Source organism: Lynx rufus, unplaced genomic scaffold (assembly GCF_022079265.1).
Source record: "Lynx rufus isolate CCGP_SWC_20201006 ecotype Redwood Valley unplaced genomic scaffold, mLynRuf1.p SCAF_7, whole genome shotgun sequence".
NCBI classification, from domain to species: Eukaryota; Metazoa; Chordata; class Mammalia; order Carnivora; family Felidae; genus Lynx; species Lynx rufus.
In genome coordinates, this window is record NW_025814889.1 from 69,650,271 (window position 1) to 69,769,144 (window position 118,874).

The 118,874-nt window shown below is 37.0% G+C and overlaps 1 protein-coding gene across 4 annotated transcripts; it reads right to left on the reverse strand.

Annotated features, from left to right (window-relative positions):
- Positions 1 to 8,995: 8,995 nt before the first annotated feature.
- Positions 8,996 to 84,917, reverse strand: YAF2 (YY1 associated factor 2). 4 transcript variants are annotated; one of them, XR_006959709.1, is made up of 6 exons: positions 84,727 to 84,917; positions 84,166 to 84,291; positions 82,175 to 82,552; positions 60,664 to 60,735; positions 60,471 to 60,570; positions 54,827 to 55,376 (listed from the first exon to the last, which is right to left on the reverse strand). XR_006959709.1 is itself a non-coding variant. In XM_047065076.1 (5 exons), exons 1-5 carry the CDS (start codon positions 84,750 to 84,752, stop codon positions 9,687 to 9,689), a joined length of 615 nt encoding a protein of 204 aa, XP_046921032.1. In that variant the 5' UTR covers positions 84,753 to 84,904; the 3' UTR covers positions 8,996 to 9,686. The 4 variants fall into 4 exon arrangements, 2 of the variants coding, with proteins under 2 accessions (XP_046921032.1, XP_046921033.1); XM_047065076.1 differs by lacking the exons at positions 54,827 to 55,376; positions 60,471 to 60,570; positions 82,175 to 82,552 and adding exons at positions 8,996 to 9,924; positions 10,767 to 10,919 and having other exon boundaries at positions 84,727 to 84,904; XM_047065077.1 differs by lacking the exons at positions 54,827 to 55,376; positions 60,471 to 60,570; positions 60,664 to 60,735; positions 82,175 to 82,552 and adding exons at positions 8,996 to 9,924; positions 10,767 to 10,919 and having other exon boundaries at positions 84,727 to 84,898.
- Between the last annotated feature and the right edge of the window lie 33,957 nt (positions 84,918 to 118,874).

The window sequence follows — 118,874 nt, forward strand, 5'->3', positions numbered from 1 at the left end:
CTTCATCTCTAAAATGGAGATCATATCCTCATGATAGGGTGGTGGCACAGATTAAACTGCTTAACGCACGAAAAACGCCTTGCACCTGGAAGGCATTTATTTGATTAAGCCATTTTTCAGTTCCATCTTCCTCAGCAGGGACTTCCCCAGCCTCTAAGTTTCTTTAATACTGTACGAGCCATTTTCATCCAGATATTTAATTACGTCGTAATGCTGTTGAGTGTGCATATCCTGCCTCCCAGTGAACTTGTTATGGGCATGTTCGGCTGAGGTGCTCTCTATTGCATCTTTTTTTCACCTTCTTTACAACTCATCATTTGCGTGTCCGTAGCAATTAATATTCTCCCTAAAGGGCTTTCTCTTTAGCTTTCCATTTCTTCTCCCTCTTCTTCAGCCATATAAACACTCCATTCATTTGTTGAACATTTATAAAGCATCACTATGTGCCAAGCGCTATGCCTTGGGGTATAAAGGTATAAAGACACCTAGCTGGGCATAGGGTGGGACAGTAAATAAGTTCGTAAGTAAGTGGGACTTAAGTGTCAATAAGGGACAATGAGTAAATATGTGGGACTTATAAATATGTGTACTACTAGAATACAGACATTAGAATATAAGCCTGTAAAGGTGTGGGCAAATACAGAAAGAAGCCATCAGTTCTACTGAGGGCATGCTCAAAAGACACTTCATAGTAAAAATGGACCCAGAGTCTTGGGTGGGGTATGGGAAGGAATTGCAGGCTGAGGTATCAATGAAACAGGTTCTTGTGTCTGGGAAGCTGAGAAGTTCGATACCACCAGCTAAGTGAATGCAAGGGAGGGTATGATGAGTGATAAGACTGTTGAAGGGGCCGGGTATTTGAGTGCCTTGTTTAGTATGCCAAGAAGTTTGAACTTAATCTAGCAGAGTGGGTGAACCACTGAAGGGTTTTTAAATTAGGAAGTAACATGATCACATTTGCCTTTTAGAGAGCAGGTTCTGGCCTCAGTGTGGAAGCTGGGACAGAAATTGAGATTGGAGCCAGAAAGCAGTGCCAAAAAGTGAGGGAAAGGAAGCTGGCTTTAAACACACACACACACACACACACACACACACACACACACACACTTACACACCTCGTGGAGAAAAATCATGCTGTTAAACTGTTCAAATTGCATTTGGAGCTTTGAAGAGTTTGGCCATGAGAATCAAAGTGGGGAAATGCTGTGTAATTTAACACTAGTTCTCCATTTGGAATCCCTACACAAAACACTGCTGGCTCTGTGACCATGGAAAGGCACTAAAGAAATTTAAGCCTCAGTTTCCTCTATAAAGATGAAATTTCTTGCCTTACCTGACAAAAAAATGAAAACTAGCATGCTATCAAGATGTGTAAGTAGAATTAAAACATACACTTATTCATTCAGTAAACATTTATTGAATATATTCTACATGCCAGACAAGGGGCTAAAATGTACTGCCCTCGAAGGGATGACAGGCAAGTAAAAATGATGACAATAATAAATTAATCCTTCTACTACACCTTACAATTCTTAGAGAAATAAAGATAAACTCAACAAAGTACAAAGATGGGTCGCAAAAGCATTTGTAAGAATGGAAAATAGATTTTGAGAGAGAAAACTAAAGGTTATATTACCAAGAAACTAGAGTAAGAGCTAGTACTCAAATAGATCAAGGATGTTTAAAGAGATGCCTACCACAATTGTTCTTTATTTCAACAAAGAAACTAAATGTAGTAAAAATAAAGAATAATTTAATAACCCACAGATTGTTAAAATACTGAAATGGCAATTTTCATTCTTCAACAATTTATGGGAAGAGCATATCTGGAAGAATAATCATCCGTTTACTTGACATCAGGGTTCTGGACCATATCACACCCCTTAGGTTCCTTTTAATTCTGTAACTAAAAAGGAAATTCTGTTGAAAAAATATATAAGGCATTCCAAAATTAGTAAATATTTTTGTATTACCCACAGTCTTAACTGGCTGTCTTGGAGTATAAGGAGCTGTGTGCATGCCCTTCTGATCATTTCCAGGATTCACACATTTTTGTATATATTTTTAAATGTCTGTTTATTTTTGAGAAAGAGAGACAGACAGAATGTAAGCAGGGGAGGGGCAGAGACAGAGAGGGAGACAAAGAATCTGAAGCAGGCTCCAGGCTCTGAGCTGTCAGCACAGATGCGGGGCTCAAACTCAACAAACCAAGAGATCATGACTTGAGCCAAAGGAAGGCAGACACTTAACCGACTGAGCCACCCAGGCACACCTGCATATTTTTATATTCTTAAATTAATTTTAAATATTGAAAATGACTTAAATATTTTTGAGGTCATAACAGTTACGTATTTCTTTCATTTACTGTATGTATGTACTCCCGAGTCTACTTTTTCATCTCTAGACCACACTCTTAATTCTCTAGTGAAAGGCTGACTATATACAAATTTTTAATCGATATTCATCTTCCCTTCATCCTGTCAAAAAGTTAATTTAGGTGGGCAAAAAGAAATTTAAAAGTAGCAATATTTGTTGTTTAAATTATGGAGATAGAGACCTCTTCAATGATCTAGAAAACTCTCAGATACAGGATAATACAAATTTCAAGAATTTTATATTCAAAAGATCAATCTTGATTATTCCTACAGCTCCTAGTATATTTTGAATATATAACTGATATTTAATGTTTTTATTTTTTTCATAAATATTCTCAAAGTCACTCTATAGCAAATGTAGGGTTCTGTTCAGCATTCCCGTCCCATTTCTGTCTACCTTTTAGTATTTTTTTTTTTAAATCATTTTCCTGGGGAAAAGGTAAACTCTATATCCTTTCAGAGTAAACTTCAAAAACTTTTCTATATAACTTTACTTTATAATGATCTATGCAAAATCTGATTTAATCCTTATAACACTTATATGAATTAGATGTTATTTTCTTTTAAGAAACAAGGAACCTGGGGGCGCCTGGGTGGCGCAGTCGGTTGAGCGTCCGACTTCAGCCAGGTCACGATCTCGCGGTCCATGAGTTCGAGCCCCGCGTCAGGCTCTGGGCTGATGGCTCGGAGCCTGGAGCCTGTTTCCGATTCTGTGTCTCCCTCTCTCTCTGCCCCTCCCTCGTTCATGCTCTGTCTCTCTCTGTCCCAAAAATAAATAAAAACGTTGAAAAAAAATTTAAAAAAAAAAAAAAAGAAAAAAAAAAGAAACAAGGAACCTGAAACTTAGAGAAGTTTGTTGACCCCATCACTAATAATGAAGATCCATAATTCAAATGGAAATCTTTAAGGATCCAACACACGTTTGTTTTTTCCATTATACCATGCTGTCTCACTATGAACAAATAAATGCTAATCTGAGTGATGCAAATTAGAAGTAAAAGGAAAAAGAAAAAAAATCCATGTTATATGAAAACCCCTTAGACTGGTCTTCATTGAGATTAAAACAAAATTTACAATCTGTGAAACTCAAGTCAGATTAGGTGCAGGGCACAAAGAATCAGAAACTCAGACTAAAAGTGAAAACTACTCTCTCTTCCGGTAGGCCCCTAGTGAAATCTCATTTTCCACAGTCCATTTCCTAGAAACCTTGCTGGACTGGAGGAAGAAGTTGGAAAACAGTACTGTCAGTTTGAACAGAAAGTATTTCAGTTTAGGTATCCATTCAGACCAGTAAATGTAAGGAAAAGGTAGAACTGAGTAGGATGCAAGTGTCAAGCATTTCTCTTCATTCTCAAAAAACTCATAGGCCACATGATTCAAAAACATGGCAGTGGAAGACCAATAAATGGGGACACCTTAGCTCCTATATGATCCCTGAATTGGCTGGCATTTCCATCCACAAGGAAGGGAGAGTATGGAGGGGCTAGAGTAGGGAGGGGAGTAAGGAATATCCTATGGACCATCCCTGTAATTCTCCCTCATTCAGTCTTCAGGAACCTTCCATTCCCATTAATACAATAGATTATAATCTACTACTTTTTAAAATGATATCAGCAAAATTAAAAGCTAGATTTGTAGGGAAATTTAGTCATGAGGAAAACTGGAATTAAAACACACATGCACAAGTTCACTGAGAAGCTGCCATCAATCAAGGTCATAATTACAACAATAGCAACATCTTTTTCCTGACCCAGGTCATCAAAAGTTGAAGGCTGAAAATAATTAAGAATTCTGATACATCACAATTCAGAAGTCCAGTGCTTAGTTGAAAAATAAAATCAGAATTCTTGTTACCCATATTCCTTTCTATAAAGTAATTGCATCACTAGACAGCCCTGTTATATTTGGTTTCTTTTTTACTTTTATGTATTCTTAATAAAGTAAAAAAAAAAAAAAAGATTCTTTTTTGCTCTAATTAAGTTAAACTGTCCCTTATTTATCTTATCCTGTACTGGAAACCTACGCTTTTTAATCTTTTACTAAAGAACTACCTCTTGGTCCTAAGGCAAGATCATTTTGTTCTTCTGAGAACTCAGCCTACTTTCCTTTTTTAAAATGCTTTCATTGCCATTTTGTCCTGTAGGAGTCTTCTCCCAAATTGGTTTTACACAGTATCCCAACTCTTCTCAATCTTGCTGACTCCAAAAGTAAACACAGTCTCATTTCATTGTTGCTATTATTATAAATTAAGAGAATAGGGAAAACAATATACATTAAAAAGTCTAAATTAGTAAATCTTGGAACTCACCTTAGTTTCTGAATTCTCTTGCTAAAAGAGTTATGGAAACATGAGGATGAGATGGTAGCTTTCACTCAAACTCCCTTCTTCCAGGTAGACCAGCAGATCTAAACCCAGATGTAAGCTCAAGACCTGCCACTCCTCAGGAATTCCAATCGCAGAAGCATCCATTTCACTGGGACCTCACCCCAAAAAGTTCTCATTGGGGCTTATCTTCACATATTGAAATGAAGCAATTCTTTAACTTTTAAAAAAAAGTATTACTGTTTAGCCTTATATACAGAAGAGATGTGAGGAACTTTATACAAACACAAGGAAAAACACTAAGGTCAGAATCTAGAAAATCTGGATCAAGAGTGACATGGCAGGCGATTAGTCCTACATTCAATTAAAAGTAAGCCTAATTTGAGATTTTTCTCAGAAATGGAAGGCAATCAATAAATTATCTGCATTATCCATAAGAAAAAGGCAAATTTCCTCACGTAAATTAAAGCTTTTCCCGAAATAGGTCCGAATAAAATTTTTCGTTCAGATTCTGGGTAATGTTTCCTCATCATCTTCACAAAAAGGAACAGCAGACCTCATTCAGCTGATTACTGATTTTTAAAAATGAGTATAGAAAAAAATGATAATCTTAACATGGTTTAAAGTCTTAAACTTTGAAAATCCAAGTTGGAGTAATGAAATGGGAGCTAGAAAACTACTATTGACACCCAACATTATCAGCTGCAACTGTCAAGAGGAGATCCAAACATCTTAGTGTGGAGTCGCAGTGGATACTTAGGCCAAACTGAGTTTCCAGGGAAAAAAAAAAACAACAAACAAAAACCAAAAAACTGGCAAGCACTCCCTCTGCTACTTCTGTATCTTACATATTTTTATTGTTGCAGTAATGGCTTTGTAATTACTTATTTACAGATCCTAAGATGTGAGCTCCACATCTGTGTCCTCTTCATAACCACCCCCTGGCCCAGTGCTGGGCACACAAAATATACCCTATAAATGTTCACTGAATACGGATATAAAGACAACCTAGATCAGGAAAATACTGAAAGTATTACAATAGTAAAATAGTTACTACACTCTACAACAACTAATGTGGAAGAAAAGAAAAAAAAAAAAATGAAAAATGATTCAGAACATGAAACATGTCCCAGAGCACTGAAACCTTTCAGAGCTCTGCTTGACTTTTCCATAAAAGTACCTGGTCTTTTAAGGGCATTTCATGCACTTCAGAACTGGCCCATTCCATAAAGACAGGAATATCTGCACTGGCTAAATATAAAGGCCACATTAAAAACCTTTAAATTATCTGGGCTAGTGGGAACGTACACTCAGGAAAGTAAAGTGTTCATATAATTCAAGGTAAAACTTCTCTATGACAGCTTCTTAAAATCAACTGGTTTTGAAGAAAATGGTTTTAAAGTTACTACACATATATTGCTACCCTAGTAAATATAGCTGAAACTTTACAGATTCATTATGAAGATCACAGCATGTTTTTTAAACGTTCTCAGAGACAGACATGCTACTATTTGTTCTGCCTTCCTAGAGATTCTTCTCTATGACCACCCAGATTGTATCCCAGCACCCCATGGCCTAATTCCTATTTTTGCTGTGTTTGTTTTTCTCCTACCCCTTCCCTCATTTTTTTCCCGTTCCTATCCTTCCTTGCCTTTGATATTGCTGAGGCGTATTTTCTATTACCCTCAATAGCCAGTGAGGGCATTCTTCTCCTTCTGCTTTCACAAAATGATCGGTCACATCCTGTATTTTGTAACCTTTAGTGTCTTTTGATTCTGCTCAGCTATTTTTGTCACTGATGACTTTTCTGCACTTCAATTTTTTCTACATTGTTCCAGACAACGGAAGGTGCCTGTGGTTGAAGGCAGGGGAGGGCAGTGCCAATAAGTCAAAGTATCATTTTATGTTTATCCTTTTCCTTATACATTCACTTTTCTGTTTTCAGTTAATTTTCAAAGTACAGTACAGATGTTCCTATCAATTGCCCAATTCCTGTATCAGGTCTTTAAAAGATTCCAGAAGAGGTAATTTGCAGACCAAGCAAAAAGGAAATTAAGTGCCTCAGTGGAAACGAAAACTTCTAGACCATTTAGCATCAATGCACAGAACATGCAGAAACTACATTTTTAGGCAAAAAGGATTTTTGCCTAAAAGAAAGATAATAAATATGCTATCAACTTAGACAAGCTGAAGTTCTCTTCCTTTTTAATGTTTTCACTTTGTCTACTATCACTATAATTTTAGGAAAGCATTTAACAAAAATAAAACCTTTAAGTCAACTATTTCTACTGTGTAATACAAAAGGTTTTAAGAATATGTATTTCTGGTATGCCTCAAATTATATCTTCACTCTTAATTATATCAAAATAAGGTAATAAGCTCTGAAAAACATTCAAATTCTTTTTGTATGGAATTTGGTTAAAAGAACCCACTGCTAAAACTACAGGGTAAACCAATGAAAGAGTTTAAAATGTACACTTAGCCCAGGCTCTGAATCTTTTTGCATATTTTAACATTAGGTATGTTTGTGGAATTTGGGTCTGTTTCCTGGTTTGGAAGTGTATTTGAGGTAGGGTGAAATTAAAGCAAGTGAAGATAACTGTGATTAATGAGAGGAAAACAAAATTTCAAACTATCCAACTCAGTTCATTTGTCCTAGCTCCAAGTGCATACCAACAGAAAGTTGGCTGATCTGGGATCAGAGCAAACATCTGATGTGGAAAATTCAGTGTAACCCACAGAACACAATCCTTTTGGTCACCCAAGAGGGTGTGCAAATAATTTTTGTTACAAAGAGTATTTTTGCATTTTCGTAATGGGATTTTACCTATAAAGATAGTAAAGGCTCATTTACTGAGCAGTGTGTGTCATGTAATTAATAAGAATTTTATATGGATTGATATTTAATCGTCACAACAACTTGATGAGTTAGAATTGATTACCATTATCCCTATTTAATAGATGGGAAGAGACCTTGAGTAATTTACTCAAGCTCACTTAGGCTCTATAACAGAGATTCAAAGCATCAGACACCAGTTAGCACTCTAAATTTCCATACTATATACTCCCCACTTATATAAAAAGATGCCTATACTCCATTCTGGTAAAATTCCATTTCTGTCAGATTTTTCTGTCTTACAGTCCATTTAAAATACATCCTCAAAGTTTTTGATCATCATAAGACCCAGTGCCTCCAGAGCATAGTTTTGATTCAAAAATTAGATTTTCCCTATTACAATTATTACTTGTAATTTTTACTGTGTCTAAAATGTGAAACATTTGAAACATGTTGAAAAACAGTAATATATGACAAAAAATTTTCATGTTTTAAAAGAACATAACCAGTTAGCTGGGGGTCCATTGAAAGTATCTTATAATAAAAACAAATTTTAATTTTTCATTTAACAACACTAAAGAATGAGGTATATAAATGTTTTAATCACAGACTTTTACTGTATGCAATTAACTGTACTTCACAACTAGCATCTTACAAAAAAGACAGTCCCATTGTGCCTGGAAAAAGTACTGCAATTAAACGGAAAATTACATTACCACAAGAAACCACCAAATACACAACTGTCAGGGTCTACAGGTTGTTTTTTTTGTTTGTTTGTTTTTTGTTTTTTTTTTCTGTTCTTCAAATGCAATCATAGTGTTTTTAAGTGGTATTTTGTATCCAGGTTATGTTTTTAAGTTAATTTATATTCCAGAAGTCTCCTAGAGGTGGATACATATTAAGCAAATGGCTAAAAGAAGCAGGAGACCCTATGAGAATTTAAGAAGTACTGTGTGGTTTCTAGGCTGGATTTTTAAATACAACATGAAACACATTATTTCTTGTAAACAAAAATGCAAAATCTGTAGTCATAAAAATATTTTATTGGTAATTTTACATAATAGTAAGTGGGGCTGTAAATATTTTTTAAATTTCAGGATATTGATAAATGCATAAACTGGCAGTTGTGTCTGAAAATAGGATACTGTGATTTTCATAAAAATCATTATATTTAATAAGAGGCCAATTAAACTGATTTAAGATTAGTTATTTCCCAGGTCTGTGCAACAGTTCCCATTTCTGTATTAATTAGATTCATACTTCTATGACCCTGCACAAGTTTGGGGCAAGACAACAGTGATAAAACTATTATTAAGTTAAAGCTTTTCCAAAATTGCAGCTTTTAAAATATGTCAGGTTTCTTTTCTGTTTTTGCCAAATGTTTATAATTATTTGAACTGTAATGTTTTATTCCATACAGAAAACATACCAGTGTTCAATGACAAGAGGACTAAACCTGAATTATAAAGCTAAATAATCAATGTTTTATTGTTTACTACTCTGCTAGTAAAACATTACAATAATGAATGTTTTAAAAGATAAACAAACAAAAACAAAGATAAAACCAGAAACATAATTCAGGAACAATAATTTAGTAAAATGTGTCAAAAACATTGGCAACGGTTCATACAAATTCTTTATTTAATAACAATTTTCCTATTTAACCACACCAAGTACCAGCAGGTGTATTTAAGAGGATAACCATTAAGAAAATCCTGTTGCAGCAATAGTTGATTAAGTTGATCTTTGACTTGTATACATATAACTATTTGTTTCACAATTCTCAAATAATACATATTTAGGCAGCTTGCACTATGTTATAAAAATTGAAATTCATACATGCCAATAGTAGAGAATTATGTGTTAGAATTCACTAAACTAAAAGTGAAAATAGACTTACCAATAACACTGCATAATGAATAATTCAACCACATTTTCATGGCACCTTTAACTGTGGAGACCAAAATGTTAAGTTTGGAAATTTTTGGTAGGCATAGATTGCAATAAATTCTAACAAATTTCTATCTTATGTAAAACGCAAATTATGGATTGTGCATGAATATGTTTGTCATGAAAATGTGGTACCTCTTGGCATAATCTGTGTATTTGCATGTTATGACAGAAGTGACTAAGAAACTGGAGAAAATAAACTTTAATGAGATTCTCCATTCAGTGATGAGGCTTCTCCTCTGGGTGAAGATGACCTGGACATTCCCCTCTCTGTGTTATCAGAGCTAGACCCACTCTGACTGTGTTGATCTGCAGAAGCAGCACTAGATGCAGGCGGTGACTTCGTTTTCTCCTTAAAGTCTGTAATAATGACTGTCAGATCTCCAACGGTAACTTCCAAATGCTGAGCACTACTCCGATCCACGTTTTTCAATCTTGGCCTAAACACAAAAAATGATTATATTTTAAACTAGCTTCTCTTTCTACCAACTTTCTGAACATATACTGAATAAATCAGGTAAAAATAACAAAATGAATGCATCTATATTTAAGGCTCTAGATTCATGTTTAACTAGCCAAAAAAAAGGTATAATTAAATGTTTTAAATCATTAACATTAATCAAACCAATCATTGATGAATCTTCTTCAACATGACAAACTGATACTCTGGAAGCAATGGTCTCTTAATTGTGCTTTTATAGCTTTATCATAATTTTGCAGATAGCTTATAAGTTTTACTAAAATAAATGTTTTAGGACAGTAATGACATAGTTGTATCACAGAGTAAGCTGATAACTATTAAGGCTCAGTTATATGTAAGGCTCTTATTCCACAGATGTGCACTGATAAGGCATCATGATTATCTATTCTGCCTGTACCCAAGAAGATTTTAACTGGTCAAAGCCCATGCAAGTATCTGTTCAGTATTGTGAATATCACTCCTGGCTTTATGACTAAAAAAGAAATAGCTCAAGCACAAATGTCTTTTAATCTAAAAAAGGAAGGAAGGAAGGGAGGGAGGGAGGGAGGGAGGAAGGAAGGAAGGAAGGAAGGGAAAAGGAAAGAGAAAGGAAACCTTACATTTAAGCTTATATTGGTGGCTTCTGTGTTTAATTTCTAATATACTTCTTAAACTCAGAAAAACACTTTCATGATATTTTATAACAAAGGAGATAAGATCTCTTCTACTCTGTATATGAATAGATTAATTTCAAAAGAGAATATTAAATTAATGGTTTGTTTTATTATTTCAAAAGTGCCATAAAACACTCTTCAAATTTACCTGGTTTTCTTATGACTGTTCTTTTTGCTAGTTGTTTCCTTTTCACTCTTTTCTTTTTCTACTTTATCTTTTTTCTCTTTCTTTGACTGTGTAGGGGGCACAAACTGCTGGGTAACCTGCTGTGCAACCAACTGGGAGACAGGTCGAGGTTTCCTGTGTGCATGTTAAAAAGAAAGTTTTTTTTATTATAACTTAAGAAAATACATTCTTTATGAGACTAGCTCTGATTATAAGAATACAGGTACACGACATTATTTTCAAGTACAAAAAATCCTTATATGTGAGATAATTTAATGTGCAATTTAACAGATTTTACACACATACACACACACAAACAAATTACTGTCTTTCCTATCCAACAAAAACAAAACTATAATAACAGTTAAAAGTTATAGCCCAAGATATATGGTCAAACCATGAGAAAATAACTGTTACATAAGTCAATGTGAAAATTATTTAAAAAAGTATATCAAACTGAATGCTCATAGGGAAGCACACATATAAATAAACATGAATTTCAAAAATTTAAACTTGAAAATTTATACTGAAATAACATTTAAATATATCCCTTCTCCTTCATAGAAGGAAATAGCTAACCTAACCATCTGTGACAATGGCTACTTGTTCTTTCCTCTAAAATCTTTCACTTAATTTAATAAGTATTTGAGTGTCAAATTTTCTCACTCTTTATTGCTAAAATCTTTAAGGTTCCTTTTATCTCTAGCCACAATCTCAGCGTGCTTTTTTGACCTTGGCAATCTGTCTAGTCCTTTGAGACTTGCCTATTCACTCATTTATTCACTTAAAAAACATTAATTGAGAAACTATTGCAAAAATTGCACCATGATATCTGAAATGTTGCTTCACTTCACGCTTTAGTGACAGTACTAACTGTCATTCTACTTGTCAAGGATCCCTCCAGCTTTATGGTAGAACTTGGGCAACTGTGGTCAAGATTCGAAGTAAACAATCTCTAAGTTCTTAAAATGAGAGACAGAAGACTGAGGAGGGGAGTGAAAATGGGAGGAGTGAAAAAGTGAGGGAAGGGAGAATAAGATAAACATAAATTTTAGCAGCTGGTCTACAAAACAATAGTAATTTTATTGCATGGAAAATCCTGAACCCATTTTGGTCAGTAGAGTTATTAAAGAATCTTTTGTTGTTGTTCCTCTAAAGCCATGACAAAATAGAAACCAATGAGAAAATACTGCACTATCTACAATTCAAAACTTTAAGGAGGAATCCTTTTAAGGAGTAAATAGGAAACACAGTATGTAAACAGGTATCAGTAGATGGATAATGAATTTTGTTCAGAGCCTACAGAGTCTGAAGTACAGAAAGCATATCCAGGAAAGATGTACAACACAATTTAAGAAGTAGGGTTGACACAGATATCAGGGTTAATTATGTAGATTAAGAGTTATACAAATGAAAGTGATATTGAAAGCATGGTGATTAATGGCTGAGCTTGTAAGGAAGTAAAATTTTTAAAAAGTGGATTAAAACAATGTTTTTTGGAGCACCTGGGTGGTTTAGCTGGTTAAGCTTGCAGCTCCAGTCATCTCTGCATCAGGCTCTGCACTGACAGCTTGGGGCCTGCTTGGGATTCTCTCTCCCTCTCTCTCTCTGCCTCTCTCCTGCGCATACACTCTCTCTCTCAAAATAAACATTTAAAAACACACACAATGGTTCTTAAATTTAAGGTACATTAGGATCACCAGGAAGGCCTGTTTATGGCTTGCTTGGCCCTACTCCCAGAGTTTCCAATTCAGTAGGCCTAATAATCTGCATTTCTAACTGGTTTCTGAGTTAGTTGATGCCTCTGATCTAGCCCAAAAAGAAGCTTGAAGAGCTGCAATATATTGTTACTAGTGCCGAATAAAGATTGAGATGGAGAGCAGGGAATGGCAAGGCAATGAAGAAAAAAAACAAGGCTAAACAGATAGGAAGGAATCCAATAGTAAAAAGCTAAGGAGTCTGACTTACCCTTAAAAGATGGGAGATCACTGAAGAAATTCAGAATTTAATTTTACAAAAATTACTGGCAGCAGTATAAAGGGGAAAGGTACCTCAGAGTGGCAGGGAAACTGTTAGGAAAGCTACTTTAATAGATTAGGCAAAAATAAAAAGGGCTCGAACTAAGGAAGAAGCAGAGGGGTTATTTAAGACAGGCTGAAGAAGTAGAATCAAAGACCTGGTAACTAATTATGTATACCTTTCTTAACCAACAAATATTCCTCTAGAAAAACACAGAAATCCTTGTCCTCATTCAGCCAATATTATGTGGGTGGAATCAAAAAATAAACAGTCTTAAACGTTCATTTAAATGCTATGGGAAAAAAATGAGGAACATAGAGATTATTGGAAGAGTTGCAGTTTTTTATTATGTTTCCTTTTCTAGCATGTAAATCTCCACAAGGAAAGGGATGATATCAGCTTTATGCACCACTGTATAACTTAGTACCTAGCACAGTTCTGAAAAAATACTAGATACTTAGTATTTGTTGTTGAATGATAAAATCAAGTTTAACAAGGAAGAAAGATGTTTTTTTGTTTTTTGGTTTTTGTTTTTTAAGAAAAGGAGTACTGTACAGGCACCTGGGTGGCTCATTCAGTTGAGCATCCGACTCTTGATTTTGGCTCAGGTCATGATTCCACGGTGGTGGGATCAAGCCCTGTACTGGGCTCCATGTGGAGCGTGGAGCGTGCTTGGGATTCATGGTCTCTCTCTCTTGCATACATACATATACTCTCAAATTAAAAAGAAAAAAGAGTACTGTCTCTAAGGTTACTCACTAGACAGGATCAACCACTCACTACACAGAGGTAAACAAGTAGTAAAGTAAGAGCAGGAAGAAATAATTTATCTTTTAATTATGTTGTAAAGTGGAAAAAGAAAAAAAAGCTGAGGGGTGCATGGGTGGCTCAGTGGGTTGGGCATCCGACTTCAGCTCAGGTCACAATCTCACTGTTCGTGGGTTTGAGCCCCAGGTCAGGCTCTGTGCTGACAGCTCAGAGCCTGGAGCCTGCTTCGGATTCTGTGTCTCCCCCTCTCTCTGCCCCTCCCCTGCTCATGCTCTGTCTCTCTCTGTCCCAAAAATAAATAAAACATTAAAAAAAAATTTTTTTAAGAAAAAAGCTCAAAGGTGTGGCAGGTTTGAGAAAATATTTGTTTAAACTAGTACCTAGTGAATAGTGAATCACCTAAAATTGAGTCATTCCAAGATATAAAATGCAATGGAGGTATAGTCATCATTTGGTCTCCCAAGGTAATATGGATCTCTGAATCTCTTCCTTCCGTAATAAATGAAGGTTTAGCAACTTCCTTCATTATATATTGTATATATATACATATATATTGTATATATACATTATATATTGTATATATATACATATATATACACACACACACATATATTATTACATGTATATAGTATATATTATTATATGGTATATATATTGTACGGTCACTCCCTCCATCCTAAAATTTAGTGCAAAATAAGTTAACAAAAATTTTAGTGATTAAATTGAACTAAAATAAAATTACAAACACTGAAATAAATTTACATGCTTTTTGAACCAGAGGAGAAATCCCAACATTTCTATCAATAAACTGATGTTAGTTATTGAGTAGTGGCCATTATTACTAACAAGATATATAAATTTTATTTATATTATCTTTATTTAGTACTGCCTATAAGTAAAATAGCATATTTTTCTAGGTTTTCCTGTATTCGTTAATGAGCGAACCCCAATGCTGTTTTCCCGTAAGATCTGAATATCTCAATCATGGATTCTCTGATCAAGATTTTCAGGAACATGATTCTTGTGCTGTGATTAAGTACAGAATATTTTTATGACATGATCAATCACTCCCTCAAACCTCCAGCATTTGTCTCCCAAGTGAGTATCCATCTACTATGTGACACTGTTCCTCAACATCTCACTCCCATTTTTTTTAAGTTTATTTATTTTCTGTGTGTGTGAGAGAGAGACAGCACATGCACCATTGGGGGAGGGACAGAGAGGGGGAGAGAGAGAGTATCCCAAGCAGGGTCTGGAGCTGTGCAGAGCCTCTTTCAGGGCTTGATCTTACAAACTGTGAGATCATGACCTGAGCCAAAATCAAGAGTCTGACGGTTAACCAACTGAGCCACCCAGGCGCCCCCTCCCTCCTGCTTTTATGTGAGAAAGGAACAATCCTAATTTCCCAACTCTGGTCTCTTGTAACTGTTGCCAAGTCTTTTTCATATTTAAGAAGTGTTATCTCTCCAGAATCTTTCTAGAATCATTTCCCTTTTTTATATGGCCCATCAATCTGAAAATATTAGAGCATGATTTGCTTCATAACCTCATGGTTGAGTTAATTTATAATTTATTTTTAAATGAGTTATGAATTTAAAATTCGTGTTATACTCTCAGTGTTAAGAACAAACTACTTAATAAATGCACACAGAAAGAACAATTAGTTAAACTGGTCAGGTGAGGGGCTGGACCGGAAAACAAGCTAGAAGACTACCACATCAAACTGGAAGTGAAGTAATAGTAGTAAGGGTCTATTCTGTGGATAGTTAGGAGAATGGCATCGAAGCAGTGAACCCGATGACATTTCATAAGGATAACCCAATCGGATGCATACCTGAGTAAGAGGGATAATGAACTCTCCCCCAAATGGGAATAAAACTGAAAGAAATGGGGGGAATTTCTAAGGGCGGTGCTGTGTACTGAATGTTCGTGTCCCTTGCAAAATTCATTTATTAAAATCCTACCTCTCCAAGGTGATAGTATTAGGTTGGGGGAGGGGGGGGTCTTTGAGAGGTGACTGGGTCATGTGGGTATAGCCCTCATGATTAGTGCTCTTATAAGAGACCCCAGAGAGATTCCTTGCCTCTTCTGCCATGTAAGAAAATGGTTGTCAATGAGGAAGTGGCTCCTTATCAGGCAGCTAATCTGCCAGGGCCATGATCCTAAATTTGCAGCCTCCAGAACTGTGAGAAATTAATGTTCGTTGCTCATAAGCCACCTCATTTATGGTATTTTGATACAGCAGCTCAAATGGGCTAAGACAGTTGCAGGAAAGCCAGGAACAGGTCTACTCTAAATAGGGGGTACTGACATGCTTGGTGTTAATTATGTTGGATTTATAGATTTAATAAAATATATGTTAGTGATGAATCATTGAATTCTACTCCTGAAACCAATATTGTATTCTATGTTAACTAACTAGAATTTAAATAAAAATTTATAAAAGATTTAATAAAATATAAGCAAGGCAGTCCTTTGGGCAAGTGTGAATGCAAGACTAGTGGTGTAATAAACCACCATGTAATCTCTGTAACTAATGTTGTTATTGATTTTGTTATCTTTCAATCACCAACAAATCTATAGTGGTTCCCTTTTCCCTTAAGAAAAATGTTATTTATTTCTGTTCTTGAGTAGTTATACCTGTTTCTCTCTCTTTTCATCTTAGACTTTCCTAAATGTGTAATGCTCCATTCCTTTATTCTTGTTTTAATGATGGCTGATTGTTACTTAAAGATTATGATTTACCTAAAACTCCATTGTTCTAGGGTTATTTGATCTGGTTCAACTTCGGGAGAAAAGCAGCACAAAATATAAATACGCAAGTATACATATAGGTTAATTACTGAAATGAAATTCTCTGCTGCTCCCTAGAGGCTGAATGTGCTTTAAAGATCTTTCACTGAAGGTAGGGGGAACACAGCTTACCTTTTCAACATATCATAAAGTTCACCCTCACCATGCCCTACTGAAAAGAAAGCCCTCATATCTCCAGGGATATTAAGAAAGCTGGGGGCCCACACCTGGGTGGCTGAGTTGGTTAAGCATCTGACTTCAGCTCAGGTCATGATCTCTCAGTTTATGAGTTCTAGGCTCATGTCAAGTTCTGTGCTGCCAGCTTGGAGCCTGGAGCCTGCTTTGGATTCTGTGTCTCCATCACTCTCTGCCCCTCCTCTGCTCTCTTTCTCTCCCTCAAAAATAAACATTAAAAAATTTTTCAATAAATAAGTAGGTTTAAACTATGATCCATTTTCTACTTAATGAGAAAAATCTAGAGGATACTAGGAAATTTTAGAGGTAGCAGATTGGTAACTCAGAAAATAAGGAGCAGGGTGACATTTTTTAGATATGCCTTTTTATATACAGGGATTTATCATTCATTCATGGTTTTGACAATACACCTATAATGCCAAAGATTCTGTAAAAAGGGGGACAAAGTCCTCGTTAGTAAATTACCATATCTCAACTGCATTCTATTGTCATCTTATTTACATAATGCCATGACTATGCTGTAACTTGTGAAATATGATATTCAAAAATTGGGGGATCTCCACATGTCTCTACGTATCCTTCATAAATAGCCCAAATACACTGTGTAATATTTTACAGGTATGTTGATTTCCTGTAACATAGAAAAAGGTGAAATTTCAACAACAATAATAATCTACCATGAGAATGAAGTGTTTTTCGGAGCTTCTTGATCTTCCATGTGTGTAGAAGACTGGTACCTGTTGCTTGGTATACGCCATTTCTAACTATGTGTCTGCTTTCTATCCCCACTACCCCATAACAAAAATTCTATGTGCTAAATACTTTAAGAAAAAAATGTTTCAAGTTTGATCAACCTCATCACAATTTACTTTGTCAAGTTGGACAAGCAAAACAAATTAAGACATAAAACATTTACTGGTTATTTTCTAAGAGAAGCAGCATAACTCATAGATCCAAAAGAAACAGTCTTCAGGACACTAAAATATATGATAAAGTGAAGCAATATAATCAATTTCAATGAGTAAAAACAGCTGAAACTTGTAAGTCTGTCAATACACTGCTAACAAAAACAAAAAAAACTAACCAAAGTAGATTTTATAAGCAGCTACCTTGTTTTGTTTAAAAAATGTATTGCACACTTACATGAGTCAGGTATAGGTAAGATGCTGGAGGTTCACAATGGGTAAGACAAACATAGTCTGTGCGCTCACAGAGTTTACTTAGCAGATCAGATAGAAACCATATAAAAAAGTAAACTAAAAAAAAAGGTAAGTTTTGTCAAAAGTACCAAGAAGAAAAAAAAGTGTTGTAATAGAGAAAACAGAAAGCGAATTTATTATAAACAGGGTGAAAAGAACTTTAGTTTATGTTTAAACTGTCAGTACACCGGGCCTTTTTTTTTTAATGTTCTTTTTTTAAGTTTTTATTTTATTTTTTGAGAGACAGAGAGAGAGGGATACGGAGGGAAGGAGGAGGGGCAGAGAGAAGGCAAGAGAGAGAATCCCAAGCAGTCTGCCCTGTCAGCGCAGAGCTCCATCTGGGGCTCGAACTCACAAACCATGAGGTCATGACCCCGACACTTAACCTACTAAGCCACCCAGGCATCCCTAGTTTTTTTAATGTTTATTTTTGAGAGAGAGAGAGAGAAAGAGAGAGAGAGAGAGAGCGCGCGCGAGTGGGGAAGGGGCAAAGAAAGAGGGAGACACAGAATCCGAAGCAGCTCCAGGCTGCTTTAGTGTCCTCTGAGCTGTCAGCAAAGTTCCCTACTCGAGGCTCAAACTCACCAATTGAGAGACCATGACCTGAACCCAAGTTGGACGCTTTAACCGACTGAGCTACCCAGGAGCCCCAACATGGGTCTTTTTAAAAAACATCCTTTAAGGGGCACCTTAAAGGTGATCGAGTGTCTGACTCTTGATTTTGGCTCAGGCCATGATCTTACAGTCCGTGAGATCGATTCCCGCACTTGGCTCTGGGCTGACAGTGTGGAGCCTGGCTAGGATTCTCTCTCCACTCCCTCCCTTTCTGCCTTGCTCCATTCGTGAGCACTTGCTCTGTCTCTCTCTCAAAATAAATAAATACAGTTAAAAAAATAAAAATAAAAAATACTTTAAGTCATTTCATGAATAATGTACAGAAGAAAAAGTAATAAAATTCAATGTTAAAAATTTTACTAAGACTTGAAAAACATACTAAACCCAAATTTCTATTCTGTAATAATGTGGTTTTAAAGGTATATAGACCTGAAATAGGTAAAGATTTATTTATTTATTTATTTATTTATTTATTTATTTTATTATTATTTTTTTATTTATTAAAGAAAAGCAGACTGCCATGTGCAGTGCCTCATTTGGATGTTTCTGGAGTTTTGGAAGCTTGACTACCCTACGTTCTCCTACAAATGGACCTTGAAAGCTTGTTTGGAGGTTCTAGCAGGGGAGTGCAGCTACTCGTATACCCTTGACCAAACGGTCCTCCTCTATCCGGAAGGTCGTCCTCTTCAAAGAAGCGTGCAGCTTCGGGAGGGACGCATATGGAGCGGTGAGGGAGGAAGGGGACACCCACCTAGCCAGCCAGATCAGCCAAATCAACCCTAGCGATCAATGGGGTGACAGATGTCACAGCCAGATCTCCCTTATATCCATAGATAAAGTTTTTTTTTAATTTGACTAACTCCTCATCAGCTACTAGGCCTGATCTTAGGACTATACTTACCTTGTAATACTGATTTCATGATTTCAAACACACCTCTACTAGATTTTGGCTTATCTTTGCTTCCACTTCTTGCACTGGCATTATCAGAACATTTTACTTTGAAAACCGTGATGGCTCGTAATTTTTTGGAGAGGACAACCATTTTCTTTGCTCCAAAATTATGGTTTCATTTTTAGACTAGGTATACGTGCCTATCCTTCAGAATCTACTTATGAATCATATCACGTAAATTTTGATGCCAAATATCAGAGAAGATGAAAGAATACAATCACATGTCTTTACAGCAAGACAAACGTTCTGTACTGTTTCTTGGGTTTGTGGAAAAATTCATCTAGTATATTATCATTTGAAGACTTATCAGAGAGCTCTAGCACCATGTAGCCTATAAAGAGTTAACAAGCACATAAGGATATAAATCACTCAGTGTGAACTCCCTGGATTTCTCAGATTTCTCCTGTAGTCTAGGGGAGCATTCTGCAGCCTGCTCAAAGACTCTTTCTCTCCCAGGCTTTCTGAAGTAGATCTTTTTTTTTTTTCTTTTTTTTTTTTTTAAATAAATCCGTTTTTGAGATTTTGTGATGGAGAATAAGAAGGAAATTAGAAAGACACTAATGAGAGAGGTTTTGTTTTGTTGGGTTGTGGGGGTTGAAGAGGTTTTGAGAACTGTAGGTTGGGAGCAAAACTATTATGTGAGGACAGAGGTGGAAGAGGGAAAACGATAACTAAAAAAATGTTGCTAGGGCTCTTTTCACAGTTTCAAGAAACACAAATAAAGGATTTGCTACTTTATTTTACAATTGTAAAAAAACAAACAAAAAAAAAGAAGGAGCTAATCTGCAAAATAATTAGCTTTAGTGGTTTTCCTTCCATGCATGGTCTATTTGTTGCACAGAACCCATTTATGTAACATGTTATTTTAGATTTTTTTAATGATAAAATATTTTTAAAAGAAATGTGCATCAAGTATTTGTGGAGCCCCTGCAGCACTTCTGCAGAATCCTGGTCTTCTACACTCCTCTGTAATGCTGTTGATCCTTCCATGGCTGTGTTCTATCTCCCCAGCAACTGGATTCTTATCCCTACATGAGAAGAGATCAGTAATCTCACTTATTTTTGTATCCCCAGCACTAGTACAGATCTTGTATCTCGATATTAATGATCATTAAAAATACCAGTTAAACATGATGCATAATAAATACAACTATTAAACAATTATATGGACACTGATTTGATGAGGTGCCAACTTTTGAGAATTCACTTTCTTGAAAAATTTGCTGTTGTCATCTTCTGAGCAATTTACTTCTTTTTCATGAAAATGGAATGAAGGGTTTAATGTACATGTCTGCTTTCTATAAAAATTTATTACTAAATCAAAAAATAAAAGTTCTTACTAAGTGGTTTTCTCCACCTTCAAAATATGAAATAATCTACTCTGCTAATACTAGCACTATTTGACTTACCAGCAAAATTCAAATATTACTGATAGTAATGATACTCAAATTCTTTGTTATTGTTTTTCCAGAAGAATCATTATGCTAACAAAATTTTACAAGGAATGTCAATATATTAAACTAAAACAAAAACAAAACCTAATTTCTATTTGAAATTGCTGTGGAGACTCCTGAACCCACATCTGCTCAGTGCTCATCCTCCAACCTCCCAGTTATCCCTGAAGTATGGCTGTGAGAAATACTAGTCAAAAACCACTGGTACAAGGTATTCACACTATACCACTTAAATTTACACCTCAGGTTCTACATACTCCTTCTTCTTGTCACTTGCCTCAGTGTGCTTACAAAATGCAAGGAACAATAGTCTTCATCATTTCAAGAATCTGAGTATTCTGAAGAGTTTTTACTTTAAGGTCTGTATTTAATTTTCAACATCAAACACTTGTGCAAAAACCCTGAACACATTTTTCCCTACTAAACTCCTGGGAAGTAGCAGCAGGGGAGACTTGATTCTTTGGCAGCTACTAAGAAGGTCTTGGTAAGGAGAGACAAAATAAATGACTACATCAGCTTTTAGAAAAACTAGGTTAGAGTGTTCAAGCAATTAAATCTGACAAACCCCTCAAATCAATAACCACCACCACAGTTCCCTTAATTTGAAAGACTAAAGACACTCTCTAGAGTTCAAACAGGTCCTCCTCACTTTTCCTTCTCCTCAGGCAAACAAATATCAAGTCTTTTCAATTTTTCTTTCACATTATTGGAATGGCTTCCCCTTACCATTCTCATGACTACCACTCTCACCCAACCCAACCGCAGCCTTCTATATTATCTACTTGATGGACTTTTGTCTTCTCCCCTCCAAGATTACTCTTCCTTACATTCATTTATTTAACAAATTTTTATTAAACTGTTCAAATCACTGTTCCGAGCACTGAATTTACTTTTACTGTGTGCCATGTTATCACGGGGTGACCTTGATTCTTATTTCAGAGAGAACAGAAGCTATTTGATGAAATCTCCACAATCTCCTATCTGTGCCCATATCCTCTAACTTCCCTATCCGTATTACCAATCACAGCCATGCCTCTATCCCTTATCCCTTCTCCAGGACTCCATTCCTGCTACTGACCTCCTTTCTTTCCTGCTTCAGTGATACTTCCTTCTGTAAATAGGTTATCCCTGTCAACATACAAACACAAAACAGTAGCTCTTACCTTAAAAAAAAGAAAGGAAAAACAACTCTTCCCCTAAGTCCACATACCTTTTTAGCTACTGCCCCATTTCTCTGTTCTCCTTTCTACTATAAGCATCAAATGGTTTGTCTATAGTCACTTTCAACACCTCTTTCCTCCATTCTCTGAACGTGCTCACCTCCATCAGGTTCTTGTCCCTACCATTTTACTAACACCATTACTTTCAAGATCACCAACAATCACTTTACCACATCCACTGGTCAACTGTAGTTCATTCCTTGCTCAGTCTTTTCAAAAGCTGCATTTGACTGAGTTTATCACTCCTTTATTTCGGGTAAAACTTTCTTCACAAGCCTCCAGAATGCCACACAATTTTTCTCCTGCATCACTGGCTACTCTTTCCCAGTCTCAATTATTGGTTCTTTTCCTTCTTTTACAATTTCTAAACTTTGGAGTGCATCAGGACTCAGTCTTCAGGTATCTCTTCTATCTACGTTAACCCTCAACGACAGTGCTACTCATGGTGTGGTCCACTAATCAAACCAAGGTATCAGCACTGAGGAGACTAGTACAGATGCAGATTTGCAGACCTTGCCCAAGAACTACAGATATTTTTTATGCACACAAAACTCAAGAAGTGCTATTCAGGGTGACCTCATTCAGTCCTTGCCTTAAATATCATCTGTACAATAGTTCTCAGCCCAGGCTCCACATTAGAATTAATTTACAATACTTTTTAAAAATAACTATGCCTGGCGGGGGGAGTTAAATATTGTTAAATTTTATAAGTAGAATAAGATTTGTAAAAATGAACAGATAACTTAAGAAAAAACTAATTTTTTTAACTGAAACTACTACATTGAACATTAATTTTAATAATCAAAGTAGTCCCTGAATAATCTTTTCTGGGCATAAGAGCTTTCCCCAAGGAGACACACACACACACACACACACACACACACACACACACACGTGCACACACACACAAAACCCCTCATGTTGAAACATGAAAAAATTGTGATCCATTCCACCCTAAGATATTTAACCAGAGAAGGAAATATATATCCATACAAAGACTTCTTTATGAATGTTCACAGCAGCTTTATTTGTAATGGCCAAAAACTGAAAACAAACCAAATGTCCACCAAGAGATGAATAAAGAAATTACGGTACATTCATATAATGAAATACTGCTCAACAACAGAAAGGAATGAACTGACACACTCAACAACACAGCTGAATATCAAAACAATTATGCTTAAAGAGGCCATAGAAGACTATATACACTGTTATGATTCCATCTATGAAATTCTAGAATATGCAAACTAATCTATAGAGAAAGCAAATCAATAGTTGCCTAGCAACTGAGGATGGGAAAGAGGTAGGCACAGGAGGGAAGAATTAAAAAGGGGTACAAAGAAATTTCTGGTGATGATGGATATGTTCACTATCTTAACTGTGGTGATGGTTTCACAAGTATATTCGTATGTCAAAACTTATCATATCGTACACTTTAATTGTGTGCAGTATACTGTATGTCAGTTATACCTCAATAAAAGCGGTTTTTAAAAATGTTTAACCTCACTGGTAATCAAATTAAAAAATGCCCCAATCCTGAGATAAATCAATGCATCCAAGGTTGAGAACTGATCTATACAACTCCAAAATTTGTATCACCAACCCCAATGTCTCCCCTAAACCCTAGACTTACATAACCAACTGCCTATTTAACATCTTCACTTCAATGTCTAGTAGCAACTCAAAATAACTTAGCTTATTCAAAACTACTTCTGATTCGTTCCTTCTTCCACTCTTCCAGTCTCTCACAGTCTTCCTATCTTGGTAAATAAACTCCATTTTTCCAGTTGCTCAGACCAAACACATGGTAGCAGTCTTCATTCTCCACTTTCTCTCACACTCACATCTAATTTACCAGCAAATGCTTTCCACTCTACCTTCAAAATAGATCGAGAATTGGATTTCTCACCAACCCCACTGATGCCACCCTTGTATTGCCACTTGCCCCTGATTCTTCAACTGCTTTGCTATAGACTATTCTCTCACAAAGCAGCCAGGTGATCATTCCAGATATAAATCAAATTATATCACTCCTCTGCTTAAAACCATTCATTGGGTTCCTCTTCCCCATCTAAACCCCTTCCCCCTTGTTACACTCTGGCAACCAGAGTGTATGGCAATTGAAAATAAAATCCAAAATTCTTGCTCTAGTCTGAAACCCTACATGATTCAGTCTCTCTCTCCACTTCATCTTCTTTAATCTCCCCTCCAGAAACCTCTATTCCTGTGTCTCAGTTGGTCTGGGGTGCCACAACAAATATTGTAGACCGTGAGGCTTAAACAACAGAAATTTATTTTCTCACAGTTCTGGAGGCTACAAAGTCCAAAATCAAGGTCCAGCAGGGTATGGCTTCTGGTGAGTGCTTTCCTTCTGGTTCGCAGAGAGCCTCTTTCTCACTGTATCCTCACATAGTAGAGAAAGACAGAGATCACCCTTTTCCTCTTCTTATTAAAAGCCACTAATTCTATCACACCTTTCACCAATCTTTATGACCTCATTTAACCTGATTTACCTCCTAAAAGCCCTATCTCCAAATATAGCATACTGGGGATTAAGACTTCAACATATAAATTTAGGGGGAGGGGACACAATTTAGTCCATAATATCCAACCTCAATGGCCTTCTACTCCTGCCTGAGGATTTCCCCTACTTATTATTCCCCTCTGCCTATTCACTCCCTCACTTCTTCCAGGTCTCTGCTCAAATGCCAGCTGTCAGTTAAGTCTTTCCTAACCTGAAATAAAATAACACTCTCCCCTCCAACTCTGCTCCCCACTCTGCCCATTACTCTGTCTCTCTCCGTATGCTTTCTTTACTTCAAAGCACTTGTTTCTACTTACCATGTTATATATTATTAGCTTATTGCCTGTCTTCCTCTACCAGAAAGGAATATAAGCTCGCTATCACCCCCATAATTATAAACGGGGACATTTTCCTGTTTCATCTGGTTCACTGCTGTTTGCCCTGTGCCTGCAGAATTGAAAGAAAGAAAGAAAGAAAGAAAGAAAGAAAGAAAGAAAGAAAGAAAGAAAGAGAAAGAAAGAAAGAAAGAGAAAGAAAGAAAGAAAGAAAGAAAGAAAGAAAGAAAGTAAGAAAGAAAGAAAGAAAGAATCCAATGTGTTTTTAATGGATAGGTGAATGTTAAATCCTCCTACTAAAAAATTTCCAGGGACCCTAAGTGATCCTAAGGCAGTTTTTACAAGCCTGGCTATACATTAGCATCACAAGGAGTCTAATAAAAATTACAATACTTGGGCCCCACCTAGACCAATGGAATTAACACCCTCAGGAGTTAAACCTGGTATTTTTCAAAGCTTCTGAGTTGCTCATACTGTCACTGGCCTACAGAATAAGATCAAAGTGCTGGCTGGCTACGTTGTCAGATCTCTCCAAATCAGACTCCAGGATTTGGATGTGTCCAGTAAAGCAAGTTACTACATTTCGAATTGTACTTTCCTAATGCATCTTGGATCCCATCTTTTCCAAATAACCTTAACTACTCTGGTCTATATATATATATGGTCTATGTATATATCTATATACAAATCTCTCCCCTCTCTGAAACCCGATAGCACATGTAGACTATGTCAGATTATCATATTAAATACACATATAACTATATAATGAAATATAATTTATTCCCATTTTTAAACCTCTTACATTTTTTTAGCCCCCACAAGTGCCATGGACATACTGAACAGATGCTGAATGAAGACAGTTTCTTCATAAAATTATCTCCTTTTCAATTTATATGAAACCAGAGAAAGGGTACATACTCAAACCCTCCTGTTAAGAACCACTTAGGGGCTCCTGGGTGGCTTGGTCGGTTAAGTGTCTGACTTCAGCTTAGATCATGACTTCACGGTTTCTAAGTCATGGCTTCATGACTTCTGTGCTTGACAGCTCAGAGCCTAGGGCTTGCTTTGGATTCTGTGTCTCCCTCTCTCTCTGTTCCTCCCCCGTTCATGGTCTGTCTCTTTCTCTCTCAAAAATGAATAAATGTTAAAAAAAAAAAAAAGAACCACTTAAATTACCAGTTATAAAATAAGTAAGTCACAGGGATGAAAAGCATAGCATAGGGAATATAGTCAATAATATCCTAATAACTACGTGACAGATGGTAACTACACTTAGGGTGGTTAGCATTTCCTAATGTACATAATTGCTGAATCACTATGTTGTAAACCTGACACTAATGTCAACTATTTATCAATTAAAAACAATTTTTTAAAACGATCAGCAGGGTTCTTAACCCTGACCACACATTGTAATCTCCTGATGAGCTCTTAAAGCAATATATCCCTGTTGGGGCCTGACTTTTAGGGGCTCTGATTTATTTCGCCTGGGTTAGAGCCCAGGTATCCTTTTTTGGCTCATTTTTCCAGTTTCCAAGGTGATGCCAACGTGTAGGAAAGGTTGAAAACCAATGACTAAAAAACATCAAATCTAGATGCTCTTCTTTTTCTAAATAAAGACACTGGCAATATTAAAAGATGTTATTTGATTTTAAAGTCTGTAGAAAACATCACTCATATTTTCCAAGCCTTTCTTTTATGATATGAACTTATATGTCCATATATGATATGATATGGATAGCACACTTATTGATCAAAATAGGTCTATTTTTAGCTAAAACAAATCTTACCTGGAAATTAATTTTCTTTTATTTATGGTTGACTTTCCATTCTTGCAACCTATATTTATGGAGGACTTATTGGTACAAGCTATTTTTCCTAAGTTTCTCTCTTTTCCTTCATTCATTTGCTCATTCATGAAAATGGCAGGCAATTATTGTGTCAGGCAGTCTTCTGAGTTGGTTCCCAATAAGCCCTACCTCCTGGTATTCATGCTCTTGTCTAATCCCCTCGCTGTCAGTAGGCTGGATCTAATAAAGCGCTTCTAACAAACAGAGATAGCAAAATTAATTGATGCTACTTCCAAAATCAGGTTACTAGAAGACTCTAGCTTCCATCTTGCTCACACTCTCCTGCCATGTTGTGGACTCTCTACAGAATGGCTCACATGACAAAGAACAGTGGAAGCCTCTGGTCAACAGAGGAACTGAGGCCTGCCAACAGGCTGGAAGTAATTCCTCCCCCAAGCATGCTTTGAGATGCCTGCAGCCTGTGAGAGACCCTGAATCAGAGGACCCACATGAGTTACACCCAGATTCCTGACTGGCAGAAACTGTGAGGTAATTAATACTTGTTGTTTTAAGCAGCTAAGTTTTGAGGGAATTTGTTATGTTCCAACAGATAACTAATATATGTATTGACACCTACTAACATTCCAAAAACAAGATGCCATATGTTACAGAAAATCTAGTGTCTATCCCGGAGGAAGGTTTCTTTGATACACCACTGAAATTTTACGTATTACAAAGAAGTTATGGTACTGACTTAGCTCACCACTGCCTTTAGTGTGGGACAAGCTGTCCCAGGCTTCAAGTTACTGAAGTAAATGCTTGATATGTCCTTCATTTAATGTCCTCATACAGCTGTTCTAGTTGGTATTTCTTTGCTCCTCTGTAGTGTTCACCTTTATTTTGTGCTGTCAGTTACTCCTGTTGCACAGTTTACTGTGTCTTGTCTCTCCTTATTCCTTTGCCCTACTGCCTTTCCTCTGCTTCTTGGTCCAGTGTGGGTTAAGACACTGATTTTCAGTCATCATCAGATGGTAGTATTGTTCCTTTCATTTTACCTCTCCTTTACTTTTACCACCCAGACCTGTTACTTCCTGTGTTCTTAGAACAGCTTAGCACAACATTCCCAAAGTATGGTCTGTGTACCACTAGTGGGCCCTATCAGTCAATCAAGTAAAATCACTCTGGTATAATCACAAATTTAAAAAGATCAATTATGATTTTTCACAGAAATTCTGTTATTTTGTAAAAATCCAAACTCATAAAAGTAGAGATGAAAATAATTCCAGAAATGCCAAAATTCAGAATAATGATGTAAAGTAAACACTGAGCAAGAGATTTCAACAGAACACAGAATGTCAATCAGAGTGATTAGGGCAGGTGAATCTGCAAGTGTTAATGTGTGCACTAGTACCTGGAAAATTAAAGTGTACTGATAAATATCTAAAAACTGGTTTTAATAAACCAGCATTCTTCTGCCTCTAGTGACAATATAATCCTTTGTCAAAAAGTGCCACGAAGTATCAAAGCTTTTGAATAATTTTCAGAATTATTGGCAAACCAAATAAGTTTTTACAAAACAAAAACAAAATACAGTCTTCAGTGTAAAACTGATTCATTCTGTCACTAAAAACAGAGAAGTCTAAAACCACAAAGGCATCATTCATAGTTGTACTTATAATAGCAAAAACATTATAAAGAGAAGCTTTAAAAAACACATTCACAAAGTTGATGACATGTTTGAAGAGAAAGCATAAGGCACAAAATCCTTTTAATAAATGGTAGAGCTGGGCAATGTATAGTATTAATAACGTATAATGTAGAAGAGTTAATACTATTACATGTTCACACTAGATTTTTTGCTTTACAGTTAGAACCACAAATATGAAAAAATATCACTCAGTTCTTGTTATATCACAGACAATTTGACAGAGAAGTGATCAATGACTGATTTATCACTGATACCCCAACCTACAGAAAAGGTACCGCCAGTAGAGTGAAACTATATTAAAAACTGTGAACTATGCACAAGGTGGGCTGGGATCAGTACTGACAGAATACCAGCTATTTGTGTAGGTATGCAGTTTTTATAAAAGAGGTTAGAATTACTTGCCTAATCCATATATTGCTTTAGACCTCAATGTATACAGCTAGCAATCAAAAATACACCTCCCAACTTTATTATCAGAATGGTCATAATATCTTTTCTACACAAAGAAAATACTGAATATATTTTCTACCTTAATATAAGCTGTTGCAGGAAAAAGTGTTTACATTTCTTCAAGACACTAATAACATCTGAAATGATCATTTCTGCGATTTCTAACACTTGCTCAAGTAGTATGCATATCTGAGCAGTATGTTTAGCATCTTGAATAGCATGAATATGTTGACTTAGGGTGCAATACAAAAAAAGTTAATTTTAGTTTAAGAAAAAGCCAGATAGCCAAGAGATTGACTTTCCCACTAAGATTAACCAGAAAACTAATTAATATTACATTTGTCACTGCCTCAATCTGAAATATTCAAACTCTCAACATTGTAGGGAGTCAACGTTCATGAAGAATCTGAGAGTAAAAGAAACGGCCTATAGAAATTATCTATAATTTAGGGTCATATTCAATCTAAATATCTAGAATTATCTGAATAAGCCATTACTTGTTACCATTTCAGCAAATTATAATTTTAAGTTAGCAGAACTTAAGGGCAGGAAAATAACCATAAAATTTGGACAACCTGATTTATAGTTCAAGTCCATGAGCTCTATAAAAACTTAGTAAACAATATCTTTCATAGATGTGACTTATAAATAACTATTTTTTAAAATACTACTTTTAATCACTTTATTTTTTTAATGTTTTACTCATTTGTTTTGAGACGGAGTGGCAAAGAGAGAGGGAGAAAGAGAGTCCCAAGCAGGCTCTGCACTGTCAGTGCAGAGCCCTACAGGGGCTCAGTCTCATGAACCCCAAGATCATGACCTGAGCCAAAATCAAAGGAAGGACCCTTAACCAACTGAGCCACCCAGCACACCTTATTTTTATGTCTTATTTTCAGAGACAGCAGGAGCAGGGGAGAGGGGCAAAGAAAGAGAGAGAGAGAGAGAGAGAGAGAGAGAGAGACAGACAGAGAATCTTAAGCAGGCTCCACCATGCTCAGCACAGAGTCTAACATGGGGCTCGAGGCCATGACCCTGGGATCATGACCCGAGCCGAAATCAAGAATCGGATGCTCAACCAGATGACACCCAGTACCCTTAAGTTTTTTTAATTTACATGAAGTTGTGGTATGCTTATATATCCTCTGTGTTCCAAGGATATTTTAAAATTGAGATTCAATGGCATAATGTTTAAGAGCCTGGTTCTGAAATAAGTCTGCCTGGAGTGCAATCCTGCTCTGATACTTAAAATCTCATTTGTCAGTGAGAAGCAATATTGTGAGGAGTGAAAGTTGTGAACATGAAAACATCTTAACACATTGTGTTATACATAATAAGCATTAAAGATTAATAATAAACTATTATTTATTTTTGAAGTTTTTCAGATAATATATGGAAAAGCTGAAAGCTACTAATTTGTGAAGATAACACTAAAATTTGATTTAGAAATGCATTCTTATAAGAGTTTGTCTCTGTCATTCTGTAATATCTATTTTTTTTAGCCTCATGGTTTTACATATAACTTTATCTTTTTTTTTATTTATTAGCATGTCTGAGAAACTTTCTAGAAGATGTTGATTTGTCAAGATTTTTGTAAAATCTCAAAATAATTTGCAAACTTGATTTTCATATACATTTATTATCAAGTATGAATGTGCCATCTTTAGTTTTAAGGCACAGTTTTCTAATGAATAGAAAATTCGTTACAAAAGAAATTGTTACAAAAAATTGTTACAAAAGAAATGAGAGTTATGAGTAAAGAGAATAACATTTATCTTTCTGTATACTTCCTTTAGAAATTCACAGGATTTTAATGTTAATTATCTCAGAACCCCACCCAATCACACATATAATAATGAAAGCATTGCAAATGCTGTTAATTAATAAGCACCCAAACCATTATGAATCAATTACTCCAGCACCAAGTTTGATACCCAGTGGGTGTTCAATAAACATTTGTTGAAATGAATTGACACAACAAACTTGAATTGAGCCTCCTGTGGTTGTTCATTTCTCTTCACAATCTGCATTTTATAAAGAAAGCAGCAAATTTACTAAGGGAAGTCAATGTCATTTAATTGACAGAGTCTAGCTTAGCCAGTCATGATTAAAGAGGATGGTATTTTCTTGTCTTATTGAAATTACACATAAACCCCTTACAAAGGGATTCTGATGTATGTAAAGTATTTCAGCTAGGATTCACCAAGTATTATGATAGTCCCATCCTTACTTTTGCTATTTTTTTCACAATTTTATTTTTTTAAATTGACACCCAAATTAGTCAGCATATAGTCCAACAATGATTGTAGGAGTAGATTCCTTAGTGCCCCTTACCCATTTAGCCCATCCCCCCCCAAACCCCCTCCAGTAACCCTCAGTTTGTTCTCTATATTTATGAGTCTCCTATGTTTTGTCCCCTTCCCTGTTTTTATATTACTTTTGTTTCCCTTCCCTTATGTTCATCTGTTTTGTCTCTTAAAGTCCTCATATGAGTGAAGTCATATGGTATTTTTCTCTAATTTCACTTAGCAAAATACCCTCCAGTTCCATCCATATAGTTGCAAATGGCAAGATTTCATTATTTTTGATTGCCAAGTAATACTCCATTGTGTGTGTATGTGTGTATATATACACATATACGCACGCCACATCTTTATCCATTCCTGTATCGATGGACATTTGGGCTCTTTCCATACTTTGGCTATTGTTGATAGTGCTGCTATAAACATGGGGGTGCATGTGTGCCTTTGAAACAGCACACCTATATCCCTTGGATAAATACCTAATAGCACAATTGCTGGGTCGTAGGATAATTCTATTTTTAGTTTTTTGAGGAGTCTCCATACTGTCTTCCAGAGTGGCTGCATCATACTGTTTTCCAGCTTGCATTCCCATGTAACATCTATTTTTTTAATGTTTATTTTTGAGAGAGAGAGAGAGAGAGCGAGCGACAAGAGTGTGAGTGGGGGGGGGGGAGGGGCAGAAAGAGAGGGAGACACAGAATCTGAAGCAGGCTCCAGGCTCTGAGCTGTCAGCAGCTGTCAGCTGTGTGATGCTGGGCTTGATCTCACAAACCACAAGATCATGACCTGGGCCAACGTCAGATGCTTAACCGACTGAGCCACCAAGGTGCCCCATATTGTCATTTTGAAATAAAATGGGACTCTGAAGTCCCAATTTGGAAAAAACTAAAAGCTACTTGGCTTATTTCACCTTTGTTTTGCTCAATTCTAGAGTAGAGATAGACAACTAGCACTAGCCTTGAAGATGGCCCTGATGAGCCTCGTTATCTCTTGGCATTCACCCCTTGTAGAGTCTCCTCCCACACTCAACAGTGCTGATGTGTGTATCCAGAAGAATACTGCAGAAATCACTAAGTGGGATTTTTGAGGGTAGGTCATAAAATTCACAGTGACTTCCATCTTGTTCACTCTTGGATCACTCAGTGTGGGAGAAGCCAACTGTTATGTCATCAGGACACTGAAGCAGGCCTACGGGGAAGTGCAAATAGCAAGGAACTAAGGCTTTCTGCCAACAACAGCCAGTGTGACTACGCCATCTTGGAAGCAGATGCTGCAGCTGAGTCAAGCCTTCAGATGCGGCAGCCTCATTTGACATCTTAATTGCAACCTCATGATAAATCCTGAGCCAGAACTATTAAGCTAAGCTGCTCCAAATTCTTGACTCACAGAAACTGTGAGCAAATCTTTTGGGATGGTTTGTTAAACAGAAATATATAATAAATCTGTTTGCCAAAAATCCATGTGAAAAGAGTGGTTTCTGGTATGGGAAGGAGGAGCACAGATGAGACAAAGAGGGAGCAGAATAGGAGTACAGGTAATTAAAAAGTGAATAGAATAGGGACACCTGGGTGGCTCTGTCAGTTAAGCCTCGAACTTCAGCTCAGGTCATGATCTTGCAGTTCTTGAGTTCAAGCTCTGCATCAGGTTCTTGTGCTGACAGCTCGGAGCCTGGACCTTGCTTCAGACTCTATGTCTTCTCTCTCTCTACCCCTGCCCTGCTTGTGCTCTGTCTCTCTCTCAAATAAACATTAAAAAGAAAAAAAAAAAGTAATATATCAATGCAAAGTGTTCAAAGTGTTTTTGGCTACCATTTCTAGGTTTCTTTTTGTTTTGTATTTTGAGAGAGTGAGACAGCAGGGGAGGTCAGAGAGAGGGAGAGACGAGAGAGAGAGAATCCCAAACAGGCTCTGCACTGTCAGCACAGAGCCTGACGTGGGGCTCAAACTCACGAACCATGAGATCATGACCTGAGCTGAAATCCAGAGTCAGCCGCTTAACCAACTGAGCCACCCAGGTGCCTCTATTTCTAGGTTTCTAAGATGATTTTAACTTTTTTTTAGTTTATTTATTTTGAGAGAGACAGAGAGCACAGCAGGGGAGAGGCAGAGAGGAGGAGAGACAGAATCCCAAGCAGGCTCCGCGATGTAAGCACAGAGCCTCATGCGGGCTTGAACTCACGAACCTTGAGATCATGACCTGAGCTGAGATCAAGAGTCAGACACTTAACTGACTGAGCCACCCAGGCACCCCAGTTTCTAAGATGATTTTAATTTTCTTCTTTGTCCTATCTCTATTTTCTACACCTTTAAAAAATGTTTTACTTTTTGAAATAAAAACAGAAACTTTCAAAGTGTTCATATGTATAATTTTATTATATAATACTTTACTTGAAAATAACTGAAGGTCAATTGTTAAGATCACTATTCACTTCAAAGCTTCACCTATATGCAAGATACTGTGCTAAATCCAAGAAGGGGCTAAAAAATGAAGACAATATGGTTCCTAACATCATGGAGCCTCTGTTTTAGTGGGAGAAACAGACGTGAGGGATCCAATAATGGCCTAGAACATAGTATACTCTCAGTAAATATTTGTTGAATAAATATGAAAGGTAGGACACACTAAAAGAGCACACCTACAACTGGGAGAGTCAGACTGGAAAAGAAAAATGTTAGAGAAGCCTTCCTGAAGAGCTTATACTTAAATTGCACATTAAGTTGCAGAATTTCAACACATGGGACTGAAAAGAAGGGCAATTAAGACAGAGGGAGCAAAGGGGCACCTGGATAGCTCAGTCAGTTGAGCATCTGACTTCAGCTGAGGTCACGATCTCACAATTCGTGGGTTCGAGCCCCACATCAGGTTCTGTGCTGACAGCTCAGAGCCTGTTTCAGAGTCTGTGTCTCCCTCCTTTTTCACCCCTCCCTTGCTCACACTCTGCCTGTCTCAAAAATAAAACACTAAAAAAAAATAAAAAAGAGGGAGCACTATGAGCAGCCACAATGTCAAGAGGATGCGTGGAATTTCCAGAGCATTTTCAGAAACCCATAATTAGTAAATAAGCTAGCATTGCTAGAATACGGATATTATAATAGGGAACAAAGCTGGAAAGGCAAGTTGGAACCAGGATATGGAAAGTTGTGACTTATATACTAAGTTGCCTGAAGTCTGGATTTCTTTTGAAGGAATAGGGAGCTATCACAAGTTCAATCCATAAGGTATTCTATTTTTGCATGTGTTTGAAATGTTATTTAATAAATAAAAAGTTTAAAAAACAGAATCCATTTTTGAATCCTCGCTGCTGATAATGAAAGGTGGTCAGACTTGAAATAAGGAAACCAATATGAAATTATTGCCATATTTGAGAGAGAGAGAGACGATAAGTGTCTAAAGTAGGGCTCTGGGGTTTAAACGGGCTATGTGAGAGAATGTGAAGAAAACCACTCAGGAGTCTAATTGGATCTGGGGCTCTTGAGACAGAGAGGAGGAGGCTTTGAGACATCAAGGTTTAAGGCTGGATGATTAGAGGCATGATGATGCCACAATAGCAGAAACATATTTAAAGTCTGCTATTTAGCCTTGTGTATGTATATATTTGCGTGTATATGTGCACATATGTACACAGATACATAAATACATATTATCTATAATCTGTTAAATGTTATACACATTATATATTATAAACATTATATATAATGTATTTGTAGCAGATATAAAGTCCTTAAAAATTTTACTTTCCTGGTTATGTTTCTCAGGCTACTATTAATATCAAATGGAATTTCATGAATATTAACTGAGCATATATGCTACAGATAGGGAAGATAAGCAAACCCACACTAAGTATCAGAGGAAAATTAACCTAGTATAAACACCTTTTGTCGATAATTCATATACAAATAATCAGTCCAAAACAAACAACAGGATCAATAATGAATATATAACAGTAGCACATTCTTTCAAAATAAAATTAGTTACATTTAACTTTGAAAGTGTTAGAACACAAATCTTGAGCAAAACTGCCTGTTTTAATTTACTTTTGTCATTCTCTTTAGATTTTTTCTACTTAAGATGCCTGTAATCACAAATTTCATTCTAATTTAAAAAAAAAATTTTTTTTTTTTTTTTGGAGAGTGAGAGAGCACACGTGAGCACAAGCAGGGGAGAGGCAGAGAGAAACGGAGACACAGAATCTGAAGCAGGCTCTAGGCTTTGAGCTGTGAGCACAGAGCCCAATGCAGGGCTCGAACTCACAAACCATGAGATCATGACCTGAGCTGAAGTCGGACACTTAACCGGCTGAGCCATCCATGTCCCCCTAAAAATGTCCTTTTAAAGATAGCTATTCTTATAGTTTGAAATATTTTTAAATTTAAACCTAATAACACCAACCACTGCTAGCCTACTTCTTTATGATCATATTATATATTATATTTTCTATGTATGTATATGTATATTACATATTACTATTACATTTTCACAATTAAGAGTCATAATCAACAAATGACTACCTTTTATCTGCTAGTAGATGATTTAATTCAGCCTGCGTTAAGTTCTCCAAAATTTGGATCGATGACTATTGAAATTTATGACATAATACCATATTTCTTAGAAAAACCACATTCTGAATAAACATTCATGTTTGCTAAGACAGACTTAGCTCTAATCAGTTAAATTATATCACAAACCAGTAAGTAAACAACTTGGTTTGTACACAAGTGAGCTGAATTACTTTAGAATTAATAGGTCATAATGACATATTCCAAAATAACTGAAAAGGGGAAGTTAAGGTTTAACAGGAAATATAAAGAAACATGCAACAAAAAGAGGCTCACCTAAAGAAGAGAGGAAAAAACTCCAGAAGAGATTTCTGCTTCTGAACAGAATGTCCTAATTTAGGAAGGACAAATATCGTCTATTCTCATTATATCTCAGCCAAACACAAGTGAACTCCCAGCTTCTCTTAGGGAATGAGGATAGGGGGTTGGGCAAAGTAGGTGAAGGGGAGTGGGAGATACAGGTTTCCAGTAACGGAGTGAGTAAATCACAGGGATAGAAGGTACAGCATAGGGAATACAGCCTTGTATGGTGACAGAACGGTAGCTATATTTGTGGTGAGCACAGCATAAATACAGACTTGTGGATAGCATAAACATAGACTTGTGGAAGCACTATGATGTATACCTGAAACTAATGTAACACTTTGTGTTAACCAATAAAATGAAAAAAAGAACAGAAGTGTATTAGGCTCCCCAAAGGGGGTAAATAAAAAGAAACTTGACAAGACTACCTTTTTAATCTCATATAAAATATGTGCTAAATGGAAGCTATGTGCAGAAATTTTTGTTTGACAGGTCACAAATATAATTTACTAAAAAAACAGTGCTACTGAGTTAATACAGACCAACAATGACCACAAATTAGCACAGTTCTTTGAATAACTTGAAATTCCTAAAAAAAGGATTTTCTTAACATAGAATTTACTAAATTATCAGAGTTATCAAATATATTTAGCAATTCACTGGTATGTAATTCAATGCAAATGAAAAGATACCACCACTTTAATATTCAAAGTTATATGCAGTCAAACGGAAAATATAAGACCTGTGCATTTTATTGTATGTCGATTATACTTTATTAAAAAATGAAATGTAGCAAGATCTTAGTTATGAGTAACTGAGAATGAAGGGCTTATATAAAATTTATATTCCAGCTGACTAAAGCATACATTTAAAAATTCCAAATGTTTAAATTCTGTTCCTATAATTTGTTACATGCTTCACTGTCTTAGTAAATAGTATAATGTATAAAAGCTATGAAAGGTGTCTTACGTGTGCCAAAGATTAATCTAAGCTCTACATCCACTATTTCATTACAAATTCCTTTTCACATGATGAGGAAACTAAAGCTCAAAATGCTCAAGAAACCTGCCATGATCATATTCCAAGTCACATTCAACCCTCGTCTGCCTGATTCTAAAGTCCATACTTTATTTTTTTTTCTCAGCCTTATTAAGATGCATTTGACAAACAAAAATTGTATACAGTTAAAGTGTACAACGTTGTTTTGATACATGAGTATACTGTAAAATGGCTACCATACCCAAGCTAATTAACATATCCATCAGCTTTTTTTGTTGTGGTGGTGAGACCACTGAAGATTTATTCTTTTAGCAGATTTTAAGTATACAATACAATATTGTTAACTATAATCACCATGTTGCACATTAGATTCTCTAGAACTTACTCATCCTGCATAACAAACTCTGTACCTTTTGACCAACATTTCCCAGTTTCTCCCACTCCTCAGGAGCCACCACTCTGTTCTGCTTCTTTTGAGCTTTTTTTTTTTTATGTTTATTTATATTTGAGAGAGCCAGAGAAAGAGCATGAGTGGAGGAACGGTAGAGAAAGGCAGACACAGAATCCTAAACAGGCTCCAGGCTCTGAGCTGTCAGCACAGAACCTGACGGGGCTCGAACTAACTAGCCGTGAGGTCATGACCTGAGCTGAAGTCAGATGCTTAAGTGACTGAGCCACCCAGGCACTCTGAGTTCATCTTTTTTAGATTCCACACGTACATGAGATTATGCAGTATTTGTCTTTTTACAGCCATGCTTTCTACATGTCACAATGCTGTGCAGTTGTGATAAATCATGAGCCACCATTCAGAACTTCATACAACATGTCTCACCAACGGGGGGCCATTAAGATGTTTTGGCCATCTCCTCTTACATGAAAGGGCAGTTCCGGGATGCTGTGCCATTCTAACTGGTAATTCTTTTGTCTTCTATCTTGTTATCAGTTACCACTGCTTGGTATATCTGCTTTTGGCAACCTTAAATGATCACATTCACAACTCCCAATCCCAAGCTGCTTCTAATTTAATATCTACCACAACCAAAGAAGAATCAAAAGTTGCCAAGAAGATCCTCTCAAATTTGTGGTCATGTTTTATTTTATTTTACTTTATTTTTTTAACGTTTATTTTTGAGAGAGAGAGAGAGAGAGAGCGAGCGAGCAAGCAGGGAAGGGGCAAAGAGAGAGGGAGACACAGAATCCAAAGCAGGGTCCAGGCTCTGAGCTGTCAGCACAGAGCACGATGCAGGCTCGAACTCATGAACCATGAGATCATGATCTGAGCCAAAGTCCTGAGCCAACGTCGGATGTGTAACTGACTGAGCCACCCAGGCGCCCCAGTGGTTGTATTTTATAAAATAATTGTTTTATATCACTGTAAAGGACAACATAGAAAACTGCATAAAACAGAATAAAGTTGTAATTTTTATTTATCTTTTTTTTTTTTAAGTTTATTTATTCTGAGAGAGAGAAAGTGCACATGAGCAAGTGGGGAAGGGGCAGAGACAGAGAGAGAGAGAGAATCCCAAACAGGTTCCATGCTCAGCAAAGGGCCTGACATGGGGCTCGATCCCACAACTGGGAGATCACAACCTGAGCCAAAACCAAAGGTCAGACACTCAACCAACTCAACCACCCAGGCACCCTGAGGTTTTTGTTTTGAGGTTTGAGAAGGTTTTGTGATTTGGTTTCTGGGTCCTGCTTTTGTTATTAACTTACAATTTCATTGTAGAGTATGTGGTTGATAATGTTTCTACTTTTTTTTTTTCCAGTTTTCTTTCTAGTACTTATTTTTTTAAATAAATTAAAAAATTTTTTTTCAATGTTTATTTTTGAGAGAAAAAGAGAGACAGAGCATGAGCAGGGGAGGGGCAGAGAGAGAGGCACAGAATCCAAAGCACTCTGAGCTGTCAGCACAGAGCCCAACGCAGGGCTCAAACTCATGAGCTGTGAGATCATGACCTGACCCAAAGTCAGATGCATAACCGAGTGCCCCAGGCACCCCTCTAGTACTTATTTTTTTAAATGTTCCATGGGAGGGGGGCGCCTGGGTGGCGCAGTCGGTTAAGCCTCCGACTTCAGCCAGGTCACGATCTCGCGGTCTGTGAGTTCGAGCCCCGCATCGGGCTCTGGGCTGATGGCTCAGAGCCTGGAGCCTGCTTCCGATTCTGTGTCTCCCTCTCTCTCTGCGCCTCCCCCATTCATGCTCTGTCTCTCTCTGTCCCAAAAATAAATAAACGTTGAAAAAAAAAAAATTTAAAAAAAAAAAAAATGTTCCATGGGAAATTGAAACGGTGCTTTTTCTTTTTACAATAAGAGTATATTATTTCAGATTTATTGATTATATGATTCATATTGTCTACTTATTTATCTCTGATATGACAAGGACTAAAAGACATTAAAAAAATTTTTTTAATGCTTTATTTATTTTTGAGACAGAGAGAGACAGAACATAAGCAGGGGAGGGGCAGAGAGAGAGGGAGACACGGAATCCGAAGCAGGCTACAGGCTCCAGGCTCTGAGCTGTCAGCACAGAGCCCAACGCAGGACTCAAACTCACAAACCGCGAAATCATGACCTAAGCAGAAGTCAGATGCTTATCCGACTGAGCCACCCAGGCGCCCCTAAAACACATTTTAAAGTCTCCCATTACTGCTGTATTTCTCTCCCTCCTTGGATTTAATTTTCACTTTGCATATTCCAATGCTTCATTTTTAAAAAATAAAGATTTGTAGCTGTCTTTATATTAGTAACTATATCTTTGACTATTACAAAGTGCTTCTCTTTCTCACCTGGTGTTTACTACTTTTAATTAGCTTTGTCTAGCAATACCATCCACTGATTAATTTGTTTATATTTGCCTCATATCTTGTTTTCACGATATCCATTTGCTCCCAACCTTCTTAGTAATTTTGTTCCAGATGTGTTTCTAATAATATTCATTGTATAGTTGAGTTTTGTATTCTACCTAATCTGAGTCTTGCTTAATAACTGAGCTTATGTTGTGGGCATTTATTGCTTTAATAAGCACATGTGGTCTTCTTTTTGTTTTCTGGGGTTTTTTTCTTTCCATGTTTATTTTTTTGTTTTCCATTTTTTGTTATACAGTTATTTCACACATTAAACTAATGTTTATCGAGCACCTACTAGGCACCAAGCGCCATGCTTGGTGTTATGGCAAACAAAAAAGTGTAATGGCAAACAAAAAAGTTAGCTACATATACAATTACAAACTGTGGTTTTGTTCTTGCCTGTCCCACTTGAACACCATGAGCAACTGCAACAGGAGTGAGGGTAGGTAAGGCCTTCAAAGATGACTGCTCACACGATCCAACATGCTCTTATTTAAATAATGCAAAGGAGTCGCCCCAGTAAAAGACTGGGAGAAAGACGGTACGTGGTAGAAAGTAAACACTGAGTGTACAAAGGCAGCAAAGAACTTGTTGCCTTATAAAAACTGAAAGTTTGTAACACTGGGAAAATACTGAAGAACTGCCTGAGATCAAGAGGTAGGCAGGCTGACGCAGTTTATAAATAGGCCAAGTTAAAGAATCTGAATTTTATTCTACATTCAATAGGTATCTTGAAATACGTTTAAGGAGAGAAGTGATTTCCATCATATTTCCATTTTAAAACTAGAGAATGATGGGGCGCCTGGGTGGCCCAGTGGGTTGAGCGTCCGACTTCGGGTCAGGTCATAGTCTTGCAGTTCTCGAGGTTGAGCCCCACACTGGACTCTGCTGACAGCTCAAAGCCTGGAGCCTGCTTCGGATTCTGCTCCTTCCTCTCCCTCTGTCCCTGCCCTGCTTGTGCTCTCTTTTTCTCTCAAAAATAAATAAACATTAAAAAAAAATTTTAAACTGTAGAGAATGAACTAAAGCATAATATATTTGGAATTAGAGAGATGGAGTGGTACACTATTAGAGTGGTCCAGACAAGTGATGATGGTGGCTTGGAGTAGTTGGCAAATGGTGGAGATAAATAGAAGTAATGACACCCAGAAATTTTAATCAAGGTAGTACTATCACTCTTTCTCTTCTCCTTTCCCCCAACTTTGGAGTTTTACAGTCTACTTTTAGTTCTATTCAACATTACTTTCACATATAGTATAATTTGGTTGTTTTCATAATAAAGACATCCCTGTTCAGTAATTATTTATTAAATATATATTGCCACCAGGCAACATTCTAGACATGAGACTACAGCAAAGAAGAAAATTCTTATCCTCACAAAGCTTACAAGTTGTGGAAAAAAAAAATAAAACTAAGCCTTCCTTATGTATATGATTGTGTCCTACCATTATATTCAAAATCAGTAATGTTAAAACATTTTTTTGGTGTAATTCATTCATTCACTCAACATTTACGAAATACCATCTATATACCAGGTCCTATTCTACAGGTATACAGAAATACCCCTCATGGAGCATACCTACATTCTAGTAAAGGCAGACAAACATATACATTTTATTTATATACATGTGTGTGTATATACATATACATATACACATACGTGCATATATACACACACATATTACATTATTGTATTACAAATATTATTAGGTAGTAGCAGAAGAAAACTTAAGCAGGGTATAGAAGAAGAGAGCTACACAGCAGTGCTATTTTTCTACAGGGAAAATCAGAAAAGCACCTCTAGTAAGGTTATACTTAAGCAGAGTCCTGAACGAAATGAAGGAGTAAACCATGGAGATACCCAGATGTGAAAAATTCCAGCAAAGACAAGACCAATTTGCAAAGGCCCTGTGGTAGAAGGCTGGCAGGTTCGAAGAACATGAAGGTGACCAAAATGTCTCAATTGCAATGAGCGAGAGAGGAAATGATAAAATAGGTATGAAGAGGTCCCAAGGACCAGGTCATGCAAGGCCTTCCTTTCATACAATGAAAAGAACTTGGAATATTATTCCAAGTAGAATGGGAAACTAAGTAGAATGCAAAGGTTCTGAAAAAGAGAATAATATGATCTGACTAAAATAAAAATTGCCTGGTTGCCCTTCGAATAGTCAAATTCCAGAACACTGTCAACACCAAATCCTGGAGAGGAGGTGGAGCAACAGGAAGTCTCCCTCACTACTGGTGGGAATGTGCAAAGGAACAGCAACTCTGGAAGACAGTTTGGCAGTTTCTTACAAAACTAAACATACTTAACCATATAATCCAGCAATTATTCTCGTTGGTATTTACCCAAAGGAGCTGAAAACTTATGTCCACATAAAAACATGTACGTGGATGTTTATAGCAGGTTTATCCATAATTGTCAAAACTTGGAAGCAACCAAGATGGTTTTTTTCAATTTTTTTTAATGTTTGTTTATTTTTGAGACAGAGAGAGACAGAGCATGAAGAACAGGGGAAGGTCAGAGAGACAGAGAGACACAGAATCCGAAGCAGGCTCCAGGCTCTGACCTGGTAGCACAGAGCCTGACGCGGGGCTCGAACTCACAGACCGTGAGATCATGACCTGAGCCGAAGTCAGACGCTCAACTGACTGAGCCACCGAGGCGCCCCCCAAGGTGGTTTTTAAAAGGTGAATGGATACATAAAATGTTGAACATCCAGACAACACAAGATTACTCAGTCTAAAAAGAAATGGGCTATCAAGCCATCAAAAGACATGGATAAACCTTAAATGGATATTACTAAGTGAAAGAAGCCAATCTGAAAAGGTTACATACTGTATCATTCCAACTATATGACATTCTAGAAAAGACAAAAGTATAGACAGTAAAAAGATCAGTGGCTGCCAAGGGCTGGGGGGAGGGAGAGATGAAAAAGCAGAGCATCAAAGATGTTTAGGACAGCGAAATTACTCTATACGACACTATAATGGTGGATACACATCATTACCTATTTATCTGAACTCACAGAATGCACAACACCAAGAATGAACCCGAATATAAACAAAGGACTTTGGGGGATAATGAGGTATCAACAGAGGTTTATCAGTTGTAACATATATACCACTCTAGTAAGGATGATGATAATGGGGGGGGTGCACTGTGCCAAGTGTGGGGGGCAAGAGATGTATGCAAAATCTCTGCACCTTCTGCTCAATTTAACTGTGAATTTAAAACTGCTCTTAAAAAGTGACTATAAATAGTATGAATGACATATCCCTTTGGAAAACTGCCTAGGGGAGATTTTAAAGTAATGTTCCTCTTATGAGTTCTTAAGCCATCACATTTAGAATTTGTGGTCCACAAGACAAAGCTTTGAGACAAGAAAATCCATAATTAAATTTTGGCTCTACTACTGAATAGCATCTGTTTTCATGTAAGTCATTTAACCTGTCTGGACTCTACTTTCTTGGTAAAATAATTACAATGATAATAGTCATTCTACAAAGGGGTTTGTGAGGTTCAAATTTAAATTGCTTTGGAAACTTAAAACAAACAAAAACTACCTGGCTGCTATTTAGAGAACAGATGGTAGGAGAGCAGACTGTACTCACAGAAACCAATTAGGAATTTACTGTGATAGGCAAGCAGGAGACAGTGGTGGCCTGTAACAGGATGGCAACAGTAGAGGGTGAAAGAGGTGGAATTCTAAATATATTTTTGGAGGTACAGCATATAGGATTTATAAATGAATAGGAGGATGTAGAGGGTAAGAGAGAGAGTGAGGAGAGAACGTGTGTGTGTCATCAAGAGAGGGGGAATCTGGGGAGAGAACTGTAAGTTCAATTTTGCACATATTAAGTTTGAAATTCCTAGAAGACAAAATGAAGTTATCTAAATAATTGCCTAATAATTATCATGTAAAGAAATGTTATGTTCATGCCCAACTTATTGAAAACACTCACTGTTTTGCAGTCAGACCTTAAACATGCATATGGGGAATATCAATACCTTCCAAACTCCAACATTAGTTAAGATATTACACCAACAGGTGTTTACATCAAGACAAACATGGTTTCAACCCCTAGTTTACAGTTTAGTGCAAGAAACAGAAAGATAACCAAGCACTTAAAATATATGCATTGTTAGTATGGGAAAAGTCCAAAACATAAGAAATTTAGGTAGAGACAAAAACTTCTGGCTAGATGTCAGAGCTCTCAGTAAATAAGGGAGAATATTCAGGAAAGCAATACAGGCTTGACTCATAAATTAATATAATCACTAGATAAATTATTTTAACTAGTTATTTATATGCACAACTTACTAGCAAGTAACACTTTAAGAATGGTATTATACATTAAATATAACTTCGATATAAAGTAATACATATGAAACCACGTTGCCCTAAAATGAGAGGTTTCTAAAAAGTGTTACCAGGGGGCACCTGGGTGGCTCAACTGGTTACGCATCTGATTCTTGGTTTCAGCTCAGGTCAGGGTATCATGGTTCATGAGTTCAAGTCTCACATCAGGCTCCGCGCTGACAGTGGAGCCTGCTTGGGATTCTGTCTCTCCCTGTCTCTCTCTGTCCCTCCCCCACTCACTCTCTCTCTCTCAAAATAAATAAATAAACTTAAAAAAAATAAAATCAAAAGTAAAAAGTTTTACCAGAACCTAAAGAAGTAAAAAGTAAGCAGATACTGAAATTCGACCAAAAAAAAAAAAAAATCTCTCAGGAGAGTCCACCCAAGTTGAAACTGGTGGATGAACAGAATTGAAAGAGTAAAAAGAATATTCTGTACCACAGAAATCACATAAGCAAAGACTCAGAATTAGTAATTATTAAAAGAGGGGCACCTGAGTGGCTCAGTCAGCTAAGTGTCTGACTTTGGCTTAGGTCATGATCTCATGAACTCATGATCTCATGAGTTTGAGCTCCACATTGGGCTCTGAACTGATAGTGTGGAACCTGCCTGGGATTCTCTCTCTCCCTCTCTATGCCCCTCCCCCGCTCGTGTTCACTCGCGCACTCTCAAAAAAAATACACTAAAAAAAAAACTATGTCTGTAAAAAAAAAAATTATTAAAAGAACTTAGAGAAAGGGGTGCCTGGGTGGCTCTGTCGGCTGAACGTTGGACTTTGGCTCAGGTCATAATCTTGTGAGTTTGGCCCTGTTTTGGGCTCTCTGCTGCTGTCAGCACAGAGCCTGCTTCAGATCTAAGCAGTCACTCTCTGCTTCTCCCCTGCTCGCACTCTCTCTCAAAAACAAACGTTAAAAAAAATTTTTAAAGAACTTAGAAAAAGAAGTCATCCATTCAAGAAATATTTACTACACACCTATTTTTTGACAGGCCCTAGGAATCAAAGGTGAAGAAGACACCCTCTTAAAAAGTCTATAGAAGGTTTGGAAAGCAGACTACCAAAAGCAGTTGCAAGTGCTAAGACTAGGTTAAATTCAGGCAGTTACAGAAATACACAGGACGATTACCTAGGCAGAGCCTATGGGAACAGGGAAGGCTTTCTGAAGGATGTGACATCTAAACTAAGACATGAAATTAACAGGAATTAACCAAACAAGGGGTGAGAGGTGAGAAGCAGTGGGGACAGAAAATGAGAGGAAAATCAAAACAGCATCCAGAGATTAGAGCGTGTGCAAAGACCAGAAACAACAGAGCACAACACTGGTAGGGGTGGTGGTGGATAAGACTGGGGTGTAACATTACTGGAGTGAATGAATGGCAAGAGCTAAGGCTGAAGAAATAAACATGAACCAAGCCATGAAATGATTTGTAAGCCATGTTAATAAGTACAGACTTTACCTAAGGATGTCTTCTTGGCTGTACTAAAAGGTTCATATCATAGAAAAGAATAAAGTTTAGAGTAGTGAGATACCAGACTATCTAGAAGAGTGGTTGCAAGTTCAATTATCTAGAGACTGGATAGTTAATAAAAATGAGTACGGAGGACCTGTTATAACAAAATCCCAGGAGACAACAGGGAGTGGTGAGAACTGTAAGAGCCAAAGTGCCCTCTACATGGGTCGACCTGTGGCAATGAACAATGTGGCTCACAGTTGATAGATCTTCTAATTTGAAAAAAAAAAAAAAAAAAAAAAAAAAGCTTAAATTTAAAATTTCAAGTAAAATCTTCTGAACGATTAATGGCAATTCCATTTCTTTTATATATATATATATATATATATATATATATATATATATATGAAATTTATTGACAAATTGGTTTCCATACAACACCCAGTGCTCATCCCAAAAGGTGCCCTCCTCAATACCCATCACCCACCCTCCCCTCCCTCCCACCTCCCCATCAACCCTCAGTTTGTTCTCAGTTTTTAACAGTCTCTTATGCTTTAGCTCTCTCCCACTCTAACCTCTTTTTTTTTTTTCCTTCCCCTCCCCCATGGGTTCCTGTTAAGTTTCTCAGGATCCACATAAGAGTGAAACCATATGGTATCTGTCTTTCTCTGTATGGCTTATTTCACTTAGCATTACACTCTCCAGTTCCATCCACGTTGCTACAAAAGGCCATATTTCATTTTTTCTCATTGCCACGTAGTATTCCATTGTGTATATATACCACAATTTCTTTATCCATTCATCAGTTGATGGACATTTAGGCTCTTTCCATAATTTGGCTATTGTTGAGAGTGCTGCTATGAACATTGGGGTACAAGTGCCCCTATGCATCAGTACTCCTGTATCCCTTGGATAAATTCCTAGCAGTGCTATTGCTGGGTCATAGGGTAGGTCTATTTTTAATTTTCTGAGGAACCTCCACACTGCTTTCCAGAGCAGCTGCACCAATTTGCATTCCCACCAACAGTGCAAGAGGGTTCCCGTTTCTCCACATCCTCTCCAGCATCTATAGTCTCCTGATTTGTTCATTTTGGCCACTCTGACTGGCGTGAGGTGATACCTGAGTGTGGTTTTGATTTGTATTTCCCTGATAAGGAGCGACGCTGAACATCTTTTCATGTGCCTGTTGGCCATCTGGATGTCTTCTTTAGAGAAGTGTCTATTCATGTTTTCTGCCCATTTCTTCACTGGGTTATTTGTTTTTCGGGTGTGGAGTTTGGTGAGCTCTTTATAGATTTTAGATACTAGCCCTTTGTCCGATATGTCATTTGCAAATATCTTTTCCCATTCCGTTGGTTGCCTTTTAGTTTCGTTGGTTGTTTCCTTTGCTGTGCAGAAGCTTTTTATCTTCATAAGGTCCCAGTAATTCACTTTTGCTTTTAATTCCCTTGCCTTTGGGGATGTGTCGAGTAAGAGATTGCTACGGCTGAGGTCAGAGAGGTCTTTTCCTGCTTTCTCCTCTAAGGTTTTGATGGTTTCCTGTCTCACATTTAGGTCCTTTATCCATTTTGAGTTTATTTTTGTAAATGGTGTGAGAAAGTGGTCTAGTTTTAACCTTCTGCATGTTGCTGTCCAGTTCTCCCAGCACCATTTGTTAAAGAGGCTGTCTTTTTTCCATTGGATGTTCTTTCCTGCTTTGTCAAAGAGGAGTTGGCCATACGTTTGTGGGTCTAGTTCTGGGGTTTCTATTCTATTCCATTGATCTATGTGTCTGTTTTTGTGCCAATACCATGCTGTCTTGATGATGACAGCTTTGTAGTAGAGGCTAAAGTCTGGGATTGTGATGCCTCCTGCTTTGGTCTTCTTCTTCAAAATTCCTTTGGCTATTCGGGGCCTTTTGTGGTTCCATATGAATTTTAGGATTGCTTGTTCTAGTTTCGAGAAGAATGCTGGTGCAATTTTGATTGGGATTGCATTGAATGTGTAGATAGCTTTGGGTAGTATTGACATTTTGACAATATTTATTTTTCCAATCCATGAGCAGGGAATGTCTTTCCATTTCTTTAAATCTTCTTCAATTACCTTCATAAGCTTTCTATAGTTTTCAGCATACAGATCCTTTACATCTTTGGTTAGATTTATTCCTAGGTATTTTATGCTTCTTGGGGCAATTCCATTTCTTTGAAACATGCTACAGACTAACACTGAAGGGACCAAACAAAACAAGTCAAACTGGTACCACTAGTCATCAGTTTCCAGTCTCTACTGCAGAACCTCAAAAACTACTAAGCTGAGGTCTCTGACTGGACCTGAAGGCAGCAGTAAGCTCCTGGATATTTAAAGAGGAATAACAAGGGGTGCCTGAGTGGCTCAGTAGGTTGAGCGTCCAACTTCAGCTCAGGTCATGATCTCATAGTTCATGGGTTCGAGCCCCTTATCAGGCTCTGTGCTGACAGCTCAGAGCCTGGAGCCTGCTTCAGATTCTGTCTCCCCTCTCTCTCTCTGCCCCTCCCCTGCTTGCTCGCTATCACTCTCTCTCTCCCTCAAAAATAAACATTAAAAAAATAAATAAAAATTTTTAAAAAATACATAAAGAGGAATGACAAGTAACCACTGCTTGAAAAGGCACAGTGTCTGTTGGTCACTGTGGAGAAAGTACCTGGCACTTTGCTGGTCTCAGTAAATACTTAAAGATGAAGTTAAACATTTTTGAACATCAGTGTCATGGCAGTAAACAGAACTATCTAATCATAGGAAGGAAAATAAAAGAAAAAACGAATCCAGTGTTCCTTGGCTCTAACCTTAAAACACTCTTGTACCAGTGTTTAGTTTCGTTCACAGTCATCTGCTACCACATGCTGCCTAGTGTTCATTGGCTATAACTGCCTCTAACTCAGAAATCTGGCCAAACACCAGTGACCACAATAAGCAACTATCGACTCCCACCTGGGTAAAGGCAATGAACTTAAACAGGATGAATGGTCACAGTGTATGTGAGAATGAGAATATTCTCTGCTTCACTTAAACACCCTACCAGGCCCTCCAATGCTAATTCCACGCCCTATCCTAAGGCTGTCGACTGGTGCTAAAACTACTACCTAAACAAATGCTGTGTTCAATGTGCTGGGCAATGCCTACTAACAACAATGTGTATGCCTAGATAGTAGAGCTGAGAAGAAAACAGAATGGGATTGAGATTCTGCTAGAAGGGAGATGAAATAACAAAGAGGTAGGCTAAGAAAGACTGGAAATTCAAAACAGGTATGAAAGTTAAATAATTAAGACAAGAAAACAGGTAGCCCAGGAAACCCCTGAATCTGAGCACTTTTACAAAAAAATATGTATTAGAGACAGAGAGAGAGAGAGAGAGAGAGAGAGACAGGGCGGGTGCACGAGGCACACGAACAAAGTGGGGGAAAGGGCAGAGAAAGGGAGAGGATCCCAAGTAGGCTCCACACTATCAGCACACAGACCAACATGGGGCTCGATCTCATGAACCATTAGATCATGACCTAAGCCTAGATCAGGAGTCAGATGCTTAAAAAGATGAACCACCCAGACACCCTGAGCATTTATATATTCAGAGTTCAAATAATCTCATTACAAGAGCAAAGTCTAGCAGTGTTTAAAATAAAATGTAGAAGATTCTTCTGCTGGTATTGGGACACAGAGATAACCAGTATTAAAGGTTATAAATTTATTTACTCAGAATAATCTTCATAAATGTCCCTCATCTAGGAAAGGTGAAACCAACAGGATATGAAGTCAGGATGTTAAGTTTTATGTGTTGTACCTTAGATATGGCTTTATTTTGCAATATGTTCATTCTCAAATAGTATCCACTGGGGAAAAGTAGAGAAAAATTGATGGATTTGGAAATCTTTAAGCAAATAGGCATCTTAGAGAATGGACACCCAATCCCCATAAAGTAAGATGTGAGACTTCCCCATATAAAAAAGTCATCATGTAAGAAATCCTTCTGGCTCAGAGGAATGACTTTAAACCAGAAAGGAGAGGTCTGTTACCCTAATGGGGTAGGAGAGATGACAATGACAATAATGTATAATCCTATCTACAGCAGCCCATGCAGAAGGTCTAAGTCTGATATTCCAATAAAAAGCAGGAACCAATATTCTGATGAAATGTTTACAGGAAGGAAACTTTACACTTTATATAAAGAAATTAAGTAGACCCAGGTATCACAGAACAGTACAGAACTACAGAAATTGTCAAATGTAGGAATGGATAGTAGGATTTCAGGTTACCAATGATCAACAGTAAAGCTGAACACCCACAAACAGGTGAAGTAATAAAAGAAGAAAAGAAACTTAAAGCATCTTTAATGAAAAGTAACAGAAGGAGAATTATATAAAACCAAATGTTTTTTCAGATGCTCTAAGTCTGTGCTATATAATATAGAAGCCACATGTGAGTACTATGCACTTGTTAAAATTGCACTGGGGGGCACCTGGGTGGCTCAGCCAGTTGAGCATCAGACTTTGGCTCAGGTCATGATCTTGCGGTTCGTGAGTTCGAGCCCCACATCAGGCTCTGTGCTGACAGCTCAGAGCCTGGAGCCTGCTTCAGATTGTATGTCTCCCTCTCTCTCTTTGTCCCTCCCCCCACTCACATTCTATGTCTCTCTCCTTCAAAAATAAATAAACGTTAAAAAAAAATTGCACTGGTCCAAATCGCGATGTGGTATGAAAATAAAATATAAACCACAGTTCAAAGACTCCTATGAAAAAATTGTAGAATATCTCAATAATAATTTGAAAGGGTAATTTTTAGATGTGTTAGGTTAAATAAGATACAGCATTAAAAGTAATTTCACCTGTTACACTTTTTCAGTTTAGCCATGAGAGATTTTTATTACATATATGGCTCCCTTTTGTGGCTTGCATTATATTTCTATCGGAAAGTGCTATTAAAATTTAGTCATGCTTAATGTGAAGCCTTAAGTTAATGTAACTTTAAACATTTTCACTGAACTTAATATTGTTTGTTCCTCTAGTATTAAATTCCTCTTGGGTACATTCTAAATAAGATGATTTTAACATAAAGAACAATGACAGCTTACCAGACTGTCCAGAAAAGAGACTGAATCAAATTTCTGGGCAGAGGCTTGAGCCAGCAGGATTGTTCCACCAAATGGTAACCAGGCTCTTCACGTTATCTCTGGCAAGAGGGTTAAATAGAAAGAAAGCAGCCCTATGTACACATAGAACAAGATTTGACCAATAGTTTAACTAACTCCATCCACCACAACATGCTTTGTTTTAGGAATATTCTCAATTACAATCCAAGTGTTAAATTTACAAAGTAAAATAAACACTTTTCATTATGATTTATTCAAATTTACCCATTCTCAGCAATTTTTAAGATATTCACCTTTGCGGGGCACCTGGGTGGCTCATTTGGTTAAGCATCTGACTACTGGTTTCACCTTCTGTGATGATCTCATGGTTTTAGGAGTTCGAGCCCCACGTCAGGCTCTGCACTGACAGCGTGGAGCCTGCTTGGGATCCTCTCTTTCTCTCCCTTTCTCTCTCCCCCTCCCCTGCTCTCTCTCTCAAAATAAATAAATAAACTTAAGAAAAAAAAGATATTCACATTCGCCCTTTTGGAAAAGATTCTCACCTAACACAGATTCTAATTTGCTATCAAGGAAAATACACCTCTCTCACTAGGGTGAAAGCAAATAACAGTAACTATTTTTTATGAGATACTATGACAGACTTTAGAAGACACTGGGATTCTCATACTATAAACACTAATACCATTTCACAGTCCATGGTCCATCTAGAAATTTGAAGACAATATGGTTTTAGGAAATTAAGAATTTCATAAATAAGAACATAAACACTTGTACAAGACAGCACTGACTCAAAGAGAATACAGAAAAACAATTGTACTATCCCAGTATTAGAAGACTACTAGTTTTAAAAAAATGTACTGGACTCCGCACAATGAAAATAAAATTGGGGGTGCCTGGGTGGCTCAGTTAGTTAAAGTCAGAGTCTTGGGGTACCTGGATGGCTCAGTCGATTAAGCAACTTACTTTGGCTCAGGTCACAATCTCGCGGTCCATGGGTTTGAGCCCCACGTCTGAACTGTGCTGACAGCTCAGAGCCTGGAGCCTGCTTCAGATTCTGCCTCCCTCTCTTTCTCTGCCCCTTCCCTGCTCACACTCTCTGTGTCTCTCAAAAATAAGCAAACATTTTTAAAAAGTGGGGGGAAAAAAAAAGGGAGTCCAGCTCTTGATTTTGGCTCAGGTCATGATCTCACGGTTCATGAGATGGAGTCCTGGGTCAGTCTCTGCACTGGCAGCGTGGAGCCTGCTTAGGATTCTCTCCCACTCTCTGCCCTTCCCTTGCTCTTACATGCTCATGGGTGCTCTCTCTCTCAAAATAAACTTTAAAAAAAAAAGACTTAAAGTTATTAGAAATGAAAAGAAAATTGGATTTTAGAGATCCAAAATTTCCTACAAATTAAAATATTTCTCAAGTCAAAGTTCTTTAGCACAAAACAATTTAAGGCTTCATACAGTGTTCTTAGTCAAACTACCATAGACTTCTGGTAACCAACTGCAGAAACAGAACCAATGGAAGACATCCAGATGGCTAAGGAGAAATTTGGGTTCAGGTGCTAGTTAATTTGAGAGTGAAATATACCAGTTATTCACCAGTTAAGCACCCAGATTATCCTAAATTCATGAACAAGCTACGATCTCTGACCATTAGAGTTTACTCTCCGGAGTTTTGTAAAAGAACAGGGAATAGGATCACCACTGACATTTCACTGCCTGTTTCCCATGCCCCAAATCAGAATGTTTCCCCTTTCTCCTATTTGTATTTAGAGGGAAGGTGGGAATAGGGAAAACAAAAAGAAAACAGATCTGTACGTAACACAGTAAATTATAATTATTTATCTCTTTCCCTGTAAAACTTTAATTTCCTTAAAGAGAGAAGATGAAACCTATTCACCACCTCCCTATTGTTGGGACCTAACCCAGTGTCCGGCACTCATCTGCTATCTCAGAACTAAACTAAATCACAGTCCTTGTGCTAGGGCCACTGCTTTCTTTTTCTACTACAAACCAATATCAAGAATAAATGCAGATTAAAACAATTAGGTCAATCCTTCCAGTTTTTACTTTTGTAAAAATATACATACATTAAATCTTGGTGTTTAAAAGCTATAAATATACATATTCTTTAAGGAAAAACATGTAGTTCCATACAGCTTCCTTTTACCACTATCACTAAGATCTTCCTCTCCTACCAACCCTATCCAGAAGTGACTACCATCATGAATTTGATGTAAATGAGATCACACTGTACACAACGTTCTGCTTTGACCTCACATTACATTTCTGAGGTCTCCTTATTTAACTATATCAGAAGGCAGCATGGCATAGTGGACTATGGAGCCAGTCAAGTGAGATTCAAATCCTAGCTTTCAATCACAGCTCTGCTATTTACCACCTTTGAAAGTGGTAAGTTATTTACTTCTCTATGCTTCAGTATTCCCATATGTAAAATGGATATACTGATTGTACCAATTTCTGAGTTCTTATGAGGACTAAAATAATTCATGTTTATACATGCTTAAAAGAATTCCTGGGCATAGACAGTGTAACTTTTTTTCTTGAAATATAAAAAAGTCACGAATGATGATAATCTAAGCAGATTTGGTAATTCTCTATTAATATAACTATTTTATTTCTTATTTATCCATGCCTCCTATAGACAGACATTTAGATTTTTTTCCAAATGAACATCCCTGTAGAAATCTCCCTGGGCAAATGTGCCACTTTCTCTAAACTAATAATATCTTGAATACCTTCTGGATACGAGGATATGCACATTTTCAACTGTGTAACACTTACCCGATCCTGAGCTAATGGGTGAAAATTGATGGCTCATAAGTTTTTAATTTCATTTCACTGCAAATGAGACTAAGCATCTTTCCAGTTCATTAGCCATTCCAATTTCCTTTCCTCTGTTGTGAATTGCCTTAATATCCATTGTTCACTTTATTTGCATTTGTATCATCTGTCCTATTATTTTCATCTTCATATATTCTGGGCACAAATCCACTGAATATTGTACACATTGCACCTAACTCCCAGTCATGCCACTTATATATGAGTTAATTTGTGATGTATTTTATTAAACCTAAGGTTTTCTTTCTGAGGTAGTTGGATCCTTTATCTCTGATGTCTTTATCTTCAAAGGTTCATTCTTTTCTTGACTTGTTAAAGCCTCACACATCGTAAAGACACATATTCTTTTTATTTTTTTGATAGAGAGAGAGAAAGAAAGAGAGAGAGAGAGGGAGGGAGAGAGAGAAAGGGAGGGAGAGAGAGAGAGGGAGGGAGAGAGGGAGAGGGAGAGAGGGAGAGAGAGAGAGAGAGGGAGAGGGAGGGAGAGAGAGAGAGAGAGAGGGAGAGAGGGAAAGAGGGAGAGGGAGGGAGGGAGGGAGGGAGGGAGAGAGAGAGAGAGAGAGAGAGAATATGCACACAAGTATGGAAGGGGGAGAGAGAGGGAAAGAATTCCAAGCAGGCTCCATGCTCCATGCGGGGCCCAATGTGGGACTTGATCTCATGACCATGAGATCATGACCCAAGCCAAAATCAAGGGTCAGACACTTAACCACCTGAGCCCTGAGGCGCCCTGTAAAGACCTACATTCTTCTGTATTTTCTTCCTTATTAAACAGTTGTTCGTTCTTAGTGTAAAGTTGAAACAGAACTGTTTTCTGCATATGGTTTGAAGTAGAGACCTGTCTTCCCTCCCATATGGAAAACCAATTAAAGAGTTCACTCTGTTTCCCTGATAGAAAATGCCATCTCTAGCACTTACCAACTTTTCAAATATGTTATGAATCGATTTCTGAACTCTATTCTATTAATCTGCCTTTTCCTGTATTAAGACTATACTACTGTAACATTTTTTTTAACATTTTATTTATTTTTGCAAGACAGAGACAAAGCATGAGCAGGGGAGGGGCAGAGAGAGGGAGACACAGAATCCAAGGCAGGCTCCAGGCTCTGAACTATCAGCACAGAGCCGGACACGGGGCTCAAACTCTTCGAACCGTGAGATCATGACCTGAGCTGAAGTCAGATGCTTAACTGACTGAGCTGCCCAGGCGCCCCAAGACTATACTACTTTAAATATCATAAATTTATATTTTACTTTTTTGAGGTATAATTTACATAAAGTATACAGTTTGATTTTTTAAGTATTATACACCCTCAATGTGACCCAACCCAGATCAAAATATTAACATTTCTCATGCTCTAGAATGCTCCCTCCCAATCAGTACCATATTTCCAAGAAAATCACTATGCTGATCTCTATCACCATAGATTAGTTATGCTTTTTTTGTAATTAAGTAGGCTCCACGCCCAATGTGGAGCCTGAACGCACAAGATCAAGAGCTGCATGCTACACCACTGACTGAGCCGGCCATGCACCCTTCCTTCTACTTGTTTTTGAACTTCCTGTGAATGAAATCATACAATACGTAATATTTTCTCATTTCTTTTGCTCAACGTTAAGCATGGGAGATTCATCCCATGTTGTGTGTAGCAATTTATTGTCATTGCCATCCATTCTAAACACTGCCAAGTTTAAAATCAGTCTTGCTATCCAATGGCGCAATCCCCTCCTCATTGTTCTTTTTCTTCTTTCGGACCTGTCTTGGTTATTCTTGTGGCTTTACTTTTGTATATGAAGATCATTTTCTACAAAAAAAAAAAAAAAATCCTATTGGGATTTTTGTCTGAAACTATACACAATCAATCACAGAGGAGTAACTTTTTTAGTAATATACTTCCCATATAGTATATCCTGCCTTTTACTCATGTCTAATTTTATGTCCTTAAATAAACTTTGGGCACTTTACAGAATTGGCTGTAAAGGAGAAAGTTTTTATTATATAACTGGCTAGTGCCAATTTGAATGTTGATTTTATATCCAGTAAAATTAAATTCTATTAATAGTGTTAGCTTCGGGGGCTCCTGGATGGCTCAGTTGGCTGAGCAATCCAACTCTTGATTTCAGCTCAGGTCATGCTTCCCAAGGTTGTGGGATCCAGCCCCACATCAGGCTCTGTGCTGAACATGAAGCCTGCTTAACATTCTCTTAAGATTCTCTCCCTCTGCCCCTCTCCCTTGCTTGCATGCTTTCTCTCTAAAATTTTAAAAATAGTGTTGATTTTTAAAAAATGTTCTAAGGATATGTTCATCTCATTTTTCCTTTTTCAATTTTTTGGATTTCTTTCTCTTTTTTCTTATTAGTAAAGACATATTTGCTTATTCTTGACTTTAATGGGAATGTTGCTGCTTGAAAGAAAGTTTGAAAGACAGTCTTTACTGAAAGAAAAAGTTCACTTGTCATGGTGTGAGGGGTTTTTAAAAAAACATTAATGAGTGTTGACTTTTATCATAAACTTTTACTACATCTTTCAAGACGGTTCCCCTAAATCTTCTAAGTTACACTGATATAATTTTCAAATAAAGAATTACCCCTACCATATCCTAATTAAAATTTTTATTTATCTATTCATAAGGTTGCTACTATTTGGGCCATTTTGCATAAAAATAGAATTATCTGTTCCCCAAAGTATACGTGAAATATGATTATAAATATCACAATTAAAACTATTTCTCTGATACGCCTTCCCACCAATGAGAATGGCTAGAACAAAAAAGACAGATAATGAAAGTGTTGGCGGTGAAGGTATGGAAAAATTGGAACCCTCATTCGCTGCTGGTGGGAAAGTAAAATGGCACAGCCACTTTGGGGAAACAGTCTGGCAGTTCTTCAAAAGGTGAAACATAGTTATCATATAATCTAGCAATTCTGCTCCTAGGTACATAATCCAAGAGAAATGAAAATGTATGTCCACACAAAAATTTGTACACAAATGTTGACAGCAGGGCTTTCATAATAGCCAAAAAATGCAAACCAGTCCAAATATCTATCACCTGATTAAAGGATAACCAAAATGTGGTATATCCATACAATGAGATATTATTTGGCTATAAAAAGAATAAAGTGCACTGATACATGCTACAACATAGTTGGACCTTAAAAATATTATGCTAAGCAAAAGAACTGAATCACAAATGGCCACACACATATTGAATGATTTCATTTATGCGAAATGTCAGAGTAGGCAAATTTATAGAAGGAGAGTAAATCAGTGGTTGCACAAGGATGGAGGGTTTGGGGAAAACTGGGAATGACTGCTAATAGGTACAGTTCTTTTTGGGGTGATGAAAATATTTTAAAACATTGTGTTAATGTCTACAGAACACTAAAAATGCTAAAAACAACTGAATTACACGTTTAAAATGGATAAGTGACAGAATTTGTGGATTATAGCTCAATAAATTTGCTATTTTTAAAAACCTATTCCTCTCAGGGAAATTTACTGCAACTTTAATTTCTTTAATGATTTTCTTTACAAGTTTGGAATGATTTTTTTTCCTGGAAAATAATCAATTTCACCTGGTTTTTAAAAGTTTATATACATACATATACATACACATACATATATATATATAAGTGATGTCTTGTGATTCCAAAATTATAATTGCACTTGTCATTACATCTCATTTTATTTTTTTTATATCTCATTTTAAATTTTATTTCCATCATGGTTTTTGATGAGTACATCCAGAACTTAATCAACTAAAAAGAACCAGTGTTGATTTGAGTAAACATTGCTCTCATTTTTATTGTTGATTATCTTCTATTTCACCAAATTCTACTTGTGTTTTTATTTCCTTCCCTCCTTCTTTCTTAGCTTTTGTTTTTTGTTTTTTTTAGTTTTTGAGTTGAGTATCTGGCTCATTTATTTTCTTTCAACCTGATACATGCATTGAAAGTTACAAATTTACTCCTGAGGACCACTTGTCTTGTATCCTTCAAGTTCTGATACAATGCTTTTGTCACAATTCAGCTTTAATTATTTGACAGTTTAATTTTTTTTTTAAATTCTTGAAAATGCTTGGTCATTTTTTCTTCAATACCGCTTCTTCCTTTATTCCCTGTATCTTCCATTCCAAAACTCCAATCAGATCTATACTAGAGCTTTTCAATCCACCTCTACAGTGGCTTAGCTTTTCTTTCATATTTTTCATCTTTTTATTTTCCTGGTTGGTGTCCTGGAAGATTTATCAGTTTTAGCCTGAAATTAATAACTTCTGTCTTCAGCTGAGTCTAATCATTTTTTTTGCCCATTTATTGAGTTATTTTTATAACTAGCTATATTTTTTTATTTCAATTAGTTACTCCATATATCTCAACATATTTATTGCTTCTTGACTGTTCTTCTTATTCAAATATAATGCAATATGCTCTGAATGAGAAAAGGGGATATATTTTAAGCTAATACACTTTTATGTGAAATGTTCTTTGAATGTTATCCACTACAAAACTCTTCTTTAAAGAAAAAAAAAATCCACTTCTTAAAAGTTCTCTTGACTGCTATTCTACCAAATGTACCCCACTGTGCCTACCTGTATCAAGGCATGGAAAAAACAAGCTCTATTATTCCCATTTTAGAATGAGAGAAATTGAAGCACAATATGGTTCTTTTTAAAATACTTTCTCAACTTTTTTTTTGAAAAATATCAAAACCACAAAAAAAGTTGAAAAGTACAATGTCCTGCATACCTTTCACCTAGATTCAAAATTGTTAACATATGCCACATTTGCTTTATTTCTCCTTTTCTCCCTCTCTACATACAAATATACCACACATTTTTTTCTGAATCCATTTGTGAACCCATCGCAATATTTCACTTCAAAATTTTTCAGCATGTTATCTCTAAAGAATAAAGAACAAGGATAGTCTTAATATCCCATACTACTATCATACCAAAGAAATGATTAAAATTGAATAGCTTCTTACATGGATGTGCAGAAGCAAATTCAAAACAAGCATTTAAGTCATCTCACTAAATGTTCTTTATCTTGTTTTGTCTAAATGGAGCAGAACTGGTTCTCTGGTGAGATTCACACTCAATCTGTCATTTCCTTCCTTCAGTAACCCTGAATTAAATTTCATTTACTGCTTCTTCAGATAGGTATTCTTAAATCCAAGCATTTCTGAAAATCAAGCAATAATCTTCAAAGTTATTCAAACCTCAAAAATCAAGTACACTGAATTTCCGGTTTGTTTACTAACAGTAAATGAGTCTTAAATTGAGACAAACTAGTTAACTCTCTTAAAACTATACACTATTTTAATGTCCCACAGAAGTTTATAGTGTGCTAAACAATCATAATTTCACTCTTCCAGTTTTAAAAGGAAAAAAACTGTTTTTCTTAAGAACTTACAAACAGGACTGATAAGCCAAATGAACCTGCTCTACAAATAAGAAAACTAATGAATATATTCATGAACAACTCATTTTCTTCTATCAACTACATGAAAAACTAGTTTTTTAATGGGTACAACTTAAACTCAATCTCTGACGTTAGGAACTAAATAAGACTAAAAACAATAAAATCCTATCCTTGTTTTCAATGACCATACAAATCAGCTTAAGTGTTTCACGCTGGAAGGAACAGCAATACAACCTAAAGCTAATAATGTTTAAAGGTGAAACTGTCATACAGATGAAAATTATATCCATAATCACAGAAATGTTTAAGATAAAAAGATGTTTAGGATCAATCTACAATCAAATAATAGTTAACAGGAGTGTTTACTATGTGCTGCTAGGCACTAAGTATATCCCACGATTCAATTAATTCAATCCTCATAGCAATCTCATTTCTCCACTGAGGAAACATAGGTCACAGAGAGATGCTAGCACAAAAGGAATTATGTAAGGGATAGGACTTGACTTCAACCTTAGAGTACAGAAAAGTAGAATGAGGTCATTTCAAAAAATTGGAAAAGCACAAGCCCTAAAACATAAATATAACAAGTATCCAAGTAAGACCAAAAGAAAAGTTTCAAAGTGGAGAAATTAAGGCTGGATAAATAGGATGGGATCATAAGAGGTCTTACATACCTAGCAAATGGATGAAAATTTTATAAAACAGCTTGAATAGAGCACCACTACAGGCTCTTTATGTGTTAAAAGTGCCCTTTTAAAAAAGACAACCTGGTACAATACAGAATGAGAGAAATGAGAAGCAAGGTATTCTGTCCAATTCTAACATTTACATGCCAGTGCAATAAATTGTCTGATACCTATGGAACCTGAGAGTCCACAGTGAACCAACTGGGCCACCCATCACATCAATAAGGCCATCTATTATGAACAAGGAAGTAGTAAACAGAGCTGAACACACCCTGAATTATTTTCCAAATATACCTACAGTGAAGTTAAAAGGTACACTGAAAGCTATGTCAGTAAGAAATGCTACATAATTAACATAAAATTACTTTTGCTGCTCAGTACTATGCCAAAAGAATTTGGCCAAATTTGGCATAAGCATAACTTTTACAGTATAAGTATTTACTTCATATAAATGCAACATCACAAATAAAGGAATTTATAAAATAATTCAACACACAGCTTCCTTAAATTGCTTTAGAAGTATTACACTATTTACCAAAAGATAACAGACACATAATTTTTATAAAAAAACAACTATTATGTAAATGATACTCTTTAAATTTAACGTCACACTTATTCATACACCCATCAAGAACTAGGTATTTATCACTCATATAATAAATTCCACAAATCTACATCAAATTTACAAAAAGAAGCTATCTCAAACAACTTTCCTCTTGGTAATTAAATTCCTTCTAAAGAGAAGAAATGTGAGAAAAAAAATCTCAAATTTGCAAAAACTAGATTACTCACCAGTAACTTGAGTTATCCTATTGGGTCTTTTCCCTCACAGATCCACCTCTCTTGCCCTTCTGTCCAGCATGAGAATCTTCCTGATGGGCATCCACTGGAACTGAGGGGGCATGCAGTACAGACGTATATGTAAGAAAGCTGGGGGGAGGGGATTTGGGAGATGCTAGAGACATGCTTCAGTGCACTTGCTTACCTTCCTGAAATTGGAAATTTCAACGGTTCCTTGGTCCTCGAGGCATTCACAATAACTTCAAAGAATGTGGATCTGTGGAGATTACCCAATAGGAGAACTCCAGTTACTGGTAAGTGATCCAGCTTTTTCTTCTCTATCAGAATAAGAAGATTAATTTTATTTGAGATTATTAATACCCATAGAACTATAGGGGAAAGGAGTGTAAATTTACCAGGTAACTGTATATGAATGCACCAAAATAAACACAGAAACAAAATGCATTCCTGGCATTATCAGAAAGAGAAAGAAAAGAAAATACGATTTGAATGGTTTCATTTTTAAATTCCCATTATAATGGCAGCTATATCTTAATATACAAAAATATCAGCTATCAGACTATTCCATTTCACTGAAACAACACCATCACTCTTTAATATTAGTAAAAGTATAATTAGTTGATCAAAATCTGCCATTTCTTAACTAGTCATTGTCATTAGCCTTCACCAAATTTTGGTGTAGCAGCCACAGTGAACTACAATCTGTAAGACTTCAGATAAAAAGCATCAATAAAATTCCCTTTTCTCACTAAGTCTTTAAAATAGCCACTTACCACCAATAAGAAACCAGCCACACACACATATAGAAGTATGCCAGACCACTGATAAGAATGCTGATTTTCATTTAAATATGTGCACAAAGTAGAAATCATAGTTTTAACTGTTATACTTTTAAAATAATTGTCTAAAAATGGTCCTGTCATTAAAAACAAAAACCAACAAAAAACTGACTTCTAAAAAAAGGTCTTCTCAACAGAACTTTATTTTGAAGTTCACATGAAAATATTCTATTACCTTTAATTCAATACGTATTAATCAGGTAAACACTAGTTTCTGTTGAAGATAGAGATATATTTTAGTAATACTCCTCCCTCTTACCATTATGCTGCTAAATAATCGTCTTCTGCCCTCAAGAAACAAAGTTTTTATGTTTCTTAATTCTATAGAAACAAAGATAATGTATAGTTTTTCTCTGTTTTAAAAGTGAATAGGATTAAGAGGCGCCTGGGTGGCTCAGTGGTTAAGCATCCAACTCTTGATTTCGGCTCAGGTCATGATCTCATGGTCGTGAGATGGAGCCCCATATCAGGCTCTGCGCTGGGCATGGAGCCTGCTTGGGATTCTCTATCCCCCTCTCCCTTTGCCCGCCCCCCCCATAACAAAATAAAATAAAAATATTTTAAAAATAAAATAGGATAAAATGGTGTATAAACTCATCATTCAACAAAAATAAGTTGAACACGTAATTCTGATGAAAATCTTACATCTCACTCTTGTTATGATGGAATGTTTGCATTTGGTATAAGTCAACAGCACACGTCAAGATTTTTGCTAGATTGTTACTTAATTTGAAGACATAAATTGTCTTGTATATAAATTATATACTTTTTAAAATAAATCTGAGTTTTAAAAAATAGTTTAATGCATTTGTTTTTAAATGACCCATTCATACGAACAGGGCACTACACAGACCTCCATTTCTAACTGTAATACAGAGATGAATACCAAAAGGGTCCTCTACTTAAGTTTTCCAGATTCCTAGTTAACTTCTAGTACCTGAAGAGTACCTGGCATAAAGGTCCTATATGTTTGGATTAATAAAGTAGATACAGGTGCAATAATCCAAATATTTCAAACTTTTGGCATCATCTAGGATAAAAAGTATCACTAAGAACTAAATAATAATTCCCAGTTTTTATTTATAACAAATTTAGACTCATGAATTTAAAATAGAACCAACTGCATTTTTAAACTAATTTAAGAGAATTAGAATATCTTGAAAATATTTTAAAGTAACCAAAAGGGTCACTTAGAGACCAGCACTGAAAGCTATTTGTTGTTATCATGCCATTACCTCAACTAAGACAGATTTTATCAGAATAGCTTAGAAAAGTACTTCCAGAAATTAGGATGCTCTATTCAAAACTATCTTGTGTAAGCCCTAATAATTACAACACTCATTCACAAAAAGGTACTCCTTAGTAATTAAGAATCAAGTATTTCAGTAATGAAAAATCTATTCCATAAAATCAATCTAAACTTGTGAAAAAACTGCTTAGAAAAAAATATGGTAGCTAACTTTCAGTTCCACTACTACCCCCTGATTCGGACATTATATTTTAGCTAGAAGCAATTTAAATTACAACTGGTTTTGATGATTCCATGTACCTTATTTTCTAATTTTCAATTAAGATTTAAAATTCTTATGGAAATTATTATGGTTGTGGGAAGTTATTTACCATAAATCCTGGACTTGGAATCCTATAACAGCATAATGAAATTTAACATTATACACATATTCATGCATATTTAAGTGACACTACTGATGTTTCATATGTAAACAAACATTGGGGCATATGTGTTTGTATTTGAAGTTAGTCAAGTTAGTTAACATATAGTGTCCTTTCCCTCATTTAATCCACCATTTCCCACTATCCACAGAGAAACAAAAACAATACTATTTTCTCATTAATACAATTAATTTAAAATCAAAATGGCAAGAACTCTAGTCATCTGCAAAATAAGGATAACAACAAAACCTAGTTCACAGGGCAGTATTGGGAATTAAGTTAATGTAAATAAAGCATTTAGACCCAATGCCCAGAATCTAACTCTATACATCAAACTGTTGACATAATCATCCAGAAATGGTTTTCAAGTGATTTTATACACCTTTAGAGGGATATAGTCTACATAAGAAAACTACATAAAAGAACTACATAAATAAATTCTAAACTTAGAGATTTGTTTATAATAATTTCAGTACTATTATTTTGAAACTATATATATTTTTTAATGTTTATTTTTGAGAGACAGAGAATGAGAGAGAGAAAGAGAAGAAGCCACAGAATCCGAAGCAGGCTCCAGGCTCTGAGCTATCAGTAGAGAGCCCAACGCGGGGCTCAAACTCACAAACCATGAGATCATGATCTGAGCCAAAGCTGGACACTTAACTGACTGAGCCACGCAGGCGCCCCTGAACTAGATTGTTTATACTGCAAGATAAAGAAAATAAGTAATTTATGTTACTGATTAGGAATCACCAATTACAACATAAAAGCCGTAAGAACATGTTAATATCAAAACTCAATTCCAAATCCCACTATACACTTGCGATTTTTTAAAAATGTATATAATTTGGAAATAGTTAATAAAACATTCCAGGCAGCAATTAGTAAATAAATCACTATCACTATCAGATTAACTTAAAAACTATATCTGCTAATACTATAAAACCAGGCTTTACATTAGATTTACTTTAGTAAAGGAAGTTCCTCAACTTTACAAGTTGCCAGAAACATTTACACAAATTGTTTTCCATGTCCCAATACCTGATTTTTATAAGCTAGAATTTTACAACTGTTGACAAATTCTAAAACGAAAACATGAGAAAAACAGCATATATTCATGTTATTGACTGACATTTGATGGTGAAAATACTAATATTCAAATTGTTTGGAAGCTAAAGGAGAAGGATGGTAGCAGGTAAGATCTATCTCCCTAGAACCCCTGCTTTGGACAAAATAATTTCTCATTTATTTATCTTATATTTTGAATTTCCCCCCTATCTTTTCCTTCCAAGAAAGAATTCTGCAACAACAACAAAAAGTTTAAACTTTAAAGGATAGCGTGGTGGGTAACCTCTAAGACTGCCCACAATGATCCAACCAACCTCCTGGTATGCAAGCCCTTCTGTAATCTCCTCCCCCAGAATATAGGCTGGATTTAGTGACTGATTTCTCAGGAAGAGAATGTGGCAGAAGTAATGGGATATCACTCCCAATATTAGGTTATAAAAAGACTGGCTTCTTTTGGGGGCTCTCTCTGATACCTTGTTTTGGAGTAAACAAGGTGCCATATTGTGAGCAGCCCCATGGAGGGGCCCATGTGGCCAAGAAACTGATGTCTGGCCAACAGCCAGAGTCCTGAGGCCTGTCGACAGCCATGTGAGTACTTGGTAGCAGGTATTCTAAGGCCTGCTTACAACCACATGAGTGAACCTGAAAATGGATCCTCCCTCATTTGAGCCTGAGACCCTGAGCAGCCCGAATCACCTGATAAGCTGCTTCTAAATTCTTGACTCAGAAAGGAGGATAAGGTAATAAATGTTTATTATTTTCAGACAGTAAATTTTGAGGTAATTTGTTATACAAAATTACAATTTGTCTAAGTGCGCAGCAGCCCTGAAACTGGTTGCTATGTCTGCAAGCCTTTTTTTTTTTAACTGAATGATGTTAAGAACTAATTAATTTAGATATAAAGAAGTCTACGTTACCACAACCCCCAGAATAAAATATTACTCTACTGGCTGTCAAATAGCATCCCTCACTTCCTACCACCTCTTCTACTATGCTAAATATTAACCAATTGCCCAGCGACATAATGCTGTGTACTTTTTCTTTCACAACATTTTATATCTATTCATTCTTCCTAAGAATACCTTAATCATATTAATTAATCTTCAACAATATTGTGATCTTCCTAATTTAACAGATACCCCAGGTCCCTTAATTATGCACCACATTTTATAAACCATGTCTTAAAATGGGATACTTCCATAGACAGTCAGTATCATCTACTCTTTATAGCTTCTAGTACAAGGAAACATTTTCCTGATCCTAGTCCAAAACGTCAGGTGCATTATATGTAATCCTTTATTCACCAACTATAGTTAGTATCCAAGTTAACATACAAAAATAACAGCTAATGGTACTCTCAATGCTAACAATTATGCCAGCATGAAAATGAAGTCTAACTTTTACTGTAATTATGTCCTTTTTCTCAACTTTTGTATTAAAATTAACCTGACCAGACTCTAAGCCCTGCATTAGTTTCCAAATCAATTCTTAATAACCATCTCTAAAATGTGTAAGTGCATATTTTCTGTATAATCTGATTTTATAAAACAATGGCAAATTTTTCTAACAAATTCCAATATAGTCTGAAGTTAACACTGACAGTTTTCAAACTACTGCCTATATTCTAAATAATAACTTTGTTATTCAGCAGTCATAAAACCTGAATCATGAATCACATCAAATCCAATTTACTCCACAGATGACTATTACTTTATGAACCAGTTTTATGAAAAGTGCTGTGATTTGCCTGGTTGAATGATCAATAAAGATTGCTATGATTCACTCCTTCTAAAAACAGAACATAAAGGATTATTCAAACCATACATGCTCCCCCACAATTATACTATTACATTTACTTACCACTTAAAAAAAATTCTTGATACCAAGGTGGACCCAATTTTTTATATTAATTCTACTAACTGTTATAGCTACAATCAGGAGCTACCTGTAAAAGCACAGGCTTAATGATAGATTTTACTGGATAATTAGAGCATTCTTGAGAAAGTTAGTTACTAACATAATTTTACTCATCTCCTGAGCTACAAATATTAACTTCCTTTATTTAACCTGTAGGTACAATTTAGAACTACTGTAACTACCATGAAAAGCTTAGTACAAGCACTTTGCAGGATTATCTTGTTATAACCTAAAAAATAAATTTTAACAGTCATTAAAATAAACATTACACAGAATGCAAGAGAAAATTAAGATTCTATCTGAAGAACGACCATTTGACATGGCTCACTACATCCCCTCGTTTTGAAAACAATCTCTTCCCAGTTTCTGTAACATTATATTCTGCCAGTTTCTTACTGCCTATTTCTCTTTCTCCTCCATTTCTTCATCTTGGTGGACACAAAAAGGTCGTAACGTTTCTCAAGTTTCTGTCCTGGGTTCTCTTTTCTCATGCTATGCAGTCTATTCACTCCCTGATCTGTCTTACCTACTTCCATAACTTCAACTCAATCATGTATGCTTGATGACTATCAAGTATATATTCATAGCCCTGTCCTCCTTTGTAAGCTCACGCCCCACATATCCAACTGCCTCACAGATCTCCCCTCTCAGATTTCCCTCAGATACCTGAAATTCAACAAATCTAAAAGTGAACTACTACCTTTCCCCAAAACTGTCCCTCTTCCTGTTCCCTTTGTCAGTGTAAAGCACATTTACCCAGCTGCTTACCTGAGCCAGAATCCTGGGATTCATCCTTGATTCTTCCCTCTCTATAACCCAACTTCCTATCTCCCATAACCACCTCCGGCCATCCATCAAGTCCTATCAATTTGCTCCTAAATGTATCTAGAATCCATTCATTTCTGTCTCCCACTGATATTATCCTTGTTCTGGCCACTACTGTATCTTGCCTAGACCTATTGTAATGGCTTCCACTAAATGGTTTCCCTGCCTCTAGTTCAGATTTAACAAACAAGCATGACATTATGACAAAATAAAATGCTATTAGTTGTGGTTTAAAGTCTACATTATACTGATGGCAAAAGAAAACATTTTTAAACTGCTGAAAAAGCTGCACATGAAGGTAACTTTGGTTAAACGGGCATAATTAAACATAATACATCCAACTCACAGACTGATAAAATGAAGTATTATATAAACATTGCTTAAAAAACAAGAAATGGAAAACAGCTTAAAGCGGCAATCAGATACATGATAAAGAGTCTTTGCAGTTAAGCATTACCAATATCTATGCAAGACACAGTGACAGGCACTGGGAATTTTTATTACTATTTATAATTATCATCATAATTAATTAACTAAGAACTATGCTAAGTTCCTTACATCATTTATCACATTGAATCATCACCATAAAGCTGTATGGTTATATGGCTGTAAATGGCAAGGTGGGGATTTAAGCTGAAATAGGATTCCAGGACAAATGGTAAGGCGATTACAGTGATTTCTCCTAAGAAGGAGAAAGAAACCGAAACAAAATGATTTCAATACACTATGTAATTACAACCACCAGATTTTTGGATAGAATGCTTCAAGAATAATTCAAAGGACATTCATTCTGGCCTAGAGATAAAGATATATGCTTCTTGAGAGATGATGCTTGAGCAATCATAAAGACCAAAAAAGAAAATTTTGGAGGATGGAACAGTATGAGGCAGAAAAAACAACATAATATACAAGATGACAGAGTGGCCTAAAAAAGATCATGACCATGCTTTCTGACAATCCAACCCTGGAAACAGACTTACTTTTTAACTATGGCAAACAGTAAAAAATGTTTTTAACTGTTCAACTCTTAAGTCTATAAATACTGCTTACCACTATTACACTACCAAAGTGCTTTTTAGAAGTTAAAACTTTCACTGGTAATCCCCAAATGTTTATGTGACAAGTCACATCTGGTTACTAGGGGACACACCCCACCCCCAACAGCAGCAAGGAGGGGAAGAGAGGAAAGAGAAGAGGGAGGGAGGGGGAAAGGGCGGGTACATGAAATTGTAAAATTATCCCTGAAAAAATCTGTGGAAATGTTATCCTTTAATAGAAGACCCTTATTCTTATGTTCTGGTTTTGTCAGCTACCACATTTGAACCCACATGCTTGACGACAGGGACTGTTACACCCCTAACGGATATCAAGTATTATATCACCACTCATGTATTTGATGGTTTTAGCTAACATTTTCTGAGGACTTACTATATGCCAGGTACTGTCAAGTATTTTGCAAGACTTATCTCATTTAATCCTCACAACAACTCTGTGAGGTAGGTGTTATTATCAAGTCCATTTTATAAATGTAAAAACTGAGACTCAAAAGTTTATTAACTTTCACAAGGTCACACAGCTAGTAAGTGGTGAGATCAATATTTAAGCCGAAACAATCAAGCTCCAGAGTCCAAACCCTTCATCACTATACGACAGGGAACTACTGTAGGGGACTATGAAATACTGGAAAAAAAAAAAAAAAAAAAATTTTTTTTTTTCTTTCCATTATACTGAATACACCTAAAAATTTAAAACAAACATGTAGGAGCGCCTGGGCAGCTCAGTCACTTAAGCATCCAACTCTAGATTCGGCTCAGGTCATGATCTCACCATCGTTGTGGGATGGAGCTCCACATTGGACTCTGTGCTACAGCATGGAGCGTGCCTGGGATTCTCCGTCTCTCTCTCCATCCCTCCCACATGCGTACACGCTCTTTCTCAAAATAAGTATTTTTTAGAATAATAAAATAAAATAACATGTAGGCAAAAAAATAAAACTAGATAAATTTTCCTGCACCAAAAATATGTATAATGAAGTCCTACACAAGTGGAAGATGGAAAGATCACAATTAAACTGTCAATTACCAAGGAATATTACAGGAAAATGCCATGTGATCAGAGGCATTAAGTTTATGGAAAATTGGCGAGGGAATACTACCCAAATGTGATAACCACATTCATATAGATAATGGAATAGCCTTATCCATGTCACCAAAAAGTATAATTTGATGACATAATGAATTTAATATATTTCTTGTTATAAATTATACTGGTCATCACTCAACTAATTAATGATTATATAGCTCTAGGTTTTACCAGCCTTGGTCTTTGAAAACAGAGGAAAGGGGGCACCTGGGTGGCTCAGTCAGTTAAACGTCCGACTTTGGCTCAGGTCATGATCTCATGGTTCATGGGTTCGAGCCCCACATTGAGCCCCATGTCAGGCTCTGCACTCACAGTGCAGAGCCTACTTAGGATTCCCTCTCTTCATCTCTCTCTGCCTCTCTCTCTCTTTCAAAAATAAATGGATAAACATAAAAACACTTTTTTAAAAATCTTAAAATTTTTTAAAAAGAGCAAAGTGTCTAACAAGATGGGTGAGAAGAAAGGAAAGATAAAGGGAAGGAGGGAGGAAGAAAAGGCTTTTCAAGGGACAAACTTTTTAATCTACGCATCACTACACAAAATTCATTATTAGCTCTTGCTTTTGAAACGTGTGGCTAAGAAGTCCAGTCACAATTAACCCAGCCTATGCTGAACAGACAAATTTAAGTGGTGGAAAGCTAAATGGAAGGAACAGGGCAGTGGTTTCAAAAAAAACTGTTCCAATAGCAAAGCACCTTTAGGAAATAAAAGAAAACCTAGTGAATAAAGTATATAAGAGCATAGATGTCGTAGCTGAAGTGGAGTGTGGGAGCATGGAGCCCCACTTGGTTGTTCCTGCTGGCAGTCACTGAGATAATTTCATGAGATTTCAGGGCTCCAACCAACACAATTCAAAACCCCTGTGTTCTTCTGAGGGAAGGCTAGCTCATTTCTACCCCAAGAAACCTGTTACTTGATTCTAACCAGCAAAAACATTTTCTTACTCCCTTATTCCCTGCAACTTGCTCTCTCACAGGTTTCCCAAAGCCAGCTCTGAGTGAGCTGTACGGGTGAAGGAATGTATGGCTGTGTATGGATATCAGAAACAGGAATAAGAGGGAGGATGTGTTAACAGAGGCGGCATTTTTTGACATAAGAATTCATGAGGGAAGTGTTGGCCAGAGGGGGCACCATTAACAGAGACATACCCACGCTCACATGTTGTACACAAATACATGCTCATATACACACTCGTACATGCAATGCTGCCTCACACACACGTGCACCCCCAAAAGAAAGGGGAAAGCCCTTTGGAATAAGCAGTTCAAGTAGAATGAATACCTCAGAGCTTTGCCCACCTCACTGTCTTATCTTGAAAAAAACCAGAGCAGTGCTTCTTGAATTTTAATGTGCATATGAATAATCTATAAAATGCAGATTCTGACTCAGTAAATCCTTGGTGGGACTAGAGATTCTACATTTTTTTTTTAAGTTTTATTGATTAAGTCATCCCTACACCCAGCATGGGGCTTGACCTCACAAGCGAGATCAAGAGTCCCATGTTCCTCCAACTGAGCCAGCCAGAAGCCTAGAGATTCTGCATTTCTAACAAGTTCCCAGGAGGTGTCTCTGCCACTGGTCTTTGGAGCACATTTCAATAGCAAGGGCCTACAGAACAGAATGTCCCAATGAGTTCTGTATTATAATAGAGAAAAAATAAAACAAAATCCACTCAGGTAAAACTGAGAACTGCACAACTATATAAGCTAAAACAAATTCTTTTGGAGGATTCTCAGGACTTTCAATTTATTAAACTCTAAGAAGATAATGATACACAGTATTTTACCAACTTTCTTGGCTTGTTTTCAAAAGCATTCCCTACCACCAGTGTTTGTGAGGCCTACTGGAGTACAGAGAGAAGGCAAGATGAGAGCTGTCTTGGGAAGTCAGAGAAACACTCCTGATTTAGAAGTCTCCTCCTTTCTCCCATTCTTCCAGAGAGAGACACCTCAACTTCCCCTTTTTAATGCTAATATCCACTTGTAAAAAACAGAAAGGAAACACACGTTAGAAACAGCAATCTCTGGCTGGAGAGATGTTGTGATGAGCATTCCTATTTTCCTCTTTTTATTTCTTCAGTATCTTCCATGAACATGTAATATTTTTATCACCAATTACTTCCTTAAGAAAAAACTAACTCTACCCACCCACCCCCGCCCCCACCATGCTCAGGATATTTATTAACACTTGAAACAATTACTTTATTTAGATTTACAGAACAGAGAAAACAATAAAGATTTTCTAGTAAAGGAAGAACTGCTGGTGGAGTGAAGAAAATAAAGGATGAGAAAGAAGGCAAGCTAGGGGAAAAGGAAAAAAGGCAAGCTAGAAATGAGTATTAGACTTTGGGCCCTGGGGAGATCAAAGATAAACAGCAAAAAAGGATGGAAAAAGATCAAAGAAGACCAAAACAAAACAATTTTGCCTTCTCTGTCAATATACCTAGAGCTCTACTTCTTTTTTTTTTTTAAAGTATATTTATCTATCTTGAGAAAGAGCGAGAAGGAGAGGGAGAGGGAGAGGGAGAGGGAGAGGGAGAGGGAGAGGGAGAGGGAGAGGGAGAGAGGGAGGGAGGAAGAGAGAGAGAGAGAGAGAGAGAGAGAGAGACAGCATGAGCAGGAGAGGAGCAGAGAGCAAATCCCAAGTAGGCTCTGCCTTGACAGTGCTGAGTCCCACTTGGGGCTAGATCTCACAAACTGAGATCATGACCTGAGCTGAAATCAAGAGTCGACCACTTACCTAACTGAGCCACCCAGGCATCCCCTTAGAGTTCTACTTCTTAAACAAATACTTCTTTGGCATCTAATATTACCTACCTGCTGCTTTTGTTAAGTTGATCGTCCCAGATCATCCTATAAAGTATGATAGCGTGCAAACGAACCCTGACTGGACCACAAAACATGTAAAAATGAAGTGGTTTAACTCATGTCTAAAAATTACCAGTGAGCTGCATAAACTTTTTATCATACACATATAGTAATATACACACATACAAATTGGTTATTAATTATACTATTAATGATTCTTAATATTTGTGTCCCCCCCAAAAAGGGAAATAATATTTACTGGGATTTTTCCTCTAAGAAATATTGTGATATCAAAGTCAGAATATAAAGCACAAAAAAATGTTACTATAAGAGATATCAAGGGGCAGCTAGGTGGCTCAGTTGGTTAAGCGTCCAACTCTTAATTTCAGCTCAGGTCATGATCTCAAGGTTTGGAGTTCAAGCCACGCATCTGGTGCTGCACTGACAGTGGAGGGCCTGCTTGGGATTCTCTCTCCCCCTCTCTCTCTCTGTCCCTCCCTTGGTTACACTCTCTCTTTGTCAAAATAAACAAATATTAAAAAATATATCAATATGAAGTTTGTTAACAATTAGATGTCAAAAATAACAAAGTTAACATGGGGGAAATAATTGACTGTCATTTTGTTCTTCATGCATTACACTGCTACCCCAGTTTTAACATAAAATTCTTATATTAGTGGGGTGCCTCGGTGGCTCAGTTGGTTAGGCCTCCAGCTTCGGCTCAGGTCATGATCTCGTGGTTTACAGGTTCAAGCCCCGCATCAGGCTCTGTGCTGACAGCTCAGAGCCTGGAGTCGGCTTTGGATCCTGTGTCTCCCTCTCTCTCTCTGCCCCTATCCCCTCACGCTCTGTCTCTCTCTCCTTCAAAAACAAACATCAAAAAAAATTACTTAATTAAAAAAATTCTTATATTAGTTATAAGTAGTAGGTTTAACGTTAGAAATTATCAAGATGTACAGCGCTAGATCTATGTATACCAAATTTACAAGAAGAAATCCTTAAGAAGTTACTCGGTAGCAAATTTATTTTTTTTTATTTATTTATTTTTTAATATATGAAATTTATTGTCAAATTGGTTTCCATACTCGGTAGCAAATTTAAATGTTACCACAGCAAGGTAATAAAAGGGACTGGAAATCCAAGTATCTGAATCTGACATTAAATGAATCAGCTACTGACTTTAAACAAGTCACAATCTTTCCAGGCCTGTTTTCTTACCTGTCAGGAGGATACTAGGCTAGAGCCATGAGTTCCAACAAATAGAAAAGATCTCACCTAGCAGATTGCTCTGTTTTACCTGGCAGTTCTCAGTATAGCAACAAGAACTGAGCTGAAAATCCCAAACAAGAAGGATTTGCAAACAATGGTGGCCTCAACCTATTTCAAAAGTTTTAATACCAATATTTCTACCCCAAACCTCTTAAGACCTTTCCTACGAAGACAATCTTATCCCTCTATTATCAAGGTTTCAAGTAATAAAAACTCACCAGTCTCAGGAAATTACTAAACCTCATGGAAGCTCTTAAAAGGTTCCTTCCGGGGCGCCTGGGTGGCGCAGTCGGTTAAGCGTCCGACTTCAGCCAGGTCACGATCTCGCGGTCCGTGAGTTCGAGCCCCGCGTCAGGCTCTGGGCTGATGGCTCAGAGCCTGGAGCCTGTTTCCGATTCTGTGTCTCCCTCTCTCTCTGCCCCTCCCCCGTTCATGCTCTGTCTCTCTCTGTCCCAAAAATAAATAAACGTTGAAAAAAAAAAAAAATTAAAAAAAAAAAAAAAAACAGAAAAAAAAGGTTCCTTCCAACTCTAAAATTCCAGGTAATTCTGTAATTTCCCATAATAAACAATACTGCAAAATGGACTGCCTACTCAATCTTCTGAAACAGATTATCAATCACAGATCATATAACAAACGGTAGAGATTTTAACATGCATGAAAGCCAATAAACAAAGCATTGTAGATATTTAGTAAATATTCGTTAAATCAAATCACAATGTATTTTACATACTTGCAATACCCTAAAATTACAAACTATCAAAGATAAAGGAAAATGTGTCTTAAAAAAATCTCAAACACGTTTCATTAAATCCTTGAATGAAAACTTGATGTCCCACAAAATGCTAATCTTTCTACCAAAATATACTGGCTCTCTAACACCTCAGAAGAAAAGAAGAATAAGCAAAGAAATCTTTCACTCAAATAGTACAGTTTTATAAACTTCATTATCTGAGACAAAAGAATGAAAAGATCAACCAGCAGTCAACCTGGATTTCAATCTAGGCTCTAACACTAAATCTGTGATTGGATGACCATCTTGGCCTCCTCATGTAGGGTGGTTTGATGAACAAATGTAAAGATATATAGGAAAGCATTCTGAACACAGAAAATTAGTATATGAATGATAAATAATTCAAAGATACTGCTTTTACTGAAACCACCAATAATAACAAAATTAATTTTGTAGCAATATGTTATAAATATTCTTTCAAACATATATTTTAACAGTAATGGCCACCATGCAATGATCATTTACTATGTGTAAGCCACTGTGATAAGGCTTTACAAAAATTAACTCATTTAATCTTCTCAACAATGCTTTAAAAAAAAAAAAAAATACCCAAGTAGCATACTGAAGATCACTGCCAATATAATCAGTAATATAGTTGAATAAACAGATGTTAAATTCAGTAATGCAGTCCCATTATAAAATTATTTTATTCTCAAAAAAATTGTTTCTGGTATTATTACATATATATAAATTTAATAACCTGTACCATCCTATGTAAACTTCTCAAAGGCAAATAATTTTAGTCCTCTGAAACCTTACTTCAATTATATAACAACTATCGTCTGAAAAACAGCAGTTTCTTTTAAAAATATACATTATTTATACACGCATACACATAGACATATACACAGAGAAAAGGGGAGGGTTTTACTTAGCAGTGACATGGCAGTTTCATTTGGCTGAAATTTCTTGAGAAAACTAACCAAACTAGAAATTGGCCATGATGTTAGAACACACTTTACCAAAAGTGCTTGACTAGTAATGACTACACCATTAACTGATTTCATTCTTGATTTGAGCATAGGACTTCTCCAAAAAGTAGGACTATACTGGAAAATTAATTGTACATTCCTTCTTCTGTTTACTCATTAGCAAATATCATTTATCTATCTTTGCTAGAATTCAAACCCTCACAGGCTGGAATTGGGTCTCATCTATAATTCTACAATCCTAGCATAATTCCTGGCATATGGTATATGTTCATTAAGCATATACCGAATTCTAGAATTTTGTTCACTACCATTTATTTCTGATACTTCAAACATGTACACATGTGGGTTCTTCTCCAAATAATGACTTCTACAACCTGTATCAAAATTCCAACTTCTTCAAAGCTTATAGAGTTTAAAAAAAACAAACCAATAACTTTTCCTTTCTAATACGTATATTCCTCTTTCAACAAACTTTCATTGGACACCCATTACTTCCCAGGCACTTTGTCAAGCATCTTTGAAAAAGGTAATGAAAAGCTCCCATTTCCCTTAAGAAACTCAAGGGAGTTTCTTGATAACAAGAGAGTAAATGCATACAGGTAGCAGAATTACCATATGCTAAATGATATAACAAAGGTAAGCATCACAAACTGAGGCACCATTTAGATTCTAAAACCAGAAAACAGCTACTCTCACGACTTTAAACAGTTATTCATCATCTGGAATATTCATCCTCTGAGAAAGAATACTCAGCTTCGTGAAAAAGACACAAATCAACCCCGGATTTATGAGGAAATGCTGAAGCTAGATGAAGATCACAATCAGAGGTATGCACAAAAGACACACGAAGGAAGGCATGTTTGAGATTGGTCAAGGAGAATGTCACAGCCAACAGATACACAAACTAGGTTTGGAAGAATAAGCAGTTAACCAGGTAGGCGAAATGATAACAGAATTGTAGAAAAATATCAGCAACTACCCGTTAGTCTGACTCCAAACAACTGGAAATAGACAACTGGAAGCACAAGATGAGGGAAAATTCCATTATTTCTTTAATGTCTGCCTAATTTCTATAGTTGTATAGGTGTCTAATAATGTATATAATTGATCTATCTTTAAAGAAGTTCATAGACAAAACAATACTATCTCAACCATAAAGTAAAAATTAGCTCCATATTAATTATAATTAAATTTAATTTGTTCCATTAATTGTACCAGTAAATTCAAATAAATGCAAAATCTGAATTCTAAACTATTTTTCAATTAAACAATCTCAAATACCACAAATCTATGTTTAGTATATTCTAGTTTTTGATCGACCCTCAATGTCAACTAACTTTAAAAACCACTCAAAAGAGAACTTAAATATATTTCATTATATGCTGTACTTTTTCTTGATTTTAGTTTACTTTAGTCAAGAAATAATTCTCATTTGGGGCACCTGGGTGGCTCAGTCAGTTAGGTGTCCAACTTCAGCTCAGGTCATAATCTCTGAGTCTGTGAGTTCGAGCCTGGCGTCAGGCTCTGTGCTGACAGCTCAGAGCCTGGAGCCTGCTTTGGATTCTGTGTCTCCCTCTCTCTCTCTGCCCCTCTCCTGCTCACGCTCTGTCTCTCTCTGTCTTTCAAAAACAAATAAATGTTAAAAAAAAAAATTTTTTTTTAAAAAGAATTCTCATTTTTAGTTATACCATGCAAATTTCAATAATCTGAATAAATAAGACCTAAATAAGTGGTAGTGAGATAACAAACAACCCTCCAAAGTTGTACTGTAAAAACGCCAAGGTATAATATAATGTAAGGTACATTATCATTCTTGAAATATGAAACTAATATATTGTTACATGTCAATTAAAAATGATAAAGCTAAAAATGCTTCAAAATTGAGGGGCAAATTATAATTTTACTTGCACACATACATGTTTTTAAGTATAAGACAAGAACAAACATAATAAAAAATATGAGATGCACAAAATTCTTTATGTTCTTAATTTTCAAAATAACTACATATTTTGTTATAACATTACTATATTATAAAATTATTTCCGTGTTTAAAGGCAAAGAAAGGTACGAAGACTCAGGGGTCACTTATCTCAGTTACTAATCTAACTGTAATAACTGTGCTTTTAATCAAGTAACAGCTTCAAAATACAAAACAAAACTGTGAAAAAATTTTTAAAAATTAATGCTAAAATATGTACCTACAAATTATGGACAAAATAGTCTGATAATATTTTTACAAGCATAGGCTTAAAAGTTTTGGGGGATGGGATGCCTGGGTGGCTCATTCAGTTAAGCGTCTGACTTTAGCTCAGGTCATGATCTCACGTTTGAACCCCCCACGTCAGACTCTGTGCTGACAGTGCCAAGCCTGCTTGGGATTCTTTCTCTCTCCCTCTCTCTCTGCCCCTCCCCTGAATGCACACTTGTTCTACATACGACTCTTGATCTCTGGGTCATGAGTTCAAGCCCCATGTTTGGGTGTAGAAGTTACTTAAAGTAAAAAAAGAAACTTAAAAAAAAGTTATTAAGGGCACCTGGGTGGCTCAGTCAATTAAGCATCCAACTCTTGATATCGGCTCAGGTCCTGATCTCATGGTCATGAGATTGAGCCCTGCAACAGGCCTGTACTGAGAAGCCTGCTTGGGATTCATTCTCTTTCTTTCTCTCTCTCTCTCTCTCTCTCTCCCCCCTCTCCAAAATAAAAAAACTTAAATTTTTTAAAAAATTATTGGAAAAGTGATGCCAGTTGTTAAACAGCAATAGTAAAATTTAAAGGAATGTTAGCTGAAAAAGTTTAAATGCCTAAAATGTTCCAAATACTTTACTGGCTTTGGAGGATACAACAAAGGGTATGACTGCCCAGAAGGGTAGATAAACACGTAGACAATACTACCACAATATGATGATTTTCTAGAGATAATTACATATGCATTTACATAGACAGACTGAACAATAAAATAGTTGGGATGAGGAGGTTATAATCCCAGAGGATTTCTCCCAGAGGGTTTAAGAAGCACCATCTGATGAAAATACTTAAGTGCTGATGCAGCATAAGATTGGTTGGGATACGCAGCAGGAAATGAAGCTAGAAAAGCACATCAATGACAGATATTACAACCTTGTATACCAAGCTCGGGAGCTCAACCTTTATTCAATAAACAGGACTTTATTCACTGGAGAGGTCTTAATTTTTATGTTTTAAAAAACATACTGAAATAATGTTAGCAGCATTAGGGAGAACACACCAATCTGTCATAATTCATGAGAGAAAAGACATGGGCTTCTAAACTACAGTGACATAAACTGGAAAAAGGACAGATTTTAGAGACAATTCAAAGACTGGACATGAAGAACGACGAGGAGTTAGATCAAAGTTGAGACAATGATAGTTTCTGGCTTAGATTCCAGAAAGGGCATGCCACATACAAAGTAAAGTATATAGAGAAGAAGCCAGGTTTCAGTAGGCAGAAATTGATTTCAAAGATGTACAAGAAAAACCAGAGAAAAAATGTGTTAGAGACATCAAAAAGGGAGAATTTCAATTAAAAAAAAAAAAAAGGCTACCAACATCAAATACTATGGAGGTGACATGGAAAGAAAAGATTAGGCCACTGAGTTTAACAAGTAGGTCACTAGGTTATCAGAGAGATCTTACTCAACAAAGGAGAAATGAACGGAAAAGAATGCCTGCTGAAGTAAATCTGTGGGATGTGGAAACCCATGCTAGTAAAACCTTACACCAGCAGTTCATAAACTTTTTGGTCTCTGGCTCTCTTATCCTCTCAAAGTTAAAAGAGCTTTTGTTTATGTAAGTCTTACCTAGCAAGAAATAAATTGCTATATTAGAAATAAAAACAGCTAAAATTTAAATGTATGTTAGTTCATTTAAAAAAATAAAGCAGATCACATTTTCATATAAATACTTTTAAAACCTGTATTTTTCAAATCAAAAGTAATTTTGTGTGAAGAGTAGCACTTGCATATTTTTGCAAAACCTCTAATATCTGGCTTAACAGAAGACATCTGGATCGTCATATCTACTTCTGCATTCAATTTGTTGCAGTATGTTGGTTTTAGTTCAAGAATATGAAGGAAATGTGGACTCCCACAAATACATAATTGAAAAGGGAGGAGTAGTTTAATATTAATAGCCTTTTCAGATAATTATATTCTTCTTTGATACTACATAAAAACACAAGTAGTTATTTCTCAAAGGTTAGTTGCATGTGATATCTAAAACTATATCAACAAAGTTTTCAGAGTAGTTCTTTAAAATCCATTGGTTTCTTTTGTACTTTAAATGGATTATCTATGCATGGTTTTGTAACACCACACATTGGTTATCTGAATATACTAGTTCACTGACTTACACAGATCTTCCAAACATCAACAAATTTCATGATAAATTATCAGAAGTTACATTCGTTAGTATCACCACCTGATTTCATCCTTAAAGTACTGGGATCAACAGTGGTTACATGTTTTCAAAAATTCTAATTTTGGGGCGCCTGGGTGGCGCAGTCGGTTAAGCTCCGACGTCAGCTCAGGTCACGATCTCGCCGTCCGTGAGTTCGAGCCCCGCGTCTGGCTCTGGGCTGATGGCTCAGAGCCTGGAGCCTGCTTCCGATTCTGTGTCTCCCTCTCTCTCTGCCCCTCCCCCGCTCATGCTCTGTCTCTCTCTGTCTCAAAAATAAATAAACGAAAAAAAAAAAAAAATTAAAAAAAAAAAAAATTCTAATTTTCACTTGAAAGCTCAATTTTTATCATTGGCAACAAACACTATCAATTGTCTTCCTTGAAGTGACAAACTCACTGTGTTCATTTTCGAGAAAATAGATGCTACATATCCAAGTCTGAATAACCACAGTTTGCCAAGCATTCTTTCAAGTAAAAACGATCCTCCATGAAAAAAGCAGCTAGCTCTGCTTGCAAATTAAATAACTACACAAATGCTTTCCCTTGAATCAACCAATGTACTCTAAGTATGCACCAGAAGGGCTTTACTTTACTTCCCAGTTCATCAAATACGTTAAAAAAGACATGAGACTTCCTAAAATTCGTAACTTTTACTGCTTCATCAAGGGAATATATGCTTAAGTGAAACTGGCATTGTTTTTACTTCACACGCATGGTAGTGAAGATTACGATGAATACAGATAGCAACTTGGTGCCACTGCTTTGATTCATGCTAAGAGCCCAGCAGTTTTACCCATCCTTGCCTCTGCACCACCACCACAAGGGTTAATACAGAAAAAAAGACAAATAACATCTTAATATGACTGTGAAAATAGTTTGGACCTCACAGAGTCCCTTAAAGGGTCTCAGGGACCCCCCCAGGGTTATTCAGATCACACTCTGAAAACCACTACTCTAAATTATCCAAACACTAATCACTTTAAGAATTTCCTTGTAAACAATGAAGCCCCTTGAGTACTCTAACCCAAGATATAAGGAGGAAAACCAACCAACCAACCTCCTAGAATAAGGAGTCTCTCTGAACAAGAACTCAGTGGTAGCTGGAAAGGCTCCTCAGACAGGTAGGGAGGCTTGGGAACTCTGAATTTCTGAAAAATGAACTGACTTTTATGGTCCTCAATTTTTTTCTCCCATTCCTACACCAAGAGTAGTAGAATCTGTGACAAATTTCAAATTAGAAGACAGAAAGCAAATATGACAATAATACTGAAAAGATTTTTATCAGATAATTGGGGTTTATTTTAGATTTCTTCAGAATATAAATCATAGCAATTTACTTCCATTTTATAGAAGCTGAAATAATTAATCTTTTTAATAACAGTCAGATCCTGACCATATTACTGCGTTCAGAAATACCTAGCGCAGCCCTTGTATAAAATGAGACACTCAGTAAACACTGCTGAACATCAAAGTAGTTGAAATGAGTTAAGAACACAGGTCACCAGAAACCTAGTACAACTCTTTCTTCTTTCTAAAATCTTTTTCATTGTTCCATAAGATAACATCTCTCAAAAACATTAAGAGAGCTATTACAACTTATCCTGAGAAAATATAACATTACCTGTTATACTTTAAATTCTACCTAAAAGTTTGCTATGGACTTGGGTGTTTTATATGCTTTCGTTTAGGTCACACTTCAAAATCAAAACAAATAGCTCTATCATTCTCATTTTTTAGTATGTGCCACCTGAGTTAGGCAGTGATTTCCATTCCTATATGAAGTGGCAAGAAGATACTACTCTAACTCAATCATCATACACTGACTGCACTACCCTTAACACACTATACTAAATATTTCACTTTCTCTGATGCTTTAGATGGGTTCTTAATTTCTTAAAGTTTCTTAGGTTTATATGTGAGACACTTATTGCCTTATAAGTACTTGATGATGAAGATACAAAGATGAAGGAGACTGTTTAGTGCCTTTCATAGTAATTTGTCACCACAACTTTCTCTTTTTTAAATGTTTCCTGTCAGTTTGGCATTTATCACTGCTTCTCTCACAAAAGTACAATGCAGAAAACTTCAAGTGCTTGAACTATCTAGTTATTTAGATTCTGGATAAAAAAAAGAGATTTATCAAATTTAAACTAATTAAGGTCAGCAAGCACAAAACCGAAATCCAAACACAGAAATGGCATAAATTTAAAGACTATAACTGATCAAAATTTAGGAACTAAAGCTACTTCATATCGTTTCATTTTAAACTACTACTATGATTATAACCTCATTTCACTGCATAGTTATTCTGCAGAAAAACGTGACCTACCAAGGATATAGCCAAAGACATTGGGTCTTCTGTTGAAATATAAAAGATTTGAACTCAGAATCTTAAAAGATAAAATTGTCAGTAAAGACTCTGGAGGGAGACCATGGGCTCCGCCTTCTCTGGAGGTTTAAAAAAAAAAAGACTTTTCAAATGTCTGGAATGCCTTAGACTTGGCCTCATATTTGGCGACTTCGAGACAGAATCAGTTCAAAGGTCAGTCTGACCCAAGCAATTCAAGTCCCGTAGGTCAGTCACGCAGACAAGTCATTAGCAAACTGCATCTTCAGCTCTGCTGCTATCCAGTCCCTGCTTTGATAATCGCCAACCTTACCCCTGAAATTACTCTAAGTGCTAATTAACATGTCAGTTGTAGAGAATTATTTCTTCCAACTCCTGAAACTTCTGCTTCTCTCTAGTGTTCTGCAACCCTTTAATCCTGTTTTTCTAACATTACCAGAGAGGGAAGTATTTTGTGGTGCAATCAATATCTGCCCTATTAACAATTCCCTGTTCCACTGTTCTATCCAAACAGGGCTTCCACTCTGAATTTCAGAAAGTGGTTGGAAAATAACAGGTAACAGAGAAATTAGAGCTCTTAGATTTAATTTAGGGCCAAAATCAAAAGAGAAGATACAATTCAGAGAGAGGAAGGAAGAAGCTGAGAGGGTCGTAGTGTAGAACACTTACTTTTAGGAACAGAGTGTCCCTTAGACTTCTGGTGAGTTGCCCAGAGCCTCTTCAGTTTCAATCCAAATGACAATGCTTCTCTGAGTCCTCCTCAAGTAATGTTTCCACCACTAAAAATTGGATCTACAAGAGCTCAGATGTACTGGTAAAAAATATCAGGGGCCCCCTTGTGGGCCTCAAGCCTCTTTTAAACTAGGCCCACTTCTCTGTCCTGGGCCAACTCCCCTGCGCACTATATTCCTTCTTCTTCCAGGTGCCAGGTATTCAGCCTGTTTCTTCTCTTCTGAGCTGCCACCACCTACTCTATTTCTCAGGGTTCCTCTAACCCCAAGACTGGCTGTGGAGTAGGACAACAGCTTCCCCCCTTCCTTGCTGTCCCTGCAAATAAACATATAGGCTCTTCTAGTTTCAGTATTTTTTCTAATGGCTACAAGAAAAGAGAGGGAACAACAAAAAGCAACAATATCGGACCAGAGATTAAGATTATAATAAATGTCTCCACTTTAAAGTTCCTGCCTCCAAAAACCACATTTTCTAAAAACTGCTTGAGTGCTTTAAGAAGTACAAAGCATTGACACAGATATACAAATATATATTCTAAACCAAATCCAACCTGATACAAAGACATAAAGATACTCTGCTTTTCAAATACTTAAATCACGGGTCCAAAACTTGTTGCCACATTTACTTTAGCAAGTAAGTGCTTTTTTACTTTTCAGAATGGTCTGTTATATCCCCTTGAATTTAGATGTTTGAAAGTTTGCTTTTTAAAGGATATCATGAAAAATGCTCAATACATTTTATCCAATGTAAATGACAATATACAAAACGCATATTATGATTCACAGAAAGACATGTCAGAAGCAGCTAGCTTCACAAAGCAAATCATAAACTTTTAAGTTATTGCCAACTATCTCTGTCTCTACATTTTAAAATTTTAGTAAGTTGTTATAAATGGCATTCAAAAATCTAGTATCTAATTTTCAGAAATTTAACTTCTACAGAATACATAAATCTAATGTCACTATAGAGGTCTTCTTTAAAACAACAGTATATCACATTAGTATACTTATACTCTTGTGATAATTTAGTTTCTAACAGACTTTGTAATATCAAAATACATGGTATCTAAATATTAGGCTATAACTCACATGATCATAATAAATTCAAAGACTATCTTGCTACAAAGGCAAAGGAACTCTAAGTGTTGGCAGATCAACAATGTCAGACTTTGAATTTCCTGTATGAGTTTCTTTATCCACTTAATTCACTTAAGTGGTTTTTTGAAAGACTGAGTTATTATACTGTAAGACTACAATAAAATAAAGACTGAAAATAGGCAGCGATCATATTATCTCATTTGTAGAGTCTAATAGATTGCCATTTAATCAAACTAAAAATATTCAGATACTTTCAGTAAAAATGTGTCCCTGTGACTGGGCTCACCTCCAACTATTTATAAAATATTAGAGAATTATACTAAACAAAACCTTGATCTAACCTTTCCAGACTCTAAATAAAAAAGGAAGTTTAACCTATTGTGTATTCTATAATCAGATACTTTTTTTTTTTTGAGGAATGAAATTAAATTCCATCTTTTGCTCCTACAGAGGATTTCATGGCTTTTCTTTGATTCCAACACACTAACACAACAATGCAGCCAACATTAATATACCCAGACTAGGCGGGGGGGGGGGGGGGGTGGGCATTACACCCAGCGATACGAATTAAATCGCAGTTGCTAATGCCTCCCTTAAATAATTTATTCTCTTTGGCAGCATATAACGTTACAGCCTCTTCAATTACCCCTCACCGCAAACCATAGCAAGGGTCGCAATCAATCTGACCCAATTCCTATAGCGGCCACCACCTCAGTCTCGCCTCCTCCCGCGGGGTCTGCGAGTGTCACGCGAGGGGTCGGCAGCCGCAGGGGCGTCCTCTGCGCCGCAACCCGGGCGCCCCACGGCGCGCGGGGCAGGCCCGGGACTCACCGGGTGGAGGTGCCCTTCCGCACATCGCACATCATGCACTTGAAGGCCTCGGCGCTGTTCCGGAAGGTGCAGACGCTACAGTCCCAGTAACCCTCATCCGAGGACGGCTTCGGCTGCCGCTTCGGCCTGCAGGACACAACCCGGACACGACGCGGCGCGGGGTCACCAGCAGGCCGCGCCCGGCGCCCGGGCCCCGCGGCCGCCCCCGCCCCGCCCCCCGCCCCAATTCCGCGACCCCCGCCCCGCGGGCCCCCGGCGCGCCGCGCTCCAGCTAGGAGTGGGAGGGGAGTCAGGAAGGGGGAGGGCGCGGGCGCGGCCGCAGTCGTCGTCGCCGCCGCCTCTCTGACACCCCGGGCTGCCGCTCCGGCCGCCGCCATCGCGGCTCCATTGTGGGGCGGCCGGCGCCGGCCCCTCACGCGGCAGTGCTCGCGCAGCAGCGGCGCCAGCGCCGCCCCCGTTCTGGCCCCGCTGCCCGGGCGGCGAGCGAGACGGCCGCCCGAAGCCCGGCGCGAGGGCCCCGCCGCCTGCACAGTCCGGGCCCGGGGGCCCGGGCGCTGTTACCTGGTGGGGCTCTTCTTGTCTCCCATGGCTTGGCTACAGATGCACGCGGAGAGTCGCCGCCGCGGCCGCTCTGTTTGTCAATAAGGAGGATAATAAGCCGGGCGGAAGCGGGCGGGGGAGGAGGGAGGAGGGGGCGGGGAAGGCCGCACCGCCGAGCTCCGGAGCCGCCGCCGGATCCCACGCAGCCTCCAGCTGTCGGGGAAACTCCTGCCTGGGTGCACGTGACCCGAGCCGGCCAACCAGCAGCGGCGCCGGAGACTTCAAACGCGGCCAGCGCGGCCCAGCACCCGCGGCGAGTTCGCGGGCGGGCGGCGTGGGGGTGGTCGCTGCAGCCTCGGGCGCCGCCGCCTCTCCGCTCGGCTCTCCGCGCTTCCCTTCCGCATCCTAGGCTGGCGGTGGCTGCCACGCGCTGCAGGGCCCCTCTGACAGGGGGATGCTCAGTCATCCCGCGGGACGTGTGCTCCCGGGTGGAGCCGGCGTTGGGAGGTCAGCCCGGTTCGGGAGCAGTGCCCGGCCGCGGTCTCCAGGTAGAACCGCTTTCCCGGCCTCGACCGTCCTTGACTGCTCAGGCTCAGCTCGAGAGACACCTGGGGGAAGGCGGGAACCAATATTGAGCGCCATTGCTAGGTGCCTTAAAATACTAATTTTCTGTACGCAAATCTCTACCAAGTAGGTACTGTCGCCCTTAATTTAGAGGAAACGAAACCGAGGCTCAAGAGAGGGTAGGTGACTTCCTCTGTATTATATAATTAGAGGATGACAAAGCCAGGAGGAATTTAACCCTGGTTTTAATTCCGAATGCACTCTTTTGGCCTCCCAGGACTCAACAGTAGCCGCTTAAAACAAAACAATTCATAAGCCCTTTTCTTTTTTCGATAACGAGTTTACATAGTCCCTGAATGTTGTCTGTTGAGTAAGAAACGAACACTTTTCCACCAAGTCTCGTTTCCTCGACACACTAGATGCCCTCATCTCGTACTAGACTCTAGCAACAGCATCTATCTGGTTTCCTAAACTCCAGCCCCACTTCCCCAATCGATTCAGTAGTCCACAACCAGATACGAAATAAAATACTGATAATATTAGGCCACCACTCTGATCAAGTACCTTGCTAAGGCTCTCAGACTCCATAGCTTGGCATTCAAGGATTTCCACTCTTTCTCCCTACCTCCTCATCCTACTTCCTATCAGAAAAGCGGCCTCCTGGCAAAGACAGCAGATAAAATTAATTTATTTGTTCCTTCACCCACATGGCTTACTTCCGCATAAAATACTTTCCTCTTCTGTTTCTACCCAATCTTTCTAGGTTCACAGCAAGTCCAAATTCCTGTAAAATAATAACCTCAATAACTGAAAGAATGTTAAGGTACTCAACATTAACATATTAAAGAAATAGTAATGTCAAAATTCCCAGTTCCCAGCCTACTTTCCCTGTTCCTTCACTAATGGATCTTGGAAATTGTAGTTAATTTCTGTAATTTTCAACTTCTCCATCCGCAAAATGATTATCTGTATTTATGAGGTTGTGTGATTAATAACAACATAACATTTTAGCACTATTTGCCAGGCACTTTGCAAATCTCTTCACACAAATGCATTTTCTTAAAGGACTCAAAGTATTAGGCAAATGTTCTTATCAACTAGCCTATCCATTTGAAAGACAAAGAATTTAGGGCCCAGGTTAAATGGTTTTTCCTTAATGAAAAGGCCAGAATTAGAGCTCACATATCTTACTGTCTTTTACCAGACCGTGATTTCTGATTAACCAAATCACTCCAATTTACAGCAGTCCCTGAACTCACTGCACCATCTGTACTTTTTGAAAAGTGTCGCTTCTCCAGACTCCAACCGCGAATCAGAAACCATGAGGAATATGATTGAGAAAAGTGAACAAAGGGAGTTCTAAGGCCTAGTCTTCAATCTCTCGGTAATGCAATGGGTAACCTTAGGTAAGTCAATTCCTATTTCCCATCTATAAAATAAAGCAGTTAAAAACTTGTCTTAACTAAGGTCCCTTCCATGTCTAAGGCATTGTGGGTTTTTTTTTTTAATGTTTATTTATTTTGAGAGAGAGAACACAAATGGGGGAGGAGCAGAAAGAGAGGGGGACAGAGGATCCGAAGAGGGCTCTGTGCTAATAGCAGAGTGTGATGCAGGGGCTCAAACTCACAAACACTTAACCAACTGAGCCACCCCGGTGCCCCAGACATGGTGATGTTTCAAAATTCCTTGACTGGATGGATCATCAAGGAGACTGGCAAGAACTGGTTTACTTGCACAAGTGTTGGCAACAACTTATTTTTAAATTAAAAGTCCCAAATCTGGGACTCTCAAACTCTCCCATGCTGCAAGTTACCATTTCACTAGAATCTAACCTCCACCCCTGGAAAGTAAACTCCACTTCTGAATTATATACTCAAGAAGGCAGGAACTTTTATTTGTTGCCTTGATCACTGCATGTCAAGCCCCTAGAATAGTCTGACACATAGTTGGTACTCAGTAAATGTTGTGAGAATGAATACATTCACCTGGGTCACGATTCTTGGACGAGTGATATTTTCATACAGGATTTACAGCCTGTTCAGCATATTGTGTGCACAGAGGATGGTCAATCAATGCTGAAATTTACAACACCCCTTCAAACTGAACTTTACAACTCTGCAAAGTACTGCAGTCCTTTTAGAAGAACTAGGAACCCAGTTTCTGTGGAGTACAAAAGCACACACGCTTGCAGTAAACCAGCTGCCTCCCACTTATTAGTTCTTGTTTATAGAAAAACCCCCTTCCTGTAGCAGGCTTCCATAGAGAGAGTGATACTGAAGCCAATCCTCCTACTTCACCCAAAAATCATACCTTTTCCTTAAAGTGTTTCCTACTAATCTGGAAGAGTGGCCAGTGGAGAATATGAAGATCCTTGTCACCAGAGTCACCCAGATTCTTACCCATTTGGGTGTCTTCAATACATTAACAGAGTTCAATACTTTGTATATGCAATTCACTAGGGACACTTGTAAAATGACACAAACTCTTTAACAATAGTTTTAACAATTTAAAAATAAAGTGTTGAAATTGTCTTTAATAGCCTTAAGTTTTTAAATGTTTACTTATTTATTTTGAGAGAGCAAGAAAGCGTGAGTATGTGTGTGTGCAAGAGCAAACGGCAGAGAGAGAGGAGAGAGGGAATCATGCAGGCTCCACACTGACAGCAAGGCTCAATCCCACGAACTGAACTATGAGATCATGACCTGAGGATCAAGAGTTGGATGTTCAACCGACTGACTCACCCAGGCAACCCTAAGGTGTTGAAATTTTCTAATGATTTCCTTTTTAAAAATTAAAATAATCCCTAGGTCATTGATATAATAATATTCATTTCCATTCTAATATGCTTTCTAGAATGGCAGAGACTGGAAAAGTTACTGAAACTGTGCATGGGATCCTGTACACAGATGAATAGTAATACTACTCTCTGTTGAGGTGGATGAAGGGATAGGGAGACCCTGTCTTAGATCAAGAGATTGACTGTGGGATCCCGGAGACCCCAGGCGGTTCTGATTAGCCCTGAGTTTCTAACAAGGAAGCAAACATAATAATAAAAGCTATGTATTAAAGTTTTCTATATAGTTATTTGACGGTCGAAGCTAATACCTGAAGTAAGACCGGAATGTGAGGGAAACAGTGTAACTGAGGAAGAAATGAGCTTCAAATCTTCTCTGGCAAAATTCAACATGAAGGATAACAATAATAAATTGCAACTGTAAAACCAATCACATTTTAAAAGATTGATTTTTTGCTTTTTTTTTTTTAACCTGGTTAGTGTTTTGTTTTTGCAAAGCAGAGATACCTTTCCTGATTTTGTTCATTATAAAAGTTGTATGTTACCACTGTATTAGTTTCTATAGCACCAAAATAAAATACCACAGACTGAGTGACTTTCACAAATTTATTTCTTCATAATTCTAGAGGCTACGTTCTGAAATTGAGGTGTCAGCAGGCTTGGCTTCTCCTGAGACCTCTCTCATTGGCTTGTAGATAGCCACTTTCTCTCTGTCCCCACTTGGTCTTCTTTTTGTGTGAGTCTGTGTCCTAATTCTTATAAAGACAGAGTCCTATTAGATTAGGACCTACCCTAATGACCTCCTTTTATCTTAATTATCTCTTTGAAGACCCTATCTCCAAATAGTCACATTCTGAAGTACTGAGGAGTTAAGACTTCAACATGAATTTGCAGGGGGAACTAAAACAATTAAGCCCATAATACTAGCATAAAGAAGTCAGCAAAGATTTTTTTTAAGTTTTTATTTTAATGTTTATTTATTTTTGAGAGAGAAAGAGTGCAGGCTCACAAACTGTGAGATCATGACCTGAGCCAAAGTCGGACACTCAACCAACTGAGCCACCCAGATTCCCCCAAAGATTTTTTAAATTAACATTTCCAGTGTATTCTTGTAACATTACTAGTACAGATTCATAGTCCTCATCTGAAAGTTTTAAGGCTGGATATCTTTCATTAGAAAGACATTTTGGGATTTTGAAAAGGCATTATATGGTACAAACACTGCATAATTACATAACCCTCCAAGTGGGCTCTCAAGTAGTATCCCATAATCAAATGCATTAATATTTCTGCAAAATATATAAATATTCATGCCATGTGGGAAAATAAAGTCCATAAATCACCTCACCTCAGTACTACTTAGGCTTTACTGCTAAATGATTATAGGTCAGGTAAAATATGAAAATGTTTTCAATTTTCAGTGCTTTTTAGATTATGGATTATTAAAAAGCATTGTGCATCTGTAAGAACTTGAGAACAAATTAAGATTGAAAAGATTAAAATTAAAACGTTGAAGTCCACACTTTTTTTCTTTTCTTTTCCCCCCTTTTTGATAAATGTATTCTTTAACCCTGTCCCCTATATCCCCCCATCCCTCCTCACTCATGTCCCCTCCAGTAATCATCAATTTGCTCTCTACAGTTAAGAGTTTGTTTTTTGGTTTCTCTCTCTCTTTTTTTTTTTTCTTTGCTCATTTGTTTTGTTTCTTAAATTCCACATATGACTGAAATCACATGGTATTTGTCTTTCTCTGACTGGCTTATTTCACTTAGCATTATATGCTCTAGCTCCATTCATGCTGTTACAAATGGCAAGATTTCATTCTTTTTATGGCTGAATAATATTCCATTGTGTGTGTGTGTGTGTGTGTGTGTGTGTGTATCACCTCTTTTTTATCCATTCACTTGGGCTGCTTCCATAGTTTGGCTGCAATAAACATAGGGGGGCATATATCCCTTTGAATTAGTGTTTTTGTATTTTGGGAGTAAAGACTCAGTAGTGTGATTTGTGGATTATAGGGTAGTTCTATTTTTAACTTTTTGAGGAACCTTCGTATTGTTTTCCATGGTGGCTGCACCAGTTTACATTCCCACCAAAAGTGCATGAGGGTTCCTTTTTCTCCACATCCTCGCCAACACTTGTTGTCTGTGTTTTTTATTTTAACCACTCTGACATATATGGGATGATATCTCATTGTAGTTTTGATTTGCATTTCCCTAATGATAAGAGATGTTAAGCATCTTTTCATGTGTCTGTTGGCCATCTGAATGTCTTCTTTGGGGAAATGTCTGTTCATACTCGGTTTTAAATTGTATTACTTGTTTTTTGGTGTTGAGTTGTATCAGTTCTTTATGTATTTGGATACTGACCCTTTTTGTATAGGTGATTTGCAAATATCTTCTGCCATTCAGTAGGTTGCTTTTTAATTTTTTTGGTTGTTTACTATGCAGAAAGTTTTTATTTTGATGTGTTTGCTCAATAGCTTATTTTTGCTTTAATTTCCCTTTCCTCTGGGATCCTATCTAGAAAAATGTTGCTATGGTTGATGTTACACAGATTACTGCCTATGCTCTCTTTAAAGATTTTTATGGTTGCAGACCCACACTTAGTTTCTAAATCCATTTTGAGTTGTGTATGGTGAAAGGAAACTCCAGTTTCATTCTTTTGCATGTGGCTGTCCAGTGTTCCCGATACCATTTGTTGAAAAGACTGTCTTTTTCCTATTGTATAATGATTCCTACTTTGTCAAAGATTAATTGACCATATAATTGGGTTTATTTCTGGGTTTTCTGATCTGTTGATCTGTGTGTGTCTATTTTTATGCCAGTACCATACTGTTTTAATTACTACTGCTTTATAATGTAACTTTATATCTGGAATTGTGATGCCTCCAATTTTGTTTTTCTTCTTTGAGATTGCTTTAGCTATTTGAGGTCGCTTGTGGTTCCATGTAAATTTTAGGATTGTTTGTTCTACTTCTATGAAAAATGTTGTTGGTATTTTGATAGGGATTGCATTAAACCTGTAGCATCTGTAGATTGCTTTGGGTAGTATAGACATTTAACAATTTAACAGTATAGATGCATTTATTTATTCTTCCAACCCATGAACATGGATTGTCTTTCCATTTCCTTTCATCATCTTGAATTTCCTTCATCAGTGTTTTATAGCTTTCAGAAAACATCCACACTTTTTAACACAGCAATTCCACATTGGGGAATATGTCCTAAAGATACACCCTGAAATGCATAAAAAGCTTTTACATGAAAACAGTCATTGCAGTTATTTTAACAAATATTGAAAATAACCTGAATGCCTATAAGAAGAGGAATAGTTACATAAATTATGATCTTACCAAAGGATTGAATTTTAAGCAGTCATTAGAAACTATCTTGAGGATGTGAATAGACATTTTTCCAAAGAATACATGCAGCTAGCCAAAAGATACATAAAAAGATGCTCAACATTACTAATCATCATGGACATGCAAATCAGAACCACAGTGAGCTATCACCCCACACCTGTTAGAATAGCTATTATCAAAAAGACAAGAGCGATCCCTATCAACATAACACCAGCATTCCTCACAGAACTAGAACAAACAATCCTAAAATTTGTACGGAACCAGAAAAGACCCCAAATAGCCAAAGCAATCTTGAAAAAGAACCAAAGCTGGAGGCGTCACAATCCCAGACTTCAACCTATATTACAAAGCTGTAATCATCAAGACAGTATGGTACTGGCACAAAAACAGATACACTCAGATCAATGTAACAGAATAGAGAACCCAGAAATGGACCCACAAATGTGTGGCCAACTATTCTTTGACAAAGCAGGAAAGAATATACAATGGAATGAAGACAGTCTCTTCAGCAAATGGTGCTGGGAAAACTGGACAGCAACATGCAGAAAAATGAACCTGGGCCACTTTCTTACACCAAACACAAAAGTAAACTCAAAATGGATGAAAGACCTAAAAATAAGACAGGAAGCCATCAAAATCCTCGAGGAGAAAGCAGGCAAAAACCTGTTTGACTTTGGCTGCAGCAACTTCTTATTCAACATGTCTCCAGAGGCAAGGGAAGCAAAACCAAAAATGAACTATTGGGACCTCATCAAAATAAAAAGCTTCTGCACAGCAAAGGAAACAATCAGCAAAACTCAAAGGCAACCAACAGAATGGGAGAAGATACTTGCAAATGACCTATCAGATAAAGGGTTAGTATCCAAAATCTATGGAGAACTTAAACTCAACACCCAGAAAACAAATAATCCAGTGAAGAAATGGGCAAAAGACATGAAAGACACTTCTCCAAAGAAGACATCCAGATGGCCAACCGACACATGAGAAAATGCTCAACGTCACTCATCATCAGGGAAATACAAATCAAAACCGCCATGAGATACCACCTCACACCTGTCAGAATGGCTAACATTAACAATGCAGGCAACAACAGATGTTGGCAAGGATGCAGAGAAAGAGGACCTGTTTTGTACTGCTGGTGGGAATGCAAACTGGTGCAGCCACTCTGGAAAACAGTATGGAGGTTCCTCAAAAAATTAAAAATAGTATTACCCTACAACCCAGCAATTGTAATACTAGGTATTTATCCAAGGGATACAGGTATGCTGTTTCGAAGGGACACATGCACCCAATGTTTATAGCAGCACTATCAACAATAGCCAAAGTATGGAAAGAGCCCAAATGTCCATCGATGGATGAATGGATAAAGAAGATATGGTATATATATACAATGGAGCATTACTCAGTGATCAAAAAGAATGAAATTTTGCCATTTGCAACTACGTTGGTGGAACTGGAGGGTATTATGCTAAACGAAATTAGAGAAAGACAAGTATCATATGGCTTCACTCGTGGAATATAAAATACAAAACAGATGAACGTAAGAGAAGGGAAGCAAAAATAATATAAAAACAGGAAAGAGGACAAAACATAAGAGACTCTTAAATATAGAGAACAAAGGGTTGCTGGAGGGGTTGTGGTGGGGAGGAATGGGCTAAATGAGTAAGGGGCATTAAGGAACCTACTCCTAAAATCATTGTTGCACTATATGCTAACGAACTTGGATGTAAATTAAAAAATAAATTAATTTTAAAAAAGGCAAGAAGTAAATCCTGGTGAGAATATGTAGAAAAGGGAACCCTGTGTACTGACAGTGGGAATGTAAATTGGTGCAGCCACTATGGAAAACAGTATCAAGGTTCCTCAAAAAATTACAAATAGGTGTCGCCTGGGTGGCTCAGTCAGTTAAGCGTCTGACCTCAGCTCAGGTCATGATCTCACTGTTGGTGGGTTCGAACCACGCTGCGCTGACAGCTCAGAGCCTGGAACCTGCTTTGGATTCTGTGGCTCCCTCTCTCTCTCTGTCTCTCACTCACACTCTGTCTCTCTCTGTCTCTTGAAAATAAATAAATGTGAAAAAAATTTACATGCAAAATAGAACTACCACATAATCCAGCAATTCCACTTCTGGATATTTATCTGAAAAGAATGAAAATTCTAACTCATAAAGACATTTGCACCCCCATGTTCATTGCAGCATTATTTACAATAGCCAAGATGTTAGCAACAACCTAAATATCCACTGACATATGAACGGATAAAGAAGATGGGATACACACACACACACACACACACACACACATATATGCATACATACACATATACACACACAAAGGAATATTTCATACAAGCACACACCAAGTGACCAAATAACTGCCACACTGACTGCTCTGACAACTCAGTATCCACACAAATGCTCCTACAAATGTTTGAGCATCTGTACAATAGCAAGATAGCTCTCTGCCCCCTAGATGCAACTATTCTGTGTACAAAGACATTCTCACCCTTCCCTAAGAATGAGGAGACACAGTACCCCAACAGTCATGGTGCTCATTTCTGGGCATCAATAACATCATCTATATCTATGCTATTTTAGTTACTCTTTAAATTTAGTCACAGCCTTACTTGAATTTCTGTTACTTAAACACTAAATTTTAAAGTTAATCTCCAACAAAACTTGTATTAAGTAATATAAGGAGAAAGAGAAAGAAGAAAATAGTTCATATTTACAAATATATATTCACACATGCAAGCACACGTAGCAAGCAGTAAACAATGTGTATATAGTTGCTACAATCCTCATTTCTGTAACTGGGCATGGCGCCATAGTATTCACAACTTTTATCCATTAACCATTCTACATTCTATGTTTCCTTTTTCCGTAGGCACTTAGCCAATCTAAATTCTTTACCTGGTGAGGTGACCCAAACCTTCATTCCTGAATGCTCCTGATACTGCCTTGGTTTGGTTGCTGAAATTTCCAGTAACTTTATTACTGGACATTGAAGTACTAAGAGGTGATCTCAGGAGTATCCTGGGTTGAGTACTATGTTTCAACAGTTGATCAGTTAATCAACCCAGTTTTTCCTTTGTAATCATAATCAATCTTCTCATCCAATAAAGCAACTCTCTTACTTATTTGATGGTTCAGTAGCATGAGGAACATTAAATGTCCAAGTGGAAGTTTCATCTTCTAATTCAATAGAAGAACCATTATTGTGGCCCTCGTGGAAGCATTGCTACCCTGGGCGTCAAGAGCTCTAGATCAGCAGAGTTTGATGTTGCAGGGATGGAAAGCAAAAGTTCTGCAAGCACGTTTTTAGGTATCATAGTGAACAAAGCCACTCCTAACTCCATCTCTTGATTCCTGTATTCTGGCTATGGAAAAGACAGTATCACATATCATTCTCTGATTTAAAGCGTTTACTTACCTTGTAAGACAGCACATTTTTCAAGGTATGGTCTCTAAACCGTCTGAATCTTGAGTAAGCCTTTCCACTGTTCTATTAGGTCAGATGCTTCAGTGACCAGTGAATTTCATGAGCATGAGTCCATTACTGCACTTTGTTTGCTGTGAAGTAAATTCCTTAACAGAACCAATGTTGTACAGAATATAATGAAAATGGATAAGGCATTTTATGAGTCCACTTATAATGGTGCAAGAAAAAGCATTATAGACAGAGAAAGCAAGTCCATATCCAAAATAACGTGTCTATCCCAATGAAAACATCTATGTCTCTTTCCATGGGGGAAGTGGTCCAATATGATCAACCTACCACCAGGTGGCTGGCTTGTTCCTTCAAGGAAGAATGCCAGTGTTGGTCTGTGCTATTAGCTAGTTAGGCACTTAGCAATAGCCGTGTAGCAGGCTACAAAATTATCCTTGGTGAGAGAATGATATTACTGAGACCATGTTGAGCCTCCATTCCAGACAACATGGCCATTTTGAACATGGGTCCATTAAGAAAACACTAGGGTAGCTGGTTGGTGGTCATCAAGAGACATCATTTTGTCCACCTGATTATTGAAAACCTCCCCTTCAGATGATGCCATTTAGTGAGTATTTTCATAGAACACAGAGATCCTCACACTCTAGCCCATTCTGAGAAGGCCATCCACATATCTCTTTCCCCAGACCATCTTGTATCAATCTTCCAATCTTGTCCCTTCCAAGTCCCTGACCATTGAACCCATGAATCACTGCAAATCCATACTTGGGATCAAGTTTCAGCCCAGACGAGGTAGATAAACAGATGTATTGCTCTAAATTATACTTGTTAAGAGAATTTTCCTCTACTGATGCCCCTTCAGGGCCACCTCTCATTGAGACTATAATGATACAACCATCCACCTCTTGTTGGTACCAATATATAATGCAGAACCATTTGTAAACCAGTCCTGGATTTTTCATCCTCCATCAAACAGTTATAAGAAATTTCTTATAAGGCCATAGATGTGGGTTGAAAGAGAGGAAAGGTCACTGTTGAAGGAAACATCATGAAATTACTTGTGTCTTCCAATTATGCTCTAATCCAGTATCTTATATACCATTTCTACCTGATGATAGATTGCTGCCATGCACACTCAACCTTATGACCTGGTGGTCCAGATTGCACTCATTTCATAAAAGGAAGCTCAGTTAATATTGTCCCTTGACATTCCATGGTTAGGCATTCAGTATCTGTCCAAGGCTTAAATATCAAGGCAGGAATTGTTTCTCAAAAGGAGAGTAATTATCTGTAGAAGAGGGCGTGGATTTGCTCCCAAGACCTAGGGGTCTGCACTGTGATCTCCATTCTGTGTAAAGAAGATCTGTGTACTATACAATAGAGTGAATATAGGTATAATTGAGTATTAAATATTCTCACAGATAATTTCATTTTCTTATCAAATATCTTTTGTTAAAAATATGTTCTCTGATCTGCTGGCCTTCCTCAATATTCTATTTTGGTTTTTATTATTTTCATTGTTTATGTTCATTTTTCCATCACTTTCCCCTGTTTTTTTCCTTATCTTTTCCTTCTTTTGTTTTCTACAGATATTGCTCTTTGAATTAATCTTTTCCAAGTTTTCCTCTTTGAGTTTTTTTTCAAAAAATTTTTAAAGATTTTTTTTTTTTTTTAAGCAATCTCTACGCCATTGTGGAGCTCAAACCTACGACCCCGAGATCAAGAGTCACACTCTCTACTCACTGAGCCAGCCAGCTGCCCCTCCTCTTTGGGTTTTCTATCTGACACACTTATTTTCTTCTCCTTAGGTTTTCTGTACTTCTTTTTCATATCACTTTTATCTCTGTATTTTCTTTTAATTCCATTTTATTTCTACTAGTTTCTTATCTGTGCCATTTTAAGTTTTTAACACATACCCTAGGGATAAGATTGTTATATTTAACCTTATAGAGCTTATTGGATTTCAGTGGAAAAACTTGCACAACATATGAGAATATTCAATATAGTATGGTTGGATTATCAAAATTATAAAGTCAAAATTATAAGATTGATACTCCTGGAAATCAGAGAGTCCCAAAATGAAAAACTCTGTGCTCTTTACAGTCATTTTGCATCACTAGCTCTATTGAGTGCCCTTACAAATCTGTATCTTTAGATATTAGGGGAATGCAAGAAAGCAACTCTATATTCATATTCTATAGCCAAGTAAGTAAAGGGTATTATATTTATTGTAAAAAGGTACATGTTAATAAACTCCACAGTTATAAAGATTTCATCCTCAATCATATGTTAATTTTATAAGCTTGCAGTACAAAATATAAATACTGTAGCTACACTTAGAACCTCTAATAAAGTCAAGTATATTTTAAACATTTTTATATTAATACGTTTGACCCAGAAAAACCTACTACAACATATTTGAAAAATTTCTAAGTACCCAAAGTCTTTCTGCCAACAGCATAAACACAGCTGCAATGTCAAATTTCTCAGTGGTGAAAATACTATTTTCCTGCGATACAATCTTGGAGACAGATGTTTAAGGAGAAATTTCCAATCTGTTATCATATATATCTTCATAAAAAACTGATTGAACTAACATCACTTTTTGTAGTAATATAAATAAATCTCTAGGAATTCCTACAGGGATTTCTTGCAGTAAACACATTGCGATTTAAATAATACATTTCTTTAGTATGTTCTACAAGCATGCACATTTTATATCAGTAGTATACTTAAGTAACTCTTAAGGAACATATTTTACATGTTATATATTACTTGAAATTTCTCAGATTAAATATATATTTGAGTTTTAATGTGAATAAATTTTGGCAACAAGCATAACAAAATTATTTGCTTAACCAACGGTTAAGTGCATTATCTATAGCCAGAATGCCTGGATTCAAATTCTGGCTCTGAAACTTACTAGCTGTGTAATCTTGGCCAAATTACTTAACCTGTGCCTCAGTTTTCACATCTATGAAATGAGGCTAGTAATGATATATGTACTTATGGCATTATTATGAGGGTCAAACAACTTAATATATGTAAAGCCCTTAGAAACGATGCATAGCACTTATAAGTATTATCAAAGACCTAACTGTTTTTCTGAGTTTGCTCAACACAATGTCGAGAGCCAGACTCATAGTTTCTAATATCAATTTTATAGCTTATTACCTCCATTAACCATGGACAAGTTATTTCACCTTCTCATACTTCAGTTTCCTCACCTATAGAATGAGAATAATGATAATACTTGCCTCATAGAATTATTGTGGGTTGATACACATAAGGTACTGGGGCTGGTTTCAGTAAGGTCTATACAAATATATGCTTTTACCAGCAGCTCTTGCTTACCCTGAATGCCAGTGAAGCTGGAAAGCCCTAACAGCTTAGTGGAATTTTTAGGTAGCCCATCCTCCTCTAACCCACTGAATACTCATATGGGGGGTTGTCAGGCCAACAACCAGGATGCCTCCTGTCCAAGATTTTCCATGCCTTCAAGGCAACTAGTCTTTTATAGCTAATAATTTATATTGTAGATTCAAACAACAAGGAGAGAGGAATAGAATCAGCTGAAGGCTGTAACATATTTTGAATTGGCTCTGGTTCTCCCACTCTGGAACTATTTTTTACCTATGTACTTTTTGTGTCTAAATATTTATCAAATTACCACTCAGCTTCTCTGGTTCTCAATGTTCTCACTTGCACAATCAAAGGATTGTACTCAGAAATCTCTCATGTCCCTTCCCCATGTAAAATTCTGAAACTGTAGCATTCTACCCACATGATTGATAGCATTTGGGTGTGGTGTGGTCTGAGAGAGGGAATCTTCGTTGCTATTTCAATCAAGTCCATAGTTCAAATACCATTCACTGTTGGTGGCAGCTGCCTAAACTGCGGTCTCTACAAATCCTGTAATTTCTTGTTATTATGGAGAAAAAAAGACAAAAATAAATTGGAATGTTTATAACGAATATATTTTTCTTACTAAACCACTCTACAACTCCTGAACTACTTTGAAATAACAGAATTTTATAGGTTTGAAAGTTTCCCAAATCCTTACAAATCCATGAGTAAATTTTTAGCTTTAAATGAAGAAATAAACATTTGTAAAAGTTCTTCACACAGTTAGTACATCTTACAAATGCAAGATATGATCGTGTGTAAAATCAGTCTAGTTGTAACTTCTTTTAACAGAAGAACTTTATAACAAGTCATAGAGATGGAACCCTCTGATTATTTAGCAAGCATATAGAAGTCCTTGATTCCAAACCAACATCAAAGCATTTCTACATGATAAGATGTCCAAGAAAGATTTCACATATATGAAGTCATACCAGTTGCTAGGAGGATAGGCAGCTTTACTTTGATGGTTTTGAGTTTCCACATTTGCTTTCAGCTCCTCTGCCAGAGGCGCATTCTTTTTTACTCCCCTCCTGCCTCCAGATCAATTTCTATGATATTTTTAATAGCAAGGCATTTTTTTTCCCACTGCCTTTTTATTTTTATCAGATAGTGGAATGACTAATCTGTTGGAAAAATTTCTTCATCCATTAGTATGGTTCTTGGTATAACAGGTAGTGGTTAATTCTATAGTATTCTTTAAAATATGGTTTGGGTTTATCTTTGTAGTAATATAGTGATCCATTTACCAACGCATATTTGAAGGATGAGTTTTGGTGCAAAGTAGCGCAAAACCTCATTATCATGCCTGGCATAATGTTTACCACATTAGGACATCTCTCCATATGCTCTGTGGCATCCATCTGGATATGTTCTTTTAATATGTTTCTTGATTATATATTCATTGTTTCACTGATCACCTCAATGGGTCTCCAGGAGTATTATTAACTAGACTTTTCATGATCGTATATGTAATTTTTTTTTTAATTTTATATATCAATTTAATGCAGTTAAACTCATTCTTCTATGTTTTGATTAATGCATAGAGTCACATAACTACCCCAACAGTCAAGGTGTAGAACAGTCCAGGTGGCTCAGTTGGTTAAGCTTCCCACTTCGGCTCAAGTCATGATCTCGCAGTCCATGAGTTCCAGTCCTGCATCAGGCTCTGTGCTGACAGCTCAGAGCCTGGAGCCTGCTTCAGATTTTGTGTCTCCCTCTCTCTCTGTCCCTTTCCCATTCACACTCTATCTCTCTCTCAAAAATAAATAAATATTAAAAAAAATAAGGGGCACCTGGATGACTCAGTTAAGCATCCAACTTTGGATCAGGTCATGATCTCACGGTTCATGAGTTCGAGCCCTGCTTCAGGCTCTGTACTGACAACCCAGAGCCTGGAGCCTGCTTCAGATTCTGTATCTCCCTCTCTCTCTGCCCTTCCCCTGCTCATGCTCTGTCTCTCTATCTCTCTCAAAAATAAATAAAAACATTAAAAAATTAAAATAAAAAGATGTAGAACTGTTCCATAACCCCAAAACTTGCCTCATGCAGCCCCTTTGCAGTCAACCCTGCAACCTCTAACCTCTGGCAGCTATTGATCTGTTCTCTACCCATAGGGTTACCTTTCGCAAAATATCATATAAATGGAATCATTTATGGATGGATGGATGTAGGCTTTTGAGTCTGTCTTCTTTCACTTAGGATAATGTGTTTGAGAGTCATAAGTGCTGTTATCAATGAGGTACATTTGTTCCTGAATAGAATTCCATATATATATATATATATATATATATATATATATATATAATAAAACTCCATATATATATATATGTGTGTATATAATATTTCAGTTTGATTATCCGTTCCCCAGTGTAAGCACTTAATAGTTATTTCCAAGTTTTGATGATAATGGATAGAACTGCTGTCAATATTTGCATGCAGGGTTTTATGTGAATGTAAGTGTTAATTTCTCTTGGGTAAATACTTAGGACTCAGATTGTTGAGTCAATAGTATTTTGTTTAAATTTGTAAGAAACTGGGCACCTAGGAGGCTCAGTTGTTTAAGCATCTGACTCTTGATTTCAGCTCAGGTCATGAGGTCATAATCTCACAGTTCATGGAATTCATAGACAATGCAGAGCCTGTTTGGGATTCTCTCTCTCACTCTCTCTACCCCTCCCCCATTCACAATCACACTGTCTCAAAATAAATTTAAAAACATTGAAAACCATTTGGAAGAAACTGGGATGCCTGGGTGGCTCAGTCAGTTAAGTGTCTGACCCTTGGTTTTTGGCTCAGGTCACGATCTCACAGTTCGTGGGTTTGAGCCCCAGTCAGGCTCTGCACTGGCAGTAAGGAGCCTGCTTGGGATTCTTTCTCTCCCTCTCTCTGCCCCTACCCGACTTGTGCTGTCTCTGTCTGTCTCAAATAATAATAATAATAATAATAATAATAATAATAATAATAATATTGTAAGAAACTGACAAACTTCTTTCTAAAGTTGCTGTCTGTCTCATTTTGCATTTCCACCAGGTGTATATGAGAGTCTAGGTGCTCCAAATACTCATCAGCATTAAGTAATGTTGGTCTTTTTATTTTAACTTTATTTATTTATTTTGAAAGAGAGAGAGAGCAAGCACATGCAGGGGAGAGGCAGAGAGAGAGAGAATCCCAAGCATGCTCCGCAATGTCAGCTCAGAGCTAGATGTGGGGCTTGAACTCACAAACTGTGAGATCATGACCTGAGCCAAAATCCAGAGTTGGATGCTTAACCAACTGAGCCACCAAGTGCCCTGTCAGTCTTTTTTTAGTATAGCCATCCTTGTGTGTATATAGCAGCATCTCTTTGTGGTTTCAATTTGCGTTTCCTTTATGACAGTTTTTTCATGAGCTTATTAACCCATTTGTAAGTCTTTTTTTTTTTAATTTCAAAAATGTGTTTTATTTGAGAGAGAGAGAGATTGGAGGGGCCGAGGGACAAAGAGAGATCCTAAGCAGTCTCCACACCCAGCACGGAGCTGGACTCAGGACTCAGTCTCACAACTGTAAGATCATGACCTGAGCTGAAATCAAGAGGTGGTCACTTAAATGACTAAGCCACCCAGGTGCCCAAAAAATGCATTTTTAATTTCAGTATAATTAATATATAACATTATGTTAGTTACAGGTGAACAACATAATGATTCGGTATTTGTATACAGTGCAAAATGATCACCACGGTCTAGTTACCATCCATTACCGTAGAAAATTACACTTATTTTTTTATGATGAGAACTTTTAAGATTTACTCTTACAACTTCCGCATATGCAATACAATATTGTTGACTATAGTCACCACGCTGTATGATGCATCCCCACGACTTACTTATTTTATAACTAGAAGTTTGTACCTCTTGACTGTGTATCTTCTTTGCTGAAGTCTGTTAAAAACTTTTGCTCATTTAAAAAAATTTGGTTGGGGCACCTGGGTGGCTCAGTGCATTCAGCATCCAACTTCAGCTCAGGTCATGATCTCACGGTTTATGAGTTCGAGCCCCACGCTGAGCTCTGTGCTGACAGTTCAGAGCCTGGAGCCTGCTTCAGATTCTGTCTCCTTCTCTCTGCCTCTCCCCGGCTCACACTGTCTCTCTCTCTCTCTCTCAAAAATAAATAAACATTAAAAAACTAAAAAATAAATAAAAATAAAAAATTTGGTTGTTTTCTTATTACTAAGGTTTTAAAAATTGTAGTAAACATATGTAATATAATATTTAACTTTTAACCATTTATAAGTATGCAATTCATTGGTATTAAATACATGTACAATGCTGTGTAATCATCATTACTACCTATACCCAAACCTTCATCATTCCCATCAAAAACTCTACCAATTAGATACTAACACTCTCTTTCCCCTTCCTCCCCTAATTTGTAGTAACTTCTATGCTACTTTCTATCTCTGTTAATTATTCTTTTCTAGGTGCCTCATGTAAATGGAATCATACAATATTTATCTTTTTATATGTGTCTTTTTCCATAAGTGTAATTTATTTGTTATAAATATAAATAATTATAAGCATAATTTGTAATGTTTGAAAGTCCATTCATGTTGTACCATATATCAAAACTCTCATTCCTTTTTATGGCTGAATATTCCATTGTATCTAATTATTGAATTCTATTTGTGTTCTGTTTACAAGTTCTTTATCACATATAATTTACAAATATTTTCTCCTGGTTTGTTGCTTCTTATTTCATTTTCTTTGAGGTTTTTCAATGAGGAAACAAAATTAATTTGATAAAGTCCAATGTATCAATTTTTATTTTAAGGACTATGATTTTGAGGTCATATCTCATTGCCTCAGTGTCTCAAAGATTTCCTCCTATGCATTCTTTTAATATTTTGAAGTTTTATATTTAAGTCTGTGATCCATTTTGAGCAAATTGTTACATAAAGCGTCAGGTATAAATCAAGTTTATGTTTTGCATGACCCAGTTGTTCCAGCATAATTTTTTGAAAAGACTAACCTTTCTCCATTGAATTGCTTTTGATTTTTTTTTATGTTTATTTATTTTTGAGACAGAGAGAGACAGAGTATGAACGGGGGAGGGTCAGAGAGAGAGGGAGACACAGAATCGGAAGCAGGCTCCAGGCTCTGAGCCATCAGCACAGAGCCCGATGCGGGGCTCGAACTCACGGACCGCGAGATCGTGACCTGAGCTGAAGTCGTTCACTTAACCAACTGAGCCACCCAGGCGCCCCGTTTTGCTTTTGTATCATTGTCAAAAATCAATTGACCATATTTTTGAGGGTTTAATTCTGGACTGTGGATCATGTTCTGTTGATCTATATGTCTATACTTTTGCCAAAACCACATTGTCATGATTATTGTAGATTTATGGTGTCTGTTTTTTTAAGTTTTATTTATTTATTTTGAGAGATAAAGAGAGAGAGAGAGAGTGCACATACAAGCAGGGGAGGGTCAGAGACCAAGAGAGACGGAATCCCAAGCAGGCTCTGCCATTCATGCAGAGCCCTATGTGGGGCTTGAACTCACAAACCGTGAGATCTTGGCCCAAGCCAAGATCAAGAATCAGATGCTTAAGCAACTGAGCCACCTGGTGTCCCTGTTGTAAGTCTTGATATCAGATATTGTGAATCTTCCAGCTTCTTCTTCAAAATTGTTTTGGCTATCCTAGTTCCTCTGTCTTTACATATAAATTCTAGAGTCAGTTTGTTGGTATCTACAAGAAATTCTGCTGGGATTATGATTGGAATTGGAGTGAATCTATTGATCAACTTGGTAAAAATTGACATCTTAACATTTGTGATTATTTTTGGATGCAACTATCTGCTTCTAAATTTCTGTAACAAATCCTTTACTTCTACTAAATATAACATGACATTGTCTTATCTTGGCTAACCTAATACAGATATTTAAAATGAAGTTCTTTCTGTATCAGTTGAGTTGTTTCCAGGTGATTTTAAGTCATGATATATTATTCTTTGATATGAGGTTTTAGTAACACAAAGCTGTGGCCATTTTTATTGTTTTAAAGGCTAATGATTCTTATTTGATTTTGTAGCTATTTAGATCTTTACATGAGCTAAAGTCTTGTTTACTAATTGACGATTAATTGATTGATTAATTGATCAATCAATTGATTATTGATTGATCAATTGATTTATTGATTAATTGATTTATTAATTGTGGTAAAATATTCATAACAAAATTTGCCATTTAGCATTTTAATCATTTTAAGTGTACAGTTTAGTGGCATTAACTACATTCACATTGTTGTGCAATCATTACTACCATTCATCTCCAAAACTTTTTTCATGTTCTCAAATGGAAGCTATTATTTAAATTATTATTTAATGACTTCCCATTCCCTTTGCTCCCTCGCCTCTAGCAGCTAACACTACACTTTTCGTCTCTATGAATTTGACTACTATAGGTTCATTCAATAAGAACCATAAAGTATTCGCCTTTTTGTGATTGGCTTATTTCACTTACCATAATGTCTTCAAGGTTCATTCATATTGTAGCATGTGTCAGAATTTCCTTCCTTTATTTATTTTTTTTTTAAATTTTTTTTTCAACGTTTATTTATTTTTGGGACAGAGAGAGACAGAGCATGAACGGGGGAGGGGCAGAGAGAGAGGGAGACACAGAATCGGAAGCAGGCTCCAGTCTCTGAGCCATCAGCCCAGAGCCTGACACGGGGCTCGAACTCACAGACCGCGAGATCGTGACCTGGCTGAAGTCGGACGCTTAACCTACTGCGCCATCCCGGCGCCCCAAAATGAATTTTCTTTCCAACTGCAGAAGTATTTCCTTTTTTTTTTTTCATTTTTTTCCTTTATTTATTTATTTATTTATTTATTTATTTATTTATTTATTTATTTATTTTTAATTTATATCCGTGTTAGCATATAGTACAACAATGATTTTAGGAGTAGATTCCTTACCTATTTAGCCCATCACCCCTACCCACAACCCCTCCAGTAACCCTCTGTTTGGTCTCCATATTTAAGAGTCTCTTATGGGGCGCCTGGGTGGCGCAGTCGGTTAAGCGTCCGACTTCAGCCAGGTCACGATCTCGCGGTCCGTGAGTTCGAGCCCCGCGTCAGGCTCTGGGCTGATGGCTCAGAGCCTGGAGCCTGTTTCCGATTCTGTGTCTCCCTCTCTCTCTGCCCCTCCCCCGTTCATGCTCTGTCTCTCTCTGTCCCAAAAATCAATAAACGTTGAAAAAAAAAAAAAAAAGAGTCTCATGTTTTGTCCCCCTCCCTGTTTTTATGTTATTTTTGCTTCCCTTCCCTTATGTTCACCTGTTTTGTATCTTAAAGTCCTCATATGAGTGAAGTCATATGATACTTGTCTTTCTCTGACTAATTTCGTTTAGCATAATACCCTCCAGTTCCACCAACGTAGTTGCAAATGGCAAGATTTCATTCTTTTTGATCGCTGAGTAATGCTCCAATGTGCGTGTGTGTGTGTGTGTGTGTGTGTGTGTGTGTGTGTATATATATATATACACACCACATCTTCTTTATCCATTCATCCATCGATGGACATTTGGGCTCTTTCCATACTTTGGCTATTGTTGATAGTGCTGCCATAAACATTGGGGTGCATGTGTCTCTTCGAAACAGCACATCTGTATCCCTTGGATAAATACCTAGTAGTACAATTGGTGGGTTGTAGGGTAATTCTATTTTTAGTTTTTTGAGGAACCTCCATACTGTTTTCCAGAGTGGCTGCACCAGTTTGCATCTTCACCAGCAGTGCAAACAGATCCTGTTTCTCTGCATCCTTGCCAATATCTGTTGTTGCCTGAGTTGTTAATGTTAGCCATTCTGACAGGTGTGAGGTGATATCATGGTGGTTTTGATTTGTGTTTCCCTGATGAGTGACGTTGAGCATTTTCTCATGTGTCGGTTGGCCAACTGGATGTCTTCCTTGGAGAAGTGTCTTTCATGTCTTTTGCCCATTTCTTCACTGGATTATTTGTTTTTTGGGTGTTGAGTTTGATAAGTTCTTTATAGATTTTGGGTACTAACCCTTTATCTGATAGGTCATTTGCAAATATCTTCCCATTCTGTTGGTTGTCTTTGAGTTTTCCTGATTGTTTCCTTTGCTGTGCAGAAGCTTTTTATTTGATGAGGTCCCAATAGTTCTTTTTTTGCTTTTGCTTCCCTTGCCTCCGGAGACGTGTTGAGTAAGAACTTGCTGTGGCCAAGGTCAAAGAGGCTTTTGCCTGCTTTCTCCTCAAGGATTTTGATGGCTTCCTGTCTTATTTTTAGGTCTTATTTTTGAGTTTATTTTTGTGTATGGTATAAGAAAGTGGTTCAGGTTCATTTTTCTGCATGTCGCTGTCCAGTTTTCCCAGAACCACTTGCTGAAGAGACTGTCTTCATTCCATTGGATATTCTTTCCTGCTTTGTCAAGGATTAGTTGGCCACACATTTGTGGGTCCATTTCTGGGTTCTCTATTCTGTTACATTGATCTGAGTGTATCTGTTTTTGTGTCAGTACCATACTGTCTTGATGATTACAGCTTTGTAGTATAGCTTGAAGTCTGGGATTGTGACGCCTCCAGCTTTGGTTCTTTTTCAAGATTGCTTTGGCTATTTGGGGTCTTTTCTGGTTCTGTACAAATTTTACGATTGTTTGTTCTAGTTCTGTGAAGAATACTGGTGTTATTTTGGTAGAGATTGCCAGAAGAATTTCTGACATCTGGCTGTCCCATAAACATTTCAGAAGTGAAGTGAACCATTTTTCCCCCACAATATATTTTTCCTCTTGCTTTTCATCATCACTATCTATCCAACTGCCCATGTAGGAAATCAGGATTCATCTTAGAATCTTCGTTCTTGGCAAATACTACAGGCACATTCCACGTCTAAGTTTTGTTGTTTCATCTCCTTAACATCTTTTGTCTTCTATCCAGTCCTCTGCCTGACCCAGCACCTTTGACTCCTTCTAGACATTGTAAATCCCATGAGTACAGGGAAGGGAGGGTAAGTTGTTGACCTCTGTGACCCTAGCACTTGCCCAGATAGTAGGGTTCTTGCTAAATTTGTCTAGCCAATTAAAACAAAAATTTAAATCTGATTGTGTTATTCTATCACTTAAATGTCTTTAATGACTTCTGATTATCTAAATTCCTTCATATCATGTAAAAGATACTCCTTTATTCAGATGTGTAGGTTTGCTTGTCTGTATAATACATGTACTCAGATGCCTAAATTTTTTAGTCTTCAGTCTGCTTTCATATTTTTTTCTGTCACTTCTCTCATTGTCCAGCTGTTATGCTATCATTGTGCTTGTTACTGCCTTGTCTTCCTTTCTAATCTGTTGCTCCTGTGCTGCCATAGGCAGGGAAAACAGAACTGAAAACCAAAGGGCTGTCTTCTGGGTAGAGTTCATAAGCATTAGCGTAAAAGTTTCTCCTCTGGTTTATCTCAGTGTTTTTTTCCTTTGGTTTTTTTACAGACATGAGAGTTTGTTGGATGGATGTTTTTTGGACAAATGAGATAGCATTATGTATATAGCAATTTAAAAAATTAAAAACTTAGATGTAAGCTCTGTATATATTTTCCATATAGGGGAATTAGTCTATGAAAATCAATAATCCAGTCCTTAAATCTGAACAAATTATAAGTGGCTCTCTTATTCACTCTAATTTCTTGCACTTTACCCCCACTCCTTTCTTATCCTACTTTTTCACTCACTGTAATCTCAAGCATAGAATGATAGGTAGTGTGATGTATATAACCATAAAAGAGAAGTCTAGAAAAATCTTAGTGTTTTTCATTTTCTATGTCATAATTTTTAATGGAGAGATCACATGAAATCAGCCTATCCACTACCCAAACTTTATCTCTCACATCCTCATATAAGGTAATTTAAGTGGGAATATTATTTATTTATTTTATTTGGGAGGTGGATATTATTTAAATAAATACATCACCGATGCTTTTAGAAAGGGCCTGTCGGGGCGCCTGGGTGGCGCAGTCGGTTAAGCGTCCGACTTCAGCCAGGTCACGATCTCGCGGTCCGTGAGTTCGAGCCCCGCGTCGGGCTCTGGGCTGATGGCTCAGAGCCTGGAGCCTGTTTCTGATTCTGTGTCTCCCTCTCTCTCTGCCCCTCCCCCGTTCATGCTCTGTCTCTCTCTGTCCCAAAAATCAATAAACGTTGAAAAAAAAAAAATTAAACAAAAAAAAAAAAAGAAAGGGCCTGTCATAAACTATTTGACCTCTTGCCCACAACAAAAGCAAAAATTAAATCCACTGGAGAGTGCTATCTAGAAATGAACTGATTGACATTGCCAAAATAGGGCAAATATTTAGTCATTAGGAGACATCTTAAATGACAATACTCTTAAGAGTTTTTCATTAGAACAGGTATATGTGAAGATGCAGACACATGAAAAAGTGAATAAGCAAATATGGATAATCCATTAGGAGTTCTCAATTAGAATTAGCTGTGAGAGCCTGGTGTGGAGGAATGTAATAGAAGAAGCTTCCATTTGAACTGTTTGTTTATCCTACTTATCTGAAGTCAGAGCCAATAATCCCAATGATCCCAAGAATGGTGATAAATGTTTTTCCACATTTAGAATGAGCCAATTGGCAGAACCTTTAAAATAGGCCAATTCCTGTTCTTAGTAACATGATACAAATAAGGCTGTGCTGAGTTAATGCTGGTGGGTCATATGCCCTGACTTGTTTCTTATTAGCAGAGATAGATTTACATCCATTCTCATGCTTTCAGGCTCAGTGCCTTTTGCAACCACCTGCAGGCACTTTAGAGACAGAGGGTGACATTAATATTCAGGGAACAAAACCAAACTACGTGACTCATGGAAGTATGACCTTAGCATCTGTCAAATGCCAGATTCAGAGCACTGTCTCTTCAAAGCCAATGGGGGAACATCTATAAGGCTTTGTGTTCCAAAATAGGGTCTCACAGCAAATCTTTTCTGGATTCCACAGAGACTTTTCCCCCACTCTTCTTTGATTTGGTTCTTTTAGCCCAAGCAGATCTAAATCCTAAGTATCTTTTAGGTCTCTGCTATTTCTGTTTATCTCTACTAGTATTTATTTTGTCGTTTGAGCAACTCCGTTTCTGTCCTTGAACAATATCTGATTCTGATTTTGCTTTATTTTACTAGGTCTCCTTGAACTGCTTGTGTCCTCCTCTGTATCTGGTTTAAAGTTTTGGCTGCTTTTGTTTCAGCTCTTCCCTAACAGTGTGTAGAGACTTTGATCCATCATGCAACACAAAATATGGAGAGCGTATACTGGCTTATCAGACCCTATGAGCTCCCATCTTCTAAAATGATTTTATTTGTATTCATTTAGTTGAAGCTGGCTGACAGCCTCGAATTATGACCTATAAGTAAGAATCTTGTGGGTGGGATGAATAGAAAGTAACATTTGTTTCACTCAATTCCCATCCTTTGCGTTTATAACATGAATGCCGAGTATCTGTGGGAGAAAGTTCTTCATTTACCTTTTAGAAATAATTTGGGATTATTTTTCCCCTAAATGGACACAGAATTAGAGCCTCATTAATTGATAGAAATCTAAGAAAGAAAAAGTCACTATTTTTACCTTGAGTCATTAACACCACATGTTAATCTAAGTGACTTTTTTTTTTTTTTAGCAGAGTGAGTGTGCACGCCTGTGAGTGGGGGAGGGGAAGAGAGAGAGAGGCAGAGAGAGAATCCCAAGCAGGTTCCATGCCCATTGTGGAGCCTGATGTGGGGCTCAATCTCACAACCCCTGAGATCATGAACTGAGTGAAAATCAAGAGTCAGACACTGAACTGACTGAGCCACCTAGGCACCCCAATCTAAGTGATTTTTATAATTTTATAATTTTCAGACTGAGTCTCAGCTAAGAGGCAAAACTGTTTATACAATCACCAAGGAGTCTTGCACCTGTACAAATTGCCATTTGAAATATTTTAACTCTTTCATTACTGCCAATATTCAGAATATAGAATTTTCAACCCTAATTGATTATCTTATTTCAGAGGCAATGTATTTGTTGTGAAGATTAAATCATTTGGAACAGAGCCTAGCATATAGCATAGACATTTACTAATATAACATGTTAAAATTATAGTAAAGTATTAGTATCAAGATTGTGCTGGATGGTATTTGGCCAGAGATACCTGAATTTGGTGTTGGACCTGTTATTCTTCTTTCTGTAATAGTGTTGAGGGAGATATCTGTATAATAGGGGCAAAATAAGACAAAGTTATACATCATCATTAGCTAGATTTTTGGCTTCAAACCCTAACATAACCAAAAGAATAGTAAATTTTTGTGGCTAGAGTCCATAAAAACCAATGGCCAAGGCAAGCCAAATGGCCAGTATTTTCTCCCCTTCTTACCTCATCTCCTCAGTCACAACTTAGCCTTGAAATTTGCCATTCCAGCGATATAAAAATGATACCTACCAGAGCAGAGCTGGGCATTTGATTGAGGCCGCACACCAAGCCACTAGCCATGGTCACCACAGTGTTCCTTAAACCAAACTAAACCAAACCATAGAAATTCCCCCTTGTGGACTGAGTCACAGGATGAAGGAAGGAAAAAAAGAGAGTACTATCTTTGCCTGTGGGCAACAACTATCTTCCAGGATTGTGAAGATGATTGGCAATAAGGTTTGTCATGTACGTGGCGCATAGCAGGCCCTCAAACCTTAGCTACATTTTCTTCATTTCTTCATCCTCTATGCTAGATATAGAGATACAGAAAACTGAATTAAAAAGTAAAAATTAAATAGTGCTTGATATAATAATTACATCGCCCAGAACTGTAGCAAAAGTGACTGACCACTTTGAACTTAAAATCTTAAGTTTGTTGTTTTTTTTTTAAGAGTCATTTTTGTTTTTGGTATTGTCTGTAATTTGGTGGCTACAAGTGGTCAAATACAGTACTTTGGGATAGATCTAAGAAACTTAAAATGAGTACAGAATCTGACAGCTATGTTCCATCTAGATTTAAATCATATTTAGAATTTGGCTGGGAATTTAGCCAAAAGAGATTTGTTATAGATTCAGAAGATAAAATTAGGCCATGAATCATCATCTCCCTAGCCTATTTTAGTAAAGATTGTTTCCAAAGGATATTTTAGACACAGGCGCAGTTCATAATTTGATATATATGTGTTTCTGCAATCTGATTCTTTAATTTCAAGCAATATAGTGGAGAGGGCATACATTATCAAAAGCTACATGTTTGGGTTTATCAAATGAGAACTGAGTGAAGGAATACAAGAAAATGTGTTCGTTTGTTTTCCTGTTTAAAAGGAGAAGTTCTATATAAAAAGAGACTTGAAATTTTGAAGGCCAAACTATTATTTAGAAAACATAGAACATAGAATTACAGATATCTTTGTGAGTAAAGATTTTAAAAAGCAGTTGTAGTGTTTGGTAGTGTTACGACCACTGCAGAATGTCGGAAGAGCTCATGTTGAGATCATCACTTGATACTGCAGAGATAAAACATTCAGGTCCAACCTCAGAATTCCTGACATGTACTATGGAGATAAAAATGGAAGTTTTAAAAAACGAGTCCGGTAAGATTGTATCAGGGTAATTTGTTATTTTTTTCATTTGCATGGTATCTGTGGTTGGCTAAGCTTTTACAATAATCCAATTTAATCTTTAATCTTTAATGTTATCATAACCTTTAGATAATACCATCTGGAATTCTACTGAAGGTAACTGTAGTGCCCTTAATAGTCATTAAAAAAGTGTATTAGAAAAAAAGAGTAGAAAAGATAAAGATAAAAAAGATAAGTTCAAAAAGTAAAAATAAAGCCCACTCTAACTCGTATAATTTAAGATGTATCATTTAGACTATACATAAATTTAAGAATCTTCTAATGTTATAGCCATAAAACATGTAGATTGCTTAACTTCTCTTCATCTGTAAAATGGGCATACCTTCTTCAGTTATTGGGAGGATTAAATTAGAAAATACATTTAGAGTGCTTAGACTAGTACTTGGCACATGATATGCATTCAGTATAAGTTATATGTTATCAGTAACAGTAGCTGCACGGAGGAAATGATGGCTTAATATGTAATTATATAAGAATAAATAAAGAGCGTATTGTTTTAGAATTTATCTGCCTACAATTTGGATAAAATATTGTAAATTTCCTAATCAATAAAAAATTCTAAAAAATACCCACTGCACAATTAACATTTAGTGAACTTCAGTAATACACCCCAAAATCACTGCCTATCAAGCGTAGGAAACAAAGCTACCTTAAAATGTTATACATAACATAAAGTAGGGCTTATTACCATCATACATTTTATCGTTTAAAACTTTTCCTACTTCAGTAATACACCCCAAAATCACTGCCTATCAAGCATAGGAAACAAAGCTACCTTAAAATGTTATATATAACATAAAGTAGGACTTATTACCATCATACATTTTATTGTTTAAAACTTTTCCCCCAGGGGCACCTGGGTGGCTCAGTCGGTTAAGCGTCCGACTTTGACTCGGGTCATGATTTCACAGTTTGTGGGTTTGAGCCCCGCGTCGGGCTCTGTGCTGATAGCTCAGAGCCTGGAGCCTGTTTCGGATTCTGTGTCTCCCTCTCTCTCTGCCCCCCTCCTGCTCGCACTCGGTCTCTCTCCCAAAAATAAATAAACATTAAAAAAAAAAATTAAAACTTTTCCCCCAAATTCAGAGGCTCCCTGGAAAACCTTCCACTGTAGATTATTAGTATGATAAAACCCCATTATAACACAGCTTGTTAATACCTAGATTTGTATACTTGTGTCAGATCATTTCCACTGAAAATTATATCTTGTCCTAAAACAACATCTTATTTATTACATCGTTTACGCTATTGGCCAAATAATGTTTTTCTGAACAACAAATACAGTGTTACACTAAAAACAGCATTAGTTTTTTTCACCAACATCAGGATTTTTATATATTTGTGCTTAATAAGGCAAGTTATTTCCAACACACTATAGCAATATAACTGGCATAATTGTGTTTCTAGATTTGTATAAATTTTGAGTGATTACTCATTAACCCTGTAGGATAATGTCATAAAATTTGGTCTTAAAAAATAAAACAATGATTTTCAATCTTCTGTACATTTTATGCACATTATTTTCTCACAATAAATTCCAACTATTTTAATATAATTCAGCTCCATTTTTCATCTCCTCTTTGTAGTCTGAATTCTTTTGTAAAAATAGGTCAATCATTTTTATTTATTTTATTTTTTTAAGTAGGCTCCACACCCACATGGGGCTCGAACCTATGACCCCAAGATCAAGAGTCACATGTTCCACCAATTGAGCAAATCAGAGGCCTCTAAAATGGATGCTTTTATGTCCAAGAAAGAAGAATCAAAGAGTGGTGGGAAAAGTAGAAAAATGGAATTTCCAAAAACTCTGGGGATTAATAAGAAAAAGGTGGGAGAGGGATGGCATGGAGAAGAGAGGTGGAAGAGAAGCACTGACTCTGATCTAGTGCTGATCCTAATCTGTTCCCTTGTCTGACTGTAAACAGTGGAATTGTCTTTGGGGTTACAATTCTTGGAAGACTTAAGTGGGTTGGATATCCAAGACAATTCACTTGTATGAAAAACAGCAGACTGGGGGGCCTATGTGGCTCAGTCGGTTAAACATCTGACTTCAGCTCAGGTCATGATCTCACGGTTTGTGAGTTTGATCCCCATGTCAGGCTCTGTGCTGATAGCTCAGAGCCTGGAACCTGCTTCTGATTCTATGTTTCCCTCTCTCTCTGCCTGTCCCCCACTCACACTCTGTCTCTCTCCCTCTCTCTATGTCTTTCAAAAATAACCATTAAAAAAAAAACAAAACAGCAGACAAGTTGATGCTGGTTGTCTGCTGGGAGTTTAGCTAGAACTTTCGGTAAGTGCCTACACATTCTCTGTGTGGCTTGATTTTTTACAGCATGATGGCTGGGATCCCAATGGGAGCATCTTGAGTGTTAAGTATCCCCAGAACAATCATTTCAAAAGGCCCAAGTGGAAGCTACAAAACTTCTTATGATATAGCCTTGAAAATCCCACATCATTTCCAATGCATTCTATTGGCCAAGAAAATCATCAAAGTTATCTCAGATTCAGAGAGAGGAATTAGACTCCATTTCTCAATGGGAAGTATGACAAAGAATTTGTGGCTGTCCTTAATAAACTACAACTTTAAAAAAAAATAGAAATCATTTCTATTTTTAAGACAAATAGAAATCCTTATCAGTACATGGATTTCACAGAAATTTTGACAAAGTTTAAAAAACAGTGATCTGGGGGTGCCTGAGGGGTTCAGTCAGTTAAATGTCCGACTCTTGATTTTGGCTCATGATCTCATGGTTCATGAGATAGAGCCCTGCATCGGGCACATACTGACAGTGTGGACCCTGCTTGGGATTCTGTCTCCCATCCCTCTCTCTGCCCCTTCCACCCTCTCACAATAAATAAGTAAACATTAAAAGAAAGGCAGCAACAACAGTGATCTGGAAGAGAGTGCTGGCAGAGCAAATATCCAGAATATAAAAGCTAAGGATAATAAAAGATACTTTAAAAAGACAATAGAAACCAGAAGATAACAGGGTCGTTTTTTGAACAAGCTCAAAGAAAACAACTATCAACCTAAAATTCAATGTTTAGTGAAAATATTCTTCAGAAATTTCACTCAAACAAAAATTAACATAATCCATCACCAGCAGACTCACATTAAAGGAAATACTAAAGGGTATTCTCTAGGCAAAAAAAAAAGAAAATGGTCCTAGATGGAAGTTTCCAGATGCAAGAAGGAATGAAGAACACAAAAATGATAAACATCAAGATGGATTATATAAAATAATAAAGATAATTTTTGAGGGGATCAAAATCTATAGAAATTGAAACACATGATAATGCTAGCATATAAATCAATAGAGGAAGTTAAATAGAATTAAGGTACTCTGGAGAGAAAATAAAGTACTAATTATCATTAGAATTTGGCAAGTCATGAATGTATTTGGAGTTCTGATATAAAACAGATATAAACCCTTTTATTCATTGTAATTTGATTTTCAACAAAGGTGACAAGGCAATTCAATGAGGGAAAGGATTTTTTTAAACAAATAGTGTTGGAACAATTGGATATTCACATACAGAATGACTAATTTAGACTCTTGCCTCATACCATACACAAAAACAAACTCAAAATGGGTCATAAACATAAATGTAAGAGCTAGAACTATGAAAATCCTAAAAGAAAACATGAAGTACAGGCGCCTGGCTGGCTCAGTCGGTGGAATATGTGACTCTTGTTCTTGGGATTGTGAGTTTGAACCCCACGTTGGGTGTGGAGATTACTTAAAATCTTAAAGGGGCATCTGAGTGGCTCAGTTGGTTGAGTGTTTGACTTCAGCTCAGGTCAGGATCTCACAGTTTGTGGGTTTGAGCCCCAGCATTCTCTGCTGACAGATCAGAGCCTGAAGCCTGCTTCAGATTCTGTGTCTCCTTCTCTCTCTCTCTCTCTGCTCCTCCTGCACTGGTGCTCTCTCTCTCTCTCCCTCAAAAATAAACTTAAAAAAATAAAATAAAAAATAAAATCTTAAAAAAAAGAGAAAACATTGAAGTATATCCTCAGGGTCTTAGGTTAGGCAAAGATTTCTTAGGACATCAAAAGCATAAGTGATAAAAGAAAAAAAATGATAAATTGGACTTCACCAAAATTAAAAATTTTTGCCCTTTAAAAGACATAGTAAGGAAGTGAAAAGACAAGCCAGAGAATGGAAAAATTTTTTAATGTTTTTTTTTAAATTTTTTTTTCAACGTTTATTGATTTTTGGGACAGAGAGAGACAGAGCATGAACGGGGGAGGGGCAGAGAGAGAGGGAGACACAGAATCAGAAACAGGCTCCAGGCTCTGAGCCATCAGCCCAGAGCCTGATGCGGGGCTCGAACTCACGGACCGCGAGATGGTGACCTGGCTGAAGTCGGACGCTTAACCGACTGCGCCACCCAGGCGCCCAAAATTTTTTAATGTTTAATGTTTATTTATTTTTGAGAGAGAGAGAGAGTGGGGAAAGGGCAGAGAGAGAGGGAGACACAGAATCCAAAGCAGGCTGTAAGCTCTGAGCTGTCAGCACAGAGCCTGATGCGAGGTTTAAACCCACAAACTGTGAGATCATGACCTGAGCCAAAGTCAGATGCTTAACTAAATGAGCCACCCAGGTGCCCTGGAAAAAATTTCAAATCACATATTCAATAAGGGACTTGTACCCATAACAACTCAATTAAAAGGCAAATAATGGAGAAAAGATTTGAATAGACATTTCAACAAAAAAAGACACGTGAATGGCTAATAAGTACAGAAAAGATGCTTGATATCATTTATTAGGAAAATGCAAATTAAAATCATAATGTATTAACACTTCACAGTCACAAAAATGGCTATAATAAAAATTAGAATAACCATTGTTGGTGAGGATGTATAAAAACTGGAACCCTACTACATTACTAACAGGAATGTAAAATGGTGCAGCCACTTTGGAAAACAGTTTGACAGTTTCTTAAAATGTTAAATATAGATTTACCCTATAACCGAGCAATTCTTTTCTTAGGTATTTACCACCAAAACTGAAATATATGTCAATGTAAAGACTTGTACACAAATGGTCATAGAAGCATTTTTCATAATAAGTGAAAAAGTGGAAATAATTCAAATGTCCATCATCTGGTAAATAGATAAAACTAAATGTAGTTCATACACAAAATTGACTACTATTTTGAATAAAAAAGAATGAGGTACTAATATTTGTTACAATATGGATGAACCTCAAAAACATTATAAATGAAAGCAGCCAGATACAAGAGGCCACATTCTGTATGATCCATTTATATGAAATTTCTAGAAAAGACAAAATTATACATAGAGAAAGCAGATCAGTTGTTGCTTGAAACTAGGTACAGGAAAGGGAGTAACTGCAGATTGGCCATAAGACTTATTTTTTGGTGGGGCGCCTGGGTGGCTCAGTCGGTTGAGGGTCCGACTTCAGCTCAGGTCATGATCTCACAGCTCGTGGGTTCAAGCCCCGCATCGGGCTCTGTGCTGACAGCTCGGAGCCTGGAGCCTGCTTTGGATTCTGTGTCTTCCTCTCTCCCTGCCCCTAAGCCACTCACATTCTGTCTCCATCTCTCTCAAAAATAAATAAACATTAAAAAAAATTTTTTAAAGCACTTATTTTTTGATGATTGAAATGTCCTAAAATTAAACTGTGTTGATAGTTTCACAACTCTACAAAATTATTAAAAAGTAATTTAATTGTACACTTGAAGTGAATGAATTTTATTGCATGTAAATTATCTCAAAGCTGTTAAAAAATTTTTAAGTAAAATAATTATTTTTAATCAGAGAATAAGCTCTAAAACAGTAGCAAAATAATGCATATTTTCCAAACTAAAAGAGGAGGGAAATAGAAGAATAAAAATAACCAAAAAAAAAAAAAAAAAAAAAGAAAGAGAACAAAGAGGAACCTAAAACAAATGGGACAAATATAAGCACATTATAAGCTGGTAGATTTAAACTCAGATATTAAAATACAAATGGACTGTTTGCTGTTCATTGATTTATTGCCTTAGCTCCAAATTCACCCTTGTTTTTGCTCTGTGAAAATGGTTCTGGGCCTTTAAATTTTTTTTTCCTTTGCCAGGTGGACCTGAAGCTTTGTTATAGAGGGTGCTAGGAGAAGTCCCAGGAAAAACTTTCTTACTTCCTGGTTCCACTGTGTTGACTCTTCAGGCTCCTGCAGCATGGGCAGCTTCCCAGCACTCAGCTCCTGCAGAACATATGGCTTCTCAGCCTCAGGCATTTGCCCTTTCTCCAGGGCAAGTTTCCTGCAGTGCACGGTGGCCTGCAGCAGCCAGCAGCCAGCAACTTTCCACTCCTTGGGGGGCTTTGTAGCAGAGTGCCTCATGTGAGGTTCCAGCCATGAACAGCTTTCCCCAGCACCCCAAAGTGAAGATTTCTGGTAAGTTCCAGAGGGCAGATTTCCAGAAAGTTCCAACCATGTGGCATCACAGAGAATTCTCTGTCATCCAGCAAGCCATGGCTATGATCTCTCAGCCCTGAGGTGGTGAGGGTGGGAGGTGTACTCTTCCTTCAACACTCGATCCCATCTGTAAAGTAGTGGTTATTACTTATACATGCTATATTCATTATAATTTGCTTTGCTTTTTACTAGCTGATCCCTCATTACCCATTACTATAGGTAATAACATAATTTGTATTACATTTTCCCTACAAATTACCATGTGTTTTCTCTCTCTTAAGTGGACCTAGACTGATACAGGTACTAAATGGTCTAATTAAAAAATATCTTTCAGATTCAATGAAAAAATGAACAAATTTTTCATACAAGAGGCATAGCTAAAATATAAGGGAAAGATTGAAAGTAAAAATATGGAAAAATATATACTACAAAATGGCCGAAGAAAAGCTGATAAAGGTATTAAGACAAAAATAATTACCAGAGATAAAGAAGAGGACTTCATAATCATAAAAGATTTAATTCACAGGAAGGTTTAAAAAAATTCTAAATT

Excerpts from the sequence above, each read along its gene's own strand:
- YAF2 (XM_047065076.1), bottom strand. The coding sequence starts at position 84,752 with ATGGGAGACAAGAAGAGCCCCACCAG. Across the intron at positions 84,292-84,726 it reads GACAAGAAGAGCCCCACCAG|GCCGAAGCGGCAGCCGAAGC; the intron begins GTAACAGCGCCC and ends TGTGTCCTGCAG. Across the intron at positions 10,920-60,663 it reads AAATTTCCAATTTCAGGAAG|GAAACCTCGACCTGTCTCCC; the intron begins GTAAGCAAGTGC and ends ACATGCACACAG.